This window comes from Lissotriton helveticus, chromosome 7 (genome assembly GCF_964261635.1).
Source record: "Lissotriton helveticus chromosome 7, aLisHel1.1, whole genome shotgun sequence".
Classification (NCBI taxonomy): Eukaryota; Metazoa; Chordata; class Amphibia; order Caudata; family Salamandridae; genus Lissotriton; species Lissotriton helveticus.
The window spans coordinates 1,068,865,104-1,069,009,282 of NC_136068.1; the positions used below are offsets into that span (position 1 = coordinate 1,068,865,104).

The window sequence follows — 144,179 nt, forward strand, 5'->3', positions numbered from 1 at the left end:
ACTAAAATAGTGGTATAAGTACCACGTCACAAACAATGGTAAGGCCTAGGGCCTTGGGAATCGCTGGGGCTACACTGGAATACAACAGTTAGGACGTGGGAGGCCCACAGGATGCGGGTGCAGTGTCTAAATGCACATGCGTGCACCAATAGAAGTCAATGGGTGCGTAAAGTTAGAAAGCTGCAGATTTGGAAGTCTTCCGACTGGACTAGAACTTAACCACTTAAAACTAGGACACTAGGGATGTAAATCTCTACAGGGGCACCGCAGTACTTGCGTTACCTCACCCACAGGAAGCGGGTGCATAGGTGTCAAAGTGTGTCGGGTTTTGTCGTGGAGGTCTATGGAGCCTTGGAGAAAAGATGCTGCAGGCGACCAGGAGAGAAGAGTCCGGTTGGATCCAAGGGTGGATCGAAGATGAAGAGTACCTGAAAGCAGAGGGGACAGAGTCTGGGTCTCTAGCCAGTGACCAGGAAGGAGCCAGGAAGGAACCATGCGATGTCAGGTTGCAATCAGGTGATGTTGTGAAGCTTGTCTCCACTGCCACGTGGACCAGGAGGTGTCGACGATAACCAGGAGCTGGGCACGGACTGTCCCACAAAGGCTCTCGCTGTCAGCGGTGTCGGATCTCGATTCGGAGTCAACAGGCCTTGGCAAATGCAACCCACACAGGGATCAAAGATGGCTTCTGGATCAGACCAGCAAGGTCTGATGGGCTGCTCCTTTTTAGGGGAGCAAGAGCCAGTGTGGAGCAACCAGACCAGTGTTGAAAATTTGAAGGTTCATCGTCACAGAGGCCACTAGCCAACGGGCAAGTGACCGGACAGACAAGTCAAGCAGGAAAATGCAAAAGGGCCCCACGCAGTACTCGGTGAGTATGGAGAGGTGATCTTCGGTGCAAAGGATGTTCGGGGTTGGGGCTTCTCAATCGCCAATGCACAGCTTCGAGGTTGCCTCAGGAGCTGCACAGAAAGCACTTTGCTGGCTTTCCAAGATGGCCGGTTCCACGTCTCACATCACTTCCACTGGTCTCAGCTTTGCTGTGGCTGTGGATCAAGCTGTTGGATGTCTGGAAGTCTGGTTCTTGTTGGTCTCTGTTGTTCGAGCTCCGGCGGGAGCAACAACAAAGCAAACCATTGAGTGCTTGATGGTGCCTGCTTGCACAGGGTGGTCACTCCTTGACCACAAGGGAGATTCTTCAGTCTTCTATGTCGAGTAGGATATCGAAGGGTCCAGAGTTTTGTATCAAAGTTTCAGTCAGGATGATCTAAAGTCTTGGGACACAGCTCCTACCTTTATTCCAAATCAATGGGCTGGATTACCTGCTAGGTCCCTCCTATGGGTGGGACCCAGGAAAGGTTTCGCGCCAGAGCTGGGGCTGGAGTGGCCCAGCACCGATTTGAACTGGACTATGCATGGGACACCTTGTGTGCTCCAGGCAGTGCCTCGTTTCATTCAGCCCTCCCTGCCCCAATCCACTATCTCCTGTCTGGGGTGATGCTAGCACCTCCCTGTGACAGGAAACCTATTATCCAAGCCTCCCTCGCTGGAAGGGCTCCCAGCACCAGGCGGTCAGACTTGTGTCTGTGGCAGCAGCATCCATTTTGTGATGCTGAGGCTCTGGTTAACTTTAACCGGGATTAATGGAAGTAACATGTCTTCTCCCTCTAGAAGGAAGGAATGCTACCCCCGTCGCCAGAACTGGCGAGGGGGTAGTATTCCAAAGCGTATGACACCTTACACAACATGTTTTGATAAAGCCAAACAAAAGTTAGCAATAACCGCGAGGATTATAATGCACTTAAGAGTATATGGTATGGCAATATCCTAGAACAGCTATAAGGACATGGTTCCGAAAGCTGCAGACAGGCTCATCTCATGCTAGAGCACCATCTCACATAAAACCAAGCACTCTGCCTCCAGGATTGTTAAGGCCTGCCATAGGAGTGACTTATAGGTGCATATGTGTCTAGATTATAAGGTTAGATATAGGAATACTATACCTAAGCCCCAGCTGAGTGATCAGCCAGTTGTGTCAGTTTGGATGGCCAGCCAGGGGTGGCAAAAGATATGCTGCAGCCCCTGGTAGGCCTTGGGTGCACCTATGCCCTGGGTACCTATAGTACACTGTACAGGGACTCATAAGAGTGACCCAAATCCCAATTGGTGATGTACCTAAAGTACATGGTGTGAATTTAGAGAGAGAACAGCAGGGCTGTGGGTCTGATTAGCAGGCCCACAGCCACATTAAGTCGAAAACCAGTGAAGCAAAAAGCAAAAAATGGGGTGACCATAGGATAGCAGACCCTACTCTCCTACAGCGGGTCTTCTTCAGGAAAGGTCTAAAGTAAGTGGACAGCGTACATGGGAAAGTATAATCTTCAAGCACGACGGGAGCACTCTCCAAAGTTCGATATAATCACACAAACATATTTACCTGGAATACAAGTACTTCTGAGATATTTGTTATATTTGTTCACGCGCCCTACTGTTTTTCCTGAGATACAAGCTCCACTAAGACCCATGCTGAATGGGACTATTCCAGGTTCTGCCTGGATTTTGGCTGACCTGTTCTTGAATTTGCGTCTGCCCTGAGGAATTCGATGGGCGATATACCCAAGACGAAACACGTGTTGGCTACATCTCGGCTATACCTTCTTTTTCTCTTTTCTGTCATGAGCCATTTGTAAAATACCTACGGCTTTGAACAAGATGAAAAAATAAAGAAGAATATTAATACATAAGATTTGGACTGATATTTTCTTGGACTGACTTCCTGATGATATGAATTTTCTCTCTGCTCGGGAACTGAATCTTTCTCTATAATCTTAAGTTAGTATAGTGTGTCAAGAGAAAGTTGAAATATTTATTAAAATGGGGCCACAAGGGAACTCTCCAAAAATAATTAATTCAAAGAAACTCCTTCTTTCCCAGATGGAGTCCTCATAGAAACGATAATCAAAATTCATTAGTCATCTAATGGTTGTAGACCAACAGAGCTACAATTTAAAATACATTCAAACCTGTAAGTGTAAGTAATGGTTACTTCCTATTGATTAAAACCATAAGTGATCCACTGTTATTCAGGGAAACTCACCTTAGATGCAACATGAAAAGATTGTCACCAATTATGTTTTCCTAAAGGTTGGACAAAATCCTAGCCATCCAATACTTATTCTCTGTGTGAAAATCTAGAAACAAGAGCAAAGGGGAAAATATACACAGGAATCCCCCACTTGGAAATCGTGAATTTAGCGTGAGCCGACTTGTAGTCTTACCTTCACTCGTGTGAAAATGTGAATGCTACTTTCTAAAAGTGGCATTTTCAGAACTGTGACTTAAAATCCAACTTTACCATTAAAGAGGGTTTTAAATGACAATTCTTTAGACACCAAACTTGACATTCCTACCTGCACCCAATTGAAAGTTAGCACTTATTAAAAGTAATAAAATACCACAGTGTTATCCTATGTAAGAGGTATACCTTTCAGGTGTAAAATACGGATGTATGAGTTTTTCACTACCAGGACATATAAAAGTTAAAAGTACATATCCAACTTTTAAATGAACTACACCTTGCCCTGTGGGCAGTTTAGAGCCTACCCTAGGGGTGACTTGTATGTATTAAAAAGGAAGGTTTGGGCCTGGCAAAAGGTTTATTTTGTCAGGTCGAAATGGCAGTTTAAAACTCCACATACAGGCTGCAATGAAAGACCTGAGACATGTTTAAAGGGCTAATTATTTGGGTGGCACAGACAGTACTGCAGGCCCACTAGTAGCATTTAATTTACAGGCCATGGGTACATGAGGAACCAATTTGCTGTGGATTTACAAGTAAATTAAATGTGCAATTTGGTGTAAGCCATTTCTGACATGTTTACATGAGAGAGCACAAACACTTTAGCACTGGTTAGCAGTGGTAAAGGGCGTAAAATCCTAAAAGCCAACAAAAACGGGCTCAGAAAACAGGATGGTGAAGGCAACAAGTTACAGGATGACTCTGAAGAAAGGACCAAGTACAACATAATGCCTTTGTCAATCTCTCCAACTGTGGGTCAAAGAGACATTGGGCCATATGTATGAAGCTAATTTTTAGTCGCAAACGCTGCGAATCGCAAAAAACAGCGTTTGCGATTAAAAATTCGCTTTTCGGAATGTATGTAGCAAACTTTTATCGCAAAATAAGAAATTGCTAAAATAGCGATTCCTTACATTGCGAGAGGCAGAATTCTGCGATTTTCTATGCGATTCCTTATTTTGCGATTACCTCAGTTTGCGAAAATCGCAACTTGGGTAATCGCAAATTAAGGAATCGCAATGAAATGTATCAAAAAATCGCAATTTGCTAATTCTCGAAAATCGCAATTTAGAGAATTGCAATTACCACCAAGTGGGAGCAGGTGGTAACCAGGTGCAAAGTATATAAGGAGGCCCACAATGCAACTGACTTTTTCCACAATGTCTGGGCTTTACGTGATAGCGAGGAGGCTGCGACTGAGAGCTGCTGCACAGAGGAGGAGACGCCAGGAGAGGATATTTCGTGCGAGCATTTCCATCTTCCAGTGCACAGAGGAGGACATCTACACACACTACCGACTGGATGAAGAGAGTATTCTTGACTTAATTGAGGAACTCAAACCCTTCCTTGAACACCCGACACGCAGGACACAATCCATCCCCACCCACATCCAGGTCCTGTGCTCCCTGCACCTCTTAGCATCGGGCAGTTTCCAGGGCATGATAGCCACAGCAGGAGGGTTTTCACAAAGTGCTCTTTCGCGCTTTTTCCATGCATTCCTTGATGCCATGGGACAGAGGATGCCCCACCACATTTTTCCCAAGCACCCCACAAGCGCTGCACCAGACCAAACAAGACTTTTATCAAATTGCCCAATTTTCCCATGTTATCGGATGCATAGATGGGCATGTTGCAATATCCCCCCATCCCACAATGAGTACGTGTTTAGGATTCGTAAATCTTACCATTCCCTGAACATACAGGTGGTATGTGATGCTAAACACATCATCACGGACATTGTTGCAAAATACCCTGGCAGCACGCACAACTCATACATCTTCCGCCACAGTGGGATACACCGTAGACTCACTAATGGGGAGTTTGGCGAGGGCTATCTACTAGGTAAATGCATTTGAACAGTGGACACACTTGTTAAGGAAAGCATGTGCAGGACAGTGTCTACCCATATACCTTCCTCCCCTCAGGTGACAGTGCGTATGCAGTTCGTGACTTTCTACTAACGCCCTACCTCAATCCAGCCAGCAGAGCGGCGGTACAACAGCGCACACATTGCAACAAGAGGCACCATTGAGAGGACATTTGGGATTCTCAAAAGCAGATTTAGGTGCATACACAAGAGTGGAGGGGCACTGCAATACAGCCCAGAAACCTGTTGCAAGATAGTGGTTGCATGTGCCATCTTGCACAACATCGCCACCAGGAAAGGCACACCGGTGGAGGTCAGTGAATCTGACACATCAGATGTGGAGGGCCCAGCTCCAGGACGCATGCCTGCCAGTTTAGCTGGTGCAGGTGCTGGGCGCCAGAGGCGGGATGAGATTACGCAAAACTATTTTTAGGTAAGAAAAAATGACACAATGCTAAATTACAATTGTCAGACTGTGTTTTTATTCCTTAACATCAGGATTGTTAACGTCACACAGGCTGAGTGAAAAACAATGTCCTTCATAATGTCCAGCACATGTTTATGCACAGTGCAAGTATCCCTTCATGGGCAAGTGTCCATGCGCAGTGGTTAACTGCACCCATCCTGTCGTCCCGTGTATGTGTCCTTACAAGCGTCGCTGGCGGGAGGAAGCTCCTGTTTGGGGATGCACAATGCCTCCTTCACTTGTTTCAGTCGCCCTACTGTTACGTCCACTACGGCGCCTATCCATGGTTGGTGGGGGGTGGGGCTGCTCCATAATGATAGGGCATCCTCATCAGTTGGAGTCAGGACTCCTGGCCCTGTAGTGTGGATTGCGCGCAGCACATCTACAGCCATAGAGATTTGGGGCAGGGCCCTTGCCACGTCCTGGTTGTTGTGCACCACCTCGCGCTGCATGCAGATGCTGCGTCTAGCTAGAATGTTGTTGGAAGAGGCCAGGCGGTTCACCGCACGTGTGTACAGGTCCAGGCGCATCTCCCTACGCCTGGCTACAAGGTCAGCCCTGAGTTCACCACAGAGTGCCTCCATGGCACATGTCATGCTCCTGTAGCCTGCCCTGACTTCCCTTTGTAGTGACTTAATATTTTTTGCTTGCAGGCGCTGTACCTGTAACATGTTCAGCTCAAGCCCGGCAAACACGGACCCATCCCCAGGATCTGCAGCACTTGCGCCTGTTTGGGACTTCAGGCATTGGCTCTGCACGGTGGCGCTGTTGTGGTTCTGGCTGTGTGTTATCGGTTTGCCCATCGCCATCAGTGTCCTGGCCCTCGTCCTCCAAAGGGGGTAGTGGTCTCACAACAATTCTCCTGCGGCGCTTGGGGTGGTTCACTGGACTAGCCTCGTCCTTACTTTCATCCTCCTCCGCAGCTGCTGATCTGGTAGGGGAATTGCCCTGTCTCCCACTGCCTGTTGTCTGATTTAAAGTAGATGCTGTGGACGTAAAAGCACACATTTATTTTCTGTTTTGACTAGCACTTGACAATAATTAAATTTCACTATTTGGGATTACATGTATCTTGTTTTTCACTTTCCCGATGCACACATGCATTTGGGGACTTGCTGGGTGTAAATGTACCAATGTAATGTGCATGTGACTACATCTCCCAGAATGCATTGAAGTGTGTGTTAGTGTACCTGCACTGGATTACTACTTTCATCCTGCCCCAGGGTCGCTGTTGGGTGTGTGGGGATAGTTGGGGAGGGGTCAGGGGTGTGATGGCATGCCTCTTACCTTCTCTTGGTCCTGGGGGGTCGGAGCTGTCCAGGTCAGCCACACCCATGACGCTCTCAGGAAGTAGTGTTGCCTCCACAAGTTCCTCCAGATATGGCCAACGCTCGTTCTCCTACCTTGCCCCCACACTTTGGAATAAACTGCCCATTCATCTTCTTTCCATCGTAGAGCACCAGAAGTTCCGTAGAGAACTGAAAACCTGGCTTTTCCCAAGTAGGATTTCCTGTGTTGTTTAATCCTCCTTTCTCTTCTGTTTGTCTTTTTCCATACGGTTCCTTGTGCTGCAAGCGCCTTGAGACCTCACGGTGAAAAGTTGCGCTATATAAGAAACTCTGACATTGACATTGACATTGGAGTCAGTGGCAGTGGAGGTCCCTGCACCAGTCTTCCTTGCTTGCTCCAACCTGGTAGCCACCTTCTCTTTGGAGCGCTGGCGCATGTCGTACCAGCGTTTGCGCAGGTCCTCCACACTCCTATGTGTCACCCCAACAGCATTCACCTTTTGTTGGATGTCTGCCCATATGTGCCTCTTCCGTGTCTCAGGCACCCTCAGAGATTTCTTTCCAAACAGCAGATCATGGCTTGTAACCATTTCCTGTATGAGGACTTCCAACTCTGCTTCTGAAAACTTTTGTTTTCTCTTCCTCTGGTTTTCAGCCTGCTGCTGCTGGGGGGTGTCCTGGCTGGGCATGTCTCCTGTGTCCTGCATTTTCCAAATCCACTACAGTGTTCCCTCTCCAACACTCCTTCACTCTGTAAATCAGAAACTCAGGTGCGGCATGGGTAGTCACACTTCCTGGTTGTGATGTCATCAAACTGCACCTGAGTTTCAGATTAGCAGATTTGGGAAATTCGCAATTTTGCGATTTTTCCATTAAAGAATCGCAAAATTGCGATTTTTTAACTTAAAAAATCGCTATTGGAGGAATCGCACTAAAAATAGCGATTTTTAAGGAATCGCAATTTTTTGCGATTTCCTACATACATACCAGTTAGCGATTCTGAAATAGCGATTTCTTAAAAATCGCTATTACAGAATCGCTAACTGGTACCTTGATACATATGGCCCATTGTCCTAAAAAATTGAATGTAGACAGTGAATCCTCCTTCAACAATACATTTCTCATCCAGAAACAATGTCTCAATACTGCAACAGCTCCCTAGGCTAAGACTGGTGCCTTGAAATAATCGAAGGAGACACCTGTCAGGAAGCTATCCAGCATTTCCAAATTGGAGAACGACAAATATAGTTTGAAAATCTTTCACCAAGGCCGAGAACAGTATGTTGCATTAGTGTCTGCTCTCATGGCTAAATTCAATTCTAAAGGAAGCCATCAATTATTCAATTCAGAGTCGACTGTATCGTTAAAAATCACAAAGTTTGTTGTTGACAATATCTTACTTTTCAAGTTAGAGACCATGGAATCTACGTGGATGGATTTGGGCATCCTTATCATAACATTTCTCGGATCATATAAGCATGTTCTAAAATGGGGAATTTACAACTTTTCCAGATCTCTTCATCTTCTTAAATTTTGGATGAACTAGTGAAGCAGCGGCATGGGCCTGACAAAATATGCCTCAAGTGGTTCTGGGAATCAAGAGGAAAATAATTCACTTATGGTAGCATTCCTCTTTCTCTTTATACACACAGTTTTAGAGGGTTCCTGAGGGCAAGTTGTCTGTATTTCTCAATGTACCCCATGTTACCAGACAAAGAAAAAACCTTAATGGTCTGAACATGCAAAAATCCACATACACAACTCCATGAAGACGTTGCCGGCATACTAATACCGTTTTAAACATAGTGCTAGTGAAGTCTCAGATGTGATCCCTATGTTGAGACTGGTTGAAAGTTTGAGTGTGTATGAAATTTGGAGGGATTGTTGGTTATGAATGTTGGAATGTGGGACCGTATGTATATGCACTTGTATTATCAAAATTGATGAATTAAATGAATGTTAATAATGAAAAGAAAAATGTATATACTTTCTACCCCAAAAAAATTGCTGTATGTTAGCACAGTTTTGTTGAGTGTTGAGTGACCTTAACGGGCACACGTTATATTACCTATAGACAGGTTGATTTCCTTAAATTGCCTTGGTTGTTCTCCCCTGTCCAACCTGTCTATTATTTGCCGTCAGGGGCCCCCTTCTTAGTGAAGTCGCAGATGTTGTCAAATTGTCTCTGCTTATAGATGTGGATTTGTGGCATGTATGGCCGTGGCGTATCAGGGCCTGCCCACGTACAATGCTCGAAGGAGGCAGATTCTGTTGCTTTGAGTGCATTCGAAGGAGACAGGCAATTTTCAGACTGAACAACATATTCCTTGCACGGCATGTCACTGTGAAATGTAGACATACCTGAGTGATTTCCCTCTGGGGTCTCTGCATCATCCTTAAAATTTCAGCCTGAAGCTCAGATGATGTGTGTAAGAGCCAAAACTGACATCCATTTGAGGTCGATAACGCCTGTTCAAAGGGATATGTCACAGTGACACGGAGGAAATGGATGGTTCATGAGCATATAGCCTTTTTTGTGCCGTTTCCAGAGGTGGTAGGGGTTAAAGTTATGATAGCCAAAAGTCATTTAAAAATTATGTAGCAACCAGATGCTTGCATGAATAGGAGGGAGCGCACCTCGTTGAATAAAGAGTGAGAAAAGGAAACATACCCAGGAAGTAAAGGGTCCGTTCTAGTAATTCTAGTTCTTGAGTTGTGAAAAGCACGGAAGGTGTACTTGAGTACAACGTTTGAAAATGCAGAATACCCCTATTTTGTCACAGTTGGGAGGGCTATCATTCAAAAGGTCGTACTGAGTGGATGAGGTAATCCTGATTTAGCAATGGCTGCCCTAGGTTACACGGCCTTACGGAGGCACAGGCAGGGTTACTACTTTCTTAGAGGAAAATAAAGAAAATGTGTGTTCCTTTTTGGGGTTCAAAAAGGGTCAAGGCCTGATACTCGAATAGTAGGTTGTTTTAAAATCTGGATTCTATGGCAGGACCGGAGGCTTCTGATTATGCTTTCTCATTTCTTTACTGCACAAAACAGCAGCCAATGAAAATGAAAACTACAATGTAAAAAACAACATTTCCCATGAGGCTTTGAACCACGCCTCTCATACAACAACCAATCACAGTGTCCATAAACATATATAGTATCGAGACACTAATCTGGCCTCCTCTTTCTTTGCTGCTCCGCAGCCCAGATAAGTGCTCTATACTTTATGTGTTTATTATGCTTGCTTTGAGGCCTATGCCTTTGTATATTGAATTAGCGCGCTGGATTGTGACTATTCCCTGTTGGTATTATTTCGCTTTATGCCTGTATGCATGATTTATCGTCCGCTCTAGCGGGTGTTGTTCGCTTGGTGTCGCGCTTCTTACTGTGGTTCACGGTGCTGTCTCACCCCTTAGATCGGGATCGGAGCTCCGCTCTGGGTCCCGGACCCCCTGGGTGGCGCGTGTTGCGCCCGTAGGCTTTCCCCGTTTCTCGCATTGCTTGGCTGCTGCAGCGGCCGCTTCTTAGCGGGCCGCGCTAGTGAGGGGTTTCGCCCCCCCCTCGGGGAGAGAGACGCACGCCGGAGCCAGGGAAGCCCCGCGTACGTCTCTGAGAGCTCGCGCACGCCGGTTTGTGCGTGCGCAGTTCTCGAAGGTGCCTGCTTGACGCTCTGCCCCCGGCTGAAGTGGGGATCAACGCAGCTTTGGCCAGGAGCCGAGGGCGATTTCTAGCATCATCTGGCAGCGTTTTTTCACTGATTTGAGCATCGGAGCCTCCCTGCTGTTAACCCTTACCTTCCTGTGATTCTGGAAGCTCGCCAATAATTTTTGAAAGCCCTTTTCTGTTTGGAAAGGGCTACTTACCTCCATTAGTCCTAGATTGGGACTTTATTTCTGTCCTTTGGTATTTCCGGCTCCTGCGCCTGGCACCCCCCAATTTGACGCCCCTACCTGGGCTGGTTCTTAGCTTCCCTCTGGGGATTTGAGTTTGGAATTTACTGAATTCCGTCTACTGATGGCAGACACTGGGTACTGCGATGAGGAGGATGCTGCGTATGAATACCAGGGTCAACAGGAGTTCTATGAGGGAGACTCCATGGAAGATATCATTGATAAAAAGCTGGATGCCAAGTTGGACAAGGCCCTCTCATCAGCCCTCCTTCCCTTGACCAAAAAATTGGATTTACTGGTCCCTGGTAAGCCTATATCCCCCCCCAACAAGGACTCTGCTCGTCCCCCCCCTAAGAAAGGGGCTCTGGATCCTGCCTGGCCCACGCCCAATCATATGATAAGATTTATAACTCTAAAGTGTCCCTCCCCTCTGGCAAACCTGTGTCCTCCCCCCCCTCTCCGTCCCCTACTTGCACCACTACTGACACGGGCACCGATACAGATTCGTCGGATGCCGCTCCCCGCAAACGCGCTAAGAAGCGTAAACATACCTCCCCCGTCACCCCCTCGCCCTTTTCCTTTGATCCGACGGATATTGTCCACCCCAGGTCCTCTGACTGGGTCCCCCCTCCCGCTGTGGCGGCCTATTTGGAGACTCACCTCCGTAAAGGGTTTGATAAAGAGGTCCGGTCCCGACTGAAGTCCGAGTGCCCCCGTCCCGATCTACCCCACAAAGTGGCAGTTACACCGGACATTGATACCTCCATGACCACCTTTCTGAAAAAGTATAAGAAAGACCCCAAAAAAGGGATTGATCGCGCGCTCAGGGCGTGCCAAGACAAGGTCCTGGACCTTTCGGGCCCTTTGGCAAAAATCCTGGAGCTTGCCCTTCAGGCACAGGAGACTGGTGATGCCATTCACCCAGAAGTTTTGGCGGGCTGGGCTCAACGAGCCATCTGTATGCTGGGGAATGCAAACTGCGCTCTTGCCTCGGAACGACGGAAGTCGATCCTTCTTCGCATTGACCCTCAACTGGTGGAGTTGGCTTCTTCCGAGCCGGGTCCTTTGGCGGAAGGCCAATTGTTTGGTGACAATTTTGTTAAGGACATTGCGAAATTTGTCAATACTTTTGCGTCCCTAGACAAGTCTCAGGCCTCACTGAAGCGTGTGTTGCATCAGGTCTCTGGTAGGGCCGGGCGTGGCAGAGGACGCTCGACCGGCCGCTACTCAAATCCCAGTCCTCAAAGAGGCTACGTCCCTAGGCGGGGCAGAGGGTACACGCAGGAACCGGATCAGGCCGGATTTTACCCCTCAAGATCCCGCGGCTTCAGGGGCCGCTACAACAGAGGCGTCAACCGAGGTTACAAAAACTTCGATAATCAGTCTTCCGGTAAGTCCCTCTCTTCCTTTGGTTCCACTAGGGGGAAGGTTACGGCATTTTGTCACGAATTGGACAAGTCTCACGGCAGATGCTTGGGTCCTTCGGACCGTCCAAGGTTACGAGATAGAGATGGTGACCTGTCCCCTGCAGCCCTTTCCCCCTCCCCCTCTCCTTTTTTCCCTTCTCGAACAGAATTTTATAGACTCAGAACTAGACGAGCTTTTGGCAAAACAGGCCATTGCTGCGGGGCCCTTCATTCCAGAGGGCTTCTGCAGCAACGTCTTTCTTGTGCAAAAGAAAGGAGGCGGGCAGCGCCTTGTGTTGAATCTGAGGGACTTCAACCCCTTTGTTACTTACCGTCACTTCAAGATGGAGGGCATCCATCTCTTAAGAGACCTTCTGTTGGAGAACGACTGGATGGTCCGATTGGATCTGAAGGACGCCTACCTGACAGTCCCCATCTGCCCAGCGCATCAAAAGTTTTTGCAATTTCCTTGGAAAGGGCGCTGGTTTCGCTACAAGGTGCTCCCCTTCGGGCTGTCCTCTGCCCCTTGGGTGTTCACCAAACTGCTCAAGCCAGTGATCTCTCGCCTTCGAGAGATGGGAGTACGTCTTATTGTCTACCTGGACGACATACTACTCCTGGCCCAGGACCGGTCCCTCCTTCTCACTCACCTGGAGTGGACGACGTCCCTGTTACAGAATCTGGGATTCGTGATCAATACCAAGAAATCGGTGCTGATTCCGAATCAACGGATGGAATTCCTGGGCTTCCTGATAGACTCTGTCTCGACACAACTTCTCCTTCCCCTTCAGAAGATCAGGTCCATCAAGAGAGAGATTGCGTCCACCTTGGCCAAGGAGAAGATTTCCTTGCGGGTGCTGGCGCGGATTGTGGGCCTTCTGGCCTCGTCGATTCAAGCCATCTTTCCCGGCCCCCTGCACTACAGGGCTCTACAGAGACTGAAGATCTTTTATCTGCAGAGGAATTTTCATTACGATCACTTGATTCCTCTTTCCCCAGAGTCCCGGGAGGAACTTCAGTGGTGGCTGGATCACATGTCAGCCTGGAACGGCCGAGCTATCTTCGGCGCAGCCCCGGATGTGGTAGTCGAATCGGACGCCAGTCAATGGGGCTGGGGCGCTCGCTGTGGCGACTTTACCACAGGAGGTCGGTGGTCAGCAGACGAACTCTCACTTCACATCAATTGTCTAGAGTTGTTAGCGGGGTCGTTTGCCATCAGGTCTATCTCACCGCTGAAGAGCAATTGTTGTATACTCCTTCGGATGGACAATGTCTCCGCAGTGAGATACATCAATCGGTTAGGTGGGACGAGATCCCGAATGTTAGTCCACATTGCGAAGGACTTCTGGCACTTCTGCCTGGATCGCAAGATCTCCATGGTGGCAGAGTACCTTCCGGGGAAATTCAATCAGGTGGCGGATTGGAATTCCCGATTTCTCCGGGACTCCAGCGATTGGAGGCTCCATCCATCGCTGTTCTCTCGGATCATGATTATGCGAGGTCCGTGTCAGATAGACCTGTTTGCCTCTCGCCTCAATGCCCATCTTCCCCGGTTTTACAGTTGGAGACCGGATCCAATGGCGATGGGGACGGATGCGTTCCTTCACCATTGGGGGCAGCTGAAGAACTATGCGTTTCCACCGTTTGCGATGATCCCGAGAGTGGCGGCGTTGTTACGCCGGCAGAAGGCGACAGTTGTCTTGGTGACCCCCTTTTGGTCGACTCAATCGTGGTTTCCCACACTATTGGAGTTGTCAGTGGATCTCCCCTTCCGGCTCCCGGTCTTTCCGACGCTTCTGCAGGATCCAGTGGGGGCTTGCCACCCACTGGTCCTGCAGAACCAGTTGACTTTAATGGTGTGGACGCTCTCCGGAGACACGAACGCCTTACAGGCCTTTCACGAGAAGCTTCCAGTTTTATGCAGCAGGCGTGGGCTCCTTCCACCCGGAAACGATACTCTGCTTCTTGGAAGAAGTGGGTGGGTTGGTGCCTTTCAAAACAGGTGGATCCCGTGGGATCAAATGTGACTGAGGTACTTAATTTTTTATCTGAATGTGCAACCTCAGGCCTGGCTTACAGGTCAGTTAATAATTTCAGGTCTGCTATTTCTGCTGGTCACGATCACATTGACGGTAAGCCGGTGGGGATGCATCCCCTGGTGTGTAAGTTGCTTAAAGGTGTGCGTGTGGCCAACCCTCCTCGGCCCAGGTATTCCACCATGTGGGATGTTGCTAAAGTGCTTACTTTGTTGGAATCATGGCCTGATAATGGTGCTTTGTCCTTAACTCTCTGCCAAGCTTACCATGCTGTTGTGCCTCATTTCATGTCGTAGAGTCTCAGATGTCAGGGCTTTGGATTTAGCTGGTAGGATGTTTTCTCCTCAGGGTGTATCCTTTGTCATTACGAGACGAACTAAGACCATGTCTCGCTCAGTTGATTACCCCGCTTTTCCACACAACAGCAAGTTATGTGTTCTTCAATGTCTGAAATGTTATGAGGAGCGTACTGTTGCACACAGAGTTGATCCTTTGGGGCAATTGTTGATTTCTGTTAAAAAACCATTCAAGCCAGTCGCTGCTGCTACCTTGGCCAGGTGGGTCAGATGGGTTATGTCGGAAGCCGGCATTGATACTACTGCTTATGGTGCGCATTCTGCTAGAGGTGCGATGGCTTCTAAAGCCTATTTACTGGGTTCTCGCTTGGAGGATATCCTAAGGGCAGCTGACTGGTCTTCAGATTCTATGTTTAAGGTGTTTTATTATAAACCGATTCCTCATGTTTCTGATGCTGTGATTGACGAGCTTTAATGTGAGCTTTGAACCAGCATAATCAGAAGCCTCCGGTCCTGCCATAGAATACAAAATTTTCTAGCTATCGCGACAAGAATTTTAGATTCTATTAAGGACACGGAGGCGAGGATTATCCCACCCGTTGGGACAGTTATGTAACTGTAAAGTTGTCTTGAGATGATGTTGTTTAACAACTTTATACCCACCCTCTGAGAAGTAGGATTTGTGGGCTTCTTTTCTCAAACTTCTTTTTCTGTTTCAGGAAATGATTCCAACAAAAGTTAACTGCCTCCTGTGGATGGTGTTGTCCTTTCCTGGTGGAGGATGATTCCCAGTGGTTCTGGATTTTCTACGTTTGGGATTTCCTACGGGTCTGTTCTCTCCGTTGAGAGTTAAGACTTTTGTTCACTGTGATAAGACTGTTCGCGCAAAGAAAGAGGAGGCCAGATTAGTGTCTCGATACTATATATGTTTATGGACACTGTGATTGGTTGTTGTATGAGAGGCGTGGTTCAAAGCCTCATGGGAAATGTTGTTTTTTACATTGTAGTTTTCATTTTCATTGGCTGCTGTTTTGTGCAGTAAAGAAATGAGAAAGCATAATCCTCGCCTCCGTGTCCTTAATAGAATCTAAAATTCTTGTCGCGATAGCTAGAAAATTTTGTATTCTTTTTTAACAAACTGAGTCTCTTGAGAAAACACCATTATTGTTTTACATTTTTCTCTAGTGGTTTTTTTTTTTAAGTTTATATTTCAAAGAAAAAAAATCGTATTTAATGTAGTTTCACGACTTCTTCAGCCCATCATAGCATGACAATAACATCCAAGCCGGTGAAATATTAGTCCGTGTGTGGCAAGTTTGGCAACCCTAGCAAGCCTTGCGGATATCTCTGGAAGCAAGCCCGCCCACGGTCAGAGTGCGTCCTGACCGTGCTAAAGGAAGAGAAAAATAAATGGATCTTCTGATAAGAGGGTCAGCAGGGAACCTGTATAAAGATGCAAAGGGGATAAGATAGGGAGGTAAACTTTGCTCTCTCCGCTCAGGGGCGTAGGGTAGCGCCAGCTCCGCTGCAGCCACTTCCCTCTCAGACCTACCCAGGACGATGCAGCTGCCACCACCGCTGGTCCCGCTCCTGGCGGCCGCCCTGCTGGCGCTGGGCGCCGGCTCCCCCATGCCTGCCCGCCAAGCGGCTCAAAAGCTCCTGCTCGTGTCCTTCGATGGCTTTCGGTGGGACTACGACCAGGACGTGCCCACGCCGAACCTTGATGCCATGGCGCTAGAGGGCGTAAAAGCCAAGCACCTCACCCCGGCCTTCGTCACCATCACCAGCCCTTGCCACTTCACGCTGCTGACAGGTGAGTGAGCCCGCGGGATTCTGGGAGTAGCGGCGGCCCGTCTAGGCTCTGCAGGGGGTCGAGGAGTGAGAGAGGCGGGAGGAGGTGGAGGGTACCATCTCTAGTGAGGGCAAGTGAAGAAATCCACTACACTGCTGCGTGGTACTCCGGGGCATGAATTTAAAAAGCCTCGCCTGGCGCTAGCAACCGAGACTGGCCTTGTTAATAATATATCCAACAAGTCACCGATATCGAGTAGGGTTGCTGCCTTTCTTAAGAAAAAATACTGGTCATTTGCTTATGTTCTGTTATTCCAAGAGCTAGTAGGTGAAACATAGTTTGTGTTAATCATAGTAATAATCCCTCCCCTTTGCTCTAACAGCCATTCTGAAATGATTTAGACAGCTCTCAAATACTTTTAACTGACTTCTTTGTGTTTCAGTAGGAAAAAAAATCCAGATTTTACACTTTTCCTCAATATTTTTACCTGCCAGGACCCAAAAATGCAGGGTAGAATGGTAACAAACAATGGCCAACCTGCAACCCAATTTCAGATGTGAAATTTTCAGCCAGCCCTGGCATTTTTGCCAACAGCACTTTGCATTCTGGCAATTGTAGTATATTTTCCACAATGAAAACCATTGGGGTAGAAACCACATCTTCCATGTGTTGTTGGCTACAAGAACTGACTGAAGATAACACACAAGACGTAGGCCACATGGCAGCTATTGTACGCCTAGCCCGTCCTTCTGGTGGCGCAACTTGACTTTGCCTATAGAAGACCATTTTACAGCTGATAATGGAAAAACCTTACATTTCTCAAGGTAGTGGTAAGTCTGCAGCAGGAGCTACGGGGATGTATTCATGTGGTAGATGGAACTCCCCTGGTGGGTTTCCACCAGGGTTAGCACTTCCTCCAGAATCAGAGGTTTTTCCATTACATTCCGCCTCAAAACCAGGTCCTACGACTCTCACCAGTCTATACGCACTTGATTCTGATCACAGCGACTGCCTTCTCTAGCCCACTCTGCATGCATGTATGTGTCTTTCATCACAGGGTGTCTCATGTATCACTTCTTCTCCAGGAAAGTACATTGAAAACCACGGTGTTATCCACAACATGTTCTTCAACACCACCACCAAAGTGAAGCTCCCGTACTACCCAACCCAGGGAGTGTCCTCGTGGTGGGACAACGGCAGCCTGCCCATCTGGATTACTGCTCAGAGACAGGTATGCTGTGCGAAGAAATAATCACTCACACATACCACCTCTCATAGTGAATGAGAACTATACACTAGGTTTTAGACTATAGCCATTCTGTTCTCTGAAGAAGGTGAGGGAGAAAGGTTTACCTAGCGTTGATCCCAGTAACAAATGTGAAAGTCCAACATTGCAGACTAATTGAGGTGACTGCTAATGAATACGCTTCAATATTCCATGTGGGACTTGATAACGTCATTGAAGTCTGGCGGGGTTACTGACAGTAGATCAAAAATGTTGAAGCATTTTTTGTCCATGTATAAGCATTGTAGTTGTTGTGTTTCTTTCCTCTTGGTGTCATGTTGCTTTGAGGGGGATATGTGGTCCAGTCTGGGAGGAGGAGCAGGGGTATAGGGAATATTGGTGTCAGTGTGTTGGTCGTTAGTCTGGTTGCAGCTAGAGGTTGTGGTGAAGGAAGATTGTTAGGTTAGGGAATGTTGAGGTCTGAGAAGTGCATGTGTGGGCTTAGTAGTGGTGTAACTGATGAGTTGTATGGTGGTTTGAATATGGTGCGGAGGGTTCTGGAGGAACATGAGATCAGGAAACACAGTGTTCATAAGTCTGTGCCTTTCCTTGATTTTTAATTTCCTTTAGGCAAATGGCATTGTGCATGTCAGTTGTTTGTGTTGTGGTTTTACAGTTAGTATGTTTTTTTGTAATAGGTTGTATGGTGTAACTGTGGTTGTTGGCTTTGTGGTCGATGTAGCTATATGGGTGAATTGGGTAGTTAATTCGTAGTTATGTGCATCCTGTGAATGTATATGAAGCGGTAGTAGCAGATATAGATTGTGCAAATGAGTGATTGTCATCTGGCACTTTGAAGGTGGAGATGCAGAGTTTCTGACCGTAGGCCGTTTCTAGGTACGAACAGGCAGCACCCAGTGTTTAAATCACCTTAGTGATCAGTTGACTTGGGTAAATGGAAATCCTAGCCCTAGGAACATATGGGATCCCAGAACCTAAACATTAACCAATAGAATCCCTTGCCCTGGGAATCAATGGGAACTAAAGTACTAAACTCCAACCAATAGAAATCCTGGCCCAGGGAACCACTGGGAGCCCCTGGGAGCCCTACATCCTACAGCCAATAGAAACTATAACCTGGGAAACAACAGGAGCCCAAGCCATACAGCCCAAAAGAACCTCTAGATGTGGGAACCCATGGGAACCCAAGCCCTAAAGCCAATACAAACCCTAACCACATGAAGCTGTGGGAGCCCAAGGTCTCAGCCCTACAGCCAAGAAAAGGGGGAGAGAGTATCCTTGGTTACAGAAAGTCCAATACATTTTGCAGCTCCTGCTCAACACTGCATGTAAGGCCCAATCCAACCGACTTGGAATACTATCACGCACTTTAAATAACCCTTCTCTAAACACCCTAAAAATGAGCACTAAGCAGAGTCCGAGTAGCTTAACACAAGCATTGGCGTAGTGAAACGTTAGGTGGCCCCCCTGCAAGGTGCGGCGAAGGGGCTCCCTTGGCACCCACATGTTAATCTTGTCCCCTGTCTCCCACCTCCACAAGGAGCCACAGGGCCATACAAGATCTCTCTCTTTCTCATCTGCCTTCCTCCCTCCCTCTTTCTCTGTCTGCTTTCTCCTCTCATCATATGCTTCAAGAATCTCTCTCTTTCTCTCTCATTCAACTGTCCTTTTTATAGCATGCCTGTCTCTTCATCAATTCTTCTCTCTTCCTCGTCTGTTTTCGTCTCTCCCTCTCCCTTCTCCCCTCCTCTTTTCTCTAAGCTGGCACTCGCCATTCTCTGTCTCTGCCTCACAGGTCTCCCCTTCTATATCGTTCAGTTTTCTTCACCTGTCTCCCTTATCACACACCTGCCTCTCTCTGTGTCAAATGACTTTCGTTTCAGTTCTGTCCCTCTCAGATGTCTCTCAACATCTGTATCTGTCAACACAGATCTCTTCGTATCACTCTTAGCTGTTCCTTTCTAACATTACTGTCTCACTATCACCCTCTCCTTCTCACTCGGCTGTCTCTGTCTCACGTGACTGTGAGTTAATGCAGATCTCTGTCCCAGAGGTGCGTACCTTCATTCACTCAATAACATTGTATGTCATGTAAACATTATTTAGTCCATGTGTTCAGAAATTTCTTTGTTTATTCAGTAATTTAGCTTCTCAATCTTTTTGATTATTTACATCCAATGAATGTAGTCATATGTTATTTTCATCATAACATTCGTCATTCATGACTGGACATTTAACTTTCGGGCGGGTGGCCCTTCTTCAGGGGCTCCGTAGTCTGTTGTTTTTAACGTTGCCGAGCCCGTAAACGTTTTGTCAAACTCTAAAGAAGTTGGTGTCTCGTGTCTGATTTTCCCAAGTAAAAAAGGTGTGCTCGGGATAATCAGACACAAGACACCCCCCTCTACCCCCTCCCGCCCTCACCCCTTCACTGCAGGGGCTGCAGGGCCTTCTGTTACACACTGACTACAAGTAAAACAGATTAAACAACCTCTACACGCTTGAACTTGGTTTTTCATGAAGTTTGTTCGGCCATTTTGTCACTTTAATGCACCTTTTAGAAGGAAACCCCAATGAGTCATTTGCACACATTCAAATGAGATTTTCACAGCAAAAAGCTGGGCACAATATCAAAAAGTTAAATCACCGAGATAAACATGTTTGACTTGGGCAGAGTAAGGATTAAGCAAAGTATAAAAAACGCCCTGTTAAAAATCTGTTGTAGCCATAGAAGATTCATCATAGGAGTAGAATGGAGCCTGCCTCTGTCACAGAGAGACTGCAAAATCATATGTAGAAAGGTAACCTTGTGGACAAAGTATGTGGCTGAGCCATATGGAACCAATCTAAATACTTTTCTAGAGGCAGAGAACACTTATAAGTAGGCAGAAGGAAGCGTGCATGCAGCTGTTCATTCCTGCTGAAGCCACACTAATTGTGTCTAATTTCCCACAGGGTTTGAAGACAGGTTCCCTGTTCTTCCCAGGAGGTAATGCCACTTATCAGGATGAACAGGTGAACGTGAAGAAGGTGGAATCCCCTTCCCACAAATGGGGCAATGAAACAGAGTGGCAGGCCAATGTAGAGACAGTCATGAAGTGGTTCACAGAGGACAACCTGGATTTTGTGGCACTCTACTTTGGGGAACCAGACACCACGGGCCACAAGTATGGACCAGACTCCTCAGAGCGGAAAGCGATGGTGAGCCAGCTGGACCGGATCCTGGGCCACATCCGGAACAGCATCACCCGCTATGGCCTTGCTTCAAAGCTGAACTTGATCCTTACCGCTGACCACGGCATGAGAAGGGTGATGAAAACGCCTGAGGTTAACGAGATCATCCTTTCTCAGATTAAAGACTTCTCTTTCAAAGACATAGAATTCGACCTGGTGGACTATGGTCCCACAGGCCTTCTGCTACCCAAGGAGGGGAAACTGGAGCAAGTCTACCAGGCCTTGAAGAAAGGCCACCCCAATCTTAATGTCTACAAGAAAGAGGAGCTGCCTGAGGCACTGCACTATTCCAATAACCCAAGGATCTTGCCACTGGTTGTATTTGGAGACCCTGGATATGTGGTTCATGGGGTGAGTTTAGTCTGGAAGGTGGGCTTTGACTATATAGCCATTTGATTTAGAAAAAATCAATCTATACTTTTACCTGGGTGCACCACTCTCTTTTAGGCTATAGCATTAATTTAGTACCTCTGCTGGTGGCTCCTTCATAGAAATATCCAGTTTAGCACCCAGGTCAGTCTATGGTTATATCAGACTTACTGTGTAGAGGTAACACTCTGGTCTTTTTTACTTCCTTACAGAGAATCAAAGTTCAGTTCAACAAGGGGGAACATGGCTTTGACAATAATGACATGGATATGAAGACCATCTTCCGAGCTGTTGGGCCGGCATTCAAGAGCAATCTGATGGTTGAGTCTTTTGAGAGCGTGCATGTCTATGCACTGATGTGTGAGCTGCTGGGTATACGCCCTGAACCCCATGATGGCTCACTGGAGACAACACGGAACATGCTGGTTGAGGACATACCCAACACAGGTAGGTGCCCCTTGAGTGAAATCATAGCACACGCATTGTCTATTTTTCTAAATTGGTGTGGTATTTTTCTTCTGTTGTGCATTAACTTATTTACTGTTTGTGTGCTGCCTAAATGCTTTACGCATTGCCTCTAACTTAAGCCTGACTGCTTTGGTGCTAAGCTACCAGAAGGGTTTAGCACACGTTAATTTAGTCACTTTGTGGTTCATCCAGACAAGGCTTGTGGTTGCTGCTTGTGAAGGGTTTTCATCCCTTCAACTAATAACCAGTCTTGCACACAGCCTGTTTGATATTGCGCTAGCCCAATTTTGTAACCCTACCCACCCAGTGGTAGACACAGAGTAGACGCAGAGAGGTTCTGTCTGTCTCAGGTAACATACCAGGATGATTGTATCAGAGGCTATTGGGTTAAAAGGGTCTCTGCGCCACTCTATGAATTTTAGACCTTTCCTGCAGTACTCAGTTTATTTTGGTGTTTTTCCACATGGAGAATTATCGCAGTAATGACTCAGTTCTAGAACCTCTTCCCTGTTTCATACTAACTGGAGGGGAACACGCAGCACACACATCTAACATCCAAGAAGAACAAATAGCACTCTTCAAGCCCCACGTAAGAACAAACTACACTCTCCAGGCCACACGTTTTCATCATGTCACTCTTCAAGTACTGGCTGCAGTGGCTCAGTACATATACAGTGCCAGGTAACTGCAAAGGGGCTTATCTCCAAATCACCAAGAGGTTTGTGTTTTTAAGTTTAGGCAACCTATCACTTGGGGAGAGAGTTTTTGCTGACTCCCTCATGTGTAAACCAAGAGGAAGGCTGAGTTGAAAAGAATATGTTTTTTTGCATCAAATCTCACATCTCAATAACAACTCTTTACTTAGTTTATGTACGATTTGTGGTCCCTAAAGATCCGCTGAACAAAGCTTTAAGTGAATGGATCCCTCATTGGCTAGAATAACCCCTGACCCTGCTTCCCCATCACTGTTCCAAAACAGTGTGACTACCATGAGGCTTCTCCTATGAATCAAGACCTCGTTGAGGTTGGTCTTCCTCGCCCTCCTAACAAGAGTCAGTAAATACAGCAAAGATGTCCTGCATTGGCTTCCAATGGTGCCACTCGCTCTATGCGGTGATTGGGACAACGGAGGACAAAAACTTGGACAAGGGAAGATGCATCTAGGTGCATTTTGTGGTTTGGGATGGGCTTAAGGGAGTGCCTATCTGTGTACCGCTATACGCAGTGTACACGTTCTGGCAGAGTAGCAGTTGATGGGAGTCCGGCTGAGCTGCACACATCAGGTGCAATGGGTCCTGTATAATGCCCACAGGACATGATTTATTGCCTCATGACCAATGCAAACTGTCGGGCCATTGGCAGAAAGCCCCTGTATAATATGTAAAGTAAGGCTCCAGTACTCCTGAGGGTCAGTTCAAAAAGGAAACCACGCTCTGTGGTTGCGGACCAATGGTGAAGTATCCCTTCTGAAAGTGTGTGGGAGGCACAAATGTAACCGATTATACATTTGAATGTGCAAAAAAACCAATAGGCAGTGCCCAGACAACCGAATTATAATAGAAAATAAAAGAATGACTAAACTTCCACGTGGGACATAAAGAGAATTCCTAAAAGCCCAACCTCAATGTCTTGGAATTCATGTTCAAGTCAATGAAAAACACAATTTAAAAATGTCACTGCATTCTATGAACAAGCATACATTCGGTTTCGCCTATGTGATTAATAAGCAGTTTTTTGTTGTAAGTTGTAGCTTGGTGAGCACATGTGCAATATAAATTACTAAAATTCCATGAAAGTGTTATGTCTTGTTTATTGAGAAAGGCAATATATTGTGCTGTTACTGGTGGTGCTATATACTAAAAAGATTAGGTAAAAGGCAGAGGACGAAGAGAAAAAAACATTCCCACAAAAAAGAACGCTTGAAGTGGATGCAGCAATGGGGAGATTAGGTAAAGGGCGGAAGAAAAACCAAACAATCACAGAGGCATCAGGAATATGGACAAACTACACAAAAGAGACTAGTCAGTAGAAAAACAATATTGAGCCACAAGGTAGTATCTGATATGAGTCATAAGAAAATGTAGGCGAACAGATAACAGTGGGGATTTCTTTAAGTATAGCACATTATACAAAATAACTTTTGCGATATGCATTTTGTGTCAGCAATCTGCATCTACGGGGCAAAACATCAACAACCTTATATGCTTGCGAGATAAGCAGTTTCATATAATAATACGGACTTAAAGGACAGTAGCTTGCAGAGAGGTGACAAAGATTGAACAAAAAATTGTGATTAGTAAGAATCAGAGTACATGTAGAACCTGTTGTTCCATATCTGAGATGCTGCCGGTTAGGAGTCAACAAGAGCGAGGTTATCCAGGAAAAGAGAAGGCAGCATAATTGCACGTACAGAGAATTAGAATTTCCCCACATGGTCTGTGACTGCCGGCCACCCACCCCCTTAACATGCATACTACAGTTACACATTTATCAGACCAACAATAGAATTCTTTGGAAGGCATTATTTATTAAAATATGAAATAAAATTAAAATTTTAATAAAATAACATTATTTACATTAGTTAAATGCAAAATTCAGACATTAGATTTTCATCCAGTTTAGACAGGTATGGTGGGCTAACCGTAACAAATGTCTAATACAGCGTGGTTCCTAACCGAACATCCTGATATCAATTTTGCATTCTAATAATTTCTAGTCCTACGGCAAGGTCGCTAACCGGTGTCAGATCCTTTTACCCAGCTACGCTCTCACGTCCGAGATGCGCATGCGCAACAAGGGCCCGTTTACCCTCGTGCGCTCCGTGAACTCCATTTAACCATAACAGGAGGGCCCTTACACTCGCGCCCCTTGATGATGTCATAGGGTATGTGAGGGGTGGCTACCAGCCTGAGGAACGCGTGACTCCCTCCCCCGCACCCTTCCAAGCGACGGATATCCTGCCCCTGAAGTTCTGGGAGAGACCAGTGGCCCCTCCCCCTGGGCGGCCCCTTTCGTGAATGGGACCGCCCCCCCTAAGGACCTTAAATTGCTGCTCACCGATTATGACCTTACCGCCACAGGCCAGCATAGTTGACCGACCATCTGGCCCCCCCAAAACCTACACTGAAAGGTCATACCATCCTCGCAAAACCTTCTACCCATGCTAAGATGTTCCTTATGAATAGGGCATTCCCTGACTCAGTCAAATGGACCCCATCCCGCACATAAAACTCTTCCCCCCAGATGCAACCATGAGGTATGCTCTGTAGATAAGGAGTTCGAAACAGCTTGTCCAGTTTATTGTTGACCCTCTTTACCGAGTGATTCAACGCACTGACTGATTCACCCCCCCTCCACTGCAATCTTGGTATCAACTGTGACCATACAATAGTGCAATCCGGTAACAGTTTCGCCAGCCACCCTGCCGCTGATATGATTTCTTCCAGCAAGACCCTTCTGCCCAAGTCTACTAAATCATTCCCCCCCAGATGCAAGATGACCGCTGACGGTGATGAGGAGTGTCTCTCGAGTAGATCTGACATGTAACCCCTAAGCTGACTGAGGCGAAGCCCCCTCTGCCATGGAAGGAGACATTGAAACCCCCGCACTCCGCCCTCCGTCTACCCGCTCCTGCAAGGAAAATTGGTTTAGCACGTTTCACATATGAATGGCCGACTACCCATACTACAAACGTCTTCCTTGTGACTTCCTGCCGTTTCCGTGATGTTGATGGATGGCTGTGATGGTCCTCAAGTAGTTTCCGTCCTTCGTCACAGGCCCGAGAAACTAGAAATAAAACAAGACAAAACAGCAGGCGTCAGAAAGGCGGCGACTGACCCTTACAACATGTGCAACCGCACATAACGCTTATAGGCATTGGAAGACCACCTCCCAATCCTCTTCACACTATTGGCATTCAACCCCCTTGCAGTGGCCTCAGTGGCTGCCCCTATCCGGAAGGAATGTGTCCCAAATTCTTTGTGGTTTAAACCTGCTTTGGCAATACTCATGGCTAAGACTCTCTGGAACTGAAACCTGGTCAAAGGGGTACCATCATTATGCATTAGCAATGCTCCACTAGGCTCACCTGTGTGTTGCTTAATTAATGCTTCCACATGTGACACCGGGCAGCACGGGTTATTCGGTGCCCTGTGTAACACTAAACTTTGACCCTTAGCCTCCTGATCAGTCTTGGATTTCTGAATGGTAACCCGCATCGTGTCGTCCCGTATACTGACATCACGCAGCTGAAGGCCACCCTCCCTATCTAGTTTGTTGACTGCCACCAGTTCGCCTACCCGGAAAGCCCCATAGAATGCCAGGGCAAAAGCAGCATTGAATAATCCCACTTCAGCCGTAGAACTGCATGTGTCTGGCAGGGCGAGGAGCACCGCTGCCAAACGTTCTAAACCTATCGGCTTCCTGCCATCAGCGGTGGGTGCCTGCAAGCGCCGCCATCCTTTCAATGCTTTTTGAACTAAGAAACTGTTTGTCGGATCTCTGGCTCCCTTAGTGCGTGCGAAAAAGGAAACAGCTGTCTTGTGTCTGCTAGCTGTCGCCGCCGTGCGCCCTTCCTTGTGTAATGTGCTCATGTACCCATTAAAACTCGCCTCCTGATCCCACTTGCTCTCCCAATCATGCCCCAGAAAGTTACAGTAAGACCTGAACGCCCCTTCGTAAGCTGTCCTTGTCTTTGGCGCTAGGCTGGCTGCCACGAGGTCGTGTAGTTGGGGGCACCAATCTGCCAGAGAGTCGATGGGAAGTGAGCTGGGGATGCCTCTGCAGCCGGTAGGTGTTCCCTGAATACCTGCATCTTAAAGCGAGAAAGGGCATCAGCTGCGTTATTCAAGACCCCTGGGACATGCTTGGCCCTGAAATGTATATTCAATTTCATGCAACTTAGCACAATCTCCTTCAACAGGCGCAGTATGAACTGACACCTCGCTGCCTGCTGATTGATGCATTCCACCACGGTCTTGTTATCCGACCAGAAAATCACCGAGCGATTGGCCAATTGCTCGGGCCAGACCTTCAGCGCCACCCAGATTGGGAAGAGCTCTAGGAACCCAATGTTTGCAGTCAGCCCACTCTCTTCCCACCAGCCGGGCCATTTTTGCGCCACCCACTTGCTGCCAAGAATGGCGCCAAACCCCACACTGCCTGCAGCGTCAGTCCATAAACCTAACTCTGCTGAGGACAGCGTAGGGGCACCCCACAGCTCTCTGCCATTGAAATCCTCCAGAAATGCAATCCATATCCGCATGTCCTGGCGAACCTCAACGAACAGTCGTGTGCGATGGTGCTTTTCCCACAAGCCCTTCATGGCTTGCACAATTGAGCGGGAAAATGGGCATGCCATGGGGATAACTCTCAAGGCAAAGTTTAGCTGACCAACTGTCTGCTGCAACAGCTGTAAAGTGACTTTCTTTGTCCGCAAGCATAGTTCAAGAGTTAACCTGAATTTTTCGATTTTGTCTGTGGGTAACCTGAAACAGCCTTCCACGGAATCTAATTAAATTCCCAAGAATTCTAGACACGTCAATGGCCCAACCGTTTTCCCCTGCGCAAGCAGGACCCCAAAAGTACGCATGAGCACGCAAAACTCCTGCAATGCTCACGCGCACTCCTGTGAGCCCGCCGGACCCAGGAAAAGGAAATCGTCTAGGTAATGCATGACATACTGGTGGCCCCTAGCTTGTCTCAGGACCCACTCAAGGAAAGAGCTGAATGTTTCAAAGTAGGCACATGAAATAGAGCAACCCATGGGCATGTACATATCCATGTAGTATTTGCCTTCGAAGGAAAACCCCAACAAGTGTTGATCCGCCAGATGCACTGGGAGTAGTCTAAAAGCTGACTCAATATCTGATTTGGCCATCAATGCCCCAGGACCCAAAACCCTCAACATATCGACAGCCTGGTCAAAAAACACATATTTCACACTGCAAATAGACTCATCAATTGCATCATTCAAAGATAAGCCCTTTGGTGCCGACAAATTGTGTATGAGCCTATACTCGCCCTTTTCCTTCTTTGGGACCACTCCTAAAGGCGAGCAGACAAAATTCTGTACAGGGATGTCAGGAAAAGGTCCCGCTACCCTACCTAGGCGCCGCTCCTTCTCTATTTTGTTCGCCACTACCCCGGGATTGTTCTGAACTGACAACTGGTTCCTACACTGCGGTGTCCCAGTATAACCCCTAGCTGGAATCCGGAAACCATGTGTGAAACCCTCTTGAAGCATCTTTGCGGAAGTGTGGTTAGGGTATCTATTGAGCCAAGGGATCATAGCTGCCAACAAAATAGGTGAATGCGCCATAAGGGGGTGTACCCTGCTATTCCGGTTTCCTCCTCCCTCTGTTACCAGACCCATTGCCCTTTGACCGGCATGTCGTCTCCGGGTGGGAAGGGTGGCCGCATAAGTTACACGCGTGCCTGAATTTGCAAGTGCCCGGTGCCCTGTTGCACGTTCGCCTATTGAAATCCCAGCATACTCCTTTCCCACTTGTAACACCTCTGGTCTTGTTGGCCATTTCCCCGCCTTGCGCTGGTTGAAAGGGCTGCTGAAAGGGCTGCTGGGGCTTGGGGGAATAACCTTTGTTCCAGGTAGCGCTAGCACATGCAGCCTGCCCCTTCTCAAACTGGGAATGCCAGGAAATAGAATCAACCTTGTCCCAGGCTAATGACCTGTTAAACTCGATTTCCTGAAAGCTATGTCGTATTCCTTCCATGCGTCCCCCCCATGGTTCTCATTATACATTGTAATCCTGCTCTGATAGCAGGCCATCACAGATTGCATACCTGGGAAGCGCTCTCCAATCACTGCACTATACACAGAAAAAGCCCTGATCCAATTGATGAGCGTCTCCTCCACCCTAAATTTGTACAATTGAGATCGCCATTCACTAGGCAACATCATATCCTTCTGCGATTTCGCATATTCCCACTCCCTGTTGTCAATCAGCAATGAAAATATATTAATATATTTGTCTGCCCAAATTAACTCCTTCACACTCTGAGATACATGCTGCGCCAAACTCTCCCCCCTGGAGGGAATCGCGCCCTTGCCCAGTACCGGCAGGGCAACCTCCTTACCACTTTCGTTGGGTTGTGTTGCGTCCACGGTCTTGACTGCGCCCCCATTGCTCGCTGGACCTGTTTGGGGAGAAATCGGTGCACCCGGCGTGCTACTCCCGCCCCTAGCCAACAATATTTGGGCAACCATTTTTTGTGCCTCTGCCGAGGGTCTGCTGCAGCAGGTAACACTCCCCCAATCCCCAACCAAGGAAGCACTGCCGCTATCTGTGCCGCCAGTTCTGGTGGCACTGCTCCCGAAGCTGGAGTGAACGGCGGGACAATGGCTGGCACAGGGCCAGACGCTGGCGCGACTGGCGGCGGGATACCAACGGGGACCGGGTCAATGGGTGGCATGATAGGCGCTACAGGCACACTTACTGGTAGTTGCGGGGCGGGGGCCGGGATGCTCGCTGGCGGCTGGGGGGCAGGAGTTGGTGAGCTAAATGTAACAAGCGGCACAATAGGTGTTGGGCTCGGGGACCCTCCGCCCTCACCGGACCTGGGGGGGCGACCACCCACTTTCCTAGTTCTGGCACGTTTGGGAGGTGTTTCAAAATCCTCCCTTGGTTTGGGTGGCACTATGGCCCGTTTGGGCCTTCCCAACGGACCTGCCTGTGCATCCATCCTCGCCCCCAATTCAGCCACAGTCTTACCCAATTTGTCCACCTTCCCCAATCGCTTGTCCATTGCGGACATTCTACGCATCATAGTTTGAAACATTAACTCCACGTTCGCACCCCCTGCTCCCCGTCTGGCAGACATAATGCCCTTACACCTACACTGCACAATGCGTTATGACTAGGCATAATGTGCCCTGTACCTGTCCCGTCGGAGGCTCACAGGCTGGCCGTAGGCACCACGCAACTGTGACCGCACACCCCAGCTAGCCTGGAGTGTTTGGGCGAGCGAACTCTAGCCCGGCGGCCCGCCAGAAGCAGTGAAATGCAGGCCTGCCCGTGTCCTCGGATTCCGCACCACCATGAGCTCCTTGGTTATTCGGTCAGCAGCAGCGATTGACTGTAAACCTACGATGACATTTTTTTTACCACCGGCTATTGTCTTCAGGACGCAGGATTCCCTCAGGCTTCGCAAACACTCCCCCTCCTTCTGCTCAGTTGGTTAGTATATGCACACAAATAGCCCCAGTGTAAATGTCTTCAGGACGCAGGATTCCCTCAGGCTTCGCAAACACTCCCCCTCCTTCTGCTCAGTTGGCTAGTATATGCACACAAATAGCCCAATATAAATGCACCACTTCACAAATTTAGTTTACCCCAGTTTTTATACCACAGCCAATGCCCCTTGCAGCTGAGAAGCTTACTGCCTATAAATCACTCTAGCATCCACAGGTAATTTGCAGTAATTATGTTGCCCCCTTTATGCTATGACCATAGGCAATCCAATATCAAGCTCTGCACTAAAACAAAAACGGCTGTAGTGCCTATACCACTATGTCCCGCCTAGTGCCAGACCTTGATGGCTTCTTTTAGTCTTTTCAAACAATTTAGGGCAGGCTTTATTACCAAAAAACGGGTCAGCACTCGATTTTACATATACAACCCCTCTGGTCTCCCATCCGCTCAGTGCCCTGGCTGACCCTGCTTCGCTTATGAGAAAAACTTGCCCGTACACTGATGAAGCCTACGCTTCATGCGGCCGATTTCAGGACCGCTGCCGAGCCCCCGCCTGCCCCGCACAATACCTCGTGTCCCGCTGGCGTCCCCCTATTTAGCCCTGCGAATCTCTTCGTTCGTGCAGGGTCCCTGGCGCCTCCGCTTCACAGCCTCCCGATGTGTTCCAAACTGCTTCGCACGAAACGCCGAACACCGCCCTTGCTCGCGCCTCCTCTCCACAGCGTCACGATGTCGTCGCGAAATGTCGAACAACAGCTCCTGCTCCACGTAACCTGGAAGATAAAATTCAAGAAAATTAAAGGCCCCACAGTGGGGCGAGGAGCGAGCTTCGGAAGCGCGGGCACAAAGAGTCCGCTTCCCGCGCTCCCCAGGCTCTTAAACCCCCCTAACCCGCGATCCCGCCCCCTCGACCCGGAAGCTCAAAAAACTGCTTCCGGGTCAATGGGTGGGACGCGTGGACCAACCAGGACTGGTAGGGGGGGGCCGGGCCAAGCTATGTGTGCGTGGGGGCTGATCGGCCCCCCTTTCCTTTCTCGTGTGCGAACTGGATTATCCTTGCAAACGTACACGTCTGTTTGCACAAGTGATCGCCTGTAACCTTCCTGCAAACATTCATTCCGACCCACGTACAAGGGGAAGCGACTTGAAACAGACATTCGCAAGACCCTTGCTCACTTTCAACTTCACAACCAACACAGTATGAAGAATCCGCAAGAAAAAACAATGCAGTCACTGATAACATGACAACACCAGCTCAGGTTCAGGACACAGACTACTGAAAGCTGTCATGTTGGATTATCACGTGTTCACACCCTATGCCGCCACTACCTTAAACACTAGAGCGCGCTTACAAAATGTGTACATTGCACCACATTGGATTTAGGGAAAACAATGTGTATGTATGCCCACTATTCGCTTGTTTTCCTTGGTCAAGTATTGTTGCTAAGCAGCCCTTCCCTTTTCATAGCGTTGAGTACGTCAATACAAGGACAGCAAGCCTTACCTGGATGGGTGCAGACTCATCAGTTAGGGGGTTGGGGGTTGCAGGATGCGAGAAAAATAAAGCAGAGGAAGTATGACAAAAGAGAGCAGTTCTTACTACTGCAGGAATAAGTTCATCTGCAACAGGAGGAAAGAGAGAACCCTCACGCAGTTGTAACAGCTGCGTATGAAATAAATACCAGCCTAGAATAGTCCAGAGGGAGCAGCCAGACATGACGGGGAGTGTGTTTCGTATGAACACTGACTGGGAAGATTGGTGGATGAATGTAAGCCCCTTTTAAGATATATATTAACAATGGATTTCACAAGTACAGTGCAAACGCTGTGTAGGCGAAACCTAAAAGGACATGATTAGCAAGCAACCACACAAATGTCTAAGATGGTAGGGGTCCACAAAGGTCACATCACTATGCAGAATAGCTAGGTGTAACCCAAGGAATAGAGGGGATCCTTTCCTTTCTTGTATTGAGCTACTTTGTGGGACTGATGCTTCCTGCAGTTCTTGCAGTATGTCCTGCGAGTTTTCAGAACGTTCACCTACTAAGAACAATATAATTCAATTTGTACAGATAAATAAACACACAGAAAGGACACATGCACTAAAAACAGTAATAGCACAGGAAGCCGACCAGAGCAAAATTGCATGTATTCTAATGTAGGATTCTCCCGTCTCGAGATTAAACTAACGGTGCCGCAGCTGAAGTCTCTAGATCTCCAATTTAGTTAGAAAGCTGGTGCAAGAGGACTACTGAGCAGTCTTTAAATGTATTATGATTTTAGCGCCATTAAAACACAAAATGTTAAGCTGCTATGAATTTCATGAACCAATCATCTACTAAATACAGATAGGAAGTATTAGAACACTCACAAAACTCTATAATGTTTAATACCAGTGTTAACCAATTTAGTAAGAAGTGCTTTTATCTTTAACAGAGGAGCTCAACTGCGGGTCTTAATCATGGCAGCAAAAAAAGAGTGATGAACAGATTGTGTGCTCTATTGGGTTATGGGTAAAAAAAAGTTGCATTCAAAATCAATGAAGTTTCAAAACTGTCCATGGCCTCTAGCCCGCCACTTCCCAAGGTTTGACCTAGGAATTAAAGAGCAGTCAACATAGCTCCTCTAAAGAGATTTCAACTTGCCATGTTGGGAGACATCCACCCATCTCTAGTTATGAATTATGGGTAGATCTATTACCAAAAGTTGAGAGTCTGGGACTAGACAATGGCACTATCTTGCTTGCTGAATCCAACTTCTCCACTGGAAATGATTGGTGGGGTGGTTCAAATCCACGCGTCACGACCCAAGGCATCCCACTCGACTATTAATTCATAACACTTATAGTAAACTCACAGCTGCCAAACCAGACTGACAGTCCCTGCGCATCGATGAAACATTAATGGAGTATTAAATGAATGTGAATTGAGAGCTGCCAAACGGGGATGCCCAATCTAAATGGCAACAGAATGATACTTTAGTATGCAACTGAACTCCACGGAATAAAACACTTGGCACTTAAAAGCACCAAGAGAGCCCTCCGGATGATGGACTCTATACAAATGGACCCAATCTATAAGTAAAGTAAACACGGTACACATAACCGGACAATTATTGACGTAAACAAACTACGTGTAAAAACACAGTGCTTTGCTGATGGGAAACTGATAAGAGAAGCACACATGGAAGAACAGGAAATTGAATGCCTACAACCAATAGAAATGTGGAAAAGTAAAGTGACATGCACAAGGTCCAATAAGAATTGAAGAAGAAGGGAAGGCGGGATGTAAGTCCCTTTTAAGATATATTTAATACAGTAGATTTTACAAGCACAGCACAAGCGCTATGCAGGCGAAACCTTAAAAAAAGCATAAGTCACTAGGCCGCTTGAGCACTGACTCAGGATATCCTGATGTTCATGGCTCAAGACCGATACACCCAACCCAGCCTAGTATGTAGATTGCTCCAGCTAACGAGTAAATGTTTTCCTATTCCAGCACTGGAGATAATCAAACTTAAGCATGTATACTTAAGCACGTGTTCCTGGACACCCTCTGCTTACATTCTGAAATTATCTTCCCTTCTTCATCGTCTGTGATAGACCCTATTTTAGATTCCCATCTCAACGTAGCTTTATCAACATGGTTTTGCCCCATCTTGTTAAGTGGCCTATAGAACCGGGCCACTATCTTACAATCTGTGCCCATCGTCAAGAGGAGCTGAAGCAGGTCATGCTGTGGGGGCTCCACCGCACTTCTCCTCCTCAAATATTTGAAAGTCTGGATCAAGGATCCATAATTTAAAAACTGCCATTCAGACAGACCATACTCCTCTATTAACATATCCAGATAGATAATATCTCCAGTAACAGTCTCCCACAGTAAGTATCCCAGTCTGAGTCCTCTGTGATAATTTCCATGCTTAGACGGAGGAAGTGTCTCCATATGGTTGCCCTACTCGAAGCAGAGCATCTGCAGGAGGTCTTTTTAATGCAGGGTTTCCATCACTTCAGGGTGGTGGAGAGGACATCTGTATGTCCCTGCACGCTAGGGATCCTAGTAGAGCGATCAGGGCTCCCTGATTTGGCTCCCTCCCCATTCAATCACCCTGCAATCCAAAATATAGTTCATAATCTGGTGTAATCAAACCCCCTCTGTGAAATGCCTCTTAAGAATTTCTAGCGAGACTCTCTGCCACTTAGAATCCCAGGTCAGTTCCCTGATGAGTGTATCCATTTGCTTAAATCATTTTACCGGAACCGACACTTTTTATTTATTTTATTTTTATTTTACGGAGTTTTATATAGCGCGAACTTGACCCGAATTTGTATCAGGGCGCTTTCCATAGCACCAGTTGCGTTACATGAGGAGACATTCATTTTTTTGTTAGCCATGGGGAAATTAAGTTATTTGCCAAGAATCACAGGATGTTCAGTGTTGTTGCAGAGAATCGAACCCAGTTCCCCAGATTTGAGGACGACCGCCCTAGCCGTCAGGCCAACTCCTCTCTTTGACACTGGCAGGTTAGCAAAAAAATATATTAGCCTGCGCAGTATAAACATTTTAGTAAGAGCCAATCTCGCCATGATTGGCAACCGGATGGAACACCAGAATGTCACAGTACTCTTATTCACCAGCAAAAGTTTAATTTGTCAAATTGCCTTAGTTTTCAATACAAAGTTTGGGAACGGGAATGGTGCTTCTCAACTGCCTCACTCATTCAGCAGAGTGTTTCAATTTAGATGACTCCCTTCTTCTTAAATGACTCATTCTTGATCCACCAAGTTTCCCCCTATATCTTTTTACTCAGCCACACTTATTTTTGGCAGGACAGTTTCTCCTGTGTTTTGCACTGGTCGGTGGGCCATGGCCATCTTCAAGGATAGTCCACACCTTTAATGCTTGTGGCTTTCCGTGTGCCTATCAGGTGGAACAACTTGCTACCGTTACCTGCTTTCTGGTATTACTTGCTGAATCCACTCTTTTTTCTGCTTGAAGACTAAAATCTACGAGTCCTGACTAATCAGGAATTGTCTCTTTATCCACAACTCCAGGAAGACTTGATGGTGCGTATGACCCAACTAAAAATGTTCAGAAGTATTCTTTCTTGGGGCATAGACCACTGGTCGGACTTGTGTTATAGCCCATGTAGCCTTCTGCAATGCTATGTATTTGGGTCTCCCAGAACCATCCATCTACAGGCTGCAACCCCTCGAACATATGGCAATAAGACCGGTGGGTGGTGCAGAAATGTGATATGTTCCACAGACATGCTGCAACCTGAAGCGGTTCTCAGTGAAACTGAAAGTAAGTACAATGTTTGAATCACAGAGAGTTCTAAAACACCACGGCAGTCTTTCTATCTCGTGAGGTATACTCCTCAGTGGCTTAGTTGGGGTTTGGAGGGCAGTCTGCCCCTTGCAATACTTTTTGGAGGGTTGTGGGTTAGGTGAGCAATTTTGGCGAGCACAAGGTAAGTGGTTTTCTTTTTTAAATGGTATTTTCCCCCGTCATCGTCTGTCGACTCACCCCCTCTCCCAGCTCTAACCTGCACCAGCCGCCACTGGGCAGCAAACTCAGGGCCCGCCTCAGGCGGCAAAAGCTCTAGCTACGCCTCTGATCCCCCTGCAGGCCATCCAGCCTTTTTTGGATGTAGCTGCTCTTTCCTCTTGGTTCAGATGCACGAGGCGCTGAGGCAGAGCATGGACTGGGACCTGAACTCTGGAAGGGCCCCCAGCCAGGACTCCGAAGTGTCACCAAATCCTCAGTCTTCAAAGATACTGTTACCTTCAATTGTTCTGCTTAGTTTCCCCTTTTCTTCCTAGTACCATGACGCTTCGATGAACACGTGCTTAGTAAATAAATACATCTAATAATAATAATGATGATAACTGCCAGATTTATTCTATTCTTGTGTGAAACTGTAATTTCTGACCTATGTTCTCCTTCTATTATCCTTGATTCAATTCTACCCAATTCCATCCTGGTCTCTGCCTACTTTCTCTTTTATTGAATTAGTATTTATATTGCTCGAGCCTAGTAACGAGGCTATAAAGCGCTCTTCAGCCAACAAGTGAATATGGGTAGTTACAGGCAACAGTGAATTATGGACTATCGATCGATTACACTGAACTGGAAGAAATTAGCATTTGGATGCATCTGTCGAATCAAGTCTAAATACATTTTGGCTGGGTCGCTTCCCTATTACATCTTTCCTGATTTCATTTTCACAGAGCTTCTGTGATACTGAGCCGAGCTGCGCTGTACAGGTACAGAATATCTCTAGAGGGTAGCTGAATTACTGTGTTTTTTGACACCGTGTTTAATCTCTCCTTTGGTCATTCCAAGCACGGCACCATTGCCTCCCAACCTACTACACCAGAGCCCATGGACTTCGTACATTGCGCCTTGCACAGCTGGGCACGTTTTACATCCTGAAGCCCACACTCCCAAGCTAACCTTCCTCTAGGCATACCTATGCCATGGGTGGGCAGGCGCAGTGTCAGCGGGTGTTGGTTTGATCCTTTCTGTTCGATGCAGCATGCTGATCTCACAACTGGAGGTGATCGGGACACCCACCTTGCAGATCAGTTTTGGAGCTCATTCACCTGCTGTCACACAGGTTTCCCACTTTTAGCCTTCATATTAAAATGGTGTGGGCAGAGTGTGCTTCTGCCCGTGGAAGAACCCGCCTCTTGCACACAGGCAGTGAGTCTTCTCGAGAAGGACAGTGGGCACGTTTACAGGAGCCACTCACTGTTGCTTTAATCCAGAAAGGATTTTTTATCTTTTACTTTATTATTCTTGTCAATAAGCTGTAAATGATTGCCAGTTTGCCAGGTGACATTGAAATGCAAATTACCTTCCACAGAGTCTCTCACAGGCACGCTGCAGTCATGCATGCCTCGTGGTGTTAGGTAATCTGTCAGCAACATAAAGATGAAGATCACTGCAGTCCCCTGTACCCCACCCCAAAGGTAATCATGTCATGATCCTGACATGCTCTTTAAACTAGCATTGGAAAATGAAATAGTTCTGTCTTTGATATTCCAATACATGCAAACACAGCATTCACAAATTCTATCTACGTTCATTGTTTGCTGGAATAATGTTTATCATATTAAAACATGCCATATTGGCTTTGCCAAAGCTAGAAAATTGTAGCACAGAGGATTTCTTTTTAGGGCTAAATAATTAAATGTAACAAACAATGTGATGTTTGAGGTTACTTTCCAGATGAACAATGGTTGTATGATGTTACAACGCATACTTTTACAACGCATGCCTTTACAACGCATTTTTTAAAACGCAACATCCTTTACAACGCATTCCATTACAACGCATGCCATTACAGCGAATTGTCTAAAAACTACCTTCACAACGCATTCCATTACAACGCATACTACCTTTACAATGCATACCATTACAACGCATACCATTACATTGCATGTATGGTAAGTATTGGATAGTAAAGGGGTAAAAATTACTATTCTAACTCCAGAGGGTGCAACAGTAGGGTAAGTGTTGGATAGTGTAGGGGTAAAAATTACTATTCTGACTCCAGGGGGTGCAACAGTAGGGTAAGTGTTGGATAGTGTAGGGGTAAAAATTACTATTCTAACTCCAGGGGGTGCAACAGTAGGGTACGTTTTGGATAGTGTAAGGGTACTATGCGTTGTGATGGTATGCATTGCAATGGTATGTGTTGTAATGACTGCGTTGTAATGACATGCGTTGTAATGGCATGCGTTGTAGTGTCATGCGATGTAATGGTTGCGTTGTAATGGCATGCGATGTAATGGATCTTGCGTTGTAAAAGTTTTGTTGTAATGGTAGTGTGTTGTAAAAGTTGTGTTGTAAAGGTTGTTTCCCTGAAAAATAGTCCCTCGAGCATTCCAATGGAATCACCTCATGGAAGGGGGAAAAACACACCAAACAGCCAGTAGCATGAGGTGAGAGAGTAATACTCCTCTCTGTGGAGTCTAAGCCCATTTGTCAGACCCCTTTACGGGGGCTGCAGGGTAGACATGACTATTGGACCTCAAATGTGGTGGTCGATTTTATTTACCACTATTGTCCAGGTATCCTTCTTCTTCTGCCTCTGTAAACTGGGCCCAGTGCAACCCTTTATGCACTTGACTCACAAGATAGTGGGGGCGAGCAGTCAAAAGCTTCTCAGTGGGGAGAGCCTAAGCTCAGCACTCAAAAAAAGACCTGACAAAAACAACAATTTGAATGTCAAGTCCACTGTTCATCTTTTGAGTAAAAGAAAGTGCTTTTTAATCACATAGTAGGACTAAATCCTGCATAATCCTACTTATTATAAAAGACAGTGTCCCTGGGTGCAATCCTCGGTTGTGGCACTACACCGACTGATTTCTCTTGTTAGTTCCTCCTGTGTGTCCCTTCTCTGGTGACTCCCATCCCCTCCTTTTTAGTAGTTGGGGTTGGGGGGTGCATGAATAAAGCTCTGGTGCAGTCTTTATTTTCCCCACAGCCAAATCCACGCTCAGTTCTCAATTGTTCTCTAGTCCCCTCTAATTTACCTCCTTGTGGAGAAGCGAGTAGGTGATTGTTCCTCACTCCTTTAGTGCAGTTCTGGTGGTACCTTCACACACCTCGTGGTGGGTCCATGGTGAACATGGATATACTAAGGTCTCTGGGTAGGCAAGATGCTGGTTTTTCATTCTGAACACCGCCAGATTCAGTCCTGTGATGCTGCAGCATAAGTGAGGGCCCAACCACAGCAGTCTTCTTGAATAACGGGTATGTCGAGGACCCCACCCAGGTCAACCTTGATTTATGTAGTCTCGATCGAGTGAATGCAAGGATTTCAGCAGGTGTGGTTTGCCCAGGCTAATTTAGTTGCAGTCCAGCTTGGTCCAAAATATGATAACAAAGGAGGACGTCTCGATTGGGTTAAAGGCAGTTCCAGCCCCAATCCGGCCAAATGATGACCACAGCAGATGTAGCCCAAAGTGGGTTAAAGGCCCAGCAACTTGCAAGAGTTCTCACTCTGTAATGTAGGTCACTCTCAGCTCGCTCTCAGATTATCAGCTTTCTCTGGATGTCCTTCAGTTCCTGAGCACACACTATTCCTCTCTCCTCCTGGACAGCTTCTTCTCCTGCAATGCCAGGCATACTCCTTCCCTCTTTCTGCAGGCAAACAGGCTCCAAGGCACTTCACACAAGTCCTCAACTGCTCTAGCCTCAGCTCTGGAAGCCTGGCTCTCAGGCAGACGCTAGTTGCACAGCAATCCTTTTAGGTTTCTTCAGAGCACTCCCTCCCCTGGTCATGAAGGACGTGGAACTGGAACCAAGTGGGGTGACTTGAGTCCCACTTTGATATATCCTTTGCAGATACGGGATGTAAATCCTTGGTCTTAAATTGTAGACTCGATTTGGGATGGTTCTTTTTACAAATGTCCTAATCATGATGCTCTCTATACACAGCCTTTGTGTAGAGTTATGCATCTCACAGCAGGTAGTACTGAGGTTGTCTCCAAACCAGGAGCAGAGAGGCACAGCATATCCCCAGTTGTTGAAGAACAGGCAGAGGGACCTGACTGTCTGAGACTGGGTTGGGAGTAACCCATGTGATAGTGAAGATTCCTGGCGAGAACTGCTACAACTGTAATGATAACCATAGGCCCGGACAAGGGCTACAACTTTCCTTGATCACCATAGGCCTGGGTGGGAGCTACAACTGGTGTCATCTTCGTAGACCCATGTGGAAGCTGCAACTGCTGTGATTATTGTAGGCCCAAGCTGATCATCAACTACATCTGGCCTGATCAGGGCTGCAACTGCAGTGAACACTGTTTCCTGCTTAGGGCTGCGACAGCCATCAGCCCAGATGGGCTGATCACTACATTCAAACAAACTTGCTGCTGCCGGTTCCACACCTATGTTGAAATCACAGCTTTGGAAGACTATAGTTGGGCAGGCTCATGTTGGAATTACGGCCTAAACCCAACTAACCGGACAGCCTTGTGAATTTCCTGCTTACCACGGGCCTCTCAGCAGATGCACGAAGGGCCCGCTAGAGTTGCCAAAGAAGAACAGAAACTAAGGGTCAGATGTACATAGCTTTTTTAGGTTGAAAACGGCCCAATTTGCAGAATTGGCCCATTTGCGACTGGAAAAAAACATTTTTCCATGTACAAAGCCCTCTTTTGCTTTTCGGTAACCTATTACCAAATTTAACAATGGGTTTATGATTCGGTATTACGAAGGGGCGTGTTAAGGGCGTTCTTTCCTAATAGCAACTCAAATGTTTTGCTACCAAAATGCAGTCACAAAACATTCGTATTTTACCACCTACTTCAAGTAGGTGGTAACCGATTCACAAACAAGAAGGGGTCCCTCAGGCCTTTGTGAATGGCTTTCAAAACGTTTTTAAAAGCAGGCAGTGGGACCTACAGTCCACTGCCTACTCTTAAAAAACGAAAAGAAATCTGTTGAATTTTGTTCTTGAACCACATCCTGTTTTCCTTTAAGGAAAACAGGATGCATTTTTAAAAGCAATCACAGACATGGTGGTCTACTGATCACAGCAGGCCGCCATTCTTGTGATACTTAGCGAACCCGATGGGTTGCAAATAGCAACCTGCCTAATGAATATTAATGCGGTTGGTATATTGCGACACACTGGGATTCTCTAAAAGTGTAAAACACACTTTTGTACATGGGTGTTTGCGATTCCCAAATAGCGAATCGCACAAATTCGCTATTTAGAAATCGCAAAGCCAAACCTATGTACATCAGCCTTAAATCTTTTGCCTATCCAATTAACCCAAACGGGTAAGACTCAATGAATGAACTTGAACTGAGTGTGCATTTCACTGTGACAGAGCTATAAGACTGCACCTGTGTTTGTTTCATGCTTTACCTGATTTCCGAAAGGGGGAATACACCTGAACGACAACCACACAGGAAAGACTATTAAGGGGATCAGGGGGCGTAGTACCAAAAACGAGAGTTACACTCATGGAGCAATGCCTGAAATAGCAATTGAATTGTGTAATATTTAGTACAAGTGTGTGATTAGAGGTACTTTCTTTTTCTGAAAAGACAATCACTGGGCCGGAAATTGAAATTATTGTGTGTGCTGCTTGATTGTTGAGTGCTGAGTTGAGCACTCCACTCTGCCTCACTGAGAATCCTATAACTGCTCGCCCTCGTAAGCCTGAGAATCAAGTGAGGAAAGTTTTGTTCCTGGGCCAGTTTGCATAGCCATAGAAGGAGGGGCTGAGGGGCACCAGTAGCAAATTACCTCAACCACCATGGTTGGGGTTAAGTAACCCCGGGTTGTATGTGACCCCCTGCCCTCCCTCTGAACGGGGCCTGGCATCCTCAATATTGTGCTAAGCTAGGTCAGGGTCCTCCAAAATGGATCCCATTCAGACCTAAACCCAGGACTATCTGAGATAGGGGACTTCTGCAGGGACCCCAATCATTCCCCTTACACTGCTAACCTTGAGCAGCACATAGAAGTTGAAAACCCTGTGATGGAAGGCATGGAGTACTCCTTTTGCTCTCCCCGGTATCTGATGTTTTCTCGCTCCATGGTCCCCCAGTCTCTCTCCGCCCCACAGGACCTATGTGCGACTCAGCTCAGTATGATGTTGTCAAGCACAGTGAGGAGGGTGATACATGTCAGGAGTTAAATAAATAGGGTCGGCTTTGGAGTGCAACAGTACCTGGCAGTTATCCTCTGTGCATGTGTGTTCATGTGTATGTGTGTCTTTCGCACCTCCTGATACTGCCGGACCACATTGGCAGCGAGGGAGGTTCCAGACTTGCAACGCCGTCCCTGGAGGCTAAGAGGTTCTGCATATATGAACCGACTGGGCAGAGTGAGATAGTGGTCTCAGCTATATCCACTTACCCCATGCATAGACAACGCGCCGGAAGAGTAGTGCGCAGGTTCGGTGGCCACCCTGTGGGCCCATCAACAAAGCCATGCATGATTGCCTTGAGATGCCGCACCACACTGAAAGGAAAATAAATTATGTAGATGACCCTACACGCGCACACATAATTGTACGTCGTGAGTGTACTGCATGAACTGCACTTCTATGAGCAAAGAGTCAACCAAACCCCTTAAATGAAAGAATGTTCATTCAAAATCATCCACCAGTAGATCATGGAATGATTTGACCATAGGCCAGACATGGAAGAGGGTGTACAACCTCGAGCACAGCCCCATGCTCCAGCAACACCTGAACTAAGGCCTACACAAACAGGAGCTGAGCTTCAACGAAAGGCTGGTTCAATACCTATTTCATTGCCATGAGAGAGACTGATCCCATCATCAAATGGCGACTTCTACTCCACTACACTGGGGAAGAAATTGGAGAAACTCCTCCAAAATCCGCAGACACCGGAAACAACAATGACTATGATGCAGGAGGAACAGCACTACAGGGGCACTTCAAACCACACCTCAATCCTGACTATGAGCGTTTCATCCATCCTCCAACAGGCTAAACAAAAGGAGCAAGAGTCTGTCAGTATTTTTTGTGCATGCCTGCGGGAACTGACACGCACATCCGTTTACGCTACTGCCAACAAAGAATATATTTCTCATAAATGGCTTTTGTCACTGTTTCATTTGTTGTGATGTTGACTTAGTTTGAATATGTACACAACATGAGTTTTGCATTACGCTACTACAGCCTAGTGTCTCTCACTCCAATACACGTGTAATCAATCCTGATTGTCTGTTTCTTAAATGTTAGGAAATAAGCTAAATAAAGCTTTGTCACCTTCGAATTAATGGTCCTAGGTGTTCACTAAACTTGTGATTAACAGTCTTCCTGGGCAAATGGTTGGTTTTGCAACAAAGAATTATGAGCACAAATCATCCAAGGCTGCCCGGTGGTAGACCTCAGATGGTGAATCCTCCAGATGATGACAATCAGCCTCAATGAAATCCTGACAATGAGCAGGTCACATGAGCCAGCTAAAATGTCTGTAGAACAGCTATGGCCAAAATGGATTACGATCACAGCTAAGAAGGAGGCAGGCACATCAAAACAGAATTACCGTACCGCCAGTCGAGGCGGCCCCTTCCTGGAGCAGAAGCAACACCGAAAACTCACATGCTTGTGGCTACAGTGAAGAAGACATTCACCTTTCATCTGCATGTCCTGCACAAGGTAAAACATGCTCCCCATGTGGCCTCCAAAACCACTTTGCAAGAGCATGCAGGGGGTGGGGCATAGAAGACAAGCTGGTGGTAGAAGAACACTTCCTGCAAATAAAAGAACCGTAGATGCTGTCCAAGACATGGTGTTGCACCAGACATACCAACCCCAACAGAAAGTACACATTGCAGAGCCCCTGTCTAGGAGAAGAAGTCAAGGAAGGTGAAGATCTCTTTCTCATTTCAGCTGTCAAGCCTTACCTTGAGTAGCACGAACCGGAGCACCCTTTGTCAGGAGGACAGCAGTACCTGGAAGCAGCTCAGGTCCATCTGAAAAGGTGGTCCTGCTCTGGAATCTGTGGGTTTTGGTTAAGTCCAGGAGGCCATATAGCAATCCTGCCAGCCACGGGTTAAGACATCCTGCAGGGAGCCGCAGTACACTCCTCATCCCCTGCTTGGTCTCCTTCACTCCCGGGGCACCCTGCATCCAGGGGTGTAGCTTGGTCAGTAAAATTGTGGGGCGGGTGCGGGGGAGCTTCAAATTTCCCAACAATGCCTGTGGCATATCTTACTAAAATATATTATATGAGAAGCAGGGCATGGGGGAGCTAGGGGCAGTGGAAAGGAGAGCAGTTTACATTGCTAGGGTTACTTAAAAGACAAACCAACATATAATGGAACGCTGCGCAGATGCATAGTCCTTCCTTCCTTCTGGGTTCAGCCTTTCATGCCCACTCTGACCCCCATTCGAATGCCTGGTCTCCCCTCATTGTGGCTTCAGCTCCACCATCATCTTCAAGATATGATGACCCATTGGCTAGAGCAGCGCATACCACATAGGAAATGTCGAGATAGCCCCAGAATCCTAGCAGGACTTAGAGGGTGACAGTGTCAGCCGGGGCGACTCACCTGTATAAGGGCCTATCCTGGCTGCACTGCTGCTAATTTCACACTTAGTGATTCATGTAACTTTTAAAAAAACGGATGTGGAGCTGGCCTATCAGGTGCAGTAGCACAGTTTGTATCCCAGAATTATCATATTTAAAAACATTCTGCGTAACTTGCATGCTGCCGCCCCCCGGTTATGAAGTTCAGTGTGCCCCCCCCACCTGTCGCCCAACGGGCGAGCCTATGCTGATGAATGTGATTTGAAATGGTCTCTTTGTAATGCTGTCCTGACTCATAGGGGGAGGAGGAGGTGGAGATTGTGAATATTATTTATTTATTTATTTTTGTGTTTTATAGAGCGCGAACATGACCCGTGAGGGTATCAGAGCGGTATAGGACACGTTATTTCGTATGCCATTACTTCGCATGCCATTACTACGAGGTTATTACTTAGCAATAACCGTTACTACGCAAGTTTTTAGTTTGCATACCATTACATTGAAAGTGTTAATGTCTACGAAGTAAAAACTTGCATAGTAATAAAAATGGTATGCAGAATAACGTGTCATATTATAAAAATACATTTAACCCCTTTTTTAAATGTTTAAAATACAACACTACAATAAATAATATACAGAAATACACTACCCTACACAGCTGAACATGGAAAACACTACCAAAACACTCAAACACTACACATCCCTACACTACTGAAACACCACTACACTACCCTAAACCCTAAATCACTACCCCCTGCACGAAATATGCACTCCCCTTCTCCGGTCCTTACACTCATTCACTACCCATCGCAACTTCTCGACACTACACTAAACACTAAAACAGTAACCTACACTACACTAACACCAAAACACTACCCCCAGCACGACCCTGCCCTGTGCCCCAGTCCTGTCCCTACTCCCAAACACTACCCTGTAGGACCCCCGACTCTACCCTAAACCCTACAGCAGTACCCTACAGTACACTAACACCACAACACTACCCCCTGCACGACACTGCCACTACCCCCAGTCTGTCCCCTTCACTGAAACACTACCCTGCACGACCCCCTGACACTACCTTAAACCCTAAAACACTACCCTACATTACACAAAGACCACACCACAACCCTAAACCCTAAAACACTACCACCAGCACGACCCTGCCCCTACCCCTAAGCCGGTCCCTACACTAAAACACTACCCTACACTACACAAACACCACAACTCTACCCTAAAACACTACTCCAAGCACGACCATGCCCCTACCCCAGTCCATCCCCTACACTGAAACACTACCCTGCACAACACCCCAACACTACCCTAAACCCTAAAACACTACCCTACACTACACAAAGACCACACCACAACCCTAAACCCTAAAACACTCCCCCCAGCACGACCCTGCCCCTACCCCTAAGCTGGTCCCTACACTAAAACACTACCCTACACTACACAAACACCACAACTCTACCCTAAACTCTAAAACACTACCCTATACTACACTAAAACCACATCACTACCCTAAAACCTAAAACACTCCCCCAGCACGAACCTGCCCCTACCCCCAAGCCGGTCCCTACACTAAAACACTACCGTGCATGACCCACACGGCACTACCCTAAACCACTACCCTACACTACACAAACACCACAACACTACCCTAAAACACTACCCCCAGCACGACCCTGCCCCTACCCCCAGTCCTGTCCCTGCTCCCAAACACTACCCTGCACACCCCCAGACACTACCCTAAACCAAAATACACTAATCTACACTACAAAAAAAAACTACCCTACCCTAAAACCAAAAAGACTACCCCCCGCACGACCCACCCCCTATGCTTAAACCTTAAATACTACACAGCCCCTCTTACCTCTCTCTCCTCTGTTCCTCTCTTCTCATTCAGCTTCCTCTTCTCTGGGCTTCCAGCGTCAGTTGTGCACGTCGTTGTGTGGAAACGGAAGTGCGTCCGTTTCCACACAACAATGTTGATAGCCTTTGCTTGGCAAGCGTTTCAACGCATGCGATGTTACAACTTGCCTAGGCTATGTGTTGTAATATCGCATGCGTTGTAACGCTTGCGAAGTAATGGTAAGCGGACTAACATCCGCATACTAATGGCTGTTTACCGGAGAGTGTTATCTGATTGATTATGGACTCCAGTGGCCATTACACCAATATTTGCTGTAAACACTAGATACATGACGACTCTAAGGCCTATATTGTTTATCATTAAAAACCCAATAAAATCTGTTGGAAAAAAAACGTGCATGCTGCCGCGTTATTACACTTACATGCGGTGTCCATGTTGAGTTTTGGAAAATACCTCATTAACCAATAAGAGGGCAGAGCGCACTATTTTCAGTGAAAGCACACAAGTTCTGCCCAATCAAATGCTGTTCTCAACACAACCAACATGTGCGCTGAGTCAAAGTACCTCTCTCTGTTGGGTTTCTTAAAGCTCTTGTGATCACATAAGGTCTCGCAACACCTAAGCTGTGGAGTCAGACCTAAAAAGGGCACCAGCCGTGTTTTGATAGAAGAACAAGCTCTTCTGAAATCTCCTCGATTACAATAAGCCTCGCAGAGCGAACTGCGCATGCGCGCTGCAACGCAGGTCTGCGAGACCTAAAAACAGCTATATTTGGTAGGCTGTAGGGCTATCATCCAGGCCCCAATGCCACTGCACCTTATGCATCATTGATAGCTATGCCTGTTTTCTCACTATATGAAGGAACTCGGGAACAGAATTTCAGCCATATAATAAACGGATCTGGGTTCAGGCGAAAGGCGATAGGTTGATTCTCAGAGCCGCCTGTGCGTGCCGTTCACTTTGGTCAGCCCCACTTCCACTGGCCCGGTAGTGGTCCAAATACAAATCATGAAAGAAGCTTGCCAGGTTTTGTGGTGATTTTGGTGAAATGCATAGCCATATTTTCTTCCTCCGGATTTTGTCTTGTGTATCTGCTAGTGTAAGCCTTGCCTGCCCCCTGGTTTCCAGGTTTGGCCTGAAGAATTCACAAACAATAAAACAACACTGAGCAACAGTCCATCTGTAAACAGCAACTCGCACTAAGGTCTGGAACACTCCAAGTGCTCGGGTTGTTTTCTTCTTCAATGCCAGCCTTAATCTCAGTGCCAATACACTATTTCTATGTTTACTTTCTGAGGTTTCACATCTTCCTACGAATTGTGAGTGTGTCCTCTGACCTCATCGAACATATTCTCATGCAGAGGAGCAATGTTCGCCAAATTATTGGTGGGGCCCTTCCATGCGGATACGAACTGTCGAGTGCGCCTTGCAGGATGCCATTACTCACAACAAAGATGGTCCATAAAAAGACCCAGGGATGAAAGAACTCCCCCTAATTCAAGAACAATCAATAAGCAACGCACTTATTAATTTTCAGTAGTGCTAACCAACCAGTGCTGGAGCCCCAAACTTGCCATCGCTCGAACCCTGTAAACAGGGCCTAACTCCTAACAAAAATAGGTGAGGGAAAAATGAGTGTAGTGAATTTGAATGAATGAATGAATGAATTTACATGTCTAAAAGCCTGCAAATATATAATGGTGTCTTGGCACTAGAATCATGAGATCAACTTACCAAGGAGCTTTTGGATTAAAGAGATGAGGAAAACTCCCATGATTTCAACAGTTTATAAAAACTGAAAAGGTTCGACTGGCTTTTGAGATGTAATAGAAGTCTATTCCATAACTGGCGAGTGGTGTATGCAAAGCTGAGGCTGCCCTAAGAGGCTTCTTTATCCTGGGGACCGAAACTGAAAATGAAGCAGCAGATCTCAAACTTCTGTTTGATTGATGCCACCTGAATTTATTTGCAAGATAGTCATTTCGTGTGCCATGTAAGGCTTTGTGAGCCACACTGAGTGCCTGAAATTGGCAGATCGGAGGTTTCTTTTGGGTACGTGGAAGATGATACTGTCATTGAGGTATTTGGGTCCGTTGTTGTGTAGGCATTTGTAGGCGTGAGTGAGGATCTTGAAGGTGACTCTTTTCTCCTCAGGGAGCCAGTGGAGTCCACGTAGGTATTGACTGGTGTGTTCATTTCGTGGGAGGCCGAGGAAGAGTCTGGCAGCGGTGTTCTGTATGGTCTGGAGTTTGCGAAGTAGGGACCTGTTGTTGCCGGCGTAGAGTGCGTTCCCAAAGTCCAGCTGGTGATGAGTGTATGGGTGACTGTCTTCCTTGATTCCTGGGGGATCCACTTGATGGTCTTACAGAGGATGCAGAGTGGGTTAAAGCAGCTGGAGGTGACGGCGTTGCTCTATTGGTTCATGGTGAGTGATGAGTCGAGTACGATGCCTAGGTTTTTGGCGTGGTCCGAGGGGGTAGGTGGGTTTCGAAGGGTACTTGGCCACCAGGTGCCGTCCCATGCTAAGGGGGTGGTTCCGAGGACGAGGGCCTCTGTTTTCTCTTGGTTGAGCTTCAGGCAGCTGTTGGTCATTCCAGACTGCAACGTCCTGCATTGCTTTCTGGAAGTTGAGTTTAGCTGTGGTGGGGTCTTTGGTGAGGGAGCAGATGAGCTGGGTGTTGTCAGGGTAGGATACGATGTTGAGGCCATGTTGTCGGACGATGGCAGCAAGGGGGGGCCATGTAGATTTTGAAGAGGGTCGGGCTCAGGGATGACCCTTGTGGAACTCCGCAGGTGATTTTTGTGGGATTGAAAAGGAAGGGTGGCAGTCGGATCATCTCGCTTCTTCCAGTGAGGAAAGATCGGATCCAGTCCAGGGCTATTCCTTGTATGCCGGCGTTGTGTAGCCTTGCGAGTAGTGTGCGGTGGGAGACGGTGTCAAAGGCTGCTGATAGGTCGAGTAGGATGAGGGCTGCGGATTGGCCTTGGTTCAGGAGGATATGGATGTCGTCTGTGGCAGCAAGTAGGGCGGTCTTGGTGCTGTGGTTACTTTGAAATCCAGATTGGGATGAGTCAAGGATGGAGTTCTCTTTGATGTATTGTGTGATTTCCTTGTTCAATCAATCAATCAATCAATCATGGCATTTGTATCGCGCGCTACTCACCCGGAAGGGTCTGAAGGCGCTGGGGGGAGGGGGTTGCTACTGCTCGAACAGCCAGGTCTTGAGTTGTTTCCTGAAGGCGAGGTGGTCCTGTGTCAGCCGGAGGTGGATGGGGAGGGAGTTCCATGTCTTGGCTGCCAGGTAGGAGAAGGTTCTTCCTCCGGCGGTGGCTCTTCGGATGCGTGGTACGGCGGCGAGGGCGAGGCTTGTACAGTGTAGCTGGCGGGTGGGTGTGTAGAAGGTCAGGCGGTCGTTGAGGTACTTGGGGCCCAGGTCGTGGAGAGACTTGTGTGCGTGGGTGTGAAGCCTGAACGTGATCCTTTTGCTGACGGGGAGCCAGTGCAGGTCCCTCAGGTGTCCGGAGATGTGGCTGCGTCGGGGGATGTCCAAGATGAGTCGGGCGGACTCATCTTGTTCACCATCTTCTCTGCGACTTTGACTGCAAAGGGGAGTAGCGAGATGGGACGGTAGTTCTTGAGGTCGGTGGGGTCGGCTGTGGGCTTCTTGAGGAGGGGCCTGATTTTTGCGAATTTCCACTCGTCGGTGAAGGTGTCTGTTTTGAAGGTGGTGTTGATGGTGTGCTGTAGTTTGGGTGCGATGGTGGCTCTGTGGTGGATGTGCGGAGGGCAGGGGTCAGTGGGGGCCCCCCGAGTGGATGCCTTTCATGGTCGAGACGATGTCTTTGGTTGTGGTCAGTGTCCAGTTTGCGATGGTGGGATGGCTGGTGTTTCTAGGGGGCGGGGTATGGCTGCGGCGTCTGGAGGGTGGTCTGTGAAGTTGTCGTAGAGGTTTTTGATTTTGAGGTGGAAGTTGGTTCTGAGTTTGCGCAGAGGTCCTGGGATAGGGTGATGTCTGTGGTTCCGCTGCGAGGATTGGTGAATTCCTGGATGACATTGAGGAGTTCCTTGGAGTAGGTGGAGTTGGTCTGGATTTTGTTGTGGATGAAATTCTTCTTGGCTGTTCTGATTTGGTCGTTGTAGTCTGTCATGGTGTCCTTGTAGGTTCGTCTGTTTTTTTTGGAGGTCGGACGTGAACCAGGAGGCTTTCCTGGGGCACTGTTTGCCGGGGTTGGGTAGCGGGAGCTCATCTGCGCAGTTGGAGATCGAGGTGTGGAGTCCTCTGGCTGCGCTGTTTACGTCGGATGTCCTGGTGTGGGTGTCACGGGTGAGGGTGGACCTGAGTTGCTCATCTGTGACTTTGCTCCAGTTTCTTCGTGGCGGGCGTGGGGTGGGTTTGGGTGCTTTCGGCTTGTCGGCGTTGAAGTGAATGCAGTGGTGGTCGGTCCATGGTGGTTGTGTTGTGTTGTTGAAGTGGACGTTGTTTTCTGCGGCGAAGATGGGTTCGAGGGTGTGCCCTGCTCTGTGGGTTGGTGTGTTGACGAGTTGTTTGAGTCCAATGTCGGCGAGGTTGTTCTGGAGGGTGGTGGAGTGGTGGTCACTGGGGTTTTCGAGCTGGAAGATCAGATCACTGATGCGTATGTAGTTCATTGAGGCGATGGTGTGGGGTGCGATGAAATCGGTGATGGTGGTGGTGAAGGAGTGTTCGGGGGCCTGTAGGCGAGGGTCCCTCTGAGAGTGGTGTTGGGGCTAGTCTGGATCTGGAAGTGCAGGAGTTCGGCAGCAAGGAAAGTATCGTTGGAGGTGGTGAGTCATAGGGTACTCTTGTGGCCGATGGCGAGACCCCCTCCTGGTTGGTTTGGGCTGTCCTTCCTCTGGATTTTGTATCTGTCCGGGATGGCGTTGTTGATGTCGGGGTGGAGTATTCGTTGGTCCAAGTTTCAGTGAAGAAGGTGATGTCAGGAGAGAGTGAGTCTAGGAGGTTCCAGATTTCCATGGCGTGTCTGTGTATGGAGCGTACGTTGAGGAGGATGCATCTTATGGTGTCGCTGGTGCTGCCGTTGGGTATATTGGGGGCAAGGGTGGAGGTGAAGGTCTTGTGGCAGTGGAGGCAGGAGAACTGGCCATGGGCGTGTTTGGCGAGGCTTGTTGGCAGTCTCTGAGTCTTCCAGGGTTGAGTGCGAGGAGAATAGAGGCGTCGTAGAGGTGGATGGTCGGAGATCCAGGGTTGCTGGCACTGGTCGTGGACGGGCGCAGAGGCGCCTTAGGTGCGCTGGCGGTGCGCCCGCTGAACGCGGTCGCCATTAAGTAGGGGAGGGGGAGGGACGTGAAGCTGGGAGGCAGGAGCGGGAATGGCTGGAAAAAGGAGCAGTGACTACGGGCAATAAAACAAGTACTGAGGGCTACAATACAGTAAAAGGAAAACAATTAAACAAGTGGCAGGAAAATAATTAACAAGTGGCAGAAAAAAGTGAGGAACGCATGATACAGGGTACAATGAGGAAAAAGTGAAGAGCAGAGACACTAGATAGGATGCGCCGACACACAGCGGTCTCGAACCCTACCAGGGTGGGTCTCGTGATCAGAGCACGGCACAGCTGGGCAAGGACGAGCTCCAGAGCACGGCGGAGCTGCTGGGGAGAAGAGCGGGCCTCAGACCGTGGGCCAGTGAGGCGTCCATCAATATAACAGTTGTTTGAGGCTATGCTCTTAGGCCAATCCGCGCTACTCATGACTGAAGGCAGCGCAAAACTGGATTTGGCTGCCTGGGATGAATTGGACACAGACCCTGGCTGGAAGGACGGGGCCATGCTGCTAACCGTGCTGTGGGTGGCCAGGTCTTTTAGATAATCCCACTTCAAGGGGGCGGGCACTGCGGTCAGTTCCCGCAGTGGCCAAATTCTATGCACAGTGCGGGGTTAGCTGCCTGCGGAGGGTGGGGTGCAGGACCTGGAATGTATGTTAGATACCACATTTGATTACAGCACCTATTGCAGAACCCCACATGTAATCTGCTGGTCACTGGTTCCAATGCTTGTGAGTTTGATGCATTAATATATCATCTACACAGATCTAATTGTAGGTCAATGGATAGCATATTCCGATTTCAAACAGAAAACTGTGTGGCCACTCACCTCTTTCAGAGATCTATGTGTATCCTATGGGTCACAGATTCTAATCCCTGTGAGAAAGTTCACTCGGATAATGCATGCACTGAAGATATTTGTGGGTAATTTACCACTCCCTAGTTCCAATGACAGTGAGGTCGAAAAGTGGATTCATTCATCTACTGCAGTTTTCTGTGTGTAACCTGTATGTCACAGGTTCCAAACCAATAAGGCTGTGTCTGTACTTGCTTTCTTGCCCAGACTTGTTTTTATTCCCCTGTGCCTGTACTTGCTTTCTTGCCCAGACTTGTTTTTATTCCCCTGTGCCTGTACTTGCTTTCTTGACCAGACTTGTTTTTATTCCCCAGTGCCTAACTTGCTTTCTTGCCCAGACTTGTTTTTATTCCTCTGTGTCTGTACTTGTTTTCTTGCCTAAACTTGTTTTTCCTTCCTGTGCCCAGTTCTCCCGCGGCCCCCGCCCGTTTTTCCCGCCGCTGTGTCCCTGCGGCCCCGCCCACCTGCAATCCCATTCGCTGCCCGCTCCCGCCTCCCAGCTGCTCCTCCCTCCCACATCCCCTCATATGGAAGCTGTGCGCGGCCACGCTCAGTGGGCGCGCCGTTGGCGCGCCGCTGGCCCACCCAAGGCAAGCCCGTATGTGCCCATCTGTGCCTAGACTGCGCCCAGCGCCAGGACACCTGGACACCATGAACGCCACGACGCCCGACAACGCTAAGATGCCAGAACCCTCCACGCACTCAACACCGGACGATCACACACCTGCTTCCTGGCCGCCCCAAAGCGCACCCACGGAGCTTTCACCTGCCGGAACTGCAGCTTCACAAGCATCCGCCCCACCAGGCTGCCGACCAGGAGAGAGCCCAACCACCTCAGATGCATTCTTCTCAACACTCGCTCCGCCCGAAAACATGCCGTTGAACTCTGGGACCTACTCGACTCAACCTCCCCAGACGTCGCCTTCCTGACGGAGACCTGGCTGAACCCCGCCTCGGCAGCCGACATAGCCATAGCCGTCCCGGAAGGCTACAAGATCACCCGCAAGGACCGCACCGACAGAGCGGGAGGATGAATTGCCATCGTCCACAGGAACACTCTCAGAGTCTCGACCAACACCGACGACACCCTCAGCACCACCGAACACCTGCACTTCCAGATCCACACCGACCCCAACACCACCCTCAGAGGAACCCTCATCTACAGACCGCCCGGACCCCGACCACAGTTCATCTACTGCATCGCCGACTTCGTCAGCACACACGCCCTCGCCTCCATGGACAACATCCTCCTCGGGGACCTGAACTTCAACCTCGAGAACAATGACAACACCATCTCCACCACCCTGATCGACAACCTAGCCAACCTCGGACTCAGACAACTCGTCCCAACACCCACCCACTCCGCCGGTCACACGCTTGACCCCATCTTCTCCGTAAGCCCCCATGTCTCCTTCAACCATACCACCGAACTCCACTGGACCGACCACCGCTGCATCCACTTCACCTTCAAGAAACCCAACACGCACCACCGCACCCAACAGATGCCTCACCGCTGCTGGAGCAAAGTCACCGAAGACCAGCTAACCACCACCCTCGCCCAGAGCCCACCCGCCGACCATACCAACCCCGACACCGCCGCCCGCAACCTCAGACAGTGGATCAACGACTGCGCCAACACCCTCGCCCCGATAAAGAAACCCTCCAACAAACATACCAACAAGAAAGCCAGCAAACCTGCAGAAAGCTGGAGAAGATCTGGCTCGAACACTGGACAGCCACGCCGCCCACAAGAATGCCACCCGCAGACACCATCACCTAATCATATCCGCCAAAAGGGCCTCCTTCAAAGACCGCCTAGACAACAACGTGCACAATAGCAAAGAGCTCTTCAACATCGTGCAGGAACTCTCCAACCCCAGCTCCAACACCAACGACGTCCCACCCTCGCAAGACCTGTGCAACTCGCTGGCCACCTTCTTCCACCGCAAGATCACAGACATCCACGACAGTTTCAACGCCACGACCGCCCCGACAACCACTGAGACCTCCGCTCCCACGACCACCATCCGCACCAACCGCCTGCTCTACTGGACCAACATCAACGACGATGACACCATCAAGATCATGAACACCATCCACTCCGGATCTCTGTCAGATCCATGCCCACACCGCATCTTCAACAAAGCCAGCACATCCATCTCACCCCATCTCCGGAAAGTCATCAACACCTCCTTCGAGACAGCAACCTTCCCGGAGAGCTGGAAGCACGCCGAGATCAACGCCTTACTCAAGAAACCCAAGGCGGACCCCAAGGACCTCAAGAACTTTTGGCCCATCTCCCTGCTCTCGTTCCCGGCAAAGGTAATTGAGAAGACCGTCAACGAACAACTGACCCGCTACCTCGAGGAGAACAACATCCTGGACCCTTCCCAGTCTGGGTTCCGCAGCAACCACAGCACCGAGACTGCCCTCATCGCCGCCACCGATGACATCAAGTCCCTGCTGGACAACGGAGAAACGGCGGCCCTCATCCTCCTGGACCTGTCAGCCGCCTTCGACACGGTCTGTCACCACACACTACGAACATGCCTCCACAACGCTGGGATCCAAGAGAAGGCCCTGGACTGGACGACCTCCTTCCTCTCCGGCAGAACACAGAGCGTCCGCCTTCCTCCCTTCCGCTCCGAAGCCACCGAGATCATCTGCGGCGTACCCCAGGGCTCATCCCTCAGCCCAACCCTGTTTAACATCTACATGGCACCGCTCGCCCACGTCGCCCGTCGGCACGACCTCAACATCCTCTCCTACGCCGATGACACCCAGCTGATACTCTCCCTCACCAAGGACCCCCACACCGCCAAAACCAACCTTCACGAAGGAATGAAGGCCGTTGCTGAATGGATGAGGAACAGTCGACTGAAGCTGAACTCGGGCAAGACGGAGGTCCTCATCCTCGGATCCAACCCTTTGGCCTGGGACGACTCCTGGTGGCCGACCACACTGGGAACCGCTCCAACACCCACCGACCACGCACGCAACCTAGGGGTCATCCTCGACTCCACCCTCTCCATGACTAAACAGGTCTCCTCCTCCTGCTTCAACACCCTCCGCATGCTCCATAGGATCTACAAGTGGATATCCACTGAAACGCGAAGAACAGTCACCCAGGCCCTGGTCAGCAGCAGGTTGGACTATGGAAACGCCCTCTACGCAGGAGCCTCGGCCAAACTCCTGAGACGGCTCCAACGCATCCAGAACGCCTCTGCACGCCTGATCTTCGACATCCCTCGCCGCAGCCACATCACACCCCACCTGAGAGACCTGCACTGGCTCCCGGTCAACAAGAGGATAACCTTCAAGCTCCTCACACACAAGGTACTCCACAACACCGGACCAACATACCTCAACAGACGACTCAGCTTCTACACCCCCACCCGCCAGCTCCGCTCCGCCGACCTCGCTCTCACTACAGTCCCCCGCTTCCGAAGAGCGACCTCATGCAGCAGATCGTTCTCCCACCTCGCTGCCAAGACCTGGAACACCCTTCCCATCCACCTACGGCAGACCCAAGACCTGCTGACCTTCAGAAAACCCCTCAAGACCTGGCTTTTCGAGCAGTAGCAGCATTCCCCACCCCAGTGCCTTGAGACCCTCACGGGTGAGTAGTGCGCTTTAAAAATTATATGATTGATTGATAGACAGGCCATCCTGCTCCAGTTGTGCAGCTGATGCCTTGCGCACTCCTGATACTGGCAGCTCAAATCTACTGATTCCTCTTAGCCTATCAGCAGCCTTGGATATGGTCATCCACAATTGTTGGTCTTGATAATGCAACAGTTATACAAAATCCAGCATTATGTGCCATTCTTTGCCTCCAATACCCTGCACCTGCCAGCTGTTCCTCAAAATCTCAACACATTAAAGACATTTCACACCTAGCTGAGTTTCCTGAGCTCATTCTGGACTGAATGTGAGTGAAAGGTGTTGCAATACCTCACTGATAGCAGACTGTGTGCTACACAAACACTCATTGCCAATACCAACAAATACAACGACTGCGCCTGACCACATTAAAGCTGCAGATAGGTTAAGAGGAATCATAAACTTGAGCTGCCGGTATTATTTATACCTCTATATCTATCTGTGTATGTGCCAGATAATTATGGATTCTCTGTGTCTCATGAGTAGAGTATTACCAAGTGCTCATGTGTCTAAATGGTGTATATGAGACTGTGCCTTGGCCTCTGAGTCTCTCTGTTCGACAGCGGTGTATCCGAATGTGTCTCTAAAGGTAATCTCGAGGAATATTTATTTCTTTATTTGAGTGCGAGTATTCCTGAGTGTCTGATCTGCTGTTGTTTGTGGGGGATTTCTTCCTGAGTAGCTTAGGCTCGGAATTTGCCTCAGAATGTCTGTGTCTGTCTTTGAGTGCTTTTATTAAGTAATACTTATACTCTGGGCTTGTGTTTTTGAATGTCAGTGTCTCTAGGTCTGTGTGTACAAAATGTTTCTATGCATCTAGACGTTAACTATTCATGATTGCTGCCGCCCTGTGGGTGTCTGAAACTGTTTGAGGGAGGACGTCTCACTGCCCATCTCATCTCTTCCTGAGTATGAGGAAGTATTTCTGTGAATTTCTCTCTCTGTTTGTGTGGGCGCATTCCTCGGAGTCTGTGGCGCTAAATTTACCCCGGTGGAAGTATCCTAGTATTTATAATAAAGTACTTGACTCGCCCGACTAGTTAATTTACAAAAAACAAACTGTGTTTTGCGGAGAGAATCGATTTTTTTCTTTGCCTCTCTTTGGGCGCCCTCCTTTGTTCGTATTGTAGATAGCAGCAAATTCACATTCACACTACATTCCAGTTCCTTACTGATTCATTTCCTTTTTAGGTCTGTCTAAGACGGTCTCTTGAGAGACGTTTTGTCAAGGCTGGACTGGCTCTGGCGGACCCCGGGTGTTTTCCCTGTGGGCCGCCAGGGTGGGGGCCGGTTTTGGGCCCCTAGGGGGCTGTTTTTTTCCCGGGGCCGGCAAAATTGCCCCCCTGTAACAAAATCGGCCGAAAACGGCCCTTTCAAACAGCTCGCCCGCTCCCCCTCAGCCCCCCAGGGGGGCCGGCCGAGCAGTCCACCAGGGCCGGTTTCGGTTCCCAGCCCGGGCCTGCGTTTTGTCATCTTACCGGGGTCTTATTGCTTACCATAGTTTGGCTTCCTTCTGACTCTCATTTGCTTGCTTCTTATTGGTCACAAGCGGTGCGCTTCCTTCCTCTTTGTGTGTTTGTCCCTCCCCTGGATCATAGACGGATTACTTGTGTCCTTCAATTGCACATTTTTACAGGCACTATTTTATTTTTGTTTAAACACTCTACGAGAGAGTGTGTTTTCAGCTGTCTCCCTCATGTACTCCTCCCCCCTCTGTGTTCCTCCCCCAGGTTTTCTCGCCTGTCGACCCTCGATTGTCCCCTGCGCTAGCCAATCCCCTCCTTCCCATCATCTGTTGTCTGGCTGCTTGCCCTCAGCCCCTCCCAACCACCTTCCGTTGCCTTTGTACTTGCCCCAGCTTCTCCCCTACCCCCTCCCTTACCCTGTCTGTCCGCTTACCTCCAGTCCCTTCCGCACACCCTGCATTGCCGGTGTGCTCCCCCTCCCTCCATGTTGTTTCAGGGTAGCCATAAAAAAGCGCTAGGAAAGACCAGCGCTGGCCAGGTCATATGCTCTTTTTAAGGGCACGAGTCCTGAAAACAGAAGTGGGGGGACGCTGTCACCGGAAGTGATGTCACGACAGGAAGCGACGTCAAGAAAGGTGTGCTCCGATCTCGTCCCAGAGAGGCCAAAGAGTGAAGTCCAGCTGTTTGGCAGGGGGGACGGCAGCTACCCGGTAAAATAAGTGGGGGGAAGCCGTCCACCCGCGGGGTACCCCGACTCGAGCCCTGCTCTTTTTTTTAAATTATTTGTAACATACACGCTGCTGCACAATATGATAACAAAACATTGGCAAAGCCAATAGCTCTCGTAGGCGAGACCCATTGGCTTTGCCAATGCTTCTTTCAAAAGCGCCTAGTTGTGCTGTTACCCCTGCCAGTGCTGCATTGATAACAGGATGAATCTCTTGACAAAGGCTTACAGAGGACAAGTGGTGTGTGGATGAATTTGGTCAATTTTTTGTGCTAAAGAAATAATGTGCAGAAAAATGGCCACCAAGCACAGTACTGATCGAGAAACATTTTAAGGGAGCAGCAACTGCCCCCACCCACTCCGCTCACCCCCATAACGTACAGTCTTGTAATTTGCTGGTTTGCTGTGGGTCTTCCACATAGAAGAATTCAGAAAGGGATAACTTGGGGCTTGTGTGGTCTAACTCATGGGTTCGCTTCATCTTAGCTCTGGCAAAACTTGAATTCCATGAAATAGGAGTGACTGCAACAGTCAGTAAACACCATATATAAATGGGTATTAAAGGCACCTTATCCTGTATTAGAAAGTTAAAAATAGAAGCACCTGAAATGACAATGAACAAAAGTTTCACCTCCCAGTACAATTCAATGGAGTTTAAAGATGCAGCGCAGAGAACAATGCAATCAAAATGGTCGTTTGCGACCTGCCTCCTCTGAGGCTGTTCTGGACTCCCAAAGAGGAACGCTGGTTAGTGAAATGGGGGCTTGTTCCTAAAAGGCGGACTGTGCTTCACCCTAAAGATGGAGTGCTCCCACCAAGGAGGACATTTTAGCAGTAAAGCACCATTAGAGAGATTCAAACAGGTATACCACACACACTACATATATGTACTACTGCATAGTTTAAGCAGATATGTACTGCCCCTTACTCCGGGCAGGTATCTACTTGTCCACTATCTGGGCAGATAAGTGTTAGACACCCTCCTGGCAGTTTTACATCTCCTCCACATTTCAAGCAGGCATGCACCTCTGAGAAAAACAAACAAGCATTGGCATAGACAATAGGTCTCGTCTTTGGGACCATATAAGTGTTTAGCCATGCAACAGTTGATGTTGTTGCACCAAGGATATTGTGCTGCATAACTAAATACTAATAAGGTCCCAAAAGCGAGACCTATTGGCTATGCCAATGCTTGTTTAATTATACTGACTGTGTTTGTAACTTGTTAGTGTGAAAATCTCCTTATGTAACGTTACTTGGCTCTATTGTAAAGCGCTCTGACATCTTTGGGAATACATACCAATAGACCCGATTCAGGCGGGAGACTACCGATTTTTCAAGCCAAAAATGGTTTTACTTCAGCTGTCTCCCGCCTAAAATTGCGTTTTCTACAATAGAAGTCAATGGGAAATTTTCATTCTCCCGATTTTTTACTTTAAATCTCCCACGCCCCTGTCCTAAAATGTTGGCATGTATGCCTTTGGGTAAAGTCTGCGGTAAATAAAACTGCATTAAAATAAATAAATAGAGTTGTTTGTTGTAGAGTGGAATAGACTGGCCTAATGTGAAATGGTGTAGAGTGCCATAGAGGTGGGGTGTCATGGAGTCTTGTGTCCTGGAGTAGAGTGGAGTCGCTCCAAAATTCGAGATTTTCCCGCCTAAATCGGTTGTATTGGCATGTATGCGAACTAGTGAAATATATTTGATTGAACTAGTTTTCCTTTTGCTTCTTTACACAAACCTCTCTTAAATGGGAAATATGCGCACACTGTTTTGACATAGAACAAAACGCTTATGCCTACCCTTTCAATAATTCGAGCAGTTTCAAGACAATTACTTGGGAGAAAAAATACATATTATTCAACCGCGACGTGAGACTCTTGCTAAAATAAGTAATCACCAACATGCTGTCCTTGATCAAGAGGGTTATCTTTGGTTCTGCGCAGTAAAAAATCTCAGGGACCTTTCCCAACCCATTAAGACTAGCGGTAAGCCATGGACATCATTTAAAGATGTCTGCCTTATGTAAGCATATACGAAAGCAAAATTTCAAGCGCTCCACCTCGCCTCTATATTTTCCCTTTGAGAGTCTAAAGCAATCTAAGTCCAATACGTTCTATAAGCAGACATGACAATTGCGCGTTTCCGGTTAGTGGTTAGCAACCACCACAAGCTGCTGGTAACCAGAAGGGGGAAAAGAGCTATGACAGTCTTGCTCTCGAGGTGGGTGAAACGGACAGTTGTAATTATTGTCTGGGTGAGACTCTCGTCCCGTCAAGACTCCGCTTTGTGCAGGGGGCGCACACGCTCACATTTTGTTGTGGGGGAGAGGAGGGAGTCGGGCGGTGTCAGGTGCTTGTTGCACTGAAATGTTGGGCTGCATCAGCTTTAGTTTCTCTTTTTTTGGATGCTGTGTGGACGCATAAGCTGTTGTTCTCCCATCTGTCTCACTTTTAGTGCTGCATTAATAAGTCGCCTTATAATTAACTGGGAACTGTTAGTGCTGAACGTAACTTGCAAACACGCCAGGAGCAGAGCCAGGCAACAGCCAGCCGTGCCCTGCAGTGTGTCTCCTGCTCTCTATGTGTAGAGCCACTGCCAAGGCACACAATGTGAGCTAGTGCTTGATAGGAAGACGAGCCTATAAATTAACAGTAAGAGCCACAACAGAGCCGAGCCAAGTGCGGGCTCTGCCGTTAAAAGCCCGTGCACGAACTGACCCTTAACAATATTTAGCATGTAAGTCATGCAATAGTATTCTAATATAACATAGGAATATGATAAGCTGCCTTTAAAATAAAACAAGCATTGGCCGTGAAAGTGAAGGTGATCACAAGACGGCAAAGGTAAAAGCTGGGGTGCCCGCGCGACGGCAATCACACGCAAGTGGTGCGCGCGTAGCAGTGGCAAAAGAGAAAGTAATCATGCTCTAGATGGCGCCTCGGGCGCTGAAAGCTGGCTGCTGCGCGCATGCACGCGCACGTGACCGCAAGCGCTAGGCCAGCAGAAGCCTGGGATAGCACTTTTAAAAGCCTACTACTAAATATCTCGCATAGCAGCGCATGCACTGGCTCAGCGAGACCTAAAAACCAATGCGTGGAATGCTTGAATTAGTTTCAGACACTTGTAAGGCCATGTGAATATTATGCTGAAAAGGCCAAAACAGATTATTATACCAAAAGAGAGAGCTTTTTTCCATCAGAAATAAGCAAATGGCTTTTTATCGGATTGCAAACGAGTTTATGAATACTGGTGTGTCTGATATGATACCTGCTTTGGTGGAATGCTCTAAGGACTTTGTCAGCTGTATTTTATCTAAAATTGCTGCCTACCATAATCAATCATCACTGTTCGCTTTCTTGCATATTAGGACATGTAGTGAGCCTCAATTCTTCAAATTACACAAGCATTTTCGAATCTAAAGCAATTAGTCTTCAGTAAGTTAATGAGCTGCCAGTCAAGCTCTCCAGTGGCGTGGTACTTTAAATGGCCAGAGACTGTCAAGTACGAAGTAACTGCACTTCTTTAATTTGGAAGGGATAGTACCACCACTTCTTAGCTGGGGTGCAACACTTTTATGAGAGATTACCAGCACTTCGTAGTAGCAAACTGGTACTCTTGGACAGTAAGTGCTGGCACTCTTATATTTGCATTTCAAGCGCCCGTATCTGTCGTAGGACGGCAGATTGACAATTTGGTAAATAAATTCCTCTTTTCGCATGGAAGTACACTCCATTGCAGCACGCAATACTTTATCCACTGATAAAGAAACATTTTCTTGATCCTTATGAACTATCTGTCACTGTATCTCATACCTTCCATATCGTGTTTACTTATGGAGAAGGCGCCATGTGTTCAATTCCAGGGGTCCATAGAGTCAAATAAGATCTGAACCCCCTCCTGGACCGTACTAATCATGGTCCCTACATATGATGAACCACAGTTTGTTTCCAAAACGGGTGGTGTCCGTGCAGTGACAGCCTGTTTCTGGTCTCCTCACCAATTCCGGTACCACAGTGACAGGCAGGAAATTTGGGAGCTACATTTGACTCAATCTTTACCTTTAAGCCTCATATAACTAACTACACTTGCCACTACGTGTATGCGCTTAGTAAGAGTTGTTCGTAAATTCTACTCTTGCTCTGAGCATCATCTAGAATTACCCTGGTCAGCTTGCTAATTCATGCTGGAGCAAGATTGGCTCTTAGACAGACCTGCAAGGCATCATTCTCAGACCATCTTTGCTATCTGCACTGGTTACCAATTGCAAAAAATAACCTCTTCAAGGCACCCTGCTATGTCACAAAACATTGCATGGTCCCAGAAAGGAACAACTTATGCAATTAAACAGGGACCCCCTGAATAGAATAAATTTCCTGGGTCAGGGCAAAGCAGTTTATGGCAAAGGTAAATACCCAGGCAAAAACAACATAAATATCTGGCAAAAAAGCGTAATATCATACAATAAAGCATACACAAGAAAAAATTAGAGTAACCACATATTATGATGACATAGAAAATGTAATCATAATGATAAAAATTGATATGGACATGTTCAATCATATAAAGAATTAAGTTTAAAATGAGATAAAAGCGAAGCAATTATTTGATCATGACAATATATGTTGTCCAGTGAGAAAGAGAGTTTTTTTCTCAAAACATTGATGATTCCCAGAACGTATTGAGGGAGCTGTTGTCTGTCACTGTGACAGACAACAGCTCCCTCAATAAGTTCATGATCAAATAATTGCTTCACTTTTATCTCATTTTAAACTTAATTCTTGTGTATGCTTTATTGTATGATATTACGCTTTTTTGCCAGATATTTATGTTGTTTTTGCCTGGGTATTTACCTTTGCCATAAACCCAGAAAGGAACAACTACATGACTTCACTTCTTGTCTTATTATGGTGGGATGAGGTGGCCTATGATGAAGCATGTCCCATTGCGTGAGTGAGCCCACCTCGTCCAATTCTTGGCCTTGCCATTCTCAGGAGGAGGCACACTAACATAATATTGTTCTGTACATAAAAAATTATTGACATATGCTTTGGCCTCTGACATTTCCCTCCGTAAGCTTCCAATATATGAACATCACACCATTTTTGTGTTATATAGTTATTTAAGAGGCAGGTGTGGTGCTTTTTAAGACTCTGTTTCTCCCTTAGTATTCTATATTCACTTTTTGTCTGCCATGCGCCAACCCAAATACTTAGATCAGCATTCCAAAGCTATTGGCCATTCCCAGATAAAACAAAATCTAGAATATAGGGTCTGTCGCTGTCAGTCATCATACTGAAGGCCTGGAATAGTATTCACTACAGGATAAAATTGCAAACTAATTTCCTAAAATTAAAAAAACAACTCAAGACCTACCTGTTCGATCTTAAACTCTATTACCATTGTAAATTATCGCTTTTTTATTGCATGTTCCTGATGGTCCACAGAGAAGGACTTGTCATGTGAAGCATTGGGATACCTTTTTCTGAGGTCTAAGTTTGAACTACATTCATTTAGTCTTTCTTCTCCAGTTTGATCTATTCTGACGATTTAGTCTTGTTTTCAAATACACCAGGTTGGGTTACAGAGACTACTAAACAATCTGACTGACTGCCAGATCAAAAACTTCCTTCAAATAATTCTTTCAAAAACAAAAATCATGGTATTATTAGACACAAACCAAAACTGTATGTGGAAAATAAACATTAAAAATTGATATGGTCAACCAATACAATAAGCCAGGCATAAAGGCTGACACATCAAAGGGTCAAGCACACCAGAAATCTCTATTAAACATATGTTGCAATATCACAGTAGGGCCCACATGATTTCTTCTTTCACACAGTGGCCACGCCATTTAAGAGGTACTAAAAGCATTGACAAAGCCAACCCAGTAAAGTCAAATGGCAAGCTAGGTTCACTGGCTGTCGAGATAAACACTTAGACATACCTCAGACATACTATTTACAGCAACTATAATCTTCATTAATCAACTACACAACACGAAGTAGACCTAGAACCAATTCTAATGGCAGTCTCTCCAGCCATCGAGAAAAGCTTTTTGATCTGCTACACAGCATGCACCAGATCGACTCTAAACACCCTTGGAGCCCAACTTTTAGGTGGTGGATCAAGCCGGGGAACTACTCATTTCCCAAGATTGACCTATTAACGAAGCAATGCAAACTAGGAAGATGGGAAACCCTGCAGAACATATCCAATGCCAAATGGAAAGGGCTTCTCAGGTACAATTCGAGGCAATGGCCATTTGAGTGTGAGCTAAAGGAAATCAACACAAAACCGAGGATACAAGTACTTAACAACAGCATCGTTTCTGGCAGCCTTCTCTATTTTGTATCTTCTTTGAGGGTTCATGCAAAAACAGCTTTCCTCGCTTCTTGTGTGCCCTCGACCGCCTAATGTATTTTTGCCCTGCATTGCCAGATCTGGGCAAAAAAAGGTCTGCGCCTAACCATCAATGGAGAATTGTGTAGGACCATACAAACAGCTTCTGTAGGATGTGTCTCGGCAACAGTAATGGAACCATCAGCAGCTTTATGAAATGCTGACAGATTACTCTGCAGAGACTTGGCAAAGTACGACAACCGGAGACCGACTCCTGATGATTTGAAACTCTACCTATGTGATTCTGTAAAACTTGCAACCTGAAATATCCGAACTCAGAGTCTCAAGTACATATGGGGTGTAAAGAGTAGCACAAACATCTATTACAAAGAGAATAATAATCTTGAATTTTTTTCTTGGGAGTGTTTAGATTGTTTTTAACTTCCGTTTTGTAATACCAGTTGTTAAAGGACGATGAGCCAAATTAAATGTAGCCTTTTCTTTCCTTTCTTACAAATGTTATTGTATTGTTATTTTTTAACGTACAATATAAAATGCTTAACTACAATTGTAGACCTCTGGCATCTCCTTTAAACTCTCGGAGTTGTGATCCCTTTCCTCTTGTGCAAACACTAACTGTGAACCCTGTGCTAAACCCTGGCCCTGGCTGGGAGCTTTGGCCACGACTGAGTATCCTGATGTTCTCTGTGAAGTTTGACCTTGACTGTGAACCCTCGTCGCACCCGGAAAACCTGAATGTATTTGTGACCTCAGCTGCGTCCTCTAACCTCAGATGCAACCGTGCAGGTAAGGTCGGTGGGGCCCAGTGGGGGGATTTGGTGTGGCTCACTGGTTAGAGGCGGCAGACCAGGAAGCAGAGAACGGCCCGGGACCAGGGTTCAATTCCCGACGCGGCAGGGTCGTGGACCAGGGTCAGCGGACTCGATAATTCTCGCCTTGGTGCCTAATTTAACCAGGGATCACACTCGGCAACTCTGGGCATTAGCTTGCCTCATCTCTACAATGGCCCCCCACATTCGCCGGGGATGCCTGGTTTCACCTTGGAGATACCCAGTAGGGACCATCTCACAGGGATAGCCAGGACGGGTTCCCCAGCGGTCTACAGCGCCACGACGCCTCAGGGCAGCAGTGCGCTTTACAAGACATATATATATACATATATACATATTTCGATGGACGATGACCAGGGAAAATTAATTATTTATTTAATTTCCCCCCACTGGGCCCCACCGCTCTTATCTGCATGAGCCGCAGGTGCTCAGATGTGAAACCCATTCGATTGATTGTACATGCTTACCTCGGGTGGCTGGATGACCCTGGCCTTAGCTTTGACTGGTGACCTTACTGTGAACCATGACCTAGGGCTATGCACCCCGATCTGTGTTGTGAACCTTGACAAGAGCTTCAAACTATTCTCTTTTCTATGACTCCTCGCCTTAAATGTGACCATTCATCTCTGCACTCTTTCTTTCTCATTTGTTTGCCCTTCGACAGACCAATCAGAGTTGCTGTTTCACGTGACCATCGGCCTGGCCTCAGTTACGGGAGTACTGCTCCTGATCTTCATCCCAAGCATCATCATCACTGCTGTGAAGAGGAGGAATAGTAGGTGAGAGTCTCTACTACTGTGCCTATGTTCATTCATTGATAGGCAGATTGCCAATGAGACCTGCGCTGCACTCATTGATGGTGTCTCAGCCAGCACACGTCACCCACACCTCCATTGTACTCACTAAAACTGTCACTGATACTGTCTCCTAACTCACTGATGGAATCTGCCCTTACTAAGTGGGTCACTCACCGGGTGCCTGTCGCTAAGACCAGCCCTGTGTTCACTGATGTGTTTTGCAAGTAATGAGGCCATCCAAGACTCACTGATGCCTTTTACCCATTTATGCATTATGTTTTTTCTGTTTTATTGTATTAATGGACTTGGAGTAGTTTGACTATTAGTGAGATGGCCCGATTCACAAACGCAATCTGAGACAAAATCCTAACTTTACGATTTTCGGTATTCACAAAAGGCATTTATGAGTCGTAAAGTTAGGATTCCTAACTTTACTACTCCTAAACTGAGACCAATTCGAACTTTACGACTTTCGGTATTCACAAAAGGCATTCAGGAGAAGTCCTAACTTTACTACTCTTAAATGCCTTTTGTGAATACCGAAAGTAGTAAAGTTAGGATTTTGTCTCAGATTACTTTTGTGAAACGGGCCCGGTGAGTGCAGACCACTATTACTTTGTGGAACTAGCACCTGTGCAGCTGCCTTTAGCCAGAACTACTCTTGCTTTGGGATTATTTTCACCCATTTATGCAATGCCACTATGGTCGTCCATCGCTATACTTATTGTCAGTTTCCCTGTCAACGAGGCAACTCTAGGGTGTGGCTGACTGCCACTGTGCTTGCTGAAATTGCCTCTGTTCTCACTGATGCCTGCTTTCCACTCACAGAGGCATACCTTGAACGCATTGAGGCTTTCCTTGCACTCCAGGAGCCCTTGTCAAGAACTGCCGCTAGATTCACTAAGAAGGTGTCTGCCTCCCCTGAAAACCTGTCACTCAGACAACCCTCGTAGTCCCTGAGACTGCACCTCCAGTTAATCACATCACCTCTGCACTCAAGCAACAGACCAGGCGTGTTTCAGCCCTCCACAAGCATAAGGCCTAATAAAACATTAATCATACATGCCAACTCTCCCGATTCAGGCGGGAGACTACCGATTTCAAGGCTAGCCTCCCACCTCCCAAATCCAGCAGGCAAAAACCTGATACCTCGGCGGACCTCAGCCAACAGGGATTGGTCTTGTGTGACTCCGAGTATACAATGCCAGTAACCTGCTCCTGCAGGCCAATGCACACATTTTTATCACGCTCTCTCTGCCTGCCATAGCGCGTTCTCCGTGCTCCTGACCGGGAAGGATAAAAAAACATACATTTGCATTTCTAACATCTGATCTGACAACAGCACACTTCCAAGCCCCATACATGACAAAAACCCGAATCAGGTGTAAAAGAAGTCATGGGGGGGGAATACATTCTCCCATTTATGTTTTTTGAATGCTTCCACTTTTCTCTTTTAAATTGATGTCATGTATGCATTATGTCCCTTCCCTTTCTCATGTCCACTCCAGTCCCAGCGCTTTGAAACAGCTGTAGGGTGGTATAGGTATAATACAAATGTATTTATTTACGTACAGTTTTCATTTAGTAGCCATTTAGTTAGTTCAGCCGCTGGGTAGAGTAAGGAATCTTAAATGCAGGAAAGGGGTAACTTAAATCCAATCAGTGAGGCACGGTTCTGGCCCGATATTTTGCTATCACAGCACTTGGACAGTACGGTTTAGCTAAAATCGCAATGAAGGGGTCAGATTTCAGGCCACTTCTGATACAGAGGAGGTTTGGCTCCAAGCTGAGGCTTTAGTTCAATGAGTTCCATGAACTCCAGAGACCTCCCTTCACTTCTTTCCATTTGATATAAAGTTTTCCGTAGCCCCGGACTGTTTCCTTTGGACATGGAGTTTGTTGCGAGTTTCCATAGGTGTGCTCGGCCTTTAGCCCTGTAAGCCTTGTGAATTGGACTGTGAATTGGACTAAGAACTTCAAACTTTGTTCTTGCATCTTCTGAAAAGAGCCAATGGAGAACTTTTAAGAGGGGTTTTATGAGGTGGTAAGTTCATGCAGATTCTGACCGCTTGGCTATGGAGCCATTGAAGCATGTCAGAGAGTTTCTTTGGGAACCCAGTACAAATGGTGTTATATACAGAGGTCATAATTCTGGTTACCCTGGCTTTAAGTGACTTAATCAATTAAGGCTGGTAAGAAGGCTGGTTTCTTCTTTAACTTTCTGCACTACCACCACACCCTTCACTTTCAGGCAGAGGCACCTCAAAGTCAGCATTAACTGTTCAGGGAAAGTTTTTATTGTAATAGCTAAGTCCAGGGGATGGCAGGTAGAAGGCCAGCTGGGTTGCATTCAGATGCAGACATCTAATCTTCTCGACCCCTGAGGCCTCAGAGTAATGGTCCAGAAGAAAGAGGAATGGAGCAAAATTCATGGATGTTGTCAAATAGATGGCCCAGAATAGAGAGCACTTTGTGGAGACTAATGTTTGTTTTTAAATGGCCAGAGACAGCTTCTTCAGAGCAATACCCCAAAGGTGGGGACAATATAAGTGGCCTTTTCTTTTTTTTAAAGGGCCATTCATCAGTGCAGCAGGTACTGCTGCCAGGTGTGTAAGTGGCCACTGTTGGTTTTCATTAATGAAGCAGATGCAGCAGGGCTGGGGCCCAGGGATTCTTGGGTCCCACTGCTTCACAGTTATGACTGTCTACCTTTAAAAAAGAGGCATGGGAGATTATTTTCCTTACCAGCATTTTGACATAGGACACCTTTGCAGAAAAAAGTGATTCAACATGGGAGCTCTTTTTTTTTTTAACAAGATAGAGTCTGTTTCAAGATTGGAGTGATGGTCAAGCATGATGGGGAAGAGGTGAAAGATGCAGAGGAGATAGCCTGCTACTCGGGACTGCAGTTGTCATTAGTATAGTAGGTGAAGTTGCATTGGTGTTCAAGGGTATGAGCGTCTCACAAACACCCCAATTCTGGGAGCAGTATTTTTGGGACAATACATGTTTTTGTTTAATGCATTTGCTGTTTTAGACGTCTCATATTTAGTGTAGTTTAGGAACTATAGAAAAAGTACTCCTGAAATCATCTCATAAGCCCAGCCTCCTGCACACAGCAATGTCCCTTCTGCTATCCCAATCTTTGCCATAAAGTTTTGGAGGGCGAGGGCCTGACCTCAAAATATTTTGCTAGGGGGGGGGCCTTAGAGCAAAAAAGTTAGAAGACCGCTGTGTTAGAATAGTGAGGCACCAATCAAAAGGGCTCTAGTCCACTGCACCAATCACAAGGGCCCTAGTCCCCTGCAACCACTGGTCCTTTCGAGGAGTGTAAAGATTCTCCAGAGGAAGAAAGCTGCAAGTCGATGGCGTCAACCGCTGTGTTTATCTATGGAGTGAAGTAGAGTTCAGAACCCATAACGCAGCCTCAACACAAATGCGATCTGAATTCCGCCTGTAAAGACAGCCCGCAGCGATGCAGTTCCAGAAAGTAATGTGGTTTGATTGCAACCTATAGTTTCCTGGGTCAGACCTTTGATCCACAGTGCTCTAACGCCATATTAATTCCATGTGTCCTTTTTGTGATGAATTGGTGAAGCGTGTTGACACAAGGATTCTGGTGTGAATGGAGGGGGTAGTTTCTGTAGATAGCAGAGGGCTTAGCCCTATAAGGGCTTGGGAATGGTGCTGAGGCTCTTGAACTTTATTGCTTTTGTCACCGTGAGCCAAGTAAAGGGTTAAATGAACTAGTCTTTCCAGATTGGAATGCTCCCTGCTTTCTGAATTCGCCTTCTTTCAAATGTTGAGGGTCGCTTTTGGATAGGCAAGTGTGGGAGTAATCCAAATATAACACGCGGAGTAATCTGGTTAATAGTAATGATCGAGCGGACCAAAGTTGCCAAAGTACCGTTCTCAGAATGCACAGTGGGAGCTCATTCCTTCCACTACCTAGATCTCCAGTGCTGGTAGAGTCAGTTAGGACACCCAAACTCTGTTTGTTGCTCCAAGGCGGGGAGTTTCTCTGGGATTGGGGCTTTGTTAATGCCAGCATTTTATGTCACCAGTCACTAAATCTTGTGTTTTGCGCTTTTTAGGCAAGGAAGGCTCTCCACCCATAGTCATATGAGCTCCTAATATTGTCAGTTCTCTGATAGGAGATGACCTGGTTATTATCTGTCCTGCATCTGGAACTGGGCATGGCATTGCTTAATCACTTGAGCTCTGGGATATAAGCATATGGTAGGGATTGTAGGTATGATTCCTGTGGAACCTCCTCATTTACCCATTCATTCTGGAGTGGCATGCACCTGCAAGGGTTGTGAGCTAGGGATGTTGCTAGAGCCATTTTTAATGTCATTTACATCTTGTCCCTGCTAACCAGCTGTGAAATGCTTGTACTCTGCATCGACAATCTTCTCTTGTAGACGGTTCCTTTGCTCTATGATAGCTTGTGTTTGCACCTTTCCAAATGAAGGGATCTCTCATGCGCAGCCGTTAATGTCAAGTAATTGCATTCAAATATGAATCCTGATTCATACATTTGTAATCCATGTACTTTCATCCCTATTGAAGTTAGCTATTTTGCTGCAGTTTGGCTGTGTGCAGGTATTTTATTTCACCCACTCTGGCATGTCCGAGGCCAGCAGATATATCCAGCCAACAGGCTAAAATTGTCAAACAGTATTCTTGAACGGGTGACCCACCTTTACACATCTTTGATACTCTGCCATTTATAGAGACACCCACGCAATACTGACAATTATAACAAGCATTGGAAAAGTCAATAGGCTTCGCCTACGGAAGAGCTATTGGCCTTGCCAATGTCTTTTAGCCATGTTATACAGCAGCGTGGTGTGGAGTAGAGTAGTGTGGTGTGGATTGGCGTAAAGGAGAGGTGTGCAGAGTGGAGAAGAGTGACTTGGAGTGGTGTAGAGTAGAGTGAAGTGGTGTAGAGTAGAGTGGAGTAGTGCAGTGGCATAGAGTGGTGCATAGTAGAGTAGAGTGGTGTAGAGTAGAGTTCAGTAGCATAGAGGGCAGTGGTGTAGAGTGTAGTGGCACAGAGTAGAGTGGTGCACAATAGAGTATTGTGGAGTGCAGCAGTGTACAGTGGTGTGGAGTAGGTTGGCGTAAAGCGCAGTGATGTGGAGTGCAGTGGACTAGAGTAGAGCGGTGTAGAGTGCAGTGGCATTGAGAGCAGTGATGCAGAGTAGAGTGCAGTGGCATAGAGTAGACTGCTGCAGGGTGCAGTGGCCTAGAGTGGTGAAGCGCAGAGTGGAGTAGCAGAGTGCAGTGGTGTAGTGTGCAGGGGTGTAGAGTGGTGCAGAGCAGAGTGCAGTGGTGTATAGTGCAGAGGCGTAGAGTGCTGAACAGCAGAGTGGCATAGTAGAGTGCAGTAGCATGGAGTGCTGCTACCTAGAATGCAGTGGTATAGAGTAGAGTGGTGCAGAGTAGAGTGCAGTGGCATAGAGTAGATTGGCATTATGTGGAGTGGAGTAGAGCGGCATTGATTGGATTGGTGTGACATTGAGTAGAGTGGCGTAGTGTGAAGTGGCACAAAGTGGAGTGGCATAGATTAGAGTGCAGTGGCATAGAATGTAGTGGCGTAGAGTGGTGTAGAGCGTAGTGGCACCTAGAGGTTCAGAAGCGAGTGACATGTAGTGCATTGGGATAGAGTGCAGTGCAGTAGAGTGGTGTAGAGTAGAGTGGCACAGAGAGCAGAGGCATAGAGTAAAGTGATGTAGAGCAGAGTGCAGTAGAGTAGAGTGCACTGGCGTAGAGTACAGTGACATACAGTAGAGTGGTGAAGAGGAGAGTAGCGTAGAGTGCAGTAGCATACAGTGGTGCAGAATATAATTGTGTATAGTGCAGTAGAGTAGAGTAGTGTTGAATGCAGTGGTGTAGAGTGCAGTGACATAGAGAGCAGTAATGCAGGGTAGAGTGCAGTGGTGGCGAGTGCAGTGGCGTAGAGCAGAGAGGTGCAGTAGTGCAGAGTAAAGTGCCGTTATATAGAGTGCAATGGCTTAGAGTGGGTGCAGTGGCGTAGAGTGGAGTGGTACAGAGTAGAGTGGCATAGAGTGCAGTGCCATAAGTAAAGTGCAGCGGTGCAAAGTGGAGTGGCATAGAGTGCATTGGTATAGAGTAGTGTGGCGTGGCGTGGGGTGCAATGGCATAAAGTGAAGTGGTGTAGAGTAGTATAGAGTTGCATAAAGTGCAGGAGTATAGATTACAGTCGCATAGAATAGAGTGGAGTAGAGTTGCGTGGAGTACATTGGGCTAGAGTAGAGTGGCATAAAGTGCAGTGTCATAGACTGGGGTAGAGCATAGTGTCATAGAGTGCAGTAGCGTAAAGTGGTGCAGCGTAGAGTGGCGCAGAGTGCAGTGGCATTGAGTTGAGTGGTACAAAGTGCAGTACCACAGAGTGTAGCAGCATAGAGTTGAGTGGTGAAGAGCAGAGTGGTGTAGTAGAGTGCAGTGACCTGAAGTGGTGCAGAGTAGAGTAGAGTTACATAAAGTGCAGGAGTGTAGATTACTGTGGCATAGAATAGAGTGAAGTAGAGTTGCGTGGAGTACAATGGGCTAGGGTAGAGTGGCATAAAGTGCAGTGTCGTAGACTGGGGCAGAGCAGAGTGTCATAGAGTGCAGTAGCGTAAAGTGGTGCAGAGTAGGGAGGCGTAGAGTGCAGTGGCATTGGGTTGAGTGGTACAGAGTGCAGTACCACAGAGTGTAGCAGCATAGAGTTGAGTGTTGAAGAGCAGAGTGGTATAGTAGAGTGCAGTGACATGGAGTGGTGCAGAGTAGAGTGAAGTGGCGTAGACTGGTGAAGAGCAGAGTGTCATATTAGAGTGCAGTGGCACAGAGTACGGTGGTGCAGAGTACAGTGCAGTGGTGTAGAGTAGTGTGGTGTATAATACAGTGGTATAGAATAGTGCAGAGTAGAGTGCAGTGGTGTGAAGTAGTGCAGTGGCCAAGAAACTGGGGTAAGGGTTGGGAGGAAAAAAAGCAACATGGAAGGAGGACAGGTGGGAAGGAATAGAAGCTACATGGACGGGGATATGGGAGATGGACTGAAAACACAAGCACTCATATGGAGTGCTTGAACATAAAGAAAAAAGAAGCTTCAAAAACGGGAGTAGTGGATGGACACAAGCACTTGCTCCATGCTCCAAGAGAGGGCCGAACACAAGAATGGGACATAACGTAGGCATGCTGTGACAAACTGAGATTAAGGAAGTGAGAGCAGCGCTGAAGCTAACAAATTGTAAGCTAGGGATGGGCTGTCAGTCCATTGTATGTAAACAAAAGCCTCACATACGCGCATGCACCCACTAGGCAAAACCTAAAAATGGTCTCAGCGGACAATTCTAGGCTGTTAGGCTAGTAGAGATGACTTCTGCACTCACTGGCAGGCTCTCTTTGTAAAGAGAGCCTGCTTACTCAATGATGTCTTAGTAGAGGCAGACAGTTACAATCTGCCATTTATAGACAAATGCCCTCAACGCTCTCACAATCTGCCAATTCAAAGACATACTCTGCACACAAAAACCTATCACTTAAAGAGACAGACGCAGCACTGACAATCTTTTCTTATACATAGGCGCTGGAGGTAGGGGCATGGCGGTGATGCAGCACCCCCCCCCCCCCCCATATAATCAAGCTGTAGTTCAGAAGGTGAATGCGCCTTCAAAGTTTGTCTATGTCTTGTCGTTTTTGCAATGTGTTCAAAGACAGGCATCAAATGTCGGTTTATGTGTTCTGACAAATTGTTCCTTATTCTTTTTAAAGAGATGGTGCTCTTCACTTTTCCTTTTCTGCAAAGTGAGAGGATTTTGTAAAGGAACTATGTGACAATCTTGCTCGAAGTGTGAAAGAAATGAATGTAGGATGGTATTTTTTCTAATACAACAAAATGTAAATGCCTGTAAACGAAGTGTGCAAAAAATGAGGCACATTTTTAATTCTGAAATGTGAGAGAAACAAAGATTTTAACAGGATCAAAATTATTCAAGACACTTTACTTGGTGATGTGCAAATGATAAAGATTCGCTGAAACCCGTTTTCCACACATTAAATGTTTGTGCACTAAATAGTTTTATCAGTAGAATTGTATGACTGCAAATTTAGTGGCAATTTAAATAGAAAATATTCCATCTGTAAATGACAGTGTGCTGCACACCGCGTTTTGGTAATATATTTACAACAGTGTGCATCTAAAATGCATCTTCGGCTACATACTACACCCAAACCACTCTCCAACAGAATGGGTGCTTCTAATTTGCTACACTCGTTGTTTGTGTGTGTTGGAACTGGGGTCACCAGTCCCCTAGGGTAGCATGGCACGAGTGGGTAGGCATCAGAAAGCTTATGTGTAAAGCAACCATGCAGCACACGCAACCACTGAGTCAGAAACCTAGGCACGCAATTAGTGACACCACTCCAGTGAGTTTGTGTAAAAACTCAAGTTAACTTTATTCAGATAGATAATCAAGTAGATGGAGCAGGATCAGGGTAGAAGAAATTCATTATAACATTAGCTTTTCAATTTACCTCTACAAATACCTATGTTGCATTTCTCTGTAATAAATACTAGATGAATGAATCTTGCATATGCAATAAATATTAAATATTAGATAAATAAATATTCGAAGAGCACAGGCCTGACCTCAGCCTTGTTCTGAGCCAGCACCTGAAAGTAGTACATTAAGGAATTATAACAGGAAGCATGTCAATAAATAACAGTAGGCTTTCTAGTAAATTTTAGTACTTAGTGGAAGAAAACATTTCAGCAATCAGGAATATACATTTCATGCAACAAGGATGGCATCCCCTTAAGTAAACACCTCCTTATGTAGACATCCCATTAGTTCTAACTAAACATGGCATTAGGCAGGAATGTAGAACACTTCCTAACAGATCAAGCCACATCACATTAGGTTAATATAAACAGTTCCTTATTTAGGGCTTAACTTGCCATTATACCTTATTACATCAGACCATCCAGCCAAGGTGGAACATTCCATGGTCAATGAGCTAACATCTCACCACCCTCCCTGACCAATAGGCCAGTAACACTCAAGAGGCAAAACATTCCATTATAAATAAATGACCTCTTGTGTAGGTCAAACCCTTCTATGAGTTATTCCTAGAAGGAGTGAACACTTTTCTTAAATATGTAAAACATATCATTTAACCGTAACATTAGGTTGGCAACACTCCCTTCCAGTTTTAGAAGTAAAACCTTTCAACACTCAGTCATAGGCATTTCATGTAACACTCTTCGTTAGAAGTTAGGCCATTCCACCTTACATGAGTGATAACAGTTGCTCAATAAGGAATCCGGAATAATCTTCTGGTTTACCCCTTGGAGGTAAGTAATCAACTTTTACTTGCCAGACACACACTCCTGCAGGAATACCGTTTCCTTACCCCGGTATCAACATTTTATTCCTTACTCTACACAGGCCTAAACACTTTTAGCACCCATGGGTAACCCTCTGGATAGGTAGAAGTTGGAACACTGGGGCAGGAGTATAAAACAATCTGTTAGAGACTGGGGAACGTCTTATCCGGCAAAGCCAACATTTCATCAGGCCTGAATACCCATTCCTAAGGTTAAAAGTAGAATACTTCAATAGGCAAGCTTAGGCCTTTCATTTAACTACTAAAACCAGTTCTTTTAACTATGAAGAGCATTTCATCATCATCGACCTAGCCAAGGGTAAACATTCCTTTCAAACCAAACACGTTAACAGAAATCCTTCCCCTAGTCAGGGGTTAACACAGAGCCCAACTGTCCCTAATGGGCTTTCAAACTGCTAATGAGCCCTGGCCCCAATCTAGCACTTGTGGGGGGCCAGGAGAGCTCAGCAATAAATTTTCCCCAAGAGGAGGGTCGGCATCGGGACCTCCTGGGGGGGTTCCAGCCCTCCTCCCCTATGGTTACCTTCTCTTCTTCGGCCCAGATCAGGTCCTTGCGGAGGTTCTGCAGCCGGGGAGGGCTTTGGCCCTCAAGCCGGCCTCGTAGTGGCCCAAACCGGAGGCTGATCCTTGTTGTGGGGCAAACCGGAGGGGGGCTCCTGAACTCCACACCCCCTCCGCAATGAGTGTTGGGCCCGGCAGGGCTTCCCTCAGTTTTAGGCAGAGGCGCATCAAAACAGCCGATCGCTGCTCGGCTCCGGCGGACAAATCCGGAAATTAGAAAGACGGGGGCGCGGCTAGAGACGCGGCGCCCCTGTCACATGGTGCAGGCAGGGGCTTCAGCCTACTTGCGATGCGGCGGCCTAACTCAGCTTCCAGAGGCCGCCGCGGAGATCTCGTCAGTCGGGCCGGTGGGGCGGCGGTGAACACCGCGATGGCTCCGTGGTCTCCTCTCCAGGCAATGGCGGCCCTCCCTCGGCACCGGGGGCCGCCGGGGCAATACTAGCGCGTCTGCGGGATGCCTCAGACAGTCCGGGCTGCAGCGGTGACTGGGGAAGACAGCGCCTGACAGGGCGTCAGCGGTGAGTGCGCATACTGCGCTTTTGGGGGACACAGCGCTGGGACGCCTCTGTGCTGGGTCGTGGAGTTGCGCAGCGCTGGGCAGTTATGGCGCTTCAAAAACCTAGTGCTTCAGGGGCATGAAGGTCACCAGTACCTCAGCACTTCTCTCAGGCACAATGAGGCAAAAGCGCTCCACACCGGGACTTCAGGGCGCTTCCAGGATATAGCGGCAATTCCAACAGCAGCGCTGGACACACAGTTCCACAGGGTCACACCAGCCTACAGATCCTCAACAGGACGGAGGGTTACAGCGCTCTGAAGAGAGGTGTCATGGCGCTTCACAGGCCAGTTGACAGGGCGTGCTCGTCAGCCCTTCACCGCGCTCCAATGGGGGCCCAGCAGGGGAGCAATTACCAGCGCTTTTCACACACAGTTCTCAGCGCTGATGAGGGGCAGGTTATAGCGCTTTTTCAGGCAACAGTCTCTCAACTTCCCAGCGCTTCAACTAGGCAGCAACCTACTCCATTACCTCAGCGCTCTTCCCAGGGCCAGTCCCAGAAATAAGGCAGTTCAGGCAGCGCTGGCAGGACAGGTAATTCAGGATGCTAGCGCTTAGAAAATGGGAGCGCTTAACCAGCAGACAGTTCCTTTAAATTAGGAGCAGGACATCAGATCAGACAGGACAGGCCACCCAACAGTGGTCAATCAGGTAGGGGAATCCCAGATGGCGTCAGGGGGCACAGGGAGCGACACAGCGCCAATACCTGGTGGGTTCCTCAAAAGTCCTGTGGGGATTTAGTTTTCTTCTTGGCGTGATGTTTCTTGCGCCCTTAGTTTAGTTGCTTAGTTTCTTGTTCCTTGTTTTAGTTGCTTAGTTTCTTATTCCTTGAAGGGGGGGTAAATTGGTGGCTGGAGTTCCAAGTTCTTCTCAGCCAATCCCTTCAAGTGGTCCCTGGGGGTTCCCTTCCGCGGGGTTAGGTCAGTGGGGGGGGAACAGGATACCTCAACACTTGTAAAGCAGCACACTAGGCCCTGTCATTCCAGCATCATAAGACCCTGCCCTGACCCCCACTGCCTCTCCTCCTGCGTAGGTACTTCCCCAGGTCTTCCCCTCAGCTTCTCTCCTTCTTCTCCTCAGGAAAGTTCCCTCCCTTTCCTTTTATAGAGCCAGTTGACAGTTGGTAGTGTCAGTTGGTGTCAGTTGGTGTCAGTTGGTGTCACCTCACCTCTCCCAGAAGGTTCCAGAGGCTTCCAGGAGGTTCCACCATTCTACCTGTGGACAGGCTGGCAGGCTAAGATGGATACATTGCCTGAGGGTTCCAGACTGCCCCTGGCTACTAGAATGCGCCCTCTAAACCACGCTGCTGCAGCAGTGGTCTGTGGCGGCCATGTTAGGTGTAGAAGGTACCTGCATTTTAACACTAGTTTTAAACTAAACAGGGCATTCTCCACCACCCAAGGCCTATACACTGTTGTTTCCATAGGGGCATCCTAAATTAACAGGGGATAAAAAGCGAAAAATTTCTGGGGAAAGGGCCAAGTCTCACACATCTCCCCCCCAGCCAAAAGCCAGGGTAGACCGATCATTCCCTTGACGGGCTTCCCTGCTTGGGGCGGAAAAAGGTGGACGCAGGCCCAATACCACCATAACATCCTCGCTAATCCAACCACCCCACTGGTGTTCCTAGTGGGATGCGGCCAGGACAGACCTCCAATCCGGATGTCTCTGGCCCTTACTCTCTCCCAGAGTGGGGGGCAGTCGCCCCAGGCCCGTGGTACCTTTTTCCACTCTCCTCCTCAACCTAGGGTCTAAACCCTTAAGTTGAATTGGTGACAGGGGTGAGACTTCCCTCTCCCTGCACCCCCTCCCAGGGTTCCGCACCCTCCCTCGTCGATGACACATCGGGACAGCCTAGTCTCCCAACCTGGTGTCCTCTTAAAGCACACGCCAGGCCCAGTGACCACAGCTGGGGCACCTCGGGACACCCCTGGGAGTCACAACCGGAGGAACTCTGAATACAGAGATTCCTCCCGCCAGGTCAGGCAACCCCTGAACCTGGCCACCCAACCCAGGATCTTAACCCCATGGCTGGACCGGTGCCAGAGGAGAGTCTTTCCTCCCTCTGCACCCCCCTTCCAGGGTTCCGCACCCTCCTCCCCGGATAGGTACCCCTAGAAGTCACAACCGGAGGAACTCTGAATACAGAGATTCCTCCCGCCAGGTCAGGCAACCCCTGAACCTGGCCACCCAACCCAGGATCTTAACCCCATGGCTGGACCGGTGCCAGAGGAGAGTCTTTCCTCCCTCTGCACCCCCTTCCAGGGTTCCGCACCCTCCTCCCCGGATAGGTACCCCTGGAAGTCACACTGGTAGGGTCCATAGTTACTGGTACCCCACCCTCCAGGTCAGGCAATCCCTGCACCTGAAACCCCAGTCCAGGTTCTACACCCCGTGACTGGTCCAAACCCCGAACCTCGGGTACGCTGCCACCATGGAAGCACCTGGTACACATGATCTCAAGGTCTTCAGCTCTGTCTCTGTTAGCTGAAGCCTGTGCACCAGCTTCCTCTCATCCATTGCAAGGCTCTCACTCTCCCTCTCATGCTCTAACCTCTCTGACGACACACACCCCCTTCCAAGGTTCTCTGGTGTGCCCGCCTCCCTGGGTGTGACCTGCCCCTCCTGTCCCCATCCCCTCTCCCCTCTGGGTGGGCTCCTACCCGTGCCCTCAAAGCGGTACGGAGTTCCTTCTTCCCGGTTCTCCGCCCAACAGGCACCCCCATCCCCTGACAACACTCCAGTACGCCAGGTGGGGACTCAGATAAATCTGGGAAAAAGGTTCTAGGATGTGGCGACAGAATGAGGTCCAACAGGCCCTGATACACTCACAGGCTAGACAATGGAGGGGTCAATTACTTTGGCTTACACACACAATAATTGTGCAGCCCAATTGCTGTGCACCCTGTCCCAATGGAGGGTGCTGCATGGTCACAAGTCCTGGATCCCACCGCTCGACACCAATATGTTGGAACTGGGGTCACCAGTCCCCTAGGGTAGCATGGCACGAGTGGGTAGGCATCAGAAAGCTTATGTGTAAAGCAACCATGCAGCACACGCAACCACTGAGTCAGAAACCTAGGCACGCAATTAGTGACACCACTCCAGTGAGTTTGTGTAAAAACTCAAGTTAACTTTATTCAGATAGATAATCAAGTAGATGGAGCAGGATCAGGGTAGAAGAAATTCATTATAACATTAGCTTTTCAATTTACCTCTACAAATACCTATGTTGCATTTCTCTGTAATAAATACTAGATGAATGAATCTTGCATATGCAATAAATATTAAATATTAGATAAATAAATATTCGAAGAGCACAGGCCTGACCTCAGCCTTGTTCTGAGCCAGCACCTGAAAGTAGTACATTAAGGAATTATAACAGGAAGCATGTCAATAAATAACAGTAGGCTTTCTAGTAAATTTTAGTACTTAGTGGAAGAAAACATTTCAGCAATCAGGAATATACATTTCATGCAACAAGGATGGCATCCCCTTAAGTAAACACCTCCTTATGTAGACATCCCATTAGTTCTAACTAAACATGGCATTAGGCAGGAATGTAGAACACTTCCTAACAGATCAAGCCACATCACATTAGGTTAATATAAACAGTTCCTTATTTAGGGCTTAACTTGCCATTATACCTTATTACATCAGACCATCCAGCCAAGGTGGAACATTCCATGGTCAATGAGCTAACATCTCACCACCCTCCCTGACCAATAGGCCAGTAACACTCAAGAGGCAAAACATTCCATTATAAATAAATGACCTCTTGTGTAGGTCAAACCCTTCTATGAGTTATTCCTAGAAGGAGTGAACACTTTTCTTAAATATGTAAAACATATCATTTAACCGTAACATTAGGTTGGCAACACTCCCTTCCAGTTTTAGAAGTAAAACCTTTCAACACTCAGTCATAGGCATTTCATGTAACACTCTTCGTTAGAAGTTAGGCCATTCCACCTTACATGAGTGATAACAGTTGCTCAATAAGGAATCCGGAATAATCTTCTGGTTTACCCCTTGGAGGTAAGTAATCAACTTTTACTTGCCAGACACACACTCCTGCAGGAATACCGTTTCCTTACCCCGGTATCAACATTTTATTCCTTACTCTACACAGGCCTAAACACTTTTAGCACCCATGGGTAACCCTCTGGATAGGTAGAAGTTGGAACACTGGGGCAGGAGTATAAAACAATCTGTTAGAGACTGGGGAACGTCTTATCCGGCAAAGCCAACATTTCATCAGGCCTGAATACCCATTCCTAAGGTTAAAAGTAGAATACTTCAATAGGCAAGCTTAGGCCTTTCATTTAACTACTAAAACCAGTTCTTTTAACTATGAAGAGCATTTCATCATCATCGACCTAGCCAAGGGTAAACATTCCTTTCAAACCAAACACGTTAACAGAAATCCTTCCCCTAGTCAGGGGTTAACACAGAGCCCAACTGTCCCTAATGGGCTTTCAAACTGCTAATGAGCCCTGGCCCCAATCTAGCACTTGTGGGGGGCCAGGAGAGCTCAGCAATAAATTTTCCCCAAGAGGAGGGTCGGCATCGGGACCTCCTGGGGGGGTTCCAGCCCTCCTCCCCTATGGTTACCTTCTCTTCTTCGGCCCAGATCAGGTCCTTGCGGAGGTTCTGCAGCCGGGGAGGGCTTTGGCCCTCAAGCCGGCCTCGTAGTGGCCCAAACCGGAGGCTGATCCTTGTTGTGGGGCAAACCGGAGGGGGGCTCCTGAACTCCACACCCCCTCCGCAATGAGTGTTGGGCCCGGCAGGGCTTCCCTCAGTTTTAGGCAGAGGCGCATCAAAACAGCCGATCGCTGCTCGGCTCCGGCGGACAAATCCGGAAATTAGAAAGACGGGGGCGCGGCTAGAGACGCGGCGCCCCTGTCACATGGTGCAGGCAGGGGCTTCAGCCTACTTGCGATGCGGCGGCCTAACTCAGCTTCCAGAGGCCGCCGCGGAGATCTCGTCAGTCGGGCCGGTGGGGCGGCGGTGAACACCGCGATGGCTCCGTGGTCTCCTCTCCAGGCAATGGCGGCCCTCCCTCGGCACCGGGGGCCGCCGGGGCAATACTAGCGCGTCTGCGGGATGCCTCAGACAGTCCGGGCTGCAGCGGTGACTGGGGAAGACAGCGCCTGACAGGGCGTCAGCGGTGAGTGCGCATACTGCGCTTTTGGGGGACACAGCGCTGGGACGCCTCTGTGCTGGGTCGTGGAGTTGCGCAGCGCTGGGCAGTTATGGCGCTTCAAAAACCTAGTGCTTCAGGGGCATGAAGGTCACCAGTACCTCAGCACTTCTCTCAGGCACAATGAGGCAAAAGCGCTCCACACCGGGACTTCAGGGCGCTTCCAGGATATAGCGGCAATTCCAACAGCAGCGCTGGACACACAGTTCCACAGGGTCACACCAGCCTACAGATCCTCAACAGGACGGAGGGTTACAGCGCTCTGAAGAGAGGTGTCATGGCGCTTCACAGGCCAGTTGACAGGGCGTGCTCGTCAGCCCTTCACCGCGCTCCAATGGGGGCCCAGCAGGGGAGCAATTACCAGCGCTTTTCACACACAGTTCTCAGCGCTGATGAGGGGCAGGTTATAGCGCTTTTTCAGGCAACAGTCTCTCAACTTCCCAGCGCTTCAACTAGGCAGCAACCTACTCCATTACCTCAGCGCTCTTCCCAGGGCCAGTCCCAGAAATAAGGCAGTTCAGGCAGCGCTGGCAGGACAGGTAATTCAGGATGCTAGCGCTTAGAAAATGGGAGCGCTTAACCAGCAGACAGTTCCTTTAAATTAGGAGCAGGACATCAGATCAGACAGGACAGGCCACCCAACAGTGGTCAATCAGGTAGGGGAATCCCAGATGGCGTCAGGGGGCACAGGGAGCGACACAGCGCCAATACCTGGTGGGTTCCTCAAAAGTCCTGTGGGGATTTAGTTTTCTTCTTGGCGTGATGTTTCTTGCGCCCTTAGTTTAGTTGCTTAGTTTCTTGTTCCTTGTTTTAGTTGCTTAGTTTCTTATTCCTTGAAGGGGGGGTAAATTGGTGGCTGGAGTTCCAAGTTCTTCTCAGCCAATCCCTTCAAGTGGTCCCTGGGGGTTCCCTTCCGCGGGGTTAGGTCAGTGGGGGGGGAACAGGATACCTCAACACTTGTAAAGCAGCACACTAGGCCCTGTCATTCCAGCATCATAAGACCCTGCCCTGACCCCCACTGCCTCTCCTCCTGCGTAGGTACTTCCCCAGGTCTTCCCCTCAGCTTCTCTCCTTCTTCTCCTCAGGAAAGTTCCCTCCCTTTCCTTTTATAGAGCCAGTTGACAGTTGGTAGTGTCAGTTGGTGTCAGTTGGTGTCAGTTGGTGTCACCTCACCTCTCCCAGAAGGTTCCAGAGGCTTCCAGGAGGTTCCACCATTCTACCTGTGGACAGGCTGGCAGGCTAAGATGGATACATTGCCTGAGGGTTCCAGACTGCCCCTGGCTACTAGAATGCGCCCTCTAAACCACGCTGCTGCAGCAGTGGTCTGTGGCGGCCATGTTAGGTGTAGAAGGTACCTGCATTTTAACACTAGTTTTAAACTAAACAGGGCATTCTCCACCACCCAAGGCCTATACACTGTTGTTTCCATAGGGGCATCCTAAATTAACAGGGGATAAAAAGCGAAAAATTTCTGGGGAAAGGGCCAAGTCTCACAGTGTGACACTTGTATTTTTCACATGACTCTAGTGATCTAACCTTTATAGTGACGCCCACACTCTGAAAATGGTGTCAGAACTTCTTCTTTTATAGGCGGGTCCTGCCCCCTAACAATTTCATTGAAATAGGCCCTGCACCCGGCGACTGTCGGTCACGTGCAAAGATAGCCCCATGAGTCAGTGAGATATTGAGGGCCCAATCCACAAAGGGCCTCCTCACTTGCGGAGCAGAACCCACACATTGCAGTTTCTCATTGCGGTTGTCCCACCACAAGTTCATTCACTCCCCATGACTGCGGGTCCTCCACCACGAGTGGGAGGCAGGGCCGGACTGGGATCCAAAACCGGCCCTGACAGAGTGCTCTGACGGCCGCCCCCTGGGGGATGGGGGTGCAGACGAGCTGTTTGCCACGGCTGGTTTTGGCTGATTTTGTTACAGGGGCCGATATTGCCGCTATGCTGCAAAAACGGCCCTGTAACAAAAACGGCCATCCAGGGGCCTAACCGGCCCCCAACCTGGCGGCCCACCAGGGAATTGCCCGGTGCCCGCTACGGCCAGTCCGTGGTGGGAGGCCCTGTATTTCTAGCACAGGCTGTGCTTCCTAGCACTAGAGGCCTTGCTCCAAATTCCCATGTGCCCACTCAGTGTGTTGTTAGCTGTGTCACGTGTTCCTTTTTGTTGGCAGGTCCTAGAATTCTCCAAGCAGCGCTGCAGTCCGGTGGCACGAAGTCTGAGGTACACAGCAAACCAGGGCATTGGGGACCATTTTCGACTGAGGGCGCTGATATAACGTAGACAGCAAAACCTAAGGCTGGCATCAAGGGCATCAAGACCCCCAAGCACTGTGAAGCTGGAAGTGCTGAACCTCGAGATCAAAGATCGGCTTGTCTCGCAGAAACGACAACCCTGGAACTTCTGGATGTGCCTCGCACGGAAATGTATCAGAGACTGTGATTTCATTGAATTTAGGAGAAGTGGGGGGCGGGGGAATGGGTTTAATGACTCTGCATCCTGTACCGCAATATATGCACGTTTTTACCAAATGATATATGCGAGTTTTTACAGTGAAAGGGGCGTGCGCATACACGCAATTTCCAGGAAACCCTTTCCGGCAGGTTTGCAAAACTGAAATGAGCTGAAGACAGGCATGCAACCCTTTCCCGGTTGTATCTGGAGGGAATGTCAGTGATAAACCACCTGTGTCTCAGAGAGCACGAGACTGGAGCCCCAATCACGAGGACTCGGGGCTGACCAGTTGCCTACACAAGCTCAATGAGACCCCAAAACACACCTGCACTCGTATGTATACACACGACAACACTCCCTGCAGAGGTAAGCACAAACCTGTGTACAGAAACACCCATTCAACAATCCGATTCAATAGGCATCGTTGCCCCTAAAAACACTCCTGTTCGCGCTCACGCCAGCTCATTAGCTTAACAAGCACACACCTGCAGACGAAGATACCCACAGACCCACATCTCCACAAACAACATTCACCTGCCCACAAAAACCTCAGCTGTTTTTGTTTTTGTTAGATCTTCTATCTTTATTTTCTTAACTTCTTTTCTCCGTATTCATTTTCTGTGGCTTTTCAGTACGGTTTTATAACGCAGTGTCCCAAGCTGAAATCAGTATTGTAAATGTGGTATGACCAATAAACCATGGGATGGAATATGACTTGTCTGCTTCTTTTAACTGTAGTCCTCTTAAAATATTCTAGTTCATAATTTGCTCTTTTCTTTCTTGGGTATGGTTATTTATGTTTTTTTCAACTGGTATAATGACAACTTGCTCCAATTATATCTATCAAAAAGAGAGGGGGGGGACCAAGGAGCTTATAAAGGTCCAGTGTCCGTGCTCCGAAAAGCAATATTTAAACAACAAAGAGGACAAAGTTCCTATGCCAGGGTGCAAAAAGTCACCCATGCATCGTGGTGCAAAAAGTCACCCATACTTAAAAAATTGGAAGAAAAAGAAAGGAAAAAGAGAAAGGGAAATTCCTAGGTATAAAGGACCCAAAATTATGAGAGGGAAAGACATTGTGTTTCCTCTGTTGCCCTCACACACCCCGAAGGGTGTCATGCTTCATCGGGCGTTTGCTCCTCGTAGGGCCGGCGCTGCAATTCCCTACGGGTCCCCCGAAGGGTCACTTTATCGGAGATCTTTTAGAGGAATGCCAGATGATGCATGTGGGTGTGTGGGTAATGAGTCAAGAGGAGGGTAAAGAAAATTCGTGCCAGTGTGATAGATTGAAATTAAAACAAGGGTAAACATGCAGCGATATGTTTAAAAGTATACCCTTGGCAGTCAATACTGCTAAAAATTATTGACCCAAGAGGCCTATTATGCCTGGGTGTCAATTGTCAAGGTCAACATGTTTCGCGCTTCCGTTGCCCATAGGTCGTTAGCGCTTCGTCAGGACCATCAAGTAAAGAATATGTAAAGTGCACGTGATTTAGTGAGTATAAAAATTACCCTCTTATCTCAATCTGGGTGGAGTAGCAGAAGCAGAAGCGTGGTCTTGGGTAGGTTGCAAGAAGGCAGCACCCGCACTCATTTCCTGGATACTTGCGGGCGCCCATAATTCTGACCACGTAGGATTACTACACGCAGTGCTTGGCTTCATTCAGGAGTGGCCTCCACCTATTAGCTGTGACCATGATAAGGGTACACAGGTTCTACTCCACCCTGATTGAGATAAGAGGGCTTCATTCAGGAGTGGCTTCCTCCTATTAGCTGTGACCACGATAAGGGTACACAGGTTCTACTCCACCCTGATTGAGATAAGAGGGTAATTTTATACTCACTAAAGCAGAGGCGTAGGAAGGGGGTGCGGTGTGTGCGGGCCAGATATTCTCTTGATGTACACAGGGCCGTCTTAATTGTATTATAGGCCCCCGGGCAAAGAAGTCCACTGGGCCCTGCCTACACAACCACTCATAGGAATAAATATGTTTACCGGGAAATGTGTGTTAAATTCTAGTCTGCATATGGCCCCTATTCTCGTCGGGCTCCCGGGCAACTGCCCAGCATACCCATAGATTAAGACTGCACTGGATGTACATGCAACATGGTATTCTGTAGCTCTGTCCGCCTTACACGGTCAAAACAGCCAAGTGGGTGTCTTACACAGCCACATGCAGCCAGGTATTCTCTACGTTTAAGGGGACAATACACTGTCACATGAAGCACAGCATTCTCTATGCATATCAGTGCCCTATGCTGCCACATTAAGCCAGGTAGGCTCTGTGAATGGAGACATCTTACACTGCCACATGCAGGTAGGTTTCTGCACTTATAGGCGCCTTCAGTTGTTTTTCACATGCAGTCAGAATTATCGTGCAGGAATACCGTTGTCAAAATATCGTCTTGTAGATGTCTTTACAACAATATTGTCGAATTAGAGTTAACAGTAGAAAATCAAAATATATCCTAAGAGACCTTTTGCAATCTCTATCCACCTAATCTACTTTTGAAAGCCTGGATTTCCTGTTTGCTTTACTTCAGTGCTATTCCATGCCTTTTCTTTGTAAAGGGCTCTTGACATTTGCTGCATATAAAGAATCTAAGTAAATAAATAAACAGATGTTGCTGTTTAGTCTCCTATATGGCCTATACTTGAAGGTGCTCTGGTCTAATAATCTGAAATTATAACACAAATAGTGCAAGACAGTATGAGTGTGATATGTCTCTTGTTTGTTTTTCTTCTTCTTTTTTTTCCAACGTTTCCCCCCACCCACACACCTTTAGGTCACATCGTAATTAAGCCAGAAAAAAATTAGAGCATACTGCAAGTAGATGAAATAGAGAGAGAAGGACAAGGAAGAGAGAGCGAGAGAAAGAAAAAAAAGGGAGGAAATTAGTGAGAAGAAAATCCAGAGCATACTTTACATCTTAAGAAAGCAAAAACAATCTAAGTTTAACCATCCTCCTGATTGGAGCTATAACAGCATATTGAGGCTACGGCTGCGGTGTCATTTTCTATCCATCGCTTCCTCATATTACCCGCTGGTAGTTTCTTCCGGTGTACCCACTATCCAACTAGACAATTGTTTCCAGACCAACAGGCCAGTTTTCCTAGCTCGCTTGCCTTTTTTCCCCATAGATGGCTATCTCAAGTTTACAGGTAGCTAACAGCCTAGTTTGCCATTGTGCGAATGAAGGGGGATCCCGACTTTTCCAGTTGGCCGCAATGCAGATTCTATAGATGGTCATGGCTACAAAAATGAAGGGGCCCCCAATCTGGTTCGTGTCATCCAGCCCAAGAGAGATAATTGTGGGTGTTAATTGTATGTCCTGACCCAAAACCACCCCAATGAAATGCTGTATTTGTTCTAAAAGTGGACTAAGTTTCGGACAGGTGGCGAACATATGTACTTGATCGGCTGAGAATACATGACACCTGGGACAGAGAGTTCCACTACCCGATTCCCACTTGGCTATTTTGCTAGGTGTTATATAGAGAAAAAATCCTGTCATATAGAATTGGGCCTGCAGTTTAGTTGACAATAGATATTTGTGGGATAACTTCAGGGCTTTGTGGAAGGTGTTCTGGTTATTAATGAGTTTGACCTGCCACTTTGTGTCAATTTTTTCCAGGTCATCTGGCATTTTAGTGTTCATAGCAGTATATATTGTTCCTATTCGAGGTGTTGTCTCTTCCTGCAATCTATCAAAAATGTCTACTCTTACGAAGCCGGCTAGACCCCCTGTCTTGCGTATTAGGAAATCCCTGATTGCGTGATAGTGGAAGCTCTGATTCCCCTCTATCGAGAACTGCGAGGTGAGCTCAGCAAAGGTCTTTACCCCCTCTGTTGTAATCAGATCACCCAATCTCTTGACTCCTGAGCTATACCATCTCTTAAGATATTTGTTGCCAAATATCAGTGGAAGCATTGGGTTATTAGTTAGTGGTGTATAGTAGTTCAGTCTGCCCAAGCCGAATAATTTTCGGGAGTTGGTGAAGACCCGGTATGCACTCTTGAGAGTCTTAAAGCGAATGCGTTTGTAGTACCCAAACTCAAGTTGCCTCCATAGGGATCCCTTGCTGTCTTCCCCCAGTAATGCCATATATGGGGAGGGTAGTCCTGAATTTATCGTTCCACAAGTCTCATGTAGTAACCATGAGCTGTACTGCAAGACGGTTGCCCAGTAATACAGTTTCAGGTTTGGAAGTGCCCAGCCTCCTCTCTCTTTAGGTAAAGATAGTAATTTATAGGACCTCCTTGTATTAGAATAGGCCCAAATGAATTGGCAGAAAATTTGTTCAAATAGATGCAGGATTGAGTTATTAAATTCCAGGGGGATCGTGCGGAAATAGTATAATAGTTTCGGGAAATACGTCATTTTTATTACGTTACAGCGTCCAATTATAGTGAGATGTAGATTATCAATTCTTCTGAGGGCTTTTTTTATGTCTATTGATAGGGGGTTCAAATGTTTCTCTACTATCTGCTCTAGATGAGCCATAATATTTACTCCTAAATACTTCGCTTGAGGTCCAGAAAATGTTTTCATTCACAATTATCTGTGTCTTAGTTTTGTTTAGTGTTATCCAGACATTTTCCCAAATGATAGGGCTTCTTTTTCTAAGGCTATTATGGATTTCTTGGGGATTGGGGTCACTATAGCTAAGTCATCAGCATATGCCATGATTTTTGTACTTATACCGTGTCTGATGTCTGCTGGTATCTCGAGATTAGCCTCTATTTTGCAAATAAGTGGATTAATGAATAGGGCAAAAAGTTGAGGGGAGCAAGAGCATCCCTGTCTGGTCCCTCTTGAGATTTCTATTGTGTCCGTAAGTTTACCATTTACCATAATTTGGGCCCTTGGGGTTCTATGCAGCGCCTGGACTGCCTGCAGCATATTAGGGCCGAAGCCCGCCCTCTTCATGACCTCCCATAAGAAGTGCCAGGAGACCCGATCAAATGCCTTCTCGGCATCTAACAATAATAAGGCGATCGGATCTCCTGCTATCTTTGCGGCGTCAAACAACATAATTGTTCTTCGCACATGCTCAGTGGTACCCTTTTTAGTGATGAAGCCATGTTGCCAATTGGAAACTAAGTCCTGTATGTTTAGGTTAATTCTGCCAGCCAATATTTTAGAAAAGATTTTAGAATCCGTATTGATCAGGGTTATTGGCCTATATGAAGACATTTCGTGTGGATTTTTGTCTTTTTTAGGAAAGATGACTATCTTCGCAAGAGACCAAGAGGGAGGAGGATGGGTGCCACCAAATATGGAAAGAACGACTGCAGTGAAAATTTCTTTATTTTGCCCAATAAATGTTTTATAAAACTCAGCCGGGATGCAATCCAAGCCAGTTGCTTTGCCATCTGGCAAGGTTTTTATTGCGTTGTCTATTTCTTCCCAGGAGGGGGGATGTTCCAACAGTTCTTGCTTGTCAGGGCTGAGTCTGATCATTGGTGTAGGGTCTAAGTAGTCTGCAATGTCAGAACTCCTGACCTCTAAAGGTCTATCATCTGTCTCATGGTAAAGGTTCGAGTAATACCCTTCAAAGGCCTTGCAAATTTTCCCCGGATCTTTGGTAACTCCCTCAACCTCTATATTTATTGCCATTATTGTATTTATAGTTGATTGCTGCCTAATGGCGAGAGCTAGATGGTGTCCTATTTGTTCTCCACATTCGTAGATCTTCCCACGAGTTGAGGCCCATTTTGCCGCTATTCTTTCCGCAAATACTGAACCAATTTGAGCTTTTAACTTGGCTATCGACTGCTGAGCTGTTTCAGATCCCCCACCGGATTTAATGGCCTGTGTAAATTTAGTTTCTTCTCCCTTCAGCCTTTCCTGGAGCTTCTGCACCTGCTCCCTTTCAATTATAATTTTCCTTAGTGAGTAGCTAATAGTCTCGCCCCTGACTTCAGCTTTGAATGTATCCCAGACAATCATAAGAGGAGCAGTTCCCATGTTTACCTGAAAGAATTCAAAGATCCAACTCTTCATATGCGTTTTATACTTGTCATCAAGCAATAGTGCTTTTTCAAAAGTCCATGTTATGCTTGGGGCTTCTGGGTTTATACCTTTCAGAGTTAGTATAATTGGGTTGTGATCTGATAAAAACCGGGGTGATATTTCCACTTGTGAGGAATCAATCAGACCAGAAGAGATAAGGAAATAGTCTAGTCTAGCGAGTGACCCATGGGGAGCTGAAAAGAACGTATAGGTCTTATGTCTGCCCAGACGTCCACGAGCCCGTGTGTTTCAATCAAATTTAGCATGGCTTGATATACCCTTGGTTTTCTCCCCGTGTATTTCCAATTCCTCTCCACTTGCCAGTGGCTTGGTAGGTTTAGATTTAAATCTCCACATAATACAATAGGAGTTTGCCAATGTGCCAGTTCGTCTGTCATCCAGTTAATTACCCCGGGGTCGTCTAAATTACTGCCATAAATAGAGCAAATTGTGAAGGAGTGCTGTGACGGTAGAAAGCAGCGGGCGATTACCCATCGGCCCAGACTATCTGATTTGACCTTCTCTATTTTTAAAGAAAGCCTGTGATTTACTAGGATCCCAACTCCTTTCACTCTGACCCCCTGGGTAATAGCCCCGATTAGTTTGAATCCCATCGAGTTTAAAAGTTGTTTTTGAGCCCCTTCAATGTGTGTCTCTTGTAAGCATATTATAGCTTGTCCCAATGTCCGCAGTCCAAGTGCAACCTTCTGCCTTTTCTTCATGTCGTTGAGCCCACAGATATTCAGTGTTACTATTTTCAAATTGCTTATTCCACTAATTTCCCTTTATTTAATCTAGTTAGCCTACGTTCCCCAGCCTCAGCTTCTACTACCATTTCCAGTCCATGCCATGAAGCCCCTGTGTGCAGTAATGTTTTTCCTCTCTTTTCCCCCTCCTTAAAACCTGGCCCATTGTATCTAAGTGCTCCCCTTAGAACCTCATTTTTAGGTGTGCCCACCCCCCTCCCTCTCACCCTTACTGAGCAGTCAAGCTGGTCTTGTATGATGGAGATCATGTGTGAGTTCCAGCCGCTCACCACTATTTAGTTGTGGAAACAAAAGAACAGTGTAATCAAAGCCCCCCCCAAAAAAAACAGCCGATAAAAAAATAAAAACCACAAAAGAAAACCAACAAAAAGACAAATAGACAAATAGAGAGGCTGGAATCCTTAATGTCACAACCAGAATATGTTAGTCTAATTCATGACTCAGTTCAGCTTCTCTGAGACCTCCGTTCGGTGATGGCCTTTAGAAATTCTCCTGCCTTAACTTCTGAGAGGAAAACACGGGTTTTCCCCTCGTGCAGCATTTTTAGCCTGGCCGGGTTCATGAGGAAGACTTGTGCTCCTTGTTGTTGAAAGGGCGAGATTAATTGGCGAAGTCTCCACCGGCGCTCGACTGTAGCGTGACAGAAATCTGGTTTTGCGAAGAATTTGAGCCAGTTCGCTTCTTTCTGCGCATTTGGTCTTGCCTGATCATAGACCTTCTGTCTCAGTAAAAAGTTATTAAAGAATACTAGGAAGACTCGGGGGTTTTGCGTTGGTATGGGCTTCCCCCCTTCTTGCTTTGATGTTGAATGGGAATCTGTGCGATCCCAGTTCCAATTAGTCTCTTCTGGGAATGCGGCTTGAAGTAGTCTGACTACATACCCCCTTGGGTCACCCCCTTCCACTCCCTCCGGAATGCCTAGCAGTCGCAAGTTGTTTCGGCGTTGCCTGTTTTCCTGGTCCTCGAGTTTTGTCATTAGATCAATCAGACATGTTTCGTGAGAGCTTCCCTGCTCTTTGACTTTAGCTACGTCTACTTCCAGTACCTCTGTCCTGGCCTCCACCATTACCACCCTGTCCCCAATTTCAGTACACGCTTTGGTCAGTTTCCTCATACCAGACTGCAATTTCTTAGCAGCATTTCTAGCTGTGAGGCTATCGCATCGCACCTCTTCTTGGAATTGTTTGATGGATTTAAAGATGGAGGCAAGTGAGGGTACTTCAGGCTCAGGGGTGGGTATTGTACTAGGTAACTGTGCCATTGCGCCTTCCCCGTTGGGTGTCCAACTAGGGGAGTCAGTGTAATCCCACTTTAGTTGATTACGTTTTTTTCTAGACTGTCTTTTCCTTAGTACCGTATCCATTGTTTTACTTTGAGTGGCCTCTTCTTCACTCAAGAGCCCTTCTGACTGGGGGTCTTCTGACAGCGAGTAGCTCTCTCAGTCATTTTCGGTTTCAGAGCCATTGGATACCGAGAAAAAATGCTCCGTGCCAGGGTCTGGGGTTTGTGAAGGTGGACCGTCACGATTAAGTACAAGGATCTCTCCATTATCATTATCTCTGCTCCCGCCTTCGGTCACTCTGACTACAGGTGTCGCTTGCTCCATACCCCCAGCATCATTTACTGCTAGTGCAGTGTCTGTCCCTGTCTCTGGGCACACATTTGGGGCTCCTTGCGATAATTGCGTTATCTCCTCAGGTGAGAGATCTTGGGGGCAGTTATCCTGGTGGTTCTGCCTGTCATTCCCACTCTCTTTTGAGCTAGCTTCTGCCGGGGTGTTAGTAGGAGCAGTTGAGGTGGTTTTGGATTTAGTTCCCAAGCTTGCAAAATGTTGGCTAATTGAGGGAGGGTGCCCTGGAGGGTGCCCTGGACTATTCATGGTTACCTCCTTAGCTGCATTAGGTTTTACAGAAGTCTTTACAGTAGTCTTCCTAACGGCCCCCAAGTCCCTTTTAACTTTCAGGGCCATGTCCGCCTTCTCTCCTTTGGCCTGTAATACGTTCAATTTTGTTTTTTGCTGCCTCGTCGTCATCCTCTTTTCCAGAGCTCTGTTGCTCCCATCTGGCTGCCAGAAGTGCTGTTTGACCACCGCCGGTGATCATGCGTTCAGGGCCGTAGAAAACGCCATTCCAAGGCAGCCCCGATGCCGGCACCTAAAGAAGATAGCCACGCAGAGTATTAGGCAGCCCTCTGTCCTGCTGCGAATCGTCCGGTAATCCTTTGAGCTGGGCATGAATCGGCGTCCTTGCTGCTGAGCTGCCTTGCTGCCTTGCTGCCGTGCTGGATGACAGACTGTCAATCAATCTGACAGCCGAGCTTCAGGAATTCCCCCGGCATGCAACAGCTGCGTGGCGGCTGGGTCGCGGCTCCTCCTCACACTGATTCCATTACTGCTCCGTCCTAGCCTTACTTGCTAGTATTCAGTCAGCCTTTTCTTTGTAAAGGGCTCTGCCACCCCGTGTAAAGGGTCTTGACATTTGCTGCATATAAAGAATCTAAGTAAATAAATAAACAGATGTTGGTGTTTAGTCTCCTACATGGCCTATACTTGAAGGTGCCCTGGTCTAATAATCTGAAATTATAACACAAATAGTGCAAGACAGTATGAGTGTGATATGTCTCTTGTTTGTGAAGTGTTTGTATGCACATTTGCTTATTCAGGCTTGTGTGTAGGGCTCATGAGGAATGCTCATCATCGTTGTTTTGTTTTCACATATTGCATGTTTGTGCAATACTCACAACTAACTCCTACTTTATATGTGGAACCAAGGGTTAATTCTTAACATGTTTGTTCTACTGTGCAATGGTATAACAACCCCATGAAAAATGTGTGTGCCCTGTATGCTCATGACCCAGTGCCCATATTCCCACCCTCAAGAATATCTGTAGAAGGTCACATTCTCCATACGCTGACCCTTGAAATTCACGTCAACCTCTTTGTATTTGAGACATATCCTGCCCCTGTATATCATTGCACAAGACTAAATATAATCATTTTAATTATTATAATATTTTGAGAAGCAAGAACTATTTCTCAATCGATCATAAATCGTTATTCAGATGAAACCAAAATCCATAATAGACAAGCATAACAAGTACAATATAGGTATTACTTATCCACGCCGTACAGTAATAAAAACATAATAAATAAAAAACATTTAGACTGTCAGATCAAAGTGCATAGAAAAGTCAATTTCATCATCATAAAAAGATGAAAAACCAAGTAGTAGAACATCAATATAATACCTAAGATGTCATCAATAATAATACAATGAACGCAGTCAAACCATATTCAATGTTCAACATAAGGGCCCTTTAACAGTCACTACCCCAGATTAATTTGTTTCATAGTCCTAAAAACAAGAATAATCCCATTTCAGCCAGAGTATATACTCTCCCCATGAGTGGAGGTATCGGCACTTGACTGCTGTAGTGGTGGTGAGTAGGATCAGCAAAGCATCCTTTCCGGCAAGGCATGAATGCGGTCTTTATCTGGTGCACTCTTACATGCACCCAGTCCCTTGATGGAAGATGATGGCAGGGTTTACTGAGTTCCTTGGGCAAAGCCTTTGAGAATTGTGAATGGTAGATCTTTGTACAGTTTATTAGAGCACAGTAATACAAGACAACTTCATCAGCTCAGTTGTCCTTTTGTTGTTGTTTTGGGAAACGTACCTGACCTGCATAACCCTCATAATGAGACCTTTGATCAACTTAAAAATAAAGTATTCCATTGGTTACCCTATCAACATCTTGATGGTGAGTCTTGTGGGCTGGATTGGTCCTTTGGATCAATCTATTCACAGGGACTGTGTTATTAATTTTAGAAACTCATTTCTAGCAAAACGAATTCTGAGTCAATATCATTGACCGCCAAGTAATGAGGCACTTAGGTGTCGATTAGGATGGCGGACGGACCTGCGTCCGTCCGCCACCCCTGAGGTGGAGGGACCATCCGCAGGGGCAGCGGCGTTCCCTCCATAGGAATTAGGATGTGACCGCCACCCTGGCGGTCACATCCTGTATATTTAACATTGCGGCGATTGCTGCGTAAAGCAGCACCCGCCGCACAGTAAAAAATGCATGCTTTGCATGTGCATGCACAAAGCGGCAGGCACCGCGCAGTGCCTGCCGCTTTGTGCATTCACATGCAGGGGGGTACCATAGGTACCCCCCATGTGCACCCCCCAACACCCTGGGGGCTCGCAACGGGCCCCCAAAACCAAAAGACCACATGCTTTAAAGCATGTTTCCGCCTGCATCGTGATATGGCTGGCGGTGTCTTGCAGACACCGCCACCATATCTGCGTACAACCACCGCGGACCAGCGGCGGACGGACTTGCCGTCCGCCGCTGATCCCACTGCCATCGTAATGTGGCGGGTGGTGTTTTCACAAACCAAGGCGGTGAATCCGCATCCTCCGGGCTGGCGGTGGCTTCCACCGGCCCGGAGGATGCGGATTCACCGCCATCATAATCGACCACTTAATGTTTTGCTTTTAGGTTTATTTTATAGGTATCTGAAGGATGATCTGAATTCCCTACGTGCCCAATACCCTCAACCTGCAGGAAGCAGCAGGAACTGTTTCTAATTTTAGGAAACTTTGCACAGGTAGGTTGCTTACCTGTCAAGCCATAAAACGCTGTTCGTAGAGGCCTCAACTCAGGGGACACCACGTACAAATACCTATCAGAACTGCTTCGTTTTCTATATTGCTGTACACTGTGACAGCCATAGGGGTTGTGCTGTGAGTAATTTGGCTATTTTATTAACTCTGCAAACCCACAGGAAATCTCAAAGGATCAGGGGAGGCAAGAGGAATCTACTGAGTCATCCAAAGAATCTTTAGGCATGCACAAGTTGGGAAGACTAGGGTAGGCACATTTACACATTTATGACACCTGTGAAATACCATTAGCTCAGACTGAGGTATTTACCTCTTATTCTGTTGTTTTTTTTAACTTTTAAATAAGACATTACATGCAGGATCAGCATGTAAGACATCAAAGGGCGGGTCCGTCCAAATCCGTTTGAGGCCCGCCCAGGTTATACATCTTGGTTCCTGTTTCCACACCCTGGCTGACATCCAATAGGGTAAGACTGTACCATTCTTTAAAGAAAAGGCTTGGCGTAATTGTTTTCATCATGGTTAAACGGAAACTTGCCCAAGGCACTGCGGGAAAGAACCGTAAATGTCTAAAATCAACCAATTCTATCACCAATTCCTTAACGGAGGCAGCGGACCTCATTGAAAATGAGATCATCAATGTAGAAGTTAGAATGGCGGCAACCATGCAAGCCTCAAATGAGGCCATATGCAGTATTATTAACTTTGCACCCGCTCCTACACTACCCATAATGCCAACTGATGTCAGAACATTAACTGAACAACTCCCTGTGGCCAATCACTTATCCAGCACTCCTGATATTTTGCTACACATAATTGCGCTCTCACCCAATCAAGATAGGGGTTCTCCACCGGACAAAAGAACAAAACATACGGCTGAGAACCCTGATGCTATAACCAAGAACGTGACTAGAGCTCCAAATTTAAATCCTTCAAAAAATGAATTCATTACAAGGGGAACCCAAAAGCACAGGACTTATTTAATACTAAGAATATGAAGCCTGTGACAGGGCGCCCCAGGAGGAGGACTATGGGTGTCCCGGAGGTACCGTAAAGGTGTGTTCGACTTTCTTGGCAGGGCGGATCCATGTTCACATCCGGCCCAGAAAGTACGTCAGGAAGACCCAGGTGAAGAGATGGGGTCAATCAGTGGCTGGGAAAGAGGAGCAACATCGACGCTGGAGCAGCGAGTCCCAAGGGCAGACGCAAGTGCACAGAGCGAGATCAGGACCAGAGATGAGGAGAAGCGGAGCGGGGCAGCAGTACCGACTATCCCAGAGGAAGGCCAACCAGACGAGGCAGCCGTGGCTCCTTTATCAAGCCGCTGCCTCAGGCATTTGACCCGAATGACCGGTCGCTATGTAAGCGGTTGGTTTCTCACCCGTGCGTACCTCACTGGGCTATAAAGGACACCATTGGGGTCTTAGGAGTAGGGTTTGTTTTCTTTTGTGAATTGAGAGGGTTGTTCATATTTTTCCTTTTATTTCTCTTTTGAGTTGAGTGGGTAACCCGTTAGGTGACGAGAACCCAGGCTGAGGAGAGAGTGTGGATACAGGAGACCAAGAGAGGGAAAACCACCCGTCTTGGTGTTTTACTGCTTTACATTTCCATTCTTTAACTTGTCCCCATCATACCCGAAACGTTCCCCAGTAGACCTGAGGGTACCTCTGTTTGTCCTACTTCATACTCCCTACTTCCTACTTCCCGGGTGCATTGGTGATGGAACCAGTACTTGATAGGATTGACCAGGGAACTAATTGCCTGTCCTTTCTCCTTAACCCAAGGGTTGATCAGTACAAAGGTGGACTGACAGAGAACCGACGATACGACAGCCAAAGAGGCACTAAGGGAAAGGAGGAAAAGATACGGAAGGAGTACCAGAGACACTCGCTTGAAGGAGTTCCCAGTGGCACTTATTGCATACATAATAAAACATGCTTTGTTCAAGCAACCGTTACGTGGTCTCCTGTCTTGTCCTGTAACAGAGTACCTGATTAAAAAATGACACACAAACTTGACAATGTGGAAAAGAAAGTCCTTTATAAACTCAGGGAATTTAAGGGGAGGGTTACATCCCTTGAAAGTTCTCATAAAATCTCCATGTTACAGCAAACAAATGATGGACGGAATGCTGACAATGCAAACATTCTCCCTAGTCAAAAGATCTGGGTTAAATCCATCGTTCTTTTGCGCCCACTACGCCACTCCAGTTTGGACCCAGCCATATGCAAATCATTCTTGACCCTGTGCCTCATGGGAACAGTCCAGACCGAACTGCCAGTTCCCGGAGTACTCTACAAATTACTTCAAAGGATGGCACTGACAACGAATCCAGAATCACAACTTAGACTGCCATACCAATTCCCATAAGCTTGCCAGACCGAACTGCCAGGCCAAGTCCTCCCTGGACCAGAAACAAGCATCCTGGGACGGTTTCAGGGTATGTCACCCTTCTTCGGCCAGGCTAGTTTGAATCCAGTGGCACAGTGAGCAAGGGAACCCTGTCTGGGCATACCCATCCCACTTAGGGAGAAAAGTGTTACAGCAAACAAATGATGGATGGAATGCTGACAATGCAAACATTCTCCCCCAGTCAAAAGATCTGGGTTAAATCCATCATTCTTTTGCCCACTACGGCACCCCAGTTTGGATCCAGCTATATGCAAATCAGTCTTGACCCTGTGCCTCATGGGAACAGTCCAGACCGAACTGCCAGTTCACGGAGTACTCTACAAATGAAATTACTTCAAAGGATGGCACTGACAACGAATCCAGAATCAAAACTTAGCCTGCCATACCAATTCCCATAAGCTTGCCACTTTCATTACATTATCCAAACAGAGATGAAATGAGACAGCTTTCCCCTAGCATACTCCAGCTAGAATGTCAAAAGGCCCCTGTAAATTTAGTAGCTAATGAAAAGCCATGCTGCTCTGTGCCTGTTTCAGAAACACATCTTTTGCCCAATGCTACCCCATGTATTATTGTACCGAAGGACGTCCCTAAATTAGAGCCACACACCAGAGAAAATGGGTTCGGTTTAAAAAATAAGGTTGTCCACTGAATATTAGACCGTATTTGTGACACAAATTTTCTGATTTAGGAAATCATCACTGTTAGAAGTGTCAACTGTGTAGGGTATTCACGCAAGTCTGGTCATGATGACTGTGTCATCATACATTACGATACCCAACTGTGGTTAAATCCCTTCTTTTCAACCTTAATCATAGACACAAGCATCAAAATCATCTCGAGGGGAAGATTGTCACAGTGCCTTTAGGTTTCTTTTGCAAACCCACAGATTATAAAAGAAGAATGCAGGAATATAAACCTGGCTCTAATGGACAAGGCATGCCTATAACCAGTACTAATAGATATGCACCGATTTCAAACCTAAGTAAACAGGATTGACTGGAGAAAAAGACAACAGAAAAACTCATAGACCCTGGGAACAATAGGGTAGCTCCTACAAGCACTGTACAGGCATTAAGGGACATGCAGGCTACTAACGCCCTACCCAGGAGGATATGGAATATAGCAGGAATCAAAAGTAAGCTAGATCAAAAGAAATGGCAACACTACTGTGTTTGCAGAAAACATGGCAAACACAAAGTTTTTTTTTTTAAGTTTGATTTTATTGAAGGAATAAAGAAAAGGGGGAAGGGGGGAGGTAAAGGAAAAAATACAGGAAATGGATATGACAATAAAATACATCTTAAAGGAGAATATTAGCAAATGTAAATACATAAAGGAAATAAGCATTACACTAAAACTCTCATGAAAGGCATGTACAACGAAAATGAGAATGACATGAACTAAGTAAATATGTATGAATCAAAATTACAGTAACAATACATTAGAATGTTAATTTTTAATAGAAAGGCAATATGAAAGTCACGGTGGTTTGCGTATCTCAACTGCTTCAGGATCTAGAGAGGTAATTACTGGAGCAGAGGAGGAAAGATAGGTTACCAGAGGAAGCCAAATCTGCTTTCGTTTAGTTGCCAGGGAGATGGGGGATACATAGTTGGTGTCTAGTCGGTGATGAAAACAGACTGCGTTCCACCAGGAGCAGTAGGAAACACTTGCAGCTTGTTTCCAATTAGAAGTGATATTATGGAAAGCAACAGCAATCAAAAGGTCGAGGAGTAGGTAAAGACGTGGAAAAAAACACAAAGTTTTACCCTTGATGGATTTGTGACAAGCTTCACCCAGCAATTCTATCAGCCCATGGGCGGGCGAAGGGCGATCTGGAAATTCTAATCTGAATCACAGCGCCAGTGAAATTATTTAAATCATATCTGAAGTCTCCAGACTACCAGCTGGTCCTTCTACAGACTGACCTAAAACAAACTTTTGGCTTTATACATTTTTATGATAATGTCTTTAGTAATTCAAGGTATAACTCCTGAGGCGGAAGCCGGGAGCGGTAATTGTTTTAATCTTTGAGTGTCACTGTTGATAAAAAATTGTGTTTTAATTCCTACCTTACCTCGGTGAAAGCCCTGGGACAGTATCTGAATTCGGGGAACCCGCGCTGCGGATCTTAACGCTGCCGGGACCCTCGCACAACAACCACTCGCTGACGCCATTGCCGGCGTGCACCGAGGCCACGCCCCCTTCTAGGCCACGCCCCCTAGGCCAGCTTAAAAGGCGCTGAGAACTAGCGCTGCATTAGAGTTTGTACTCCTGAGGCGGAAGCCGGGAGCGGTAATTGTTTTAATCTTTGAGTGTCACTGTTGATAAAAAATTGTGTTTTAATTCCTACCTTACCTCGGTGAAAGTCCTGGGACAGTATCTGAATTCGGGGAACCCGCGCTGCGGAGCTTAACGCTGCCGGGACCCTCGCACAACAACCACTCGCTGACGCCGTTGCCGGCGTGCACCGAGGCCACGCCCATTTCGAGGCCACGCCCCCTAGGCCAGCTTAAAAGGCGCTGAGAACTAGCGCTGCATTAGAGTTTGTACTCCTGAGGCGGAAGCCGGGAGCGGTAATTGTTTTAATCTTTGAGTGTCACTGTTGATAAAAAATTGTGTTTTAATTCCTACCTTACCTCGGTGAAAGCCCTGGGACAGTATCTGAATTCGGGGAACCCGCGCTGCGGATCTTAACGCTGCCGGGACCCTCGCACAACAACCACTCACTGACGCCATTGCCGGCGTGCACCGAGGCCACGCCCCCTAGGCCAGCTTAAAAGGCGCTGAGAACTAGCGCTGCATTAGAGTTTGTACTCCTGAGGCGGAAGCCGGGAGCGGTAATTGTTTTAATCTTTGAGTGTCACTGTTGATAAAAAATTGTGTTTTAATTCCTACCTTACCTCGGTGAAAGTCCTGGGACAGTATCTGAATTCTGGGAACCCGCGCTGCGGAGCTTAAGGCTGCTGGGACCCTCGCACAACAACCACTCGCTGACGCCATTGCCGGCGTGCACCGAGGCCACGCCCCCTAGGCCAGCCTAAAAGGCGCTGAGAACTAGCGCTGCATTAGAGTTTGTACTCCTGAGGCGGAAGCCGGGAGCGGTAATTGTTTTAATCTTTGAGTGTCACTGTTGATAAAAAATTGTGTTTTAATTCCTATCTTACCTCGGTGAAAGCCTTGGGACAGTATCTGAATTCGGGGAACCCGCGCTGCGGATCTTAACGCTGCCGGGACCCTCGCACAACAACCACTCGCTGACGCCATTGCCGGCGTGCACCGAGGCCACGCCCCCTTCGAGGCCACGCCCTCCCCTGCCCCACTTTCAAACACTAAATATGCGCATTTGGCGGAAGCGCAGCGGACGAGTGCAGCGGGCGCGCCGCCAGCGTGCCAAAGGCGCGCCTAAGGCAAGCCCGTCTGCGCCCGTCCGCGCCAGGACGGGCCTAGGGCCAGAGACCCTGGAGCTCCCCACCACAACCAGGATATCATACTCCAGAGACTCCCTACTACTACTGAATCAGTCTCTCCAGCCCTCTTGCGCGAACACCCTCAAAGGTGAGAGTCCCCATGCCTATTGTCCGCCCTGCCCATTTAAACTCACTCCAGCAACGAAAAGTCAATCACCCCGGACAATCATCAAGATGGCCTTGTTAAACTGTAGATCTTTGCCCAAACATAGCCACGAAATCCATATGCTCCTCGAAGAAGAGCAATTTGAGATTCTGTTCCTCACGGAGACATGGCTCACTTCAGACTCGGACTATGACATAGTCCAAGCGCTTCCTCAAGGCTACCTTGTGCAACACCTTGATCGAGCGAAGGGAAAGGGAGGAGGGATAGCTATTATCCACAAGGACCAACTCCCATGTAGATTTCACGACAGTCCCCTTTCGGACTGTGAAAATGTACACTTTAGCATTCAACTATCCCCTTGTAACTCACTTTCAGGAGTCCTTATTTACCGGCCACCTGGCGCTCTGGGTCAATTTTGTAGCTCCCTCGTGGAATTTTCAACTGCCATGTCGAGCATTCTGCCTAACCTGGTAATCTTAGGGGATCTCAATATCCACTTCGATAATAAGGATGACAAAATCTCCTCAGAGCTACTCCTAGACCTAGCTACCCATCAACTCCATCTTCAGAGTCACCAACCCACGCACAGTCTGGGACACCTACTCGATCCCATCTTTTGTAACATCGATGCTCTGAATATAAATGCCCCGGTCCCGCTGCCTTGGTCAGACCACATGCTCATCCCCTTTAGATGGGAGATCTCGACTATGTCCCCTCCCAACCATCCTCCCAGGAAACCGGCCCGTCCTTGGGCCAAATTAGACACCGAAAAATGGGAGCAGGCCTTGGTTCTTTCCAAGCCCAGCCTTGCAACTGACCCCGTAATGGCGGATGCGGAGTTCGCCTCCTGGATTGAGAGCTCTCTTAATACCATCCACCCTAAAAAACCGTATCGGACATCCCGTAAAAAAATTCCCTCTCCATGGTTTACCCAGGAGACACACCTTCTGAAGAAACTATGTAAAAGGGCTGAAAGAACGTGGCAGAAAGACTTCAACCCTAACAGCAAGAAGGACTATAGGCTGGCCATACTTAACTACAAAAAAGCCTTGAAAAACGCCCAAACTTCCTTTTTCCAGGAGAAAATTAATGCCGCATCTTGCTCGTCGAGGGAGACTTTCCAAATAGTAAAACAACTCTTGAAAATTCCAGAGTCTACTAGCCCGATTGACCTTTCGGACAATCACTGCGATCAGCTAGCCAACTATTTCGATCAAAAAATTCAAAATATCCTCCAGCAACTCCCGACAATCACCCCTTTGGACCTACCTTCCTTGCCTCTAATGCAGCCCTACCACCTTAACACCAGACTTGAGACATTCAGTCCCATAAGTAAGGATACTCTGTCCCCCATTCTTCAAGCTCTCAAAAGTGGCTCTCCGTCTGACCCCGCCCCAGTTAAAATCCTAAAGCAAGTAGCACCCACCATACTTGCACCTATGGTAAATTTGATCAATGCCTCCCTAGCAGACGGAGTGGTGCCCCCCAGTTGGAAGAAGGCGAAGGTCAGAGCCCTACTTAAAAAACCTAACCTAGATCCCCTTAATTTAGCCAACTTTAGGCCCATCTCTCTCCTCCCTAGTATCAGTAAGATAACAGAAAAATTTATAAATGCCCAGCTGTCAAACTACCTCGAATCGAATGAACTACTCAAATCCTCACAGACAGGCTTTCGCCCTGGCCAGGGCACTGAAACAGCGATGGTGACGGTGGTCGAGGAGGCCAGGAAGATCATGGATACAGGAGGATCAGTGGCAGTGATCCTCCTGGATCTGAGCGCGGCCTTCGATACGGTCAATCATCATATCCTGGCCCAGCGACTCAGAGATCTTGGGATCTCAGATGTCGCCCTGTCCTGGCTGAAATCTTTTCTGTATGACCGTTCATTCCAGGTGATAGAGGGTAGCTACACATCTAAAGAGACCCCTATACGTTGCGGAGTGCCACAGGGCTCCTCCTTGAGCCCTACGCTCTTCAACGTATATATGTCCCCTCTGGAAAAAATAGTCACCCCCCATGGTATCAAACTCCTAACCTATGCGGACGACACCCAGCTGGTCGTCTCTCTTTCTCAGCAAGAAAATCCTAACATCAACCTCTACTCCTGTCTGAGAGACATAGTGAGCTGGATGGACAGATCTCACTTGAAGCTAAACAGCGACAAGACGGAGATAATGATTTTGTCCGGATTCTCTGTGGCCCGCATGCATGGGTAAGCCCCCCACCCCCAAATCCAAGATCAAAAGCCTCGGAGTATGGCTGGACCAAAACCTTACCATGCACACCCAGGCAAGGAAAACAGCCGGAGTTTGTTATGGCCTCATGCGATCCGCACGGAAAATTCTACCACTGCTCCCATTCCCTTCAAGGAAACTCCTGATCCAGGGCCTCATTTTGTCACGACTGGACTATGGAAACGCATTATACCTGGGCGCCCCGCGGAAAGTAACCTCTAAACTTCAGGTTGTACAAAACGCGGCAGCACGGATTCTTACCAACACCAAAAACCGCTGCTCAGCCAAGCCAGCCATTAAAACGCTTCACTGGCTTCCCGTTATGGAAAGAGTGCAGTTTAAGGCGCTGTGCCTAACGCACAAGATCCTCAACGGGAATGCCCCTCCTATCTTCAGAGATCTGGTGACTCCTTACACCACCTCCAGACCCCTCCGATCCTCCAATGCCCATTTAACGTGGATACCTAAGATCAAGAGAGCTCGATCAGGAGGTCGGCGTTTCTCCTACAACGCCTCCAAACTGTGGAACTCCCTCCCTCCTGATATTCGCGCACAGCCCAATTTGATGTCATTTCGAAAATCTCTGAAAACCTGGCTGTTCCCTTAAAGCTTCCCCCGTCGGACTCCACCTGTACTTACTCAGCGCTGGGACGCTCACGGGCAGCCATGCGCTCTGGAAATCTTTAACATTTAACATTTAACATTGTAGAAGATTTAGATAAAGATGTGTAAGTTTTTGTTGAGGGCCTAAATACTGAGTGTGTGTTTATATGGACTGGGGATTTTAATATAAGCAAAGGTCAATTCTCCTTAACTAAGGTATGCGGATACACAGACTGTTTAGGAAACATGCAGAATCATTTTCGCCCTGATAGATATGGACACTCTAAACGCAGTACTTCATGAATATAATTTAGATCACCTCGAACGAAGTAGGGAAAATGAAAATACTCCTTCGCCCACTTTCCAAGGAAACTGGGGTAGCTCATTTATAGACCACATGATACTTTCTATACATGGTTTGGAATTTCTTTACACCATTTATATGGACCCTATTACTTTTAGTGATCATTTTCTTTTAATAGAGACCAGGCAATGTGTAATACCCAAGATAGCTTCCCACATTAAGGTTGCAAGGAGGAATTGTATTAGCCTTAAATGGTCATGAGTTATCGAATCAGCCATACTGGGTAATATCATAACTAATGACAGTGAGGACTTTATGGTTTGTACAGAACTGAAGGCCTCACCAGAAGCAATTGTGATCGCTTTTAATAAAATCACTGCAGCAATAGCTGATAACTTAAAAGTTACCAGTAAGAGTACTAAGAGAAGGCAATGAGGCTGGTTTGATTCTACATGCTCGCAAGCCAACAGAAACTTGAAAAAGCACCTACATTCTGTTCCCAGAAATGGTAATGAAGTTAAAAATCTAAGGCTGTTATACAAATAGGCGATAAAACAGAGGAAGAAATTGCTACAAGAAGCGGTATCGGCTAATTTGAATAAAGCAGCAGACACCAGAGATTTGATACTATTCTGGAAAGTAAAAACTCCTCATTTCTTAAGGATGATCAAGGACCGAAGGTAAAGACTGTGGTCATCCCACCTGACTGGCTTAGTCATTTTGGAAGTAGCTTCAATCCAGAAAATGAAAAAGGGGACATTTTGAGGGGAATTTCAAAGCAACCAATGTTGGTACCCCTAAAACGGTTAGTCTGAAAGAGGTAAAAACTACAATAGAAAAATCAGCAAGTGGGAAAGCCGTCGGCCTGACTGGGTCCCTGTGGATGCTTTTAAGTCCAATTTAACTCTATGGGCCGCAATATTAACTCAGTGCCATAAGGGATAATCCAGCCTATCTGGACAGACCGTATAATTTGTCCGTCTTCAAAAAAGGGAACACGGGGAGGCTAAATGTTATTGACCAATATCCCTCTGAAGTACCAAAAAAATAATCACATCCCAAATAGAGCCATACTTACAAATAGCCCATGTACCAATTACCAATAATCAGTCAGTTGGCAGTGTAGAAGGTCCAATCGTTTATTACAAATAGACAAAACTCTGCCAGAGGAGCTCCTTGCGACCTAACCCCACGAGGTCCGCCAAGAAGACTGCTGGCACATTGTTAGCGCATCACATATATACTGTTACATTTCGAAGTTGTTACCTAATATGGAAAAATACAGGCTGGTACAGGTTGGTGCAAAGGAAAGACCATATATGGAACACAAAAACCCCTCAGATATAGCTCAGCTCGTTATAGCAAGGTCGAGCGGGTGACTCCCATCTGCTAGTTTCGAGAGAGTCCGAACAGCGCTCCCCGGGAATGTGCTTGCCTAAGCTTCCCCCCCACCTCTAACCTTGACAGGCCTAACGTGCAGAAACAGCAGGTTGCTACAGTTGTACTATTTCACGAGGGAATGGAGCTTGTGCATGAATATTGGAAAAGGGGTCGGGCTGATGCTAGATGCAGAAAGCGACTAGGCCACAAAATGACGCTTGTCGGGTCAACCTGTGCTTTACGTGTCAGTTAAAATAACGTATACTAAAGTGTAGGTGAGTTCTAAAACAGTCTTTGCATGTTAGTATATCAGTGCTCGAAGCCTCATATCTGCATAATAGCTACACCACGCTAATTACTAATACTAACTTACATGTGTTACTAGGCCCAGATCAAATTCTGATTCCTCAAACCCTCTTTTTAGCGTGATGAAGCTAATTAATAGGAAGTACTAATCCTGGAAGACTTCCTCGTCAATGGCCATAAGCTCACGAATCTCCTGTTGGAGCATCTGAGTCTTAGTAGGGACAGAAGAGGGAGTGAACATGGCTGTCATTCTTGTAGCGCAGTAGGAACAACAAGCCGGCCCACACTGCATACAGAGGCAGCAGGTGAATAGGATACTGGCTGCTCCAGCAACTATCATCAGTAACTTCCACCCCTATGTAGACAATAATCCCCAGAACCAACCAGAAAGGGACCAAGACCCATTTTCAGTGTGTATTTCAGCTGCAATGTGATGTAGTCTCTGGATAGCTACATGGACCGTGGGGGCGGAGTCTGGGATGTAAACACAGCAGGAGCTGCCGATCACTCGACAGGCTCCTCCCCTATCAGCCAGGATGACGTCAAGAACCATCCGGTTCTGGAGCGAAACGAGTCTCGTGGCCTGAAGCTCTACGGTGATATTAGTCATGATATCAGTGGTGATATTAATTACATTTTCTACTATCCTGGACAAAAGTCTTATTTCCCTACTATTAAAAATAGGCCCCCAGAAAGGGACCAATCCTTACGTGAAGGCTGTGAACTGTTGCAGGGAGGTGTCAGTCTGATCAACTTCTGTCATGTCAAGCTGTCTTCGCTGTCTAGTGGAAACTTGATTGGTACGATAGAGCTGGTGTGTCCTGTGATAGTCTGAAGGTGCGATATACACTGGGGGGTAAAGGAAGGACAAGTAACACTGTCCCACCCAGCCTCGGGGTAACCAGGTGTATGCATTCTCTCCACAAACGAAATACACATTTGGTGGTGTCAATAATGGAGGGCTACTGAAAATCTTCATCCTGTAGGTATAATTGCAAATGCTGTTTCCAACCTGTACATGTCCTATGCCCTGGACACAGAAATCGGAGGTAGTGTTCAGAATAGGGACAGGCATGGCACGCTTGCTAGCTACATTTCTGGCAACAAAATGCTGAAAATACTGGGAATGATTGAAATTGGCAAAGTCATAAAGTTCGTCCTGCAGCCAAGTACTGTTCTCATTAGCAGGATACAAATTCATACAAGCATCGGTGTCCAGTGATCCCTCTCCCCCGTTACCAGTTGGGTTAAATCCCTGATGTGTCTCAATGTATGCTAGGATCATATCATATATATAGAAACAACGTGGTCCTTGACAGAACTCCAATTATCAATTAATGTAAATCTTATTTTTTTAAAGAAAATGGACAGATTGAATCTGTAACCGAGGGAAGGAGATATATTATTTGCAAGATACGATATTAATGCAATAATCCCAACACAAACATTTCAAAGGACAATATTACTTGATCTCACTTTTATATAACAAATTTATTTACATGTTCCTAAAATAATTAAACAAAGAAAAAGGGGAACTGCAGAATGCAGTTAGCAAAGAGAAAAGGGTGCTCAAGTGAATTGGAGAAAGAAAATTAGCTCAAAGGACAAAGTTGAAATAATTCTGTACAACTAAAAAAACGAATTTTCCGTTGCACAACCAAAAGCCTACCCATACATTTGTATATACATTGTTTTACTATACAAAAGAACAGGGAACAGGGACAAAGAGGTAAATGGTGTAGGCCTCAAACTAATGGGGGCGTAATCGTCGACGTTTCGACCCTGGCGCAAAAACGGGGAAATTCACGACCTCTGCTGCGGGTCTTCTTCAGGACTAGGATCGGGGACGGGGGGGCAGGGGGAGAAGACCTAAAAAGTAATTAAATTCCAATTAGATTTACTAATACTATAAAGGGATTTCCTAATTTATTAAAATTAAACTGTGTTGTGTACATTACCACAGATAATTTGTGGGGGTGTCACGCCAATGGGACTGGACGGGCCACCTGGAACAAACAAAACAAAAAAGAGACCGACTGAATGCCCATCTCCAAAAGGCACAGTCGTCCAATTTCTGTTAGGCCCATTAGCAGTTGATTGATTGGACCATGACTCACCTATTAAGGATGTATCAGTAGATGTCCAAAATTGAATAAATGATTGAACACGTAATTTTTATGGATATTCAGGTTGTGTCGTTCTAAACATAGAAAAGAGGTATGCAAGGGACCACAGATTATTGTATAGCCAAACATTCAATTTTCTAAACCAAGCCATCGGGGTAAATACCACAAAGGTAACTCACCCAAATCTTGATCCAAGATGGGTTGACTGGAAAGTCAGTCGCTCATGGGCACTGTTAGAGGCAACCCAGACCTGATGACTATAAGGGTCCTGTAATGGTATAAGGGTAGCCGGGGTCAGTGTTGATCTGGTCAGAGCTTGTAATGGACTTAATAACAAAAAAGAGAGTCCGAGGACATTCCGCAAATAGATTACCTAAATCGTATTCCTCCGTTGAGTACTAAATCCCAACGACCACCGAGAAAGGGGGTTTCGAAAAAACGGCACACTCGAGGAGCGTCTCGTCGAGGTTTGTAAAGATGAAAGGCGTGTCCTGTGTACCACGCAACGTGAGGTCACGTAATGTCAGGCACCATCCACATCCTTAATCAAAGGACTGCCGGGTAGAAAGGGGACTGCTTCTCTAGAGGTAGAGAGAGGACTATTTCCATAATATTTGTCAATTCGAAAAAGTAAAGAATAACGGAAACCTGTGTATTCTATCTGCCTTCCAGAGTCTATAAATATTGTTCCGAGTGTTGTTCAATGGGTAAAACGAATCTTTGTATTTGGAACAACTGGGAGAGACAGTTACCGACGTACTTGGGATTCGAAAGGGGACTCACTCGAGACATAGGAGAATAGTGGTCCCGGTCCCTACACAGTCTCTCGAAAATACCATCCACAGTAAATGGTGCATAGCCATAGCGAATTGGATAACTTGAGGTGATATTACACTGAAAAGTGTAATTATTTGTTCAACTTAATCATGACAAATGAAATATTTAAGGAATTATCTCGGCAAACTACATAAGAAACATTGATTGGACAATACATAATTAAATACATAAGTGTATCTATCTATGTCCATAGATAGAAGGCACAACATGCACCAATTTATACATATACAATTATACAAATATATACAATTACTACATCGCTAGACAAGAAAACAAAACAATTAATACATGAAAAGAACAAATGGAGATATATATAATGTCATAACCCTATCGATTGTTAGTACATCATAGTGGTATTCAATCAATATGTCTGACTATCATTCAATTGGAGTAGTCAACCATTGGAGATTGAAGCCATTTGTCTCATGACTTCCTCCTGTTCATTCAGACCCCTATTTACGGTATCAAAGAGATGCATCCACCTGCATTCTCAGGTACTGATGACATTGGCGAAATTACCTCCCCGGGGATTCTGTGTTACTTTCTCAATTACCCACCACTTGAGACTCTCAGGGTGGTGGTTAAATTTGACAAAGTGTTCAACCAGGGGGGCTCCTTGTACTGTACAGCGTACCCTACTGCAATGCTGCAGAATACGAGTTTTCGCCTTCTGTGTTGTCTGCCCTATGTACATAAACCCACAGGGGCAAAGGATGGCGTAAATTACCCCCATGGTATTACAGTTGGTATGATTTTGCAACGTATGTGTGTAATTATTATATGTGCATTCTTTAATCTCTACAGCCATAGAGAATGTCTTGCAGGATCCACATTTGTAGTGGCCCGCCAAACGTGGACGGTTCCATAGCGCTGTCTGTGTTTCCACATTTTTCTTCTTTAGCATAGAGTGCACTACATAATCTCTCACACTCCTTCCCTTATGGAAGGCATGGATCGGGCGGTCCGGCAAGCCAGTCCCCTCTGCCACCAGATGCCAATGATTGTTGATAACCTTCTTAATTTCCGTACTCCTGGTGTTAAAGGTCGTTACACATATCAACCTTCCCCCATCATTCTCATTCCTTATCTTGGGTTCTAGACGCACCTCCCTATGGCAAAACCATGCTCTTTTTCGTGCCTTCCTTACCAAACTTCTAGGATAACCCCTTTCCATCAGTCTTGTCATCAGAATAGAGGATTCAGAGAAATAGTCTATCTTGCCACTACAGTTCCTCCGCAACCTCAGGAACTGTCCATATGGGAGATTGTCCCTGAGGTTGCGTGGATGATGGCTCGAGTATCTCAAGAGGATATTTTTCTCTGTCGGTTTTCTAAACAAAGTAGTATGCAAAGTGCCTTCCTCTTCCTTTATAGTGATGTCCAAAAAATGTATGGCTCGGTTACTGTATTCCATAGTAAATTGAATGTTATTATCTCTCCCATTCAACCAGGCATGGAAAGCCATCAGATCTTCTTTGGAACCTTTCCACATGAGAAGCAGGTCGTCAATATAGCGACGCCATAAAATAATATTCTCTCTGTATGGATTGTTCTCACAGAGGACCAAATCATGTTCATACTGATCCATATAAATAATTGCCAGATTTGGGGCAAAACTCCCAATTATCTGCACGAAATATTCTCCATCAAAAATAAAGAAATTGTGTTTCATGGCAATTTCCAAAAGATCAATTATAAAATTCGTAGGGACTCTATGTGGTCTAATTCTCTCATCCAGTACATTTCTTATGACCTCAAGTGCAGCATGTTGTGGGATGTTGGTATACAATGATGTAATATCCATTGTCACCAACAGTTCCTGTGTGGGGTCAAATATTTTCTCATCCACCAACTTTATCACCTGCATGGTGTCTCTAAGGTAACACGCGGTGTTCTCTGCTATAGGCTTAATAAAGATGTCAATAAACTTGCAGAGTGGTTCGAGGATCGAGCCACACCCCGAGATGATCGGTCTCCCCGGTGGATCATTAAGCCTTTTGTGTACTTTAGGTAAAGTATAAATGGTCGGTAGACGAGGGTAGATGTTATTTAGGTACTCGCATTCATGTTTTGTTATAAAGCCCTCTTGGAGCGCATTATCCGTCACAGCTCTAATGGTGAGTGCAATATCCTTAGTGGGGTCAGATGATAATTTCCTATAGTTGCCCTCAACTGACAATTGGTTAAGAATTTCTGTTTTATAGGCATCCCTGTTCTGAATAACAATAGCCCCGCCTTTGTCGGCGGGCTTGATCACTATATCCTGATTCAACTTCAGATTTTCGAGGGCTGTACGTTCTTGTCTAAAGACATTGTATTTGACATATATTTTGTCTGTAAGCAGTTTATTAATGTCCCCCATCACAATTTGTTCATAAGCCAACAATTTGTGTGGCATCATTTGAGAAGGGGTGTAAATGTAGAGGGTGGTCTCAACCCAGTATTACTGAATACAGGTTGATGTGGTGTGTTATTAAAATAATGTTTCAAACGCACCTTCCGAAAGAATTGGTGAAGTTCCAATTTTAAATTATATAATCTATATCTATATAATCTATATTATTATGAAACTATTAGGCAAATTAGTGGGGACAAAGGATAGTCCCTTCTCCAGAATTTTTTGTTCATCAGCAGTCAGAACATAATTGGAAAGGTTGATCAGAGGACTGACTTTGTTAGCCATCCTAGGAGACTCTACCACCTGTAATGCTGTTTGCGAGTTCGAATTTCGCCATGTGACTCCTGTCGGAACTGGACTTGTTTCCCTGATCGGTCTCTCCCTTGGTTCCAATTCGATTGCCCTCTGCCCTGATTCCAAGTGGTTTGTCACCGTCCCCTGGGTCGTCCCCAGGGGCGGCCCCTGCCGCGCTGTTCCAGCCATGGGTCTTGCTCTAAAAAATCAGATTGAAGATCCTGTTGGGCAGCCGCACTAGTAGTTGGTTGTTCAGATTCAGAACCGCTGCTTACAGAGGAGTTTGAGAATGTGTTGTACCGCCTATATCCTCCCCTACCCCTAGTTGTATATCTTCGCTGTGATTCCTGGTTATAGTACCCTTCTCCTAAGTAGGGATAAACAGTTTTTTTTATCAAAGAATTTGATATCCTTAGACAACTTGTTTAACTTAGTAGATTGGGTAAAGATATCAAACTCCTTCAATGTCTTCTCCAGTCGCTCTAGGGCTTCCTTTGCGTTAAGCAAAGCTGAGTCTTCAATAATGTCCTTTCTTAAGTCTTCTATATCTTTAGTCAAGCGCTCTACCTCATCCAAAGCCGTTTCCACACCAAGAACCATCCAATGTCTTGAACAGTTATTGGAGATGAAACTGAATTTGCCCTTAAATTTGGGGTTATCTACAAAAATTGCAGGTTCGTTACGAACCTGTAAGCCTACTGGGATAACATTCGTTTGTAGATATTGGGTGAGTGCGTGTCCATGCAATCTTGTTCTTATCAACTTTTTTTCAAGTCTCTCTAACTTATTGACTTTCTCATTCAATGTTGAGTCAATGGGGGTCGTAGTCCGACCCAAGAAACTCCCACTTCCTTGTACTTCTATTAGATTTTTTATGTAGTCTTCACTATAGGCGAGTGTTTCGTTCTCTGACATGTCCCTATATCTTCCAAATATACAAACATACAATAAATAATGCAAACAAATATGAAAACACAATAAACAAAAATTCAGCAAACAAAAGAGCCCCATCAGTTTTAGGCCTACACCATTTACCTCTTTGTCCCTGTTCCCTGTTCTTTTGTATAGTAAAACAATGTATATACAAATGTATGGGTAGGCTTTTGGTTGTGCAACAGAAAATTTGTTTTTTTAGTTATACAGAATTATTTCAACTTTGTCCTTTGAGCTAATTTTCTTTCTCCAATTCACTTGAGCACCCTTTTCTCGTTGCTTACTGCATTCTGCAGTTCCCCTTTTTCTTTGTTTAATTATTTTATGAACATGTAAATAAATTTGTTATATGAAAGTGAGATCAAGTAATATTGTCCTTTGAAATGTTTGTGTTGGGTTTATTGCATTAATATCGTATCTTGCAAATATCAATCAATCAATCAAAGACATTTATATTGCGCACTACTCACCCGGAGGGTCTCAAGGCGCTTGGGGGGGGGGGGGGTCTGCTACTGCTCGAACAGCCAGGTCTTGAGCTGCTTCCTGGAGGCGAGGTGGTCTTGGGTCAGGCGGAGGTGGGTCGGGAGGGAGTTCCAGGTCTTGGCGGCCAGGTGGGAGAAGGACCTTCCTCCTGTTGTGGCTCTTCGGATGCGGGGGACGGCGGCGAGGGCGTGGCTGGTCGATCGGAGATGGCGTGTGGGAGCGTAGAAGTTGAGGCGGCTGTTGAGGTAACTCGGGCCTTGGTTGTGTAGGGCTTTGTGTGCGTGGGTGAGGAGCCGGAAGGTGATTCTCTTGTTGACCGGGAGCCAGTGCAGGTCTCTCAGGTGTCCGGAGATGTGGCCGTGTCTGGGGATGTCGAGGATGAGTCTCGCTGAGGCGTTCTGGATTCGCTGGAGTCTCTTCTGAAGCTTGGCTGTTGTTCCGGCGTAGAGGGCGTTGCCGTAGTCCAGCCGGCTTGTGACGAGGGCCTGGGTGACCGCTTTCCTGGTCTCGGTGGGGATCCACCGGAAGATCTTGCGTAGCATGCGTAGGATGTTGAAGCACAACGAGGAGACAGCGTTGACTTGTCTGGTCATGGAGAGGGTGGAGTCCAGGATGAAGCCCAGGTTGCGTGCGTGGTCTGTTGGTTTGGGTGCGGCGCCCAGGGCGGGGGGCCACCAGGAGTCATTCCAGGCGGAGGGTGAGGAGCCCAGGATGAGGACTTCCGTCTTGTCTGAGTTCAGTTTCAGGCGGCTGGTCATCATCCACTCGGCTACGTCTTTCATCCCTTCGTGTAGGTTGGCTCTGGCGGGGTCGTTGGTGAGGGAGAGGATCAGCTGGGTGTCGTCGGCGTAGGAGATGATGTTGAGGTTGTGTTGGCGTGCGATGGCTGCGAGGGGGCTCATGTAGACATTGAAGAGGGTGGGGCTGAGCGAGGAGCCCTGAGGAACGCCGCAGATGACTTCGGTGGCTTCTGACCTGTACGGGGGTAGGCGGACTCTCTGTGTCCTTCCAGCGAGGAAGGAGATGATCCACCCCTTCGCCTATCTCCTTCCCTCGGTTACAGATTCAATCTGTCCATTTTCTTTAAAAAAATAAGATTTACATTACTTGATAATTGAAGTTCTGTCAAGGACCACGTTGTTTCTATATATATACTATTACCCAGGTCCTTTGACTCACTGGGTCTACCACATTGTTTTATGGATCATATCATAGTCTTTCTCAGTGTATTGCTTGGGATTTTCTACATAATGATCATACATGGCCGAGAGCATTTGAAACCAAGCCTCACAGCTTCCTAAGTAGGACAAAGGCAGAGAAAGAAACAAGTCGTGTTTATGCATTACTGACGGCAAGAGTCCACAAACCCAGCAATTGGTCATATTAGTGGTACTGTGAGTCTGGTGGAGCATTTCTACAAATACATTTTTGACATATGTCTGGCGATGTCTTTGTTTATGTGGTGCTAAGGTGAACATCAAATGTTCGGGTGGGGCAAGGGTAGAGGGTATCATAGCTTGCATGGGATACTTATACTCTAGATATATGAAAACACTCATAAAAATGGCTAATATTACAGCGATTACCAACACAAAAGCTATTTTCACACGCATGGTCCAAGTGGAAAACATTGGCTCATAAAATGGCAAGTAACGTGGTGCAATAGGACGTTCTTCTTCCAGCACAACACGACCAAAAGGGTACATTCCTGACTAAAAGTCCAAAACTAAACTCGGGCGCAGCAGTCCGTCCTGCCAGAGGGTTCTTCTCCCTGTGTCCGTCAGAGTCTCACAGGCAGACTCCTATCGTTCATCTCAAAAAGAATCAAAGAACTCGATGCACAACCTTCGCTCAGCACCTCAGCCTTAGAATCTAGCAAACCATGTCTACTTAAGTCTTTCCTTATCCCCTGGCAGCGTGGTCTGAGGCACCGTGATGTTTTCTTGGCCGCAGGTTGTATCGCACATGACCCGGAATTTCTTGATCAGAAAATAGCAAAGCAGGCACCTTTCTTTCATTGGAGCCTCCGCTCGTAGAAATATCACCAACTGGATTAAGGGCACTTGCGGATTCAACTGAGACCGGTTTGCCCGATCCCGTCACTCCTTCTTCTTGCCTTTTGTCGGTTTCGCAGGCGTTGGCTAAAGGGACAAATGCAGCAGCTCTCTCAGTTTCCTGGGTCAATATTTCACCAGATTGCAGCTCATCATAGGGAAGCGGAAGTGGCAGTTTCTTCAGGTGTGAGACGTGAATCCAGTGCTTTCTCCCATCGACCTTCACCGCCGTCCGCGTCGCCAGCAATATCTGGTGTGGCTCTGACCACCTCAGGGCCAAGCTAGTATCTCGTTCGTACTTCTTGACCAGTACCCACTGGCCAGGTTCCAATCGGTGTCCGGGGCCCTCTGGCGGAGGCTGCAGTACAGATGCTACCTGCTGATGAATAGAAAGGAGGTCTTTAGTCAACGTATACAGGTAATCAATCAACATAGGATATTCAACATCAGAAAAAGATCGTGGCCTAGGCACCCCCCATATGTTAGCTGGTCGCCCAAAGACAATCTCATAGGGAGAGAGACCAGAACGAGAATGAGGGGTAACTCTTAATGACATGAGAGCTAAGGGTAGGGTGTCGGGCCACTTCAAACCAGTACTTTCTTGGATCTTAGCCATCTTAAGTTTTAAGATCCCGTTATATTTTTCCACCAGCCCTGCCAACTGGGGATGTCGGGCTGCATGGAATTTTTGTCTAAACTGTAAGCCATTGCAGATATGCTTAACTAGAGCTTCATGGAAATGCCCCCAATTGTCCGACCAAATCAAACGGGGCAAACCAAATCTAGGTAGAAACTCCTTGATTAGGGCCTTTGCTGTGGCTAGGGCAGTGTTCTCTTTTGTTGGGTAGGCCTCAACCCATTAACTGAAAGCACACACCACCACTAAAACATATCTTAGGTTGTTGACGCGCTCCATGTGGATATAATCCATCTGGAGAACTTCAAACGGTAGAGTCGGGGGTGCAAAACTGCCACTCAACACATTTTCTGCTTTCCCTGGGTTGTGTTGCAGGCAAATCATACAGTATTGTACCAAACGGACAGCCGTCCTGTGTATGTTAGGATTATTCCATACCGGATCCAACAAGGCACAAATCCCTTTCGCTCCCACATGGGCTGGTCCATGAGCCATAGTTACAACGGCTTGTACCAGAGCATTGGGCAGCAGCCATCTTTGTTTATCTGTTAAATCAACCTAACAGTTATTCCCGTCCAGTCTCCCTACTTCCTTCTCCCATCTCTCTAATTCAGCTGGGGTAGCTTCCTTCTGTAATTCTTTCACACTTTCTATGGTGTTATCGAACAGGTCAGACTCTTCCACCCATCTAGCAGAAGACGTTACAAACATATTGGACATCATAGACTGCGCTGTTTGCTTCGCAATCTGATCTGCGAAAGCATTCCCTTCACCTACTTCATCCACCACTGCCTTATGGGCACTGCATTTTACTATAGCTAGCTTTTTAGGCAAGGCTAGGGCATCCAGCAATCGTAATACCAGGGGGCCACTTTGTATTCTCTGACCATGAGAAGTGAGAAAACCACGTTCCCTCCACAGCCGCCCAAAGCTATGAGCCACGCCAAAGGCGTATTGGCTGTCTGTGTAGATGTTAACCTCTAGTCCTTCACTTAATTCACAGGCTCGTAATAATGCCACTAGTTCAGCAGCCTGGGCTGATCGATAGGGAACTCGAGATGTCTCAACTACTGTTTTCAGTGTGGTGATTGCATATGCAGCTGTTGTTGTGCCATCTGTTAATTTGAATCAAGACCCATCCACATACAATTCCCCTTGGGGGTCAGATAGAGGAATGTCTGTGAGGTCAACCCTCCCCTTCGTTTCTTCTTCAGTTCGAAATAGACAATCGTGGACATCATTTACATTTTCATTTGAAGGGAGTGGTAGCAATGTGGCAGGATTTAATGTGGCACATCGCGTAATCGTAATATGTGGGGCAAATAGTGACAATTCATATCCAGTGAGGCGTGCACTTGTAAGATGCTGTGTCTTGGTTCTGTTTAGCAATACGTCCACAGCATGTGGCACCATCACCGTTAAACTGGAATTTAAAACGAGCCCTTCTGATTGTCGGATGGCCACCGCGACAGCTGCTGTGGCCCTCAGACAGCTAGGAAGTGCTCTGGCTACATTATCCAAGGTAGCCGGCGAGTACGCACAAGGCCTCTGTTTACCTCCAAATGTCTGAGTTAACACTGAAAGCGAGCAACCGTCGACCTCATGCACGTAGAGTACAAAAGGTTTACGGTAGTCAGGAGTGCCCAAGACGGGTGCAGAACAAAGAGCAGATTTCAAAGAGTCGAAAGAAAGTTGACATTCATCAGTCCAAGGGAGAGGTTCATGCTCATCTTTAGTGGTTAGTTGCAACAAAGGTTTAGCAAGAAGAGAAAAATTAGGTATCCATTGGCAACAGTAAGAGGTGATGCTAAGAAAAGCACGAACTTCACGCTGGGTGCAAGGGACAGACATGTTAGAGATAGTAGTAATACATTCAGGAGTCAAACGCCTACCATCCTTCGACAGCAGATGACCTAAGTAGGTCACCTCCTGTCGACAGTATTGAAACTTGGACAAGGACACCTTATTACCCTTCGCCGTGAAAAATGGTGTAACAATTTAACCGTGGCGTCCTTACAGCCTTCCTCAGTGTCGGATGCGATCAATAAGTCATCCACGTACTGTAAAAGCACGTTACCGGCAGGGAACACTAAGTCGTCCAAGAGAGCCTTAAGGGCCTGATTGTAGATGCTCGGACTCTCAGTATAGCCTTGGGGTGCGCGGCAAAATCTAAAGCTTCGGCACGATAACGAGAATCCGAAAATCTGCCTGCTGTCAGGATGAATAGGGATACTGAAGAAAGCATTCTTCAGATCAATGACTGAGAAGTAGCGGGCAGTTGGGGGAATCATGGTAAGTATAGTGGTGATATCAGTTACCACCGGATACTGTGGTACCATGACTTTGTTGACCTCTCGCAGGTCAATCACAAAGCGATATGCATCGACCTTCCCCTGGGGTCCTGACTCAGATGATTTCTTCAAGGTCGGAAGGATCGGGCTGTTACACACATTGGCAGCTGTTTCCTCAACTACCCCTTTATCGATCAAATCTTGGATGATCGAAAGCAGGGCTCGCTCACCCGTTGGCGAGATCTTGTACTGAGGTATGCGTGGCAATTTTGCACCCTTCTTCAGCGTAATATGGACGGGAGGGATGTCTAATTTTCCCACATCCATGTCCCCTGTAGCCCATAACGTTGAAGGCACGGTGTCAAATTCAGGCGGGAGAGGCTCATTTTTAGCAAAACATTGCTTCATACCATCAGCGTAGGGCTGTATGGTCAGGTAAACACCGTCTGGGGAGCAATAGATTTTCGCATTTAGCCTTTTTAACATATCCAAACCCAATAAATTCTCTCCATAATGGGAAGTTAACAAAAACGGTGATTCGATAGTGGCCGGACCAATTGTGAAGGGGAGAGGTTTAGAAATGGGGCTCACCACTGGGACTCCAGAGAATCCCACAGATACATTATTGTGCCCGGACAGAGCCGCCCCTGGAACCAAAGATCGAGCAACCGAACTGTTCATTGCTCCTGTGTCAATTAGAAAATTCTCAGAAGTCCCCATTAACTCCCCTTTCACATAGGGTCCTTGCTGATTGACTGGGATCGACACCTGGCCCCTACTCTGTCCCTGGCTGTCCTATGGGTGTTCATTCCTGTCCTGGTCGCTAAAGGAATAATCCTCATTATAGTACTGTCTACTCTGGGTGTTATCAAAATGGTTCCGTTCAGACTTGCCTTGAGCCGCCGCTTCCCGGTGCATATCAATCCGGTCCGGGCCTCTCCGTCCACGGCCTCGCCCCCGAACTGCTCCGTTCTGGGCAAGTAGGAACGGGCACTGAGCTTTTCAATGTCCTTCCTGTTTACAATAAGCACACTGATTTAACCCTAACGGTTGGCCTGTGTCTGCGCCTGCACCTCTGCCTGTGCCTCGGCCTGTCCCCTCCCCTCTGGATACGGGCCCTCTAACTCCTCTCCCCCCTCCTTGTCCTCGGACGACTTGCTGCAACAACACTCTAGTCTTAAGGTCCTTAGCCTTTTTCTCCACTTTATCCTTGCTCTCATTTTCCCTATGCTCATAATACTGGGCCATGCTCAGTATTACAGAAGGGGTAGAGGTAGTCCAGGTACTCTCGGCGGCCTGTAATCGTGTCGAAATTTCAGGTGCCAAATTGGTTACAAACCTATTCACGAATAACCGGACCCCACCTTCTGTTGCCAGATCCTGTCCACTAAAATCGATAAAAACTCCCTCAAATCGGGTGAAGAAGTCAGAAACACTCTCATCCTTCTTCTGTATACAGGCTGTTAACTTATCCCAGTCAACCTTTCGTGGGGTATGCATGTAAGCTATAATTTTCGCCGGTAAAGTGGTAATTTCATTCCTAGGCTTATCACCGGGTTTACGGTCTCGGTCCCAGTCTTTCAACTCAATCCAAGTTCCTCCTAGCTCGGCAGCATGATCGGTGTCATGTACTTGCCGCCATATGTCAACTGGTACCAATAATCCGAAAAATAACTCGATATCTGCCAACGTCATTACAGCCGAGGCTGCAGCTTCGGTCAGCTCTTTGTAGTAGGCGGTGGGATTCTTGGGGGGGTCGGGCAATTGCGATTTAAGGGCAAGAACGTCGCTCCGTTTCCATGGATTGTACACCCATTGTTCCTGGAAACGGGCATCTATCCTAGCTCTTACGACCTGGTCAGCATTATCACGTAGTCCGGGGATTTCAGGATGATAAATAGGGTGTACTTCTCTCATGGGGTGCTGGGAAGTCCAATTGGGACTTTTTATGAACATCCGGCCGCAGTATTTCACTAAGGTATCGACATTCTTGTACACCTCCTGTGGGTCCATGTTAAATTTATGAGCCCAATCTCGGATGTTGTACAGTATTTGGGGTGCTGCCCCATCACGGAAGCATAGTTTCCAGGCCTCGATAAGAAAGCAAGACATTTGGTTCAATGCATGCTGCTGCATAACTGGTTCGAGATCTTTTATTGTACTCCATAGGTCCGCTACCGTATAGATATCGTTCCGCATCCACTTAGCTGCCTGATCCGCCACTGCTTCTTTCTCACCATACTCCACTGATCTCCTGGTGAATAATCTTCTAGCTCTCATACCACCATGTTCTTCTAACGGTGTGCGCCCCCTATTGGCAGGTGCCGTACTAGCTGACTGAGATGTCCAAATGGGGCTCGAGGCTGCTAAGACCACTCGGGAAGCCGCCATGGGCGGCTGTCCGCCCAGAAGAAGGGTAGCCATGTCTCTCGGTGAGGTAGCAGTGGCACCATTAGTACCTAGGGAGACGAGAGACGTGCTTGCCTCCGGGGCGGAGGCCGGGGGAGCCGTAGCAGGCTGGAGAGGCAGAGCAGGATATACGCGCTGAAGCGCATACGGGGGTGGGGGTTGTGCATTCAACAAGTCCTCTATCTCATCTTCCATCTCGTTTCGAGCCACATAACTTCCATCTACTTGTAACCTAAACTGCTGGTCTGCATACTCGATGTTCTGTTCGGTCTTATTTTTGTCATGAGCAATGGCCTTCTGTGTTACAGTCTGCCCTTGCTGTATTTTCATTAATTTCTCGGACCGTATGCGTCTCCGTTTCGCCTCTTTCTGCCATTTGTTAAGGGTATCAAACATGGCTTGCCTGCTCCGTTTAGCGAACAGACGTTCCTGCAAATACTGGATCTTTTTCTCATTAAAAGATCCTGTCTTTGGCCACTGGAGTTCTACATTGTCTTTGGTGTACTTATTCCATAATGTATTAAACAAGAGGGGTCCAATACCATGCTTACAGTACATATCATGGCTAGGAGTTCCCTCCGGAGGGGCGGGTTGGCTTTCGTCCAACCTCGTACCTCCTCGGCTAGTACAGCCAAAGCTTAACTTGCTAAAGCACGGCATCGCTCTTTGCAGAGACCGGTCACTGAAAAGGAAAATGTATTATTTACAACACTCTCATACACATGGCTATGTTCTGTATTCAAATTCACTCTCACAATCTCACATACGTAAAACAACTACAATTCTACAGTAACACGAAACAGTACACCAAATCGTAATTTCCAAACAAGAAGTGGAGCCCGTCGACTCCCACTTATGGAGAACTCGTTCCAAATCTGAAGAAGACCCAAAACGAAATCAAAAACAGCCTTGTCCTTAGACTGCCTAGAGATAGCCACACAGGTTCCTCGGAACCACAGACCGACCTACGGACCATCCGACGGCATTCATGGTTCACCTCCCGAACTATTCTGGCTAAGCCCGCTTTCTCAAGCGCCGCTCCAGGTCTGTCCGAGTGCTACCCAATCTCGACCGCCGGCGTTTCCGAGAGCAGTCCGGCCGGGTGTAAACTTTTTCACAAGTCACACCAAGGTGCCTGGTCCTATTCTCTAGTTATTTCCAAAATCCAAAACGGGAGCGTCTGCCCATGCAGTCTCGATACTGCCCCGTCAGACCCCCTTTTCAAGTTCTCCGTGACCAAAAGTCACCAAATTCCAAGTACCAGATCCAAACCTTAAGGGTATCCAACATAAAACAAGACAAATCACTCACCTGGTGCACCCAGGTCGGATTGGGCGTTCTCCACTGCCAATTCCTGTGGACTAACGTGGCCCGTTCTCGGGTTACACCCTAAGGACTCTGGCGTGGGGTCACTAGCAGCCGAGCTCTCCTGATCGGGAGAGCGGAGCGGACCCCAAATTCTTCGGCCGATCCTTCCCCCTGTCAAGATCGCTCTTTCCAAAGTCCCGCTTTCCTGATTACAGTGGGGACGACCCCAACGCGGAGTTCCGGCGGAGTCGCCAACTGAAGTACCAAAAAAAAAATCACATCCCAAATAGAGCCATACTTACAAATAGCCCACGTACCAATTACCAATATTCAGTCAGTTGGCAGTGTAGAAGGTCCAATCGTTTATTACAAATAGACAAAACTCTGCCAGAGGAGCTCCTTGCGACCTAACCCCACGAGGTCCGCCAAGAAGACTGCTGGCACATTGTTAGCGCATCACATATATACTGTTACATTTCGAAGTTGTTACCTAAGATGGAAAAATACAGGCTGGTACAGGTTGGTGCAAAGGAAAGACCATATATGAAACACAAAAACCCCTCAGATAAAGCTCAGCTCGTTATAGCAAGGTCGAGCGGGTGACTCCCTTCTGCTAGTTTCGAGAGAGTCCGAACAGCGCTCCCCGGGAATGTGCTTGCCTAAGCTTCCCCCCCACCTATAACCTTGACAGGCCTAACGTGCAGAAACAGCAGGTTGCTACAATTGTACTATTTGACGAGGGAATGGAGCTTGTGCATGAATATTGGAAAAGGGGTCGGGCTGATGCTAGATGCAGAAAGCGACTAGGCCACAAAATGGCGCTTGTCGGGTCAACCTGTGCTTTACGTGTCAGTTAAAATAACGTATACCAAAGTGTAGGTGAGTTCTAAAACAATCTTTGCATGTTAGTATATCAGTGCTCGAAGCCTCATATCTGCATAATAGCTACACCACGCTAATTACTAATACTAACTTACATGTGTTACTAGGCCCAGATCAAATTCTGATTCCTCACCTCCTGGACTCATCTGCAACAATAATGGGCAGAATTTGCTGGAAAGACTGGAGGTATGGGCACAGGATAAGCAAGTGTTACAGATACCCAGTACGGGTTTAGAAAGGATATAGGCACCATTGAGCAATGCATTAATCTTAATCTCATATTCGGTAAATACACTGAAGCTAGACAGAGACATATGCATCTCTGCTTTGCAGATTTGAGCAGTCCTTTTGACCTAGTCAACCACGAAAAGCAATGGAAGACTATGACCGATATGGGTGCCCTGATCAACATCACTTCACAACTGTCCTAGATCTATGCCTGTCGGGATTGATAGCAGCGCATGAACACGCAAGCGCCACTAACCTGACTCTGATGGCCAGCAGAGACGATAGACGATAGTCCCCCCAACTCCGTACTGCACAAAACCCAACAATGGAATATACCCACTATGCGAGCATGTACAAAAAGGGGCCGGGAGGTGGGTTGACAACTGGGGATCTGATGCTTCCTATACCATCTGGTCGATATACCCACGAGACCACTGGCACTGTGACACTGCAGACGGATGAGAAGACCGAGAGCAAGAAATCAGTACCACAAGCTACTACTGTCTGACCTCTTTTCCCCCCTGTGGACGAACTCACCAGCTTCTCAACCCCGTGTATCCGAGTATGGCTCCAGAACATGTGCTCTGCGAGTTTATGGAGAGGTTGCCAAAAAGTACTGAGAAGTTAACTTCACTTCTCGAACTATCCACACCTCAATTTGCCTAGGAGAGGTTCTGTTAGGGCTTTTGGTAACTGGCGTTATATGACACGCCGAGTAACGACCACAATACTCCTTGTGGACGGAATAGCCCAGAATACTATTCTTGGCAGTGAACACTGACAGAGATATTTTGTATAACCCCAGGGTACATAAACAAATGAATGAGCATCCGCACCAGTACTATACGAATATCAGAAACAATAAGCGAATAACATAGGAGGCGAGCCCGCACTCCTCAAATATACTTGCGCGGCAAGATCCGGCTTGTAACAATGATTCCACATGAAATCTGACCACGCTGGCTCTTCGTCGGCGTTGTCACAAACGAAATCTGACCACGCTGGCTCTTCGTCGGCGCTGCTGTTTACCAGGAATCTGACCACGCTGGCTCTTCGTCGGCGCTGCTGTTTACCAGGAATCTGACCACGCTGGCTCTTCGTCGGCGTTGTCACAAACGAAACACAAACTCCAGGGAGAACTACCCAAACTGCGTGCAAGAGAATCCGGAACAAGATTGACAAGCCCCGTTACATTCCATAGGCGGAGTTTAAATAAGGTCCTCCCATTGTTCCAATCCCCAGCGCTGTATGGCCTTCTGGGACTTGTAGTGTTTACGTAGGGGGCGCTCAGTACGGAGTCTTTTGTATCTGGATATGTCGACGGTGGCGATCGCTACAGAACCCCCTCTCGAGGACCGCCGTCCCGGCGGTCGTCCTGGTTTACCGGGAAACTGCTCATGGAATAGTGCAACCAAATCAGGACAATGTAGATGGGCCACAGGCTCCCAGGTCCTGTCCTCGGGGCCAAACCCCTTCCAATCGACCAGGTACTGAATCCTGCCACGCACCATGCAAGAGTCCAGGATAGATAAGACCTCATATTCCTCCTGTCCTTCAACTTCCACAGGATGAGGACGGTCGGGCAACCGCACGCTCGGAAGACAAGGACGCAGGAGTGACACATGAAACACAGGACGAATGGTCCATGACACCGGCAACGAGAGTTTCATGGCTACAGCGTTTATTACTTCACACACACCATAGGGACCAACATACTTGGGTTTCAACTTCGTAAGTCCCTTCAGATGCAGGTTGCGTGTGGAAAGCCAGACCTTGTCTCCAACCTTATACTCAGGCTCTGGGGATCGTTTCTTATCAGCAAAAAGCTTCTGGGCCGCTTGAGCTTTTACCAGATTGTTCTGAGCCTCGATCAGGATTGCCCTAAGATGAGCATGGTGTTCATGAATTGCAGGAACTAGGGATTCAGCCGGCCATTCAAACCGAAGCATGTTTGGGTGGAATCCGTAAAGGCAAAAGAACGGAGAACATCCCAGAGTGGTATGTATAGCGTTATTATAGGCGAACTCCCCCAACCACAAAATGATGGTCCAATCAGAGGAGTTTTGCAACGTAAAACATCGCAGGTATTGTTCAAGAGTCTGATTGAGACGTTCCGTTTTACCATCCGTTTGCGGATGATAGCTGGATGAGAGACGAGCATCTATCTGCAGGATAGTACATAGAGCCTTCCAAACATGAGAGGTGAATTGTGTTCCTCGATCCGTTATTAACACTCTCGGTAATCCGTGTGGTCGTACGATGTGTCGCAGGAAGACTCTAGCTAAGTCACTGGCGGAAGGCAGACCAGGTAAAGAAATAAAATGTCCCATTTTCGTAAGATGGTCGATCACCACCAAAACGACTGTCTGTTTCTCACAAGGAGGCATCTCCACAATAAAATCCATAGACAAGGTATGCCACGGTGTGGGGGGAATCGGTAATGGCTGCAACAGCCCTGGTGGTTTAGTATGACAGGCTTTTCCTTGGGCACAGATCGCACAGTTTTTTACATACTCCTTTATGTCGGCTCGGACATCAGGCCACCAAAACGATCGTTCCACAGTAGCGGTGGTCTTGTGAATGCCCATGTGCCCCCCTAAAGCAGAATCGTGTGCCCATTCTAACACCTTGCGTTGTAACACGGTTCGGGGTATGTATAAGGCATGGTAATGATATGCTAACTGATCTTTCTTGCATCGGTGAGCGGGCTCTTCTTGCACCCAGGATGGTATGTCCATATCAGTTAGGGCAACTCTGACGTCTTCGAGGAAATCATCGGAGGTGATCAAGGAAATAGACATTTCTGATTGTTCGTTCCCCTTAAGAATGGAAGGGGTTCCGTGGGAGTTTGTACTTCTTCATCTTCCAGTCTGGAGAGAGCATCCGCTTTTCATTTACGGGTCCCGGGTCTATACTTGATCACAAAGTCAAAATCAGAAAAGAAAAGGGTCCACCACAGTTGACGAGGAGTCAAGGCCTTTGCCGTTTTCAAAAACAACAGATTGCGATGATCTGTGATGATTTCCACAGTATGTAATGCCCCTAGGAGGTAATGTCTCCATTCTTCGCACGCTCTCTTGATGGCTAGGAGCTCTTTGTCAGTGATGGTATAATTGACTTCACAGGGTGTGAGCTTCTTAGAGTAGTATGCCACGGGATGAAGCTGACCTGTGGTAGGGTGACGTTGAGACAGCACTCCCCCAAGGGCATACTGTGATGCGTCAGTTTCCAGCACAAATGGCATCTTAGGGTCTGGATGTCGAAGAATGGGTGCTTGGGTAAACTTCTCTTTCAGAAGTTGGAATGAGCTCTCAGCCTCCTCTCTCCATTTAAAAGGGACGTTTTTCTTCAAGAGGGCAGTGATGGGATGTATGACCTTAGAGAAATCCTGAATGAATCGCCGATAGTAATTGGCAAAGCCAAGAAAGCTCTGCACTGACTTGACGTTTCGTGGCGTTTTCCAGGTCAGTATGGCATTGACCTTACTCATGTCTATTCGAAATCCCTGAGCATCGATCACATATCCCAAAAAGGCAACTTGTTGAACATGGAAAAGGCATTTCTCCAATTTGGCATACAGCGAGTTTTGTTGTAGCCGTTCCAACACAGTTTTTACATGTGTGATGTGATCTACCAGAGATGCAAAATATCGTCAATGTAAACCACACAAAACGACTCCAAACACCCCCTTAACACCTCATCCATGAAAAACTGGAAGGCAGCGGGGGCGTTGCATATGCCAAAAGGCATCACCCGGTATTCGTAGAGGCCGAATTTAGTTCTAAACGCAGTCTTCCACTCATCCCCCTTCTTCACGCGTATGAGATGGTAAGCCCCGCGAAGATCAAGTTTGGTGAAATATCGAGCTCCCTTCAACTGATCCATCAAAACAGGGATTAGGGGCAGAGGATACCGGTTCTTGATCGTTACTCTGTTTATGGCTCGATAATCGATACAGGGTCGCAACTCATCACAGTCCTTCTTGGGTATAAAGAACATGGGCGACGAAGCAGGAGAGGTAGAGTGTCGTATAAACCCAGATGCCAGATTGTCATCTATGTAAGTTTTTAGATGTTGCGTCTCCTTTTCCGTCAGGGCATACACCCTGCTGCATGGGATATCTGCACCCGGAATGAGGTCTACCCTTCAATCATAGGTACGATGTGGAGGCAATTGGGTGGCTTTTTGTTTGTCGAACAAAGCATGAAATTCACGGTACTCATCAGGTAATACTGTTGCACAGCAGAACGAGTCAACGGAACATGCACCAGCTAAGTAAGTAGCGGGTGATGGATCCGGTGGGACATCATGGTATATTGTGTCCCGACAGTGTTCTTTACAATACTCAGACGTCATACTGACTGTCCGAGATGACCAGCTTACCTTAGGGTCATGCAGCGTGAGCCAGGGCATACCCAGAATGAGACGGAACTGCGGGGCGTCTATGAGGTCGAACTGGATGTACTCACAATGATCCCCTCCGAATCTCATTATTAGAGCATGAGTATGGTACGTTACAGGGCCTGATGAAAGTACGGTACCATCCACTGCTTTAACGGTCTCAGGTGTACGTTTCTTTTCACAGGGGATACCCATTCGGAATGCATAGTCTTGGTCGATGTAGTTCCCTGTAGCTCCAGAGTCCAGCAGGGCATCGACTCTTAATGAGTCCTGGTTTCCTACCCATAGAGAAACACTCAAATTCATATGGGCGACTGCAGGATGAAGGGTATTTGCCACATAAGGAGAGACCATGGTAGGTGGCCGTCTCAAACCAGAGGTCTCAATCTGATCCGAGATCTTCAGTTTTCCGACGACTCACTTGAGGTTAGAACGGCCTGTACTCGGGGAAGGAGATTCTTTCCCGGAACGTAGTTCCTGGCCCCACATTCATTGATAAAATGCCCACCTTTGCCACAATATAGACAAAGTTTGAGTCTCCGTCGCCTGTCCCTTTCTTCCCTGGTGAGAGGACCATGGATTCCTCCGATTTGCATGGGTTCCGGTCCTTCTGGTGTCTTGCTTTTTTCTTCACCCCCCTGCCGGGGTTTAACCATGGGATATGAGAATCTATAGTCTCCCCTGTTTCTATCTCCTTTTCGTTCCAACAACCGGTGATCCAGTTGAACGGTTAGATCTATCAGTTCTTCACAAGTAGAAGGTAATTGCACTACTTGTGCTAATACGTCCTTTAATTCGCCCCGGAGGCCTTGATAAAACAAAGAAATCCGCTTCTGAGCAGGCCAGTCCGTTTCCACAATAAGGCGGTTAAACGTAGTTATATATGACAACAGATCCTGAGATCCTTGTCGTAAGGACATCAGTTCGCGGTCTAGAGACAACATATGGGACTTCCTGTCAAATAATTTACGTAATTCAAGGCAAAAATCGGAGAAATCATGCAAAACAGGGTCATTCCTTTCCAGTAAGGGGATGGTCCAACTGGACGCATTACCTCCCATGTAGGACATCATGAATGCTGTTTTGGAAGCCTCATCTTGAAAAACCACAGGCTTACATAGGAAATGAAGACGACATTGATTCAGGAAAGTTTCAAATTTTCGAGGGTCTCCATAAAACCTTTCGGGAGGAGCTAGAGGTATTCCATGTTTTTGTATTATATGGACCGTGGGATTGGTCTCAGTAGAAGAGGAAGGGGCTACAAACGAACCCCCTGGTGGGAAGGAAGAAGGCGGTGGCAAAGTAGCCGGCCTAATCAACGGTTTCGCAACCGGTTCCTTATGCGCAAGATCTGACATCTCTCTACGCAAGTCGGAGACCTCTTTGTATAAGGCCTGGTTCTCTGCACGAGAGGTTTGGACTTCTTGTTGGAGTTCTGAAAAGCTCTCCAACAAGGAAGTAAGAATGGTATTCGTGTCCATTGTCTAGGCTGGGCTGTTTTCTTGGGCTTGTCAATCTGTCGGGATTGAGAGCAGCGCAAGAACACGCAAGCGCCACTAACCTGACCCTGATGGCCAGCAGAGACGAACTGCACAAAACCCAACAATGGAATATACCCACTATGCGAGCATGTACAGAAAGGGGCCGGGAGGTGGGTTGACAACTGGGGATCTGATGCTTCCTATACCATCTGGTCGATATACCCACGAGACCACTGGCACTGTGACACTGCAGACGGATGAGAAGACAGAGAGCAAGAAATCAGTACCACAAGCTACTACTGTCTGACCTCTTTTCCCCCCTGTTGACAAACTCACCAGCTTCTCAACCCCGTGTATCCGAGTATGGCTCCAGAACATGTGCTCTGCGAGTTTATGGAGAGGTTGCCAAAAAGTACTGAGAAGTTAACTTCACTTCTCGAACTATCCACACCTCAATTTGCCTAGGAGAGGTTCTGTTAGGGCTTTTGGTAACTGGCGTTATATGACACGCCGAGTAAGGACCACAATACTCCTTGTGGACAGAATAGCCCAGAATACTATTCTTGGCAGTGAACACTGACAGAGATATTTTGTATAACCCCAGGGTACATAAACAAATGAATGAGCATCCGCACCAGTACTATACGAATATCAGAAACAATAAGCGAATAACATAGGAGGCGAGCCCGCACTCCTCAAATATACTTGCGCGGCAAGATCCGGCTTGTAACAATGATTCCACATGAAATCTGACGTCGCTGGCTCTTTGTCGGCGTTGTCACAAACGAAATCTGACCACGCTGGCTCTTCGTCGGCGCTGCTGTTTACCAGGAATCTGACCACGCTGGCTCTTCGTCGGCGCTGCTGTTTACCAGGAATCTGACCACGCTGGCTCTTCGTCGGCGTTGTCACAAACGAAACACAAACTCCAGGGAGAACTACCCAAACTGCGTGCGAGAGAATCCAGAACAAGATTGACAAGCCCCGTTACATTCCATAGGCGGAGTTTAAATAAGGTCCTCCCATTGTTCCAATCCCCAGCGCCGTATGGCCTTCTGGGACTTGTAGTGTTTACGTAGGGGGCGCTCAGTACGAGTCTTTTGTATCTGGATCTGTCGACGGTGGCGATCGCTACATGCCCATCTAACAATGCGGATACAGTACTGGGCTGGAGGAGAAACAACCCCAAATTTTAGACTGACCAAAAGTATTAGGCAAGGCTGCATCCTTGCCTCCTTCCTATTTTCACTGTACATTAATGGAATGGATAAAATGTTACAACACATAGAAGCCAACGCCCCTAGGGTCACCGTTAGCCCTACCCTGTGCTCCTATTTGCTGACAAAGCGGTCCTGATTTCCAGACCCGCAAATGGTCTCCAACTACTGATCGAAAAATTAGCAGCATATATGGAGCAAAAAGTTCTGAAATGTAATCTGATCAACACGTTCACCATGATCTGTGGCAAGGAAAACAAGAACACGCTTCATGAATGGTCACAAACTGGAGCAGGTAGAAAGCTTTTGTTATTTGGGTGTACTTTTCTCAGATCATGGCTCCTCGGGCCCTCATAAAAGAACTGTAAAGCTAAAAACTGCTAGATAAATTGAGGCCTTGTTCAGATTCTCCTGTAAGATTGGTAATAAACCAATAAGGGTATTGTCCTAGTTATACAGGAGTGAATGTTTCCCCACTGCTACATATGGGTCCACCATGTGGGGTATGGCTTAGATTTCGACTATACAAACCCAGGAAAACCAGATCCTATGCAGGTTCTTGGCCGTCCCTCAATCTGTACTAACATTAAATTACCCATAAAGAATTACAAACGTCCTATCTCGAAGATGGAATTGGTCAAAATATAACCACTTGCTGGTATAACATATGGAGCAAGCCAGGGACTAAATTCTCAAAAAATATTCCATTTGACTGCCTTATGCTCGAACATTATAAGATCTCATGGTTAACATATGATAACAGTTTTGTAACATCTAACGCTATAGTAAAAAGGAGCTGAAAACTATTTTATCAAGTATAGAAGGGCTGCACGGGATTTCAGAGAAGGCCAACATTCAACTGTGTCTAGCTACATGCTTGGCCCGGTACACCAGGGCATGCAAGGGTATTTGATAAAGGTAATGAATATCCAGCAGAGATTTTATCTGACAAGATTACGGCTGGGCATACTACACCAGGTTATAGATTTTCCTAAAAGTAATGCATGGTCAAAAAATCTAGCCTAATGTCCTTGCGATGGGACGCCACACAATCAACCATTCACTTAATGTTGTTTTGTCGGTTTTATAAAGGCATTAGGAAGCCTTTGTTGCACCCCCTTTTTTTTAATCGAAGATACTCATTTATTACCAGGATGTTTTTCATTTTTGGTGTAGTTTAGAGACTGACGTGATCTATTATGCTGTTTCTACTAATATCATGTGTGTAATAAACAGAAGAAAAACCCTGTCGGACCTAGACTATGTAAGATACTGGAGAGTTGGCGGGTGCTAGGCCCACATACTGAAATAAGGAGCACACAGACACAGATAGTTAGGGTGCATAACTGGCCACAAGCACATATGTAGGTAATTACCTAATTACCTACTGGCGACTGCCAGTGTGTGTGTGTATTACCTACTGGGGGTCGCCAGTAGGTAGTTATAGTTAGGAACTTGTTTCTATTCAAAAAGCATTTTTTTCTTTTGCCAATATCTTTGGCTCCATTTGACGAATCTTCGTGAATTTTTCAAAACTAATGGGACACTTACTTTAGTGGCTGGTGGCTGATCCATCAAGCTGGGGTTGAGAAAAAGGGGGGTTCCAAAACGCTTTTTCTCCACGTTAATTTCCATAAGAAACCAGTGACGCAGATACAGTACGAACTGCTGAAAGGAACCAACTTTGGCAGAAAGGTAGCTCTTAGGCCATAGTGCACTCTTTGTGTTAAATGGTGTAAATCAGTTCAGTAGTAACTGAGAAATGTAAACATTTCTCAGATATACAAATAGGGATGCAGAGGATCTGCGAACTCTCCCGCTCTCGAGCCTGCAAACTGATTGGCTGCCAACACTTCAAACCAGGAAGTGTTATCAGTCATCTTGTGACTGGGTAGAACCGAGTCACAAGAAAACAGGTGAACAAATGATGAAAAACAGGAAAAGTGGTTCAGGGTAGAAACACCTTGACCCCCTAGGCCTGCTCACACGGACCCCAAGGGCCAAAAAAAGCATTTATTTTTTTTGGGAGTGGAATTCACTCTGGCCAAAAACTTTTTAAAAAACACATGGCGAAACATGTTCGGTTGGTTTGACTACAGAATAAACTCACTCTGGAACATTTATTGAATTCTTCATAATTTATTCTGGATGGAGTGCTTGTTGTGTATAGTTTCTGCAATTTGGTGAAAAGGAAAATATTCGGGCCACCTCAGTCCCTTTCACGCACCTGGCTGCTGGATCCTGTGACTTCTGAGGTTTGTGGTTCATAAATATATATATATATTCCAACTTAAACCCCAGTTACACGAGAATAAACTCACTATGTTTATGAAATTGACGTCAATTGAACCCTGTACCTTTAAAAATGTGAAATGCACTTTACTTGATTACCCGTGAGAAAGCAGTGAGGTTAACTGAGAAACGCGTCGGGTGTGCCCGTTTGCCTAAATAAACACCGTTTGAAAACAAATGTACCCGTGAGCAAGAAGTTTAGGCTTCGAAACGCGTAGGGTTTGTTTCTCCGTGTGCCTAATAAATACTGCACTGAACATCATTTGGGCCCCGGTTCTGGTCTTTTTCTTGAATACGGACTCTGTGAACCAGGAGAGTTATATTTGAAGGGGGTGGCGATCCCGCCGGGAGCCCGCTGCGAGGAGTGGCTTGAGCACGCCGAATTCAGTGTTTTTCATTTGTAAGAAACGCTTTTGCCCGCCGGAAAACCACAGCATCAGTATCTGAAAAGCACGAAGGATTTCTTTGATTCTCCGGACCTCACGCTAAGGAGCTGAGCGAGTCGGCGGACCGCAACGCTTTGGAACGTGGGTGAGGTTGCATCGGAAATTAGCTTCAAGTATTGAACTTTGTAGCATTGTGGTTTTCCTTGTGCTAAGCAGCGTTAAGTTCGGTGCAATCAGCGAAGCGCGAGTGTGCACGCTTACAAGTATTTCAATGGCAGAGACAAGGAACAGTAGGAGAAAGGAGGCAGCTACTAAATTGTTTGTGGACAATAGAACTGACAACGACGATAACACGCAGCCGTCTAGTTCGGGGGTCGATGATGTGAAAAAAACGTGGGACGCATTATGGAAAGTTCTAAAGAGAGAACAGTCTAAGTGGTGGGAGGCGGCTGCCCTCACCAAATATGTGGAATGCAGTCCGATTCCCCGTGGTCTTCAAATTTTTGTAATTCCGACATTTCAAAAACCTGACCCCGAATTAATCGACGACTGGATGACTAACAACCACGCTTATTCAATGAACATGCTTCACATCCTCATCAAGCATGAGGAGAAAGAATGTGTTGAGTTGAATGCTGAGATTGAAACTCTCATAGCGAAATTGAAAGAAAAATACACTGAAAGTGATTTCACCGTGGAAATGAGTAAGATGGAAAAAAGGCTGGAGAAAGTGGAAGAGGAAATAAAAGCGAAAAAACAAAGAAAATTTTACAGAGATGAGGTAGATTACAAAAATGGCCAGATCCTCACTTTTGCAAAGAAATTCGAGGCATTGCGGGTTTCTACGAAGACACCCAAAAAATCCAAAACAACTAACAGTAAAACGGTCGTACAGGATGAAACCGGGATGGAGGGTGTCACTCCGTTGGCGCAATCGGATGGGGAAAGCACCGAGAGTGATATATCTGAAGTGATTGAACCGCAAAACGCAAAAGATCGCATTTTAAACGAAGTAGTCCTGTTGGCCCGTGGTCGCCAAACTCCACCAAGAGGTCGTGGAAGAGGCGGCAGAGGAGGCAGAGGAGCAAAAGGAGGATCAACAAATACAACCGGATCAGCAAGCCCTGTGGGAGTTTTGACAAGGGGCAAGAAAGCACAAAAATGAAAGAAAAAGACAACAAAACTGTGGTAAATCTTTCTAATCATATTTTGACACCTGAACAACTTGATGTATTGTCACGTGGTTTGTCTTTTTGTCCGACAGCCACATTTTATTTCACAGATGCACGCATTGACTTATTTCACTTTACAAGAAAGCTCAAATTAAGGAAATGGTTTGCCACCAAACCACGCTTAAAGAAAGATTGTGATAGAGTTGAAGCCAGCACCCTTTCTATTAATGATGCAGAGACATTACAGGTGGTGCATGAACTAGCAGGGTGTGAGGATGTTTTAGATGATCCAGTCCTCAACCTTTTGAACAGTGACATGGATATAGGGGCAAGTAGTACTAGTAATTTCAAGCCCAAATCTCTCTTTGTTCCACAAATCAACAATAACAGTATTGAGAGTTTTGAGGCAGGATTGATTAATGAAATGAGAAAAATTGAAAAACGTGTACCGAATTTGAATTTAAACTTAAACAAAAAACAGTATTTGGCTTTGCAGGAAATGCAGGGTTGGACAGACGTTGTAATTAAGAACTCCGACAAAGGAGGAAACGTTGTTATTTGGCCCTTAGATATGTATTTAAAAGAGGGTCTAATGCAACTGAGCAATGATGACAACTACAGGATTTCGAAGATCCAAGAATATAATGAGTCCAAACATATGTATTTTGGGAAATTACTTGATTGGAGAGACAGAGGGGTAATTGAAGATGATGAGTATAATTACCTACTTTGTAGATATCCACTAATTCCAGCGCTTTATTTACTCCCTAAGGTGCATAAAAATCTAGAAGTGCCACCAGGCAGGCCCATTGTTTCATCCAATAGTAGTCTATTGGCGAATACCTCAAGGTATATTGATTATTTCTTACAGCCGCTGGTCCAGTCGCTTCCATCCTACATTAGAGATACTTCTGATTTTTTGAGGGTGATTAATGAGTTGGCATGGAATACAGACTATTGGCTTATCAGCTTTGATGTCATGAGTCTTTATACGAGTATACCGCAGGACTTGGGCATTGATGCGTGTAAGCATTTTTTGAGAGGGAGGTCTATCTCACACTTACTCCACACACACATGTTATTAGACATGATAGAAATTTGTTTGAAGAATAATTTCTTTATCTTCAACAAGCAAATGTATCAGCAGACCCGGGGAACTTCGATGGGCAGTTGCTTCGCCCCCAGTTTTGCAGGGTTGTACCTGGGCTGGTGGGAGGAGCTGGTGGTGAATAACATCTCCCACTACACTGACCACGTGGTTCTCTGGGTCCGCTACATTGATGTCATCTTTTGTGTGTGGAAGAGGACATTGGAAGAAGCGAAGGAATTTGAGGTTGTACTCAATGACAATTCGTTGAACTTACAGTTCACCAGTCATATGAACACGAAAAAATTGGAGTTTCTGGATGTAAATCTGGAGGTGATTGATGTGGCACTAACTAGTTCTCTTTTTCGCAAGCCCAATGCAGGGAATAGCCTGCTACATGCAGGGAGCTGTCATCCCCCTAATTTGATACATAGTATCCCTTTAGGGGAACTAATTAGGGCTAAACGTAATTGTAGCTCACAGGAGGGCTATGAAGCAGAGAAGTCTATCATGTGTCAAAGGTTCTGTGATAGGGGATTTAGCAGTGCAGTGATCAAACAAGCTGAAATCAAAGTTGAACAAATTCACAGAGAGGATCTTCTAGTTCCCAAAATACGTGAGAATTCTGAGCAGATCAGATTCATCACCAATTTTGATAGTCAATCTTGGGAATTGAAGAAAAGTCTCAGCAAATATTGGGGTATTCTTGAATTAGATCATGACCTGAAAGAGGTAATAAGTGAAAACCCTTCTGTGACTTTTAGAAAAGCGAAATCCCTCAAGGACTCATTGAGCAGTGCCCTAATACAAGAACCTTCCAAATCCCCACAAATTGTTGGATTTTTTCCTTGCACCAAGTGTAAGGCGTGTAAAAACAGCCATAGATGCAAGAGTCTAAAGATTTGTAAAAATCAAGCTGAACATAAAATCACTAAACTTATGGGATGTAACACTGAGTACGCGGTGTATGCACTGCAATGCCCGTGTGATAAATTTTACATAGGCATGACCACCAAAAAAGCAAAGTTAGGAGTGCTTGAGCATTTGAGGGCTATAAAGAATGTGAATCCACAATATCCAGTGGCGAGACACTTTGCTGCAGAACATAATCAGAACCCTAACTTACTTAAATTTTTCGTAAATGATTGTGTGGAGAATAAAGAAAGGGGTGGTAACAGGTTGTTGGAATTGCGTAAATTGGAATCCCGTTACATCATTCGTTACAATACCACACACCCCGCAGGACATAATGTGGGGGAAGAGCTAGCAGTCCATTTACAAACTTAATGTAACTTACAAACTGTCTGTTTTCCATTCTGAAAGTTTTTAAAGTTTTTAATATCACTGTGATCCATGGACTTTAAATAGTAAATATTATGCATATTTGTCCCTTTGATTTACAGATCATGTTGAAGATGCATTCTGCAGCTGGATCGTTTTTGCCCACTTGGGCTACACACCGTGAAGCATGAATACTGGCTTAGGCAATATAACTTTCTTATAATTCTAAACCCCAGTTACATTTGGTGATCAAGTGGTGTGTTCCAAACGAAGGGGTAGTCTTGTCTCTTTTATCATCAGTATCATGAAATTAACCCACAGGGGCGGTATAAAATGTTTTTGACAATTTACGATCATTATATATCAGATCGTTACATTGTTGATCCAAGTATCTGCAAAAATGTTTTGTTTTACATCTTTAATTGTAAATTTGTTATGAAAAACAGACTTTTCTTGCAACATAGTAACTTGTCTATGTCATTGTGATCACGTGCACAGATGTCTTCCTGAACTAAGCACTTTAAATAGAATGGCCGCCAAAAAAATGTACCCGTGAGCAAGAAGTTTAGGCTTCGAAACGCGTAGGGTTTGTTTCTCCGTGTGCCTAATAAATACTGCACTGAACATCATTTGGGCCCCGGTTCTGATCTTTTTCTTGAATACGGACTCTGTGAACCAGATGAGTGATATATATATATATATATATATATATATATATATATATATATATATATATATATATATATATATATATATATATATATATATATATATATATATATATATATATATATATATATATAGTACAAAGTCACACTTCCGGTATTCGGCCAGTACCTGCTCGCGAGTGGGTCGTCGTTGGGGTCCCGGCGGCCCGATTATCTGAAACAGATCTCCCATGCAATGGAAAACGTGCGACGACACTCAAGGAGTTGCTGTGCTTCAAAAAGTATTTTATTTGGCAGCAAAACAAACAACGCGTTTCACCTAACGGCTTGATCACGTTTGTTATGGATCCAAAATCGTAGTCCTTTTACATACAAGTAAAGTATTAACATAAACAAAGGACTACCTCAAACTCACCCCCAAGTGTAAATCCGTGGCAGACATTATAGAATGGTAAAGTAATTGGATCTGAACCAACATGATGCAATTATGCTGTTTAGATGCAAGTTGTAACATACAGTGCATATATAGTTTATGATCAAATTAAGCCATTCTTTTGCGATCAAATCAATTGTTGGGCCCAAGTGGGCATAAACTCCTAATGCCAATTGATCGAGCCTCAAAATAGTCAAAATAATCAAACTATTTCAAATATCGCCCCAGTGGGCGTGAATTATAACCAGCCTAAAATAGTCAAAATAATCCTACTATTTACAAATATCGCCCAAGTGGGCATGTATTCAGTATCTCTTAAGCTCGCAGTAAGGCATCCAAGTCCCACTCAAATTGAGTAACATGTAGTCCCTTCAGAGAATGGCTAAGTTAAGAGGACACTTATGTACAAAAATACTGGTTCAGTATCCTCTGGATCAGTGTTTGTTTCATACATCACATGGACAGATCATTCTTTGTTTTTCATGCTGAATCCTATCCCGGATTGCACCATATCCAATATATATATATATATATACATATATATATATATATATATATATATATATATATATATATATATATATATATATATATATATATATATATATATATATACATATATATATACACATATATATATATATATATGTATGTATGTATAAATGTTGCTATATAAATATATATACATATATATCCACCAGTTGTCGTCCTGCACACTCCTGATTTCATCCACCTCTCGAGGTGCGGAGCAGGAGCCACTAAATATATAATCGACACTGCGTTAGACGCCAAACACAGAAACAATGCACTCCCAAGTGTCATTATCCATGACGTTTATTGCAAAGGCTGACATGTTTTGACCAGAACGGTCTTCATCAAACCCACAACAATCAAAAGTGCCCCAATTCCTATAAATGGAAAATGCCACCATCAACACAGTAAAAAGACATGATAGCATGTCCTTTACAAGTAGTTTACAAAGAAAACCCTGGCTCATCCGTTTGACAGAATGTTCAACACATAGCATATTCATTTATAATGCTTTGAGAATAATCAGACCAAAATTCCTACAAAATCATAACATGCCCGCTAATCGCATTCACATCCAATGGCATATCTAACCAATTACCGGACTTCTGCAATCATGGTCTTGTTCATTTTTATCATTGCCCAGTGGCATAAGTAAGAAAAAAATGGCTACCAAACAACCCATGCCAAGTGGCTTTGTATAAGTCAGGGAAAAATTAGCGTTTCATAAATGAAATTCAGTCCATTAGCAGGGTAGCAAAGAACACTGTATATTGCCGAATACAAAACCCAGTGCAAATCAATGTGCTCAATAAAACAACGGGGGGCAGATCACCCCGCAACTTTCCAAGAACAGCAAGACTCACCGTGGCACTTTTTGGGGAAAAGTTCATGAACAATCGTCAAATGGTGTCAATGATATAGGCAACTCAAAAACGTTTTTTCTATGGACTCATGGACCTAACTATAACTACATATATATATATATATATATTTATAGATAGATAGATAGATAGATAGATAGATAGTTAGATAGATAGATAGATAGATAGATAGATAGATAGATAGATAGATAGATAGATAGATAGATAGATAGATAGATAGATAGATAGATAGATAGATAGATAGATAGATAGATAGATAGATAGATAGATAGATAGATAGATAGATAGATAGATAGATAGATAGATAGATAGATAGATAGATAGATAGATAGACAAAAGTATGGGTTTCACTTACTTACTAACCTTATATATACTTACCCTTCGTTGTAAAGGCATGCGGCATAAAGGTATGTGCGTGGTAAACATTTGCCCGGTAAAGGCATTGTGTTCAAATCGATGCGTGGTAAAGGCATGCGCTGTAAATGCATGTGTGGTAATGTCTTACAACCGATTATTTTTTTTTTTTTTTTTTAGAAGAAGAGATGCCGGCCCTGCAATTCATTTCATAAAGCTACTTAGTTGGAGCAACAAACCAAACTTATTTTTTGATTCGTATGGTCTGATTTATTTAAACCATTCACTTATCTTTTTTAAATCTCATTGGCTTAAAACATCAATTGCATGAGAAAAACACTACATTTACACAATACAACATATACATATTTCTTACCACAATAAACAGAAAAACATTCTTTCATTCAATGTACATATAGAAGTTCATTAATACGAGAAGCATTAATCATTAAGTGATATTTTAGCAAATTAATTTTTGAAAATAAAGCTATTCACAGAAAGGAAAAGAGAAAACAAATTGACTGCAACAAATACAGATTTTTCAATAGTCTGGTTAATACACCAATCAATTAATTCCTTCCTGCTTTTGCCGACGCGTTTCAAACTTGCTTTTTCATTATACAAGTTCTCATCAGGGCTTTCTCGTTTTTAATCATCTGTAAATTATGTACAAAGAAAATGAGTGAGATATTTTATTCCTCATTTTCATCCCCTATTGAAATTGCCCTCTTCTATGGATTCAAAAAATATATATACCTTTTTTCTAGGTTGACAGCGAGTTTCCAAAGTTCATGTATTCTTTTTTGGTCAAAATGGGTGATTTCTAAAAAAATGGCAATAATCTCAATTAGAATATTGACCTAAATGGTGCAGCCATTGCCTGTAATGCCAAAGACCCTCTTGGAAAATACCTGTGAGTTGTTGGTCTGTCACTTGACTAGATGTCTCTGCACCTCAGGAGCACGCAGTTCAAAATGTCATCCCAGCCGCCGGGCCGGCGGTGGTCCTATCTTTGTTCCTAAAAGGAGGGTCAGAGTGACTAAACTGTGCGTATATTTTTTCACAAAGCCAAACAACACTGTCCGGCGCCAGGTGCATACCTTTTCCTCGGCGTTCGGTGTGTTTTCTCTGCGGCTTCCCCTTTAGTCTGAAGACTTTTAACGTGTCTGGCGTTTAGTATTTACGATTCTAGAAAAACGAACAGGACAGTTAGCAGCCGCTAGACTGTTCTGTAATGATTTATGTACCCCCGTGTGCCGTTTCGCTTACCTCAGTGTTATACCTCGCAACGCTGTCACTCGCTCTCAAACAAGCAGCAATCCGCTCCAGTCGGAAGACTCATTCGGCCAGAAAGTCGCCATGTTTCAAGGAACACGTGATAGATTGTGAGTCACGTGATTGGCTGGAGTTTATGGGATATGTAGTCCCGGGCACAGTTTGCAACTTAATGCGATTATTACTATTTTTAGACGGACAAAAGCGGTGGCTTGCCACAAGAATGATTCAGGTTACAAGAGGGTGGCTACTTCAGAATACACTAGCGGAGCACTATATAATCACACAGGAAGTAAATCATTTATAATCTTGAAATTTCAGAAATCGAATTTAAGCCAGTTTGTAGGCTATTAAATCGTAATATTAGATATGCCTCTTTCCTCAGTAAGACATCATCCACATCTTTGGCATGTTTGGCTTGAGTTATTGTATAAAGGACCGTCCACTTGAAATCAGTCTCAGTGTGCCCACTGTCAATAAAGTGTTGGACCATTGGAGCGGTCAGCACTTTGGTTTTTATTCTTGACCTATGTTGTGTTATGCGGGTATTCACCTGCTGGTTGGTTTTCCCAATATACAGTTTTCCGCAGCCGCAGATAATTGCATATACGACATTGCAGGTCCTGCAGTTCGAGAACCCTTGGTTCTTCCACCTCACGTCTTTATGCAGGAATTCACTGCCCTCAATTGTTGTGTCACATGAAACGCAGTTTCCGCACCGATGGTGTCCTTCGATTGGCTTCAGGCCCCATATTGAAAGTAGGTCATGTTTGGGTTTCTCAATAGTGACAACTGCACGCACTATTTGTTGTCCAATGCTGCGGTTTTTTTTGTAAGCGAAAATCGGTCTGGGAAAATCCCTCCAAAAGGTGCCAATTTTTCAATATAGTTTGTCGCATTTTATGAGTATGAGGACCAAACGTTGTGACACAAACCAGTTTGTCCAGTTCTGGTTTTGCTTTGCTTTGTAGTAAACACTCCCTTGGGGTATAGCGTGCTCTTTTAAAGGCGTGTTTTAACAACTTCCTGGGGTAGCCTCTATTTCTCATTTCCTCACAAAACGTTTGTGCATGTGAGTCATAGTCCACTAACTCGAGCTCCGGATTCGTGTTACTAAACAAACTGAGGGACGTCCTATCCCTCAAAAGGTATGTCTGAGAAAGACACGCTATCGTTTTCTGAAAGTCATATTCAGTCTTTAATTGACTCATCCCCATTTTCTAATATTGCCTTGAGCACCTCTGCACAACAGCAAAACGAATCAGACAAACTGATCAGATTGAGTAAGAAGCACATAAGAACAGAGCTCCACAGGCATTTTTTGCTGAAACACCTCAGGGGAGGCACAATCCCCTGGGGCCTTCAGGTAAAAAATATACCGGTTATTTTCACAGAGGATGCAGACTACAAAAAGGGTTTCAGCTGCATAAATACAAAGTGCAGCAGGGACCTGATGGTTCATACAATTGAGACAGCACAACGACTCTGTAAAAAAGAATTAGAAGAAATTGAAGAACTGACCAAAAGTATTCAGGACAGCCAGTTGGTGCCTGACGCCAAAGCACTCTTGGAAAAAATTGAAAAGGAGATCCTGTCATTCAGGGATAATACGATAAACAACAAGACCGCCCAATACGAGAAGGACTCCAAGTCCTTTACATTAGAGAAAGCCTATCCTTTTCTTAAAGAGGATTATTATTCACAGGTTGATTCACGCGGAGCACTGTATAATTATCAAGGACGATCCCGCAATAGATTTAAAACATTTTCAGAGACATCATCTTCATCTGATTCATCAGGCACAGAGGCAAGAGGAAATACTAACAAAAAACAGGTTTCTTTTTTAGAGAAGGGCCAACAAGGAAAACCAAGAAACAAAATACCATGGGAAATGCGCACTCGGAGAAATTTCTACAAAACATAGAAATGCCTTCTTCCATCGTTAACTTGTCAACCAAAATTTTAACAAAAGACGAAGAGTCTGTCTTGAATTTGGGTCTAAAATTCGTCCCTAACCAACAAACTGATTTCACAAAAACTAAAATGGAAGCCATCACCTTTTGCCGAAAGGTGCGGCTAAAGGCTTTTTTCGCGAACCAGCCACCCCCTCCAGACATTGAGACAACAGGATTACGGAATATATCTACCTTTATTCCCAGTTATAATATCCCTAAACAGATCTTCGCGTTTGAACAAGCTGTGTTGTCTTCTATAAACAAACTTGAAAAAAACAAGATGTTTGTGAAACACAATATAAGTAGAGGCCAACGCGAAGCACTAAAAAGTCTTAAAGAGGATACCACTATTATAGTCAAAGCGGCCGATAAAGGCGGGGCGACTGTTTTGTGGCCGAGGGAACAATATCTTGCTGAGGGTGAGCTACAGGTCAATAACCAGACTTGGTACCGAAAATTAAATGCAGATCCAACTAAAGAAATACAAGGGACAATAGCGCAACTAATATAAAGTGGTTTGGAAGGGGGGTTTGTGGGACCAAAGGAAGGTGACTTTTTGGTCAAAAAATTCCCACGCACTCCAATACTGTATTTTTTGCCCAAAATCCACAAAAATCTGAATGAGCCGCCCGGACGTCCCATCGTCTCGGGCTGTGACTCATGCCTTGAGCCCCTGTCAAAGTATGTGGATTTTTGCCTAAAGCCCTTTATCTGTAATGTTACATCATACCTGAAAGACACCACCGATTTCCTGAATAAAATAGAGGGGATGGAGTTTAATCCACTCGAGGAAATAATGGTAACCATGGACGTCACGTCCCTCTATACGCAAATCCCTCAAGGAGAAGCGTTGGAGGTGATGGAGATGTACCTTGATACAAGAGATCGCCCTCATCGAGTGCCTACCAAATTTATTCTGGAACTTGCTGAACTAACATTAAAGAAGAATTATTTTTGCTTCAATGGGGAGTTCTTCATTCAAATCAAAGGGACAGCTATGGGCTGTCCTTATGCTCCAGAGATGGCCATATTGTTTATGGCCCAGTATGAAGCAAAATTTGTGGAAAATAACAACCCCTACAAGACATGTATCAAACAATGGCTAAGATATATCGACGACGTGTGGCTCCTGTGGCAGGGGAGCCACACCGAATTGATAGAATTCCATCAATGGCTAAATAATAAACATTGTGACATCAAATTCTCAATTGAACAAAGCAGCTCCAAAATGACATTTTTGGACGTGGAAATTAGCTGCGTTGACGGACATCTGAAATCATCCCTTTTTAGAAAAAAGACGGATAAAAATACCATCCTCCACCACCGTAGTGCGCACCCACGTAACTTAAAAACTAATCTACCCTATGGGCAGCTACTTCGCATTAGGAGGAACTGCTCAGAGTTAGTGGACTATGACTCACATGCACAAACGTTTTGTGAGGAAATGAGAAATAGAGGCTACCCCAGGAAGTTGTTAAAACACGCCTTTAAAAGAGCACGCTATACCCCAAGGGAGTGTTTACTACAAAGCAAAGCAAAACCAGAACTGGACAAACTGGTTTGTGTCACAACGTTTGGTCCTCATACTCATAAAATGCGACAAACTATATTGAAAAATTGGCACCTTTTGGAGGGATTAGAATGCCCTTTTCCCAGACCGATTTTCGCTTACAAAA

At 46.5% G+C, this 144,179-nt stretch overlaps 1 protein-coding gene across 1 annotated transcript; it reads left to right on the forward strand.

Annotated features, from left to right (window-relative positions):
- The first annotated feature begins 15,919 nt into the window (after nucleotides 1–15,919).
- On the forward strand, nucleotides 15,920–84,687 carry ENPP7 (ectonucleotide pyrophosphatase/phosphodiesterase 7). The gene is made up of 6 exons (XM_078654008.1): nucleotides 15,920–16,361; nucleotides 17,426–17,571; nucleotides 20,539–21,168; nucleotides 21,399–21,633; nucleotides 65,649–65,763; nucleotides 83,698–84,687. The coding sequence occupies exons 1-6, from the start codon at nucleotides 16,109–16,111 to the stop codon at nucleotides 83,702–83,704; spliced, it is 1,386 nt and encodes a 461-aa protein (XP_078510134.1). The 5' UTR covers nucleotides 15,920–16,108; the 3' UTR covers nucleotides 83,705–84,687.
- The last annotated feature ends 59,492 nt before the right edge of the window (nucleotides 84,688–144,179 follow it).

Bases quoted from the DNA above. Each gene is read 5' to 3' on its own strand.
- ENPP7 (XM_078654008.1), top strand. From the start codon at position 16,109: ATGCAGCTGCCACCACCGCTGGTCCCGCTCCTGGCGGCCGCCCTGCTG. The intron at 21,169-21,398 runs GTGAGTTTAGTC...ACTTCCTTACAG, and splicing joins CTGGATATGTGGTTCATGGG to AGAATCAAAGTTCAGTTCAA. The intron at 21,634-65,648 runs GTAGGTGCCCCT...GCCCTTCGACAG, and splicing joins TGAGGACATACCCAACACAG to ACCAATCAGAGTTGCTGTTT.